The 142,065-nt window shown below is 38.2% G+C and overlaps 11 protein-coding genes, 1 long non-coding RNA gene and 1 other non-coding gene across 24 annotated transcripts; 8 read left to right on the top strand and 5 right to left on the bottom strand.

Annotated features, from left to right (window-relative positions):
• Window positions 1-9,592: 9,592 nt before the first annotated feature.
• Window positions 9,593-14,259, top strand: LOC112178859 (auxin response factor 9). Its single transcript, XM_024317111.2, has 14 exons — window positions 9,593-10,024; window positions 10,105-10,214; window positions 10,379-10,480; window positions 10,781-10,837; window positions 10,926-11,081; window positions 11,167-11,251; window positions 11,407-11,497; window positions 11,666-11,830; window positions 11,944-12,057; window positions 12,155-12,227; window positions 12,488-12,641; window positions 12,744-13,297; window positions 13,391-13,578; window positions 13,696-14,259. The coding sequence occupies exons 1-14, from the start codon at window positions 9,985-9,987 to the stop codon at window positions 13,823-13,825; spliced, it is 2,019 nt and encodes a 672-aa protein (XP_024172879.1). The 5' UTR covers window positions 9,593-9,984; the 3' UTR covers window positions 13,826-14,259.
• Window positions 14,260-21,406: 7,147 nt separating this feature from the next.
• LOC112180706 (cellulose synthase-like protein G3) lies at window positions 21,407-26,003 on the top strand. The gene is made up of 6 exons (XM_024319265.2): window positions 21,407-22,121; window positions 23,671-23,820; window positions 23,951-24,076; window positions 24,186-24,629; window positions 24,766-25,113; window positions 25,394-26,003. Exons 1-6 carry the CDS (start codon window positions 21,534-21,536, stop codon window positions 25,937-25,939), a joined length of 2,202 nt encoding a protein of 733 aa, XP_024175033.1. The 5' UTR covers window positions 21,407-21,533; the 3' UTR covers window positions 25,940-26,003.
• Window positions 26,004-26,034: 31 nt separating this feature from the next.
• Window positions 26,035-26,116, top strand: TRNAS-UGA. Its single transcript has one exon. It is a non-coding gene; the product is annotated as a tRNA-Ser (tRNA).
• Window positions 26,117-28,645: 2,529 nt separating this feature from the next.
• On the bottom strand, window positions 28,646-31,185 carry LOC112179332 (probable E3 ubiquitin-protein ligase RHA4A). The gene is made up of 3 exons (XM_024317728.2): window positions 30,773-31,185; window positions 30,478-30,563; window positions 28,646-29,410 (listed from the first exon to the last, which is right to left on the bottom strand). The coding sequence occupies exons 1-3, from the start codon at window positions 31,028-31,030 to the stop codon at window positions 28,924-28,926; spliced, it is 831 nt and encodes a 276-aa protein (XP_024173496.1). The 5' UTR covers window positions 31,031-31,185; the 3' UTR covers window positions 28,646-28,923.
• Window positions 31,186-42,677: 11,492 nt separating this feature from the next.
• Window positions 42,678-44,678, bottom strand: LOC112180705 (30S ribosomal protein S6 alpha, chloroplastic). Its single transcript, XM_024319264.2, has 2 exons — window positions 44,255-44,678; window positions 42,678-43,105 (listed from the first exon to the last, which is right to left on the bottom strand). Exons 1-2 carry the CDS (start codon window positions 44,627-44,629, stop codon window positions 42,866-42,868), a joined length of 615 nt encoding a protein of 204 aa, XP_024175032.1. The 5' UTR covers window positions 44,630-44,678; the 3' UTR covers window positions 42,678-42,865.
• A 2,635-nt stretch (window positions 44,679-47,313) lies between these two features.
• On the top strand, window positions 47,314-50,038 carry LOC112180841 (26S proteasome non-ATPase regulatory subunit 8 homolog A). The gene is made up of 6 exons (XM_024319400.2): window positions 47,314-47,501; window positions 48,241-48,319; window positions 48,471-48,573; window positions 48,939-49,202; window positions 49,444-49,555; window positions 49,637-50,038. Exons 1-6 carry the CDS (start codon window positions 47,397-47,399, stop codon window positions 49,775-49,777), a joined length of 804 nt encoding a protein of 267 aa, XP_024175168.1. The 5' UTR covers window positions 47,314-47,396; the 3' UTR covers window positions 49,778-50,038.
• Window positions 50,039-50,935: 897 nt separating this feature from the next.
• LOC112180222 (protein ABIL2) lies at window positions 50,936-54,062 on the top strand. 9 transcript variants are annotated; one of them, XM_024318741.2, is made up of 11 exons: window positions 50,937-51,392; window positions 51,602-51,694; window positions 51,796-51,918; window positions 52,055-52,137; window positions 52,250-52,400; window positions 52,574-52,673; window positions 52,807-52,887; window positions 53,084-53,117; window positions 53,205-53,281; window positions 53,370-53,467; window positions 53,612-53,901. In XM_024318741.2, exons 3-11 carry the CDS (start codon window positions 51,811-51,813, stop codon window positions 53,786-53,788), a joined length of 909 nt encoding a protein of 302 aa, XP_024174509.1. In that variant the 5' UTR covers window positions 50,937-51,392; window positions 51,602-51,694; window positions 51,796-51,810; the 3' UTR covers window positions 53,789-53,901. The 9 variants fall into 9 exon arrangements, with proteins under 9 accessions (XP_040366822.1, XP_040366824.1, XP_024174509.1 ...); XM_024318743.2 differs by having other exon boundaries at window positions 51,809-51,918; XM_040510888.1 differs by adding an exon at window positions 53,922-54,062 and having other exon boundaries at window positions 50,936-51,918; window positions 53,612-53,805.
• A 72-nt stretch (window positions 54,063-54,134) lies between these two features.
• On the bottom strand, window positions 54,135-59,147 carry LOC112180220. 3 transcript variants are annotated; one of them, XM_040510887.1, is made up of 17 exons: window positions 58,973-59,147; window positions 58,651-58,864; window positions 58,495-58,542; window positions 58,320-58,367; window positions 57,989-58,063; window positions 57,661-57,758; window positions 57,193-57,433; window positions 56,974-57,071; window positions 56,573-56,810; window positions 56,060-56,157; window positions 55,695-55,830; window positions 55,477-55,599; window positions 55,316-55,367; window positions 55,245-55,279; window positions 54,811-55,044; window positions 54,631-54,692; window positions 54,135-54,370 (listed from the first exon to the last, which is right to left on the bottom strand). In XM_040510887.1, exons 1-17 carry the CDS (start codon window positions 59,075-59,077, stop codon window positions 54,173-54,175), a joined length of 2,103 nt encoding a protein of 700 aa, XP_040366821.1. In that variant the 5' UTR covers window positions 59,078-59,147; the 3' UTR covers window positions 54,135-54,172. The 3 variants fall into 3 exon arrangements, with proteins under 3 accessions (XP_040366821.1, XP_024174504.1, XP_024174505.1); XM_024318736.2 differs by having other exon boundaries at window positions 55,245-55,367; XM_024318737.2 differs by lacking the exon at window positions 54,631-54,692 and having other exon boundaries at window positions 54,201-54,370; window positions 55,245-55,367.
• Window positions 59,148-59,211: 64 nt separating this feature from the next.
• Window positions 59,212-61,181, top strand: LOC112179164 (protein kish). Its single transcript, XM_024317501.2, has 5 exons — window positions 59,212-59,373; window positions 59,464-59,570; window positions 60,351-60,385; window positions 60,517-60,584; window positions 60,867-61,181. Exons 1-4 carry the CDS (start codon window positions 59,371-59,373, stop codon window positions 60,582-60,584), a joined length of 213 nt encoding a protein of 70 aa, XP_024173269.1. The 5' UTR covers window positions 59,212-59,370; the 3' UTR covers window positions 60,867-61,181.
• A 2,220-nt stretch (window positions 61,182-63,401) lies between these two features.
• LOC112176500 (protein NLP6) lies at window positions 63,402-67,754 on the top strand. 2 transcript variants are annotated; one of them, XM_024314458.2, is made up of 6 exons: window positions 63,402-63,844; window positions 64,307-64,360; window positions 64,515-65,074; window positions 65,217-65,264; window positions 65,383-66,322; window positions 66,453-67,754. In XM_024314458.2, exons 1-6 carry the CDS (start codon window positions 63,592-63,594, stop codon window positions 67,511-67,513), a joined length of 2,916 nt encoding a protein of 971 aa, XP_024170226.1. In that variant the 5' UTR covers window positions 63,402-63,591; the 3' UTR covers window positions 67,514-67,754. The 2 variants fall into 2 exon arrangements, with proteins under 2 accessions (XP_024170226.1, XP_024170227.1); XM_024314459.2 differs by lacking the exon at window positions 64,307-64,360 and having other exon boundaries at window positions 63,406-63,844.
• Window positions 67,755-97,750: 29,996 nt separating this feature from the next.
• LOC112177306 lies at window positions 97,751-101,140 on the bottom strand. The gene is made up of 4 exons (XM_024315608.1): window positions 99,627-101,140; window positions 98,627-99,070; window positions 98,431-98,536; window positions 97,751-98,332 (listed from the first exon to the last, which is right to left on the bottom strand). The coding sequence occupies exons 1-4, from the start codon at window positions 101,138-101,140 to the stop codon at window positions 97,751-97,753; spliced, it is 2,646 nt and encodes an 881-aa protein (XP_024171376.1).
• A 6,958-nt stretch (window positions 101,141-108,098) lies between these two features.
• On the bottom strand, window positions 108,099-110,688 carry LOC112175327 (bidirectional sugar transporter SWEET4). The gene is made up of 6 exons (XM_024313000.2): window positions 110,557-110,688; window positions 110,344-110,462; window positions 110,168-110,204; window positions 109,181-109,559; window positions 108,774-108,893; window positions 108,099-108,683 (listed from the first exon to the last, which is right to left on the bottom strand). Exons 2-6 carry the CDS (start codon window positions 110,384-110,386, stop codon window positions 108,501-108,503), a joined length of 762 nt encoding a protein of 253 aa, XP_024168768.1. The 5' UTR covers window positions 110,387-110,462; window positions 110,557-110,688; the 3' UTR covers window positions 108,099-108,500.
• Window positions 110,689-126,169: 15,481 nt separating this feature from the next.
• On the top strand, window positions 126,170-127,202 carry LOC112176509. Its single transcript, XR_002926961.2, has 2 exons — window positions 126,170-126,441; window positions 127,060-127,202. It is a non-coding gene; the product is annotated as an uncharacterized LOC112176509 (long non-coding RNA).
• Window positions 127,203-142,065: the final 14,863 nt, after the last annotated feature.

Below are 142,065 nucleotides of genomic sequence, written 5' to 3' on the forward strand. Positions count from 1 at the left end.
CAGAGGATTATTTAATCCATCATTTTCTGGTTTTAAAAAACAGTTCATAGTCCTAGTGCCCTTGAAGTTGAAGCATCATGAGCTTTAGTATAATGGGCATAATGACTTTGTTTTAAGAGTTTAAGAATATGCCTCTTGACAGATTCTCAGTTTACTACAACAATTCTAAGCTATCATGTCTCGTCTAACTTTCAATCATTGGTTTAAGTCATCCCTTTTTTTGCATATATGAACCAATTCAGTATGCAGTGGAGATTATCTTATCTGCAGAAGATAAGAAAATATTCCAGGTTCCAAGTGTTCTTCAAGCAATTTGAAAGGGCCTCATATTAAAACTATGATATTATAGATTCTTTAATTTCCTCCATGGATATTTTAACAAGAAGAAAGCCCAGAAAATGAAGCATAATCTGCTTTCAGCTTCACTAGGATTTATTTTATTAAATAACAATTTGATTATTTGAAGACTATATATCCTATACTAAGAAATCCTCATAATGACCAATACAACATAATAACTTGGATCTTTTGAACACTATGTGTCTATATATATAGTACAAAGTTCCTGAAAGCTCGTATTTTTGCTGAGCATGATAGTAAGGAAACAATAGATGACCCTACTAAGCTCATCATCCATGGCAATCAAGGTTAATATTGATTTTGTATCATACAATTCAATAAAATTCTTCTCAGCTCTATAAAATGTGCCCATTAGTCATTTCCCACCTCAGCAAATACTGCCAAACTCACTTTCAAAAATCAAAACCAGACATAAACAGGAACCAATATTTTTTTGCTTTCTTACAACAAAGAAGAGAAAAGTAAATGACATGCGGATTGAACATTTGAACTGGAGGATATGGGCAATCAAGAATTTAAGAATTGCAGAAAAGATTCAAAGAAGATGAGCAGATTTTTTTTTCTTTTTTTCTTTTTTGGAATAAGAGGTGAGCACCTGTTCGTGTTCTGTCTATGTCATCAATCTTCATTTGACCATAATATTGGGAATTAACATGGTTCAACAACTCATCATGTTTCATCTTCACACTGTTGGTAGGTAAGCCAACACTTGAACTCTTCCACCTCCTTCAATAAACAAACAAACCTTGAAATGGGCATGTTTAGGTACCAATATATATAAATAGCAGCTAATTTGGATTACACTCAAAGTGCTTTGATTAAGTATCCCATGTTTCAGAAAAAGCATAATTAAGCTGAAGAATTAAAATCAGCTTCCTGGGCATGCTTGTGAGATCTTCTGCTAACATCACTAATGGTACAGATTTGCTTAAGATCTCAGCTTTGGATTTAATCCAAAATTACCATAATCTCTATTGGCATGGGGAAAAAAATCAAGGAACTTTTTTGTTCTGTTGGCACTAGTAAGTGGAAGAATACAATTGTATATTCCAAAATTTATGAAATTATGGTAGGCCTTGTAACCTAGTGCCTAAGTTTTATATACTTTTACAAGATTGGGTTTTAGATTATGAACCTCCTTAAAAATTTTCACCCTTTGGAACTCCAAATGGGTTTTTTCTTTTCTGATTTTTCAATTGTTATAGATAAAGACCTTTGCATCTGGGATAGGAAAATGCCATGAAGCTTATCAGTGAGTCTATTATGATATTCTGTAATGTAGGTGTCCATGGGACCTAATTCAAGCACTAAATTCCTTCCCAATAGGTTTTGGATTGACCAATTAGAGAAGGGTAACATGAAACTTGACTTGATTATTGGGATATAATCATGGTTGACCAATCTTATAGTACTAACATGACATATTTTTCCAAATATATATTGGAAGCTTTAATTAGGAGGAATCTTTGCTTGGTTAATTATTAAGTTTTATATGTTTGTTTATTTTCATTCATGGCGTTGCTTGATTAAACAAGTACGTACTCCTTAATTTGAACATATACCAACTTATGTTGTGGCTGCTTTAGACGCGTGCTTAATTGAGCTTTATGAGGAAGATTGCATATATGGAAGAGTATGAGATCATTTATCACTTTTAGATCAGATCAAAATGAGTTATGGAGGTGGATTTCTCTAAGTGTATAAATCAGAGGTGTAATACAAGTCGAGCTCATAAAAGTATGAAGTAGTTAAGATGAACACATTGCTAATATCGATATCGTCTGAAGATGGCTGAAACATACAATGTATTGGTATATATAACGTCGATATTGAATATGTCATATCATCTGGAGTAAACTCTCATGTATTACCTATTGAACAAAGCTGATGCTCCAATCACTTTCTAAATAATTTTAATGATTGCCTGATAGGGACAAAAGGGAAGGAGGAGTTAAGGTCCCAAATCCAAGTGTAAATAGTAAGAAAGCAAAATGGGGGTCTGGAAATTTCAAGTTTGTTGGACTAAGGAGTAAGGAGTCCACATCATTTCTGGCCTTAATTAAAAAACAAACGAAAAATGGTCCAAAAGAAAAGGAAATCTTAACTTATGGCTTGTGGCCATGTGGACCAAAATTCTATCGAGTTTTCTTTTAGAAATTAAGATATTTGTTAAAAAAAACATAAAAAATTTATTCAAATATCAAAATGGTTGCTCATTTAAGGGACAATTTTTTTATAGACGGTAAGAAACAAGCAAATTTTACAGCTAAAAATAAATGTATCATTTAAAGTTGTTATAATTTCTGTATTTGAATTAATATATGTGACTGAAATCAAGTTGTCCCTCATAATCCCTTTAAATTGTCTTTTTTTTTTTTTTTTTGAAGTAAGGGCCGATGCGACTGCTCTCAAGCCTTGATTAGTGAAATAGCGAAATACATGGGGGGGGACATGATACCTAAACCCCAGAAAACAAATCACAGCAAGAGAACTTCCTGAGATAATATCTTCATAATTGTCTCTTAGGTGAACATAACTACATATATCAAATTATGAGATAATATCTTCTTTTCTCGAAGGAAACGTTTGACAATTTTCTTTGTAAACTTTATGTTTTGACCTTTTATTTCCTTATTTTAAAGACTTTTTTTTTGGTACAAATTTTAAAGATTATTTTGCTAAATGATCAATTATGTTTTTAATTTTGATTTAATTAATTAGCCCAGAATGTAGGTGTTGGTTTGTTGCAGTGGTTAAGCTCTTGTGCTGCAGATTTGTCCTAAACCAATTTTGATGAGTTTGTTTTTCTTCTTTTTGGGATTTGGAAGTAGAGGAATGAACGGGTTTGGAACCAGAAGAAGGGAGATGTGCGAGATGAAGTTATAAGCAACATGGCCAGATTGCAGGAATTTCGAGCCCACAATTCGAAACAAGGGAGTAACATAACTAGAAGAATACGGGTGGTGAAGTGGTCGGCACCTCCAGTTGGCTTCTTGAAAATTAATGTTGATGAGGCATTTAACCATGTTACTCGAAAGGGTGGGATAGGTTTTGTAATTCGAGATGAACTGGGGGTAATGTTGGCTGGGGGGGCTTGTCTTCTAGGAGGCTTATTGTCACCGGAACATGGGGAGGTTTTGGCGTGTAAGAAAGACATGGAGTTTGATGTGTGCCATTCTTTCTTTCCTGCAATTTTGGAGACCGATGCTTTGACAATCCAACAGCAGTTGAAGGTGACAGTAGGTAGCAACACTATGGTTCTGGGAGGAATTTATGATGACCTAATCCTGTTGCTGGAGTCAGAGACCTTTGTGGAAGTCACTCATGTGGCAGAATGGGGAATAACGTAGCACACCAGTTAGCAGCACATGCCTGCTCTTTGCAGTAGGATTGTTTTTATTTTTCTACACCACCTTTTCTTCTTGCTGCAGTTGCAGCGGAACTTTGTAGTATGGAAACTTTAATTTTTCAATAAAGGGCTGACTTTTACCAGCAAAAAAAAAAATGTTTTTAATTTTGATTTAACTAATTAGCTACAAATTTCTTTTTTTTTTGGGACAAATTATTACAAATTTTCAAATATGGATATGCTTACATACATGGAGGCAATTAGGGTAGTCCTCCACCCAAAAGGACAAAACCTCAAGAGCTTCCTATTTCCCATAGAAAAATTCTTGGGTACGTCAGGCGTACCAGACACGTGGTATGCCTGACCAATCACACTTCAGAAAATTTTTGCCTTATTTTGAAACTACCCTTGTTTTTTAAAGTGAAATACCCAAAATACCCCTCCCATTGAGCACCGATTGGACAACCGCACCGCCACTTGATGCGGCTGACCCACTCAAGACTTTATCTTTCCCATAACTGTCTTCACATGGATTCCAACCCCAAAACAACCTCTTTTTTATTGCTTACTAGGTATCCGTATCCGTAACCAAACCTTAATTGGCATTTTTTAAGAAATTTTTGTAGGGTACCCCTACAAAGTCCTACCCCACACCAATTTTCTGTCATTTTTTTTCTTTTTCTTTTTTTTTTCCAAACAAACCCCAGGCCATTCATTTCATTTTATGCGTGTGTAATAAATTTTTTTTTTTTTCTTAATTCATTTTGATTTGTGTAGATTATGAGTGGAGCCAAGGAACACCAACCAAACTGGTCTCCACGTGGGGTGTGCGTATAGAATATCACAAACCCCACCGATTCTGGCACTCTCGCTCTCCCTATCTCCTGTGACAAAAATACGTTTTATATTAGGAACATATGTCTTTGCCCAAAAACTAAAACTAGGAAGTAGGAAGATGTAATTTCTCCTCTCTCCCATTCAAATTAGAATCTTTTTTTGTTTTTTGCATTTTGTTTTCTTTTGGTCTATTATTAATGAAAAGCATTCCAGGTTTGAGGGGGTGGTAGTGGGGCAAACACACAACCATGTCCCTTTCTTGACCCTCTGTGGCTCTGTGCTGAGGTCATCAGGATTTTAGCAGACTTTCATTTTTAAGAAGGATAATCAATTTGCACCTCATCAAAACCGTTGTTAAGTAAACCATATATTATTGGCTAAACAAAAGTAATCCATGTCCTGAACTCCTAATGCTAATTCGACTCGCTTTCAATATAAATATTAGTCATAAAGATATTTGATTGGACCGTTGAACAAACTCAAAGTCTATCTACATTTAAAAGATTCATATAAATATTACTTTTTTAATTCATAACTCAGTCGAGAGTGAAGTGATTATTTATTAAATAATTCCAAATTCTCAACTAATGAGAAGGGTTTCTTACTGATTTATAATAGTTACCACCCAGTTGGAATGTTAAGTAACTCAAAACTAAACCGGCTCTTGAATAATTCATGATTGCTTAGTTCATGGACTTGATTCCTAATGACATTTAATTATTGAGAATTGGGAATATGTTGAAAAAGTTAAAACTACAAGGACTCAACTGAAGAGAAAAAAAAAAGACCCAACTGAGAACGACCAAAATCACAAAACCCTTGTTGCCATTGCAACCCTAAAATCCTGACCAAGTCCCCACTGCGTTGGTCAATCTCACTCAACTTCTGTTAACTTATACGTAACAACACTAATATTACATTATTGAAAACAGATCCAATTATTAGCACAAAGACAGGTGTTGATCACTAAAGTTAGGCATAACAAATCTAAGTTAGAGGCCTAACTATGAATAGCTACAGCCAAGCACACCTCACCCAAACTAAACGTGATTGGTTTTGGTTTTGTCCTAATTGCTCTCTCATCCACGTTCTCATTTTAGATCAAAAAGCCTAACAATAGAACAAAATAAAAAGTTTAATTATATAAAGGGTACGGTCTAAATTAATCATCAGAAGCAGCACTAATGCCACTATTAAAAAACCACAATGCTGACCAGAATTCACATTGCTTTCATCAAATGTTTGTCATTAATCCCCACCAAGACTTATTCTAATCCAAGTTTAATGATTTTAATTAACTGAATCAATTAGTTATACCAAAAGGTTAAAAAGGAACAAAAGGCTAAAACAACTCTTGGCGGTCAATTGGGTTGCCTGTTGCAAAAAGTACGTGAGTGAATTCCAAAATCTTCAATCTTGGTTCCTTTTTCTTGCTACACTGTTTGGGCTCTGGGGTAATAATTAACCTCTTTGTTGAATTCATGTTTTGCCTGGTGGAAAAGGGAATCACTGCTTAGCGTCACCAAAGAGTATAAACCTCTTTTTGCAACAATTTTTTAACCTCGGTTTGTGTTGATTGTCTATGTTAAGGATTGCAACTCAGCATGCTTATCTTGTCTAATTACTCTGTTAAAACAATTCATCAAGCGCATTATCTTAGTCTCTTTGTACGCACCGTCCATCTAACATCTATAATTACTCATGCCTAAGCTTCTCTGATGCATTGTAATAAACATGCTACTCTCATAACACAAGAAAAACAATCAAAATTAAAAGAGATGGAGCTACAAGACTTTCCGGCATGTTTACTTGCACAAAATAAGAGTGGAAAATAGTAGAGTAATTCATACTACAAGCGCATATATAATCTACATTGAAGTCCAAATCTATAATGATACCATTTAAATTCAAAAATTATATTAACTAGTTTGAATAGGTAAACTCGGTATTCATAATAACACATGAAACGAAATTTCTAACAAAAATTAACCTCCACTTTTTTTAGAAAGTCACATTTGCAATAAAGTATTCTAACTAGTTTAATAACATTGCTAATTTATAGTGGGAATGACTTCATAAGTAGTTAAAAATTCATCGGCCATTGCAATCAATCATTATACGTACTCTTCGACCAACTTATGTAGACTAAAGTTGACATCAAGTATATCTAAGGCCTTGCCACATCAATTTACCACTTGAACAAATTGGTTCCAAAAGTTGACATAGTTGAGGTTAATCATATATATACTCGATCAAATCTTACCCACAAAAAAAAAAGTGGGGAAAAGTAAGAAGCTTAGCATTACATGATGTGTGACATTCAAAAAGATGGGATTAATTTAGATTAGATTAATTGATGAATAAGAGAGAAGCATACAAAGGGATGCTTGTGGAAGGCATCTTGGATTTGATAATGATTTTCATATAAGATAGATTTATTCTTGTTAGGGGGGACAGAGAGTTGCTTAAGTTGTTAAAAGATGCAAAGTAAAGAGACTACTTAGACTAAGTATTAGTGATTAATTAAACCAGAGGTGGGTTTAAACTAATCCTTCACCACCTTTTCATTGTTCTTCTGATAATGCGAAGAGGTAAAGCAACCCTTAATCTGACGTAACATGTTTTATTTTCACTTTTCTTAACGTTGTTTTCTTTACGATTTCCTATGATTGTTGAGTTTTGCAATCCTTTAAAATTTTAATTATCAATAATTTAATGGGAATGCGGCGACCAGTGCAATGTAAACTGTGTAATACTTAAATCGTTGTATTTTTGCAGTTTTGAAAAAAAAAATGGAGTGTTTGTTTCTATAATGTTTTTTTTTTTTTTAATAGAAGTTGATAGTTATTCAATAATAAACAAATCAATTGGCCATAGCTTATAAAACTGACATAAGAATTCCGGTAAGAAAATCCGGTAAAACCTATCTAAGCTAAAGCAAACTAATTAACATCATTGAGAAACTCACAACTAAGCAAGCATATCCAAGAATGACAAAGCTTCACCTCTTATGGAAAAAAATTATTCAACTAGCCCTTACCAATCATGCAATTGTGGTACAAGGAAATAACTAGAAACACTATAGAATACTCATAGAAACTTAATCACCCTCACACAGGCTTAAACCATAGCTAGCCAGAACAATTAAATGTTATTTTATTTTAGTAAAGAGAGAAAATTTACTATTTTTCTTTTAATTTATAATATTTTTTTTATATTCGTCATAAAATATATAGTTGTACTGCAATTTTATCATAATTTTTTCAATAAGAGAGAAAGAGAAAAAAGAAATTTGTGTGAAAGTTAAAATGATCAAGGGTTAATAAAAATGGATTTAGACCCAAAATACCATAGGACACTCGATCACATGGAAGCAAAAATGTGAAAAAAATAAACCATCAAACCCTCACATCCTATTTAAAAGAAAAGGTAAAGATAAAATGATGGAATTAAACATAGAGCTTCTAATTTGTCCAAGTAGAATAACATGCGAAAAGATTGCATGTAAATTACAACAAGCAAATATAAATACACATGGATTTGAGATCCAGAGAATCAGACGATAATCATATGGAGGTGGAAACAAGACTATTGATGTTGTCGACAAGAACCACCTAATCGCTCATAGATATTTTCATACAAAGGTAAAATTAGATGAGGAGAAATTTATAAGACATATGCACTTGATGTAAAACTAGAAAAAAAAAATTAAAATTTCAGTTATCACACACAAGTTTTCCAATCCACGGTTACTTACTACTTGTTGGTTTTATCAAACAAAATGACATCGTACTAAAATCCTCAACATAATTTTTCAAGTAGGGGCATAATTTTAGTGGAGGTTAAAAGAGTGATGGTAAAATGCGCGTGTATTTTAAAATCGAGGACACTTAGTCATGTGGATGCACAAGGTGGGTGAGCAAAGACTATCAAATCACTCGCAGATCATTTGTAAAACAGAAATGGGTAGAAAAACAAACAATTAAGATCCAATTATCATAATTTTTTTTTTTTTGAAACAGGGTTGGTGCAGCCGCCCTCAAGTCTTCATTAATGAAACTGTTGAATACAATAAGTACTTGGAAGGTAAATTGAGTAAGTGTAAATACACGTGACTCTGTGGTATAGGGAACCCTAATAAGTACGTGGAAGGTAAATTGAGTAAGTGTAAAATACACATGACTCTGTGGTATAGGGAGCCCTGAGACACCTAGTCACAAGAAGCAGAAATGAGATTACTTTACTAACGTTATCAACAAAAATCACCTAACCGCTCATAGTTCATCCTGAAAAAAGAAGAAGAAGGTAGAAATAGAAAAAAAGTTAAATGTAGAGTTTCATCATTCACGCACAGCCAAATTTCTAAATGCGCTAGCACTTACTAGGTGAGCTTTATCAAATAAAAAACAATATCCTAATACTAGAGCCGTACTCAAGCGAAAATGTCTCTTATCTTAATTTCTTAGGTAGGAGCAAAACTAAAAGAAAACGATTCCATAGAAGCAACACAATACACATGGCTGTTCAACCCCGGGTGACTCGAGAACACCCGATCACGAAGACGCAAAAAAATACGACTCTATCCTAAAATGCATGAACGTATGTTACTGAACTGCACACAGATAATTTGTTTAAAAAAAAAAAAAAAAAACCAATCAAGATCACACGATAATCCACGTGTTGAGGTGGCCCCATACCAAGTGGGCAGATTATATGCACACGTAATTATCAGACAAAACCATTCTAACCTCCGCGAAATCCCAAAAATTAAAGAAAGAAATTAAAAAAAAAAAACCCAAAATTCTGCCGGGTTAACTCGAGCCAACCCTGTTGCCTGCTTCGAAGCAGACAACGAAAGTGACGGTGACAAACGGAAACGGTCCACACTCCGTCACCTCCTACCACACGCATCCCGAGGGCGCCGTTCCCCACTGTAAACGGCGTCGCGTTTCCCCCGTCACGCGCTGAACCCCACCCCCGGGTTAAATCCCAACCACAGTTAAATCAAACGCAAAGTCGCGTATTATAAGACGCGCGCAAAGCGGTTTGGGATTCTCTGTAACGGCGTTTTCCCCTGGATTCCCAAAGATTGAGAGAGAGAGAGAGAGAGAGGGTGAGAGGCGGTTTTGCGAGCGGTTTTGTAACGGTTTTCCGGTGGGAGCAAATTGGTAACGGTTTTCTGGATCCCGATCGTTACACGAGGAGTGTGTGCGAAGTGGTGGAGTCGAAAAGGCGAGCTGGTTTTGTGATTTAAGGCGGATTAACGGCTTATTAAAGAGCCATTACTGGTGGTGTTAATCATGCTTAGTTATTACATGTATACATTGAGCTCAATTTGCTCGGTCCGTCAGGTTTGAGATTTGAGACAGAGGCAAGCTTGGAGAATAACTTCGTAGCTTTGTTTTCGACGAGTTTAGATTCTGTTTAGTTGGTGAGCAATGATGACGAATCAAGCAGGGTCGTATTCGCAGCCGGAAGGTTTGTTTTTAGCTCATTCTGTTGTTCCGTTCGAATTTGGTGATGATTTGTTTTCTGATTTCTCATTCTGGTGTTTGCAGGAGGAGATGTTCTGTATCCGGAGCTATGGAAGGCCTGCGCGGGCCCACTCGTGGAAGTCCCTCGCCATAAGGAGAGAGTCTACTACTTTCCACAAGGGCACATGGAGCAAGTGAGTGTGTTCTTCTTCTTCTTCTTTTTTTTGTTTACTTGTAATTTTTTGGTTGTTTGAAAATTCATTTCTGTTTATAGGAGTGTTTCTATTTTTGGGGCTGAAATTGAGAGTAATTGACAAGTGTTTTGGTATATATTTGGGTTGGGTTTGTTCATGTGTAGTTAGAGGCATCAACAACAACAAATCCGGAAGTGAATCAGGGGATTCCGAGGTTTAATCTTCCCTCGAAGATTCTCTGTCGCGTCATGCACGTTCAGCTACTGGTATTTAGTCTTTCCAATCCGATTACCTTTGTTTTGAGAAAAGATTCTTGGTCACTGAGACACTGATGGCTTCTTCTGGTTCAACTTTTCAACTCTGATTCCTGAAAAATTGAAAGTCAGATCCGTAGTTTTGTTTTCAGGGGGTCGGCATAATTACAAGTCTTGGACTTTGTAGTTGTGAAAATATGATTTTTTTTTTTTATTTCTTGTTCTTGGAGGGCAATGGAGTTGGGAATAATTTGTGAGACTTGTCTACTTTTGCCAGAAACTTACCGTTTTCTTTTCTTCTGGAATTTTTAGGCTGAACAAGAAACAGATGAGGTTTATGCGCAAATTACTTTAATTCCTGAAGCAAATGTAAGAACTGATTCAGCTTCTAGCTTATTGTAACAGCCTCAGTTTGTCGGTCGAGTGTTTCTGATAGTTATAGTATTTGTATGTGTAGCAAACCACCAAACCTACTAGTCCTGATGAGTGTCCTTTCGAACCTGAAAGACCAAAGGTTTACCCATTCTGCAAGGTTCTTACTGCATCCGATACGAGTACCCATGGTGGGTTTTCTGTTCTACGCAAACACGCTACTGAATGCCTTCCTCCACTGGTACTTATGCCTTTTTGTTGTGAAAGATTTTTGTGCCTCATTATGTCTCTATCCTTTCATCACCTGTCATGTCTTCCTTTTTCAGGACAAGACTCAAGCAACCCCAACTCAGGAATTGGTTGCCAAAGATCTTCATGGTTATGAGTGGCGATTCAAGCACATTTTCAGAGGTGACCTACTTCATTTGCTTTGCACTCTTCCAGATGTCCCTAGTCTATGATTATACAAATGGGAAGAGATTGTGTTTGTATGTAGAAATATGTATTGGACCAATAACCATGTGATTTCTCACTCACCGTTCCTTGATCTGTGATTAACTGAACAGGTTCACCACGGAGACACTTGCTTACAACAGGATGGAGTACTTTTGTTACTTCTAAGAGGTTAAGTGCCGGGGATTCCTTTGTATTTCTCAGGTATACCTTTTTGTTCCTATCTGTTTTTCTTTTCTTTCAGCAGTTGTCAACCACACCTAACACCACTTAGGCTGGAATTCTGTACTTGTCTCTTATTCTATATGGTACATTAATATTCATTATTTTCAATGGAACGATTATTAATATATGCAAAAATTGGTTTCTCAGAGGCGAAAGCGGGGACTTACGTGTTGGAATTAGGCGTCTTGCTCGTCAACAGAGCAGCATGCCATCATCTGTGATTTCAAGTCAAAGCATGCATGTAGGGGTGCTTGCTACTGCATCACATGCTGTTGCAACCCAAACACTCTTTGTAGTGTATTATAAGCCAAGGTATGACATATTATTGAATTTCTGATGACCTTGAAATTATTCTCTCTGTTAAAATTTATATTATCCTGACAGGATTGGTCATATTGTTTCATGACTCCTTCTAAAATATACAGGACAAGTCAGTTCATTATTAGTTTGAATAAGTATTTGGAGGCTGTTAACAATAAGTTCTCAGTTGGAATGAGATTCAAGATGAGGTTTGAGGGGGAGGACGCTCCAGAGAGAAGGTAGGATAATACAGGACTTCTGTATTTTTTATTTTGGGTTTTTCTTTAATGATGAGCTTTCTAATGCATTTTTGTTATGTACCGTTTAATTTTTCAGGTTTTCAGGCACTATAATTGGTCTTGAGGATATATCTCCTCATTGGGCAGATTCAGAATGGCGATCCCTTAAAGTAAACTCTTCTACCTAGTTTCTTACCCTTGTTGTAATCTTGTTCTTTTGTCCCTGCTGCAGAATGGACTAATTTAATGCCCCTGCTAACCTTAATATTAGAGACCGTAAGATACCTAACCCGAAAACAAACAGAATACCTAAAAGAATAACATAAAATTATTACAACTTATACAATAATCACTAGTCCATTCTGCTTCCTCCCTTCCCCTTCTATACTTTGTGTTTGAAATTAGAATTCTGACATCAACTTCATCCCAGGTTCAATGGGATGAGTCTGCATCCATTCCCAGACCTGACAGGGTCTCGCCCTGGGAGATAGAACCTTATGTGGCTTCCATACCTGCGAGCCTTTCTCCATCCACTGTTTTGAAGAACAAAAGGCCTCGGCTACTCCCTGAAATCCCAGCTCCTGGTAGGATTTTTTTCCTCCTGCTTTTCCTCCCCCCCTGCCAGGCCTCTCTGCATAGGAATTATAAAAGTTTCGATGTATGACTTATTTTTGTTTGGATTGTAGATACCGCGAGTTCAATAACGTGGCATGATGTGACACAATTGAGTGGTGCTGCTGAAGGCCAGAGAAGTGAAAATCATGTTTCTTTGAATCATCAGCAGGCAGACATTATCAGCAGTAGCACTTGTATCTCGAGGACTAAGACTGATGGGGGCTGGCTATCTTCACCTACGGTGGAGGATAGTAAAAGTGGTCCTGCTTGGCCACGTTTCTCAGGATATTCAACTCCAACTTCATCAAAGCCTAAAAATGACTTGATACTGGACCATGTTGAAAAGAGGAAGAAAACTGAGACAGGTGCTAGTTGCCTAATTTTCGGTGTAGATTTTAGCAGTCATCTTAACAGCTCCCATTCAGTGGAGAAGCCACCCCCACAACCAATTATAGCATCTACTAGAGCCACTGAAGGACAAGTTAGTATCTCAGTGGAAGCTGAGTCTGACCAGAAATCTGACCTTTCGAAGGCTTCTAAAGAAAGCAAAGCTCAGTTTCAAGTATCACCGAAAGAGACACTGAGCAAGCAGAGTAGCTCTGCATCCACTAGGAGTCGCGTCAAGGTTCTCACAGTAATATGCTTTTGGTCTTTTTTGAATTTTCATTACCTATATGTGGTTTCTTTAACAAATTTCTGATTTATGGCATGCCAACAGGTTCAAATGCAGGGAATAGCTGTTGGTCGAGCAGTGGACTTGACAATGCTGGAAGGGTATGATCAACTTATAGTTGAACTGGAGGAGATGTTTGATATCAAGGGACAGATCGGCCCACGTAACAAGTGGGAAATTGTGTTCACTGATGATGAAGGAGATATGATGCTTGCTGGTGACGACCCGTGGTTGTAAGTATTCTTTATCACAAATCCCACAAAATATGAGAAGTGGCTTGTGTTTGGAAATTTTTAGTATCTGTCCCTTTGGTTACATTTAATGATCCTTTTGTGTCTTTTTCTTTGCAGGGAATTCTGTAACATGGTGAGAAGAATCTTTATATGTTCAAGTCAGGACGTGAAGAAAATTAGTGCAGGGAGAAAACGTCTAAGTATGTCTTCACTAGAAGTTGAAGGGACAGTAACAAGTTCGGATTAACATCAGGTTGTTCTTGTTCTTCATCTCTTTTGTTTGTTTTCTTTTTGGGGCATGCTCTTTGTTAGTTTGTTTTCGGAGGAGACTCTTAATTTTGGGCAAAAGAAGTTTGACGTTGGAAGAAGAGGACACCGGCTAATTAGTAGCTCGCTTATTTAGGGCTAAGTAGAAGACATTTGACTGGGAAACTGAAGATGTAACACATCATCTGTTGGATAGCGGGTAGGATCAGAATCTGTGAATATTTAAAGCTGTTTGTGGTGGGTGGCAGTTGGGTTGGGGGTGAAGTTAAAGCTCTTTTGTTCCATGTTCTTGTAAATATTTGGTACTTTGGCAGTGTAATCTTGGTCTTTAGTGAGTGGCAGTATGTATTATCTTCTGTTCCTGTATTAGTTTTAAGAATGATTTATAATAATCAGTGCTATTTGTTTTTTCCCTTGAAAGCTTTTGCTCATGTTGCTCGTGTTTGGTGGTGCCCTGTAAAAATCACTGCATTTGATCATATGAGGTTTGCATTCCTAGGCTAGATAATGGACTTTTATATACCAATAGCATAAACCAAACGACGAGAGGCCCAAGTCCACACTCCTAAACTCGGTCCTATAACAAAAGTGCTCAAGCTCAAGCTTGAGACGTACCTCATGGATGACGAATCCATGGGTTGAGCCATTACTTTCTCAGCAAGCATCGCCCGAAGTATGATGTGGCCGGGAGCTTGTTGACGTAGCAGTGGTTAAGAGCATTTCACCTATACATGTGAGGATTGGAGTTAGAAACTCTCCAACAATATTGGCACCACCTTGTTGCGAGGGTAAGGTCCTTGGGAACCCGTGGACCACAAGGCTGTGCATCACTTCCCCCATATGAAAAGGAAAGAAAGCCTGTCTTTCCTTGTATATATATAAGGTCGGGATCATAAATAGAGACCTTTCATGCAGTGATTTTTACATAAATATAAGGTCGGGATCATAAATAGTGAGTGGCAGTATGTATTATCTTCTGTTCCTGTATTAGTTTTAAGAATGATTTATAATAATCAGTGCTATTTGTTTTTTCCCTTGAAAGCTTTTGCTCATGTTGCTCGTGTTTGGTGGTGCCCTGTAAAAATCACTGCATTTGATCATATGAGGTTTGCATGAAAGGTCTCTATTTGTGTTCAATTCAAAGAGCTCTGCAGTCTCCCATCTGCCCACTTGTACGTTTTGATAGAATTTACTCTTCTCATAAGTTCATTTTCTAGAGTACATTTGAAGTTCATCCATGGAAGATGTCTAAGAATTGGTTTGATATAATTATAAGATAAATGATTTAATTCCCCTCATTATTGCATAGCGTCTTTAAGCAAGTAAGGCTCTAATGAGGACATATAAAATGAGAATTTTCTAATCAACGGTTCTGAGACATATTTTTCGATCAAATTTGGACAAATCGACCGTTAAATGTTTAGATATTTATGAGTAGATAATTTCTATAAATTTTCAATTAAATTGAAAATCGTTAAGGCATTCACAATTATGATTGATTTGATCTAGTTCGGTACCTTAATGATTACTAAAAAATGTGATCGAAAAGTGAGTCTTACAATTGTTGATATGGAAGTCCTCACTAAATCCTCATCTCATCGTTTCTAATGAGAGCCTCTTTTGAATTTTTGACAACAATTTTTATCATGAAAATTGGCGCATGATGAGACAACGAGGTAAAGAAATAAATAAGGTTGAAAGAAATATGCTGAGATGCTTCTACTTTCCTTTTCACATCCGTTTTCCATATAAATTTGGAAATTCGACATAAAGGTGCCGCCACGTTAAGTATGAAAAGAAAAGAACGACTGTCATAATCCAGGTTATATGCTTCTTCTTTCCTTTTCGCATGCGTTTGCCACACAAATTTGGGAATTCGACAGGTGCTGCCACCTTGAATATGAAAGTTTTGGAACGTAACGTGTACAAATTGTTACTACATGCTTGGTTAACTGTATTCAGTTCTTGTTAAATTGCTAGCTTATTCCATTGTGGTGCGGCCCATGAAAACAACAACATTGATCCCCTCAAATTGCTATCATGCATGCACAGTTCACAGTCGTCTTCTACAAATTATTGAGGCACAGTGGCAAGTGGCCAGCAACTAGTCCGAGACACGTGCACTGTACGTTGCACACACTGACCGAGACTATAGGATGATTAGGATCACAAGAATCTCACCACCACTCGGTCCTGTGGTACGTGGATCTGACACAGCTCGATCAACTCTCACATAGCTTCACATCATATGCATATAACTAGCTAGATCAACTCTCATATGATCAAATGTGTTTCAACCCTACCCTTCAATGTGACACCCGAGAACTTTAAAATTTTAATTTCTATTGATCTAAGGTTAGAGTTTCTATTTTGTCTGGAGACCTTTAAGGTTCAAACATTCACATGAAATAATTCCAACCGTGAAAGAAGTAGATTGTTTGTCTTGTTTTGGACTAAAACATTTTCTTCAATCATGTAATGAAATCCCAAAAATTCTGAGTGATGGAGCTTTCTTTGTTTGCTTGCTGGTATAAACAAATCGTGTGCTTGACTACCAAATCATGTGCTTGACTATAAGTAGTGACACGTCGTACTCCCAATATGTGGTGGCCAAATTAAAGTTATCAATACCAAGGACTAAAATATCGACTATCGAGAAAATTTCAACAGTCCGAAAAATAGATATTTCGATGGAAATATCGAGAAAATATTGATATCAATAAATTTTTGATATCAAAATAATGGAAAGATGATAAAATATATATGGAGAGGGTATATATATAAAAATGTATGCATATTGACCAAATAACATCTCAGCAGCGATGGTTGAGGAGTTTTGATATACCTTGGGCAACCAAAGTTCAAATCATCATTTGCTGGACAAAAAGCATCTTCAAATTAGGGCAAAAGTCAGGAAATTTCAAGTTTGGACCCCGGTTGGGCCATGAGACATAATCACATAATATTGAGAATTTTGCAAAGAATTCTAAAATTTCAAAAGTTTCTCGCGATATTTCAAAAGTTTCTCATAATATTTTCTTGGTATATCAATTAAATATTTCAGGCATATTTTCAATTTTTCAGTCCTTGATCAATACGGTGATTGGCAATGCCAATTTCTAGAAACATATCCGAAAGTAATGGGGTGATGCCGATACAGATCGACTTGGAGGTTTACCATTGGCACTGCACGAAACTTTGTTTTCATTCTCATATTGAATTCCGCAGACAGCTAGGGATATACATCAATGGGGTTTCTTTTCTTCTTGGATTCATCACTAAGGCATCTACAGTCTCCAGTCTCCATGTGATATATTAATTATATGCCGAATTTCTTGACAGTCAATTGGTACTTCACCAGTTCAGCGTCGACCAATATCTAGATTGTAGTTGATCGAAAATTTCTAGTACTAGATAACTTTGCTTACAAAATAAATATGATAATGTGAGTTCATCATAGGCCTTTAGGGCTTTAGAGCATCTCCAACAAATTGGTCAAAATGTAAATGTCAAATTCAAATTTGAAAGATGATGTGACAATTGTTATTTTTGACAAACTGTCACTCCAATAGAGCTGTCAAATTTAAACATTATTTTATTATTTTTATTTTTCAGATTATATATATATATATATATATAAAACTCTCTTTCTTCTCTCTCTTTTCTTCGGTATCTCCTCTTCAAGAAGCCATGGAAAGATTGTCTCAGCAACAAGGAGGAAGAGGCAAAAGGGCACCACCGAGAGGAACAACTTGAGGAGATTGCGCGTGACGGCCACAAGGCCCTTGTAGAGGCCGTTGAGCATGAAGAGGAGGATCATCACGGCCTCTGCGCCGGCTGCGTAGCCTAGCACCACCCACTCTAAAGCCATTGGGATCTAAGATTCCCCCGAGGATTTGAAAGGGTTCGCTTGCTTCGTGAAGAAGGAGATTTCGATTCTCTCTAAGACTGGTAAGTGTGAAAATTTCATTGCTCAATCCAAAATTGTTGTTGCAAAATCATTCATCCGATTGATAAATTAAACAGGTGATGATGGAGATGCCGAGGACCCAGATGTGGAGAATAAGGTCGACGAAAGAAGATAGCAGAAACATCAGAAGCCCAGAAAGATTAGTGCTTCTGGGGGTTGAATTGATGGGCGGTGATCGGTGGGTCTTGGCCGGCGATGAAACATGCCCATTGGACGGTGGTGAGGTCCTGGAGTCGATGGAGAGATGACGGTAGAGAAGAGGTGTAGCAGTGAGGTTATAGATGAAGAAGAATGAGCTGTGAGAGAAGAGATGGGAAAGCCAATCTCTAGAGAGGAATCTGGGTATGAATTTGAAAGTTTCAATGTGGGCAGGAAGAGAGAGAGAGAGAGAATGAGCTGTGAGAGAAGAGATGGGAAAGCCAATCTCTAGAGAGGAATTTGGGTATGAATTTGAAAGTTTCAATGTGGGCAGGAAGAGAGAGAGAGAGAGAGAGAGAGAGAGAGAGAGAGAGAGAGAGAGAGAGAGAGAGAGAGAGAGAGAGAGAGAGAGAGAGAGAGAGAGAGAGAGAGAGAGAGAGAGAAATAATAAAATAATAAAAGACAGATGAGTTTGGTGCTGTCAAATTTGAGAGCCCAAGTGAAGGGGTCATTTCCACATCAGATTTGGCATGTGGGATGGAGTGATCTCATATGTCTTTTATTACCGTTTAAAGGCTCCACGTGGATTTAACTAATCAATTGGAGATGGTCTTAGGAGTTAGAACTTCACCCAACTTCTATCTAAGGAAGCGAGGAAGCGACTCGAAAGGAAGGTTCTTGCTTGCATATTACAAGTATTTTTTTTCTATTATGTAATCTTAATTTTATTAAAATAATTATAAAACATTTAAGTCACATTTTTTTAAATAAAAGGAGGTCAGATAGATTTATAATTCAGCAAGCAGTACTGGAAACGACACACTCCATTGGGGCTGACAGAAAAAGTCGTCCTTTAGAACATACAAATGACCTATACTAAGACAGAGCCTCGCACTCCCAGGTACACCTACACTTTAAGGACAAATAAGCGCCTTTATTCTAATAAGACCTAGAAACTCAGAAGCAAAAATAAACTAAGAGTGACAACCGAGAGACTAGACCTTGCGATCCAAAAGAAATTAAACATTGCAATATGAGGATGCAACACTTACATCCCCAACATAAACATCGTTTGCATGCATTTCCTCCAGAATAGAGTTCTCACATGCCTTTTCCACCGAAGCTTGAACCACATGGTCAGTGTCATGAAGCCTCTGCTTCTTTGATTTTCTTCCCTGTATGTCATTCTCAAGAACTCTTGCACATTTAGGCTTATTCTTACTTCCCTTAGGCCTACCCAATTTCTTCTTCCTTGGCAAGACAATAAGTTGCCCATTTTTGTGTTGTAACACGAGCTGTATGCCATCATCATCCTGAAGCAGAGGTTCTGAGTTTGAGCCATACCTCTTGCCTACACGATCCAAAACTTCCACAGCTTTACGTTATCACCAAATCTGGTTTCCAAGTTGCTTCCAGATCCATAGTAACACCTCCTCCGTCCAATTTCAACTTTTGAACCACAGCCAGAGGTAGTTCACACCCCATTTTCACCTATCCCGTAGTTTTTTGGGACGTCCAATTCTCTAGGAAAGCAGAGAGATTCAAGACTGCAAACAAAGGTGCAGTGTACATAATAACTCCACTCCCCGTAGACTGAGGAAACTCAAACTCCACTGGCTCCCCAGACTTACTACCAGCATAAGCATATCCTTAATTAGAAACCTATTTTACATTGGATTGCTTTTTCTTTTTTGTTAGTAAAGAAGAAATGTTTTAATAAAAAAATATAAAAAATAAAAGAATTCATGAATTTTTAAAATTCTATGCAATTAAAGTAGGTGTTTTAGGAAAACTAAATTGGGAGAGAAATTGAATCGTCCTTTCATTGATAATAGGGGCCTCTTTATATAGAGGATTACAAGCATATAGATAGAGTTGTATATGGAAACATAATCGTACATTGATTGGATATCTCCTAAGATTCTCCGAGAATATCTCTAATATAAACCCTATTTCAACTAGAGCAAGTAACCTCGAGTTTGGGCCAGACACATATTCTGGATTTACTTAAACACTCCCCCTTGTGTCGCCCAAAAGTGGTGCTCCTCTCGTTGCCTCATTATCACCTACAAATAAACATGGTTATTAACTTACTAGTTATGGGGTCTTGACCCAATGTCCAAATTTAAGTCAAGATACTCCCACTTAATTCAGTAAGAGATTTTAATTCCCATTCACCCAATTTAATTAAATATCAAATGACATTTATAGGCTCTTCAAATTTTAAAATTACACTATACCACCGCACTCCCCCTCTCTCTCTCTTCACATCGACTCATCAAGACTAGAACTTGACGCCGGCGATCTTCTGCATCTCGTCCCTCCGCCCTGGATCTATGTCCCCACCTTCCTCGTCATTCTCACCAGCTCAGGAACCATCAGCAACGTCCTCTTGATCTCCGCCATGTTCCTTCCCCGAATGACGGCGTCTAGTCCGATCCCCAACAACTTCATCATCTCTCTTACAGGACTGCGGAGCTAGATTGTCGGAGGACTCGTCGGCCTTAATTGGTGGTGTCAGGTTTTCGGTGGTGTTCTTCTCCTACGACGCCGATTCTTCCGCCCAGAAAGAGGCTTCTTCTTCTTCTCCAAGGCCACCACTGAAGAAACTCTTCTTCTAAAACAGTGATGCCGTCTAGTGTTTTTGTCTGCATGTTTGGTTTTTCTAATAATGATCTGATCACAGTGCAGGTCCAAGTGGATGTGATTAATGTTCTCCTGGAGAAAATAGATATTCTGACATTAGATCTCTTTTCTTGTTTGGTGCATGTGCTTATGGTCCTACTTGATAACAAAATTGAGTGGTAACTATTTAATGAGGTGAAGCACTCTGAGAGTAGATTTTTTGGTGGAAGTGGTAAAATAATTTGACTCATGAGAATTGTCTTCCTCAATAATAAGTTTATTATTGTCCCCCAATAATAAATTTATTGGGAGCCAATAATAAGTTTATTGCCTGTAATAATAAGTTATTGGGAGTCAATAATAAGTTTATTGCCCCCTAATAAAATATTTATTGGTAGGTAATAATAAGTTTATTGCCCCCCAATGAAACAATAAAATCTCCAGCGAAGGTCCGGTGAGTTTCAGGCGGGATGCCAGCAAAATCCGGCTGCAATTGACCTGAATCCGGTAACCGGTGATTGAAATCCAGAAACGGGTGACGGAATCCGGCGACCGAACACCGGAGTCCGGCGAAGTTTCCAATGACTTTTTTCTCTTCCACTCTCTATATCTCTAAGTGACAAAGGGAGGGAGGACAAAATTGTCTTAAAAATAAACAAAAAATAATAAAAGATAACTTAATTGGGTGTTCGGGCAAAAAATATATAATTTGTTGGGTAATTAGTGGACAATCTTATAAGATGTTTGAATAAATTGGGTTAATATAGCTCAAACTTGGGTAAATAGACAATTTCCCTAGTTATTAGTCCCTCTTTGTAATTGTGTATATAATGCAAATATATCCTCGACCTATGCCATTCTCTGTCATATGGTTGATTAGTCGGCACTCCAGAATATACTACTCTGCTGGAAGCTAACTAAAGGAGGTTGCAGCAGCACTACTTGCGCCAGCACCATGTCGACCACCACCACCGACGGCCTTCCTCTTCACACCCACAAACACTCTCTTCGCACTCCCATCAACCGCCTCTTCGTTCTAATTTACTGCTGCGCCATCCTAGCCTTGCTCTATCACCACACACTCTCCCTCCTCCACTCCGCAACCATGACCTCCTTCTTCATCACCCTCACCCTCCTCATCTCCGACTCCATCCTCGCTTTCTTGAACATCACCACGCAAGCTTTCCGAATGAAGCCCATCTACCGCAAAGAATACCCCGAAAACCTCAAAAGAATTCTTCGAAAAGCCGACTTCCCGGCACTTGATGTGTTCATATGCACTGCTGATCCCTACAAGGAGCCTCCGATGAACGTCGTCAACACGGCGTTGTCGGTGATGGGTTATGATTATCCGACGGAGAAGGTGTCAGTGTATGTTTCCGACGACGGAGGATCGGCTCTAACTCTGTTTGCGTTCATGGAGGCTGCAAAGTTTGCAAGGCACTGGTTACCTTTCTGCAGGGAGAACAACATAGTGGAAAGGTGTCCCGAAGCTTTTTTCCAAATGGATTACTCTAGGTCTTCTGAGGCTGAGGAAATTAAGGTAACAAAGCTTTACACCAGCTTTGTTTTTTTAATTAATTACCATGCATGCACAATATTAAGTCATACGGACATAATTACTGCTTAAAAAAAAAAAGAAGCCTATCTGATCATGATAGGGAGAGACAGACAGAGAACGAAAGAAGACAAGATCAGACAAATTTTTTATTTTTTATTTTTTATTCCTCAGATCTCAATTCGTGAAAGAATTATAACATTTTTTTTAACGACGGACAGAACTACGATGTTAACAAAAATTTAAAAATAAAATAATTTTTAAACTGTATCAGGAAGATTTTCTTTTAAATAATTAGATTATATAAATGATGAGAATTACACGAATTTTATATAACTTTATAATAAACTCACTTCAAATAATGAGATCCAAACTTAAAAATAAATTAATAAAGAAATAGATCTAGTTCGATAACTTTACATGACGCTTCTTCGCGGCTTTACCTAACAGTATTAAGTGTTGAAATAGAAAAAGATTTGAAACCTTATCATCAAAAAAAAAAAAAAAAATTGGAAAACACCAGGTCCACCCCACCCATTTACCTATCCAAGAAGATAAGGAACGACATGATGGAGACATTTTGTAGCTAAGGACAAAGTTAGTTTAGTTTGCTCCAATTAGTCATATAATATAGGGAGAATTTTACAAATGGTCACTCAACTATGACTCATTCAACACTTTGGTCATTGAAATTTCAAATATATCATTTTGGTCACTCAACTATTACATTGTCAATTACTTAAGTCACCCAAAGAGTATTTTTTATAATTTTTTTTAATGAAAAAAATTAACAAAGTGACTTAAGTGATTGACAATGTAATAGTTGAGTGACCAAAGTGATATATTTGAAACTTCAGTGACCAAAGTGTCGAATGAGTCATAGTTGAGTGACAATTTGTGAAAATTTCCCTATAATATAACAATCATATTGAATTGCATGCATTGAGGTTAGTCTTATCGAAGGACAAATAAACACACAACAGCTAGTGTACTATGTCAATCTTTTTCGTTCCCATCCTTAACGCAGTCGGAAAATAACTCTAGGTTTACAAGCAATAAACCTAAAACAAAGATTCTGGAGTGCACCAGAGATAAAAGAGAAAACTCTCAATTTTGATTGAAAATATGATAAAAGATGGATTCTGCAGCCGTTTAAAGTTGCTTATATATGAGAAAAGAAACCCTATGGCGACTAACAATGAAACCCTAAAACCCACGGGTAAAAACAAAACAAATCCAAAACAAACTAAAAAACCCAAAATTCTGAAAAATAGTAAATTGCAGTTTTGAGGCCCTAAATGACGTCGTTCCCTTTCTGGAAAGCTATAGCAATCGCGATTCGGATACCAAATGCCAAAGTTGCAGCAAACCGGATTTTCCTCCTTTTTACGATCGAGCTGTTATTCAATTCTTATCGCCATTCGCTCTACATCAATCATCGTACAAAATTACATAAAAAAACTAACGGCATGTGCATAATTACATCCCATTCTTATAGCACTATCATATTTTCCGATCTAAATCTTTGTTACAGATTATGTACCAAGGCATGAAAGTGAGAGTGGACAATGTAATCGAGAGAGGCAAAGTAGACAGTGAATACGTAACCGGAGAATGGGAAACTCAGGCTTTTAGCAAATGGATCGATGGATTTACCCAGCGAGATCATCCTACAGTCATTCAGGTAGATTTTTGGCTTAAAAATTAAGAGTGTATTATCTCTATATTTAGTTCCTCGACTCTTAGTTAAGAGGGTTATTTTCTAACATAACATATCAAACCTCATAACATGTTAAACACTTGGGTATGAGCAGGTTTTGGCGGACAGTAGCAAAGACAGAGATATCACAGATAATGTTATGCCAAACTTAATCTATGTCTCCAGAGAAAAAAGCAGGAAATCAGAACATAACTTTAAAGCTGGTGCCCTTAATGTCCTTGTAAGCTGTATTTTCTTTTTCCTCGTTTACTCTATTAATTGTTCGACTAAATAAGTAATGAATTGATTTATCTTTTTCGTGTTTTTGTACACGTACTGCTGCTGCCAAGATTCGAGTTTCAGCTGTCATGACCAATGCGCCAATAGTCTTAACCCAAGACTGTGACATGTACTCCAATGACCCACAAACGCCTTCTCGTGCGCTATGCTATTTATCGGATCCCAAACTTGGATCCAAATTAGGATATGTGCAGTTTCCGCAGCGATTTCGCGGAATCAACAAGAATGACATATATGGATGTGAACACAAGAGTTTGTTTGTGATTAATCCTGAGGGAATGGATGGGTTTTCGGGGCCAAGTTATGTGGGAACAGGATGCTTTTTCAATAGGCGAGTTTTCTTCGGAGGTCCGTCGCAGTTGTTATCACCTGAAATTCCTGAATTAGCACCAGATAATGTGGTGGACAAGCCCATTCGGTCTACTGAGGTCTTGGAGTTGGCACATTCTGTTGCGGCTTGCAATTATGAGAATAATACCGATTGGGGATGGAAGGTAAAACAAAGTTTGGTGAGACGTTCTTATTTTTCCTGAATGCATACATACATACTATGATTTAATTTGTTTACTCAGGTATTCCTCACTCAAGCCAAAGAATAATGTTTAAGTTAAACTTTCTCAACATGTGTAGATTGGTGTAAGATACGGCTCTCTGGTGGAGGACTACTTCACTGGTTATCGTTTGCAATGTGAAGGATGGAAATCTGTATTCTGCAATCCAGCTAGGGCAGCATTTTATGGAGATGCCCCAATCAACCTTGTTGATGTGCTCAGTCAAACCAAGCGATGGACCATAGGCCTCCTTGAGGTTGCTTTCTCTAAATATAGTCCAATTACGTTTGGCATTCGGTCCATGGGCCTTTTGATGGGCCTTTCATATGCTCACTATGCATTTTGGCCCATTTGGTCAATTCCAATCACGGTTTATGCCTTCCTCCCCCAGCTAGCTCTCCTCAATGGAATCAACATCTTTCCCAAGGTAACATGCATACATCCATCTTTGATCCGTTTCTTTCTCTGGGTAATGTTCTCCATATATTTTAACGTCGAATTGTGTATTGTGATGTTATCAACTTGGATTGTATATCTAACTGAAAATTTAAATAATTTATGGTTCAAATCGACAATCTGACAACATAACATGTTCAAATCAGATGACTAGAAAATAATTAATGTTGTCTTTTGTAGCACAAAATTTATCTTTTGAGCAAATAATGTGTGCATACTTCCTTTTGGTAACATTGAAGTTTCTGTTACAGGTCTCGGAGCCATGGTTTCTGTTGTACGTCTTCCTTTTCATTGGATCCTATATCCAAAACTGCCTAGACTTTGTGGTAGAAGGAGGAACATTCCCAAAGTGGTGGAATGACCAAAGAATGTGGATGATTAGGGCACTCTCATCCTTCTTGTTTGGATCCATAGAGTACCTTCTCATGTCCTTGGGCATTTCTACCCATGGGTTCAATGTGACTAGCAAAGTCCTTGATGAAGACCAAAGCAAAAGATATGACCAAGGGATTTTTGAGTTTGGAGTCGCATCACCCATGTTTGTGCCTCTAACATCGGCTGCCATTGTCAACTTGGCTGCATTTGCTTGGGGACATGTAGAGGCTTTCAAAGGCAGCAATGACTTGGAGGGGATGTTCTTACAGATGTTTATAGCTGGTTTTGGCGTTGTGAATTGTATACCAATTTATGAAGCCATCATCAGTAGGAGTGACAAAGGGAGAATTCCTACAAAAACGATTATGGTTTCATTACTCTTAGCTTTTTCTCTTTATGTAGTGGCTTATGTTGCTCTTTAAGTAGCTGACTTGCTATGAAGTTCATGTTAGTTATCCTTATAAATTAGTTTCATTATAATTAAAATAAAAATAAATATCAGTCTGCTTTGCAATCAGTCGATATGTCCGAGTGGTTAAGGAGACAGACTTGAAATCTGTTGGGCTTCGCCCGCGCAGGTTCGAACCCTGCTGTCGACGGTTTTTATTTTTTATTTTTTTAATAGCAAAGCAAAGCGTATGGGCACAAATTACAAAACCTTCAGTTCAACACAACAACTTCAGCTGCCGATTCCCTGTTTGGCTGTCTCCAGATACTGAAGAAATCATGGCCGCAAAAGTAGCCCAACTATACTCCTTGATTCATCATCAGATCGATAATGCAAATCGGAAATACAAAAACTTCAATCAGCTAATAAGAAGCTGTGAGAGTTTAGCATCACAGTTTTGGAGTGATAATAATTGAACAGAGTATGAAGCTTGGGAATGATCAAGCAACGACCGGACCTTGAGCACAAAGGAGCAACATTGAAGCACTAGTAGTGGTACCAGTTGTTAGTCCCATAACAGGCGCGCCTTGCATATTCCACTTAACCCCTTATTTCTGATAGCTTTTCATCGATCAAAGCACAATATATATCAATACACTAACCTTGAGTTCAGTTAGCACCAAGAATTTCAACTACGTAATTATATATTTCTGACATGCTTGTAAGTTGTGAGTTATCATTGTGAAATAGATGTCATATACTCATTCTTTTTACATCCCTTTTTTCAACTTGTGACAGCTTACCGTATAGCATCGCATGGTGCGATTTTAGTTCTTGTCTTGCAACATCCGTAATTGTTTTTATCATTAGTTCATTACTGTGCCTCCCCTTTTTAACTTGCCACACAAGAAGAACATGAAACTGCCTGAACAAGTGAAAATCATTATTTCTTTTAGCCTTCAAACAACAAACTTATTTTCTACTCAGGGAAAGTCTTCTCTTTATTTTAAATAGAGTAGTGCTCTAGTACATAAGGTTGATTCGACATGTAGAAAGCCTATGCTGAATTTAGAGCATGCCCAAGAGCTTCTTCCCAATGAGGTAGGAAGTATAAACATCATGAATTGCATGCGTGATCCCTTCCTCTGAGAAAACTCGAGCATCCCACTCCGGACAGGATCCACTCAGCGGCTTGACATCAATACCATTACCAACTTCAGTTGCCAACTCGGTTAGTTTCACCGTCTCCAGGTTGGGTTTCTTCAGTATCCTAGCCTCAAAATGGCCCAGTTCCACTCCTTCATTCCTCATTTGACGACGCAAACCATCAGGACAAAATTTCTTTTTTTCCTTAATTCCATACCCAAAAAGCAAATACTTTAATAAGCGAAAAGAGCATCGAGTTTAGTACGACGTTCGGAGCGATCATAGTTGAGCAAAGTAGCAGCTTTGAAGCAGAAGCAGTAGAATTGCAGGTTGTAGTCTTAATATCAAGTCCCATAACAGGTGTTGCAGTTTCCAGCGAAGCCCTCATTTCTGGTATTTTTTCATCAAGTAAAGTAGCATCATCCACTACGATAACCTTCACTTTAACACCATGAAGTTCAACCAAGTAATTATCCATTTTTGACAAGATAACGAGAGGTATCAGTCTGAAGAAACTTTAGAAAGGCACTCAAGCATGCATAAAGATGTTCATCATATATATATATATATATACATGCATGTATATGAGTTTGGTCACTTAATTGTGTGGATTTTAAGTGCATGGTATATACCTAGCTAGGAGAAATTCTTAGGTAGGGCTACATGTCAAAATCACATGTAGGTTTTGATGATTACATGAATCTAGTTATGGGAATTTAATTACATTAATTAGTGGAGATCAATCTTCTTTGGTGTGTGCATGTGTATATATATATATATGGGCCCTGAAAAGTCTGGATCGGAGGTCCTTTGATGTTCTTATTAGAACGGTTAAGCTTCTCAGTCCTTCCAAAAATCATTGATTATCGATTGTTTTCAAGTGTTTCCGTTCACTTGGTGACTAAGAAATTTTTGTGTTCATCCATTCTTAAATTTAGTTATTAGTGCCTCAAATTAAATGAATCTTTAATAAGTCACCACCGTATTTTCATGTACCTACTTATGAAGTTCTGATACATATCCAACTCAATAGTCTTATGCCTTCAGTCTTTACAGTTAAGACTACTAAAGATTACATGGTGAGTTTAATATAGAAGAATCCCCATGACATCTCTTCTATATGCATTTCCTCTTGTATGTAATGTGTCCTTGTGTGCAACTATTACAAGGACAAAGTTGGTTCCCTTGGTATTCCCATTTGCAGTTTTCTAACAAATACATTCCCATACTTTTGGGCCACTATAACAGGAGACAAGCTAGTGTACGTACTGGTGGGTATGAGATACCTTCATTTACAACTATTTGAACAAAAATTTACAAGTATTTGAACCAAAATTACAACATTGAGAACAAAAGTTACCATATTCATTTACACTATTTACATATAGTTAAACAAAAATTACAACATTGACAACGAATTTATTCAAAAGCTTGTAAAAATGTCGTAAGAGGTGTAATTACCATTATTAGAACTAAGATTACAACATTGACAACGAATTTGTTCAAAAACTTGTAAAATGTTGTAAGAGGTGTAATTACTATTATTAGAACTAAAATTACACAAAGTAGACTCAAATTACAACTTTGACAACAAAATTTGTTCTCACTTTTGTAAATGTGGGTATGAGATACCCACCACTACACTAGAATTTCCCCTACAAGAGAAGGATGCCCAATATTAATCATTCACTATTCCATGGAAGTACTTCAAATTACGTACACTATAGACCTCTCTCGAGGTCCTTGGCAATATAACTGGTCTCTCGTCTATCTAGCTAATTAATTAGCCGCCAAAAATGGACTTCTCAGTGCAAAAGTACATAGCTGAGAAACATATGTTATTCCTGGTTGAAGAAGGAAAGCACGCATGGCTTAAACGTCTCGGATATGAATAGTAACCGAGTCTCCCAAATCTCGATCACTAGTACTAGAACACCCAGAGTCCCTTAAAGTTGAACCAGTACCAGTCCCCGTGATTGATGATGACTCTTCTCCAACCGGTGTTGTCACATTTGAAGCTACGTAATTGTAATTGTCCATCTGTTGCTGTTGTTCCTGGTGTTGTCGTAGCTCCAACGATACTATCCCAGGACTGTGGTGGGAGACTACTATGCTATGGTGCTGCTGGAGTTGTTGTGCAGCTGGCTCCGTTGACACGGTGGTACTAACAGTTACTGGTGCCGGATTACTATCGAGTTTGGTACTCATACTAATCGAAATCACCGAGCATCTGCAAAGGGGGCAGGTTGTATTGTTGTGCAGCCAGTGATGTATGCAATCGACATGGAAGACATGTTTGCACGATTGAACCTGCAGTAGCTCCTCTTCCATTTCGAATTCCCCCAAGCAAACACAACATCTGCAGCCAACAATTTCGGCAGGTCCAAATTTAGCTAATGAATCACAATTTGACATGCCACGACTTACAAGTAAGGATTAAATCAATGACAGACAGAACAAAAATATACAATTTGACATGTGTGTTACTGTAATTGCTGGCTTAGTGGAAAAGGAATAGCCTGTAATCTTTTATATAAAAAGTATCAAACACAAAGTTAATCAAAATTCCCTACTAATTATCTTAATTATAGCGTTGATGTTGTCTTTATGGCTAATGCTTTAAGATTTAACCTTTAAGAGATTAGTAACTAACTATAATTTAATGCAAGTCTAAAACGATGTAGATTTAGAGATATCAGTACAAGATCCATGTATAAGATCGACTAACAGTATGAACACTGATGCACCTAACATTAGGATAATAGAAAACAATGAAATGATCGATAGAGCACAAGTGTGATTGTGTTTATTATTATCGACTTCGAGCTGGGGAAAAGTTTTGTTGAAGAATCTCAGAAAGCTATTATTACACAAATGATATAATTGAACTTTATTTTCACGTTTTGTCTCCTCCAAAGATGTTCTTTCACACTATATTCTACTTGCTTACCAATCTTTTTTTTTTTTTCAAAAGCACTTTTGAGAAAAATAGTGGATGTCATGAGAGATCCTAAAAGTTTCTATACCTGTAGTGCCCTTTAGGCCATAACTACTGGCTGGAAGAATAGAACTATATGTGTGTGTATCACTACAGAATTTGAAGGATATTGAACACAAAACCCACTAGTGACTTAATTATTGAGAGTTTACAACCCACTATTCTTTTTTTTTTTTTTTTTTTTTAAGTTTTATGTTAAGTCGTCAAAATCTCAAATTCTGAATAGTTGGTTGCCAATAGTGCATTGCCTATTCAACTTTAAGATGTGATGGAACACCATCCTGGCACATGTCACTTGTTCTATCATGGACCTAATACTGATATCTCCAACACATAGATAATAGATCGACTGGTTTAATTTCATCTGGCTTGTCATCAAAACTCAATATGGTAAATCAAAATTAAAGAAGTTAATAATTGAAACTTACTGGGAATCCTTTTTCCTCAGTTCTTCATCAAAAAGAATGATCCGAAGCTTCTCTTTGAGCTCTCCCTTCAAATCCATTGGACAAGGCTAATATGGTAGGAAAAAAGAAAACAAAATTAGATGTGTATATATATATATATATATATATATATAGATGATTTACATTGTAACACCACAGCAATGGGTACTCAATCTACTTATTCTTTGTTTGCATGTTTGTCTTCATGCATAGGCATCTATGAATGTGAGAGAGAGAGAGAGAGAGAGAGAGAGAGAGAGAGAGAGAGAGAGCTTACTGAGGAAGCATATGGTGAAGGTGCTGAAGCTTGATTGTGGCTTCTTCTTCGAATGAGAATTGGAGGAGAAGATGAAAGAGTGGAAGCCCTCCTTTTGAGGTAGAACAAGTAGAACAACAGAAAGAGAATGATGGAGAAAAGAATAGGAATCGAGAATATGAAGGCCTGGTAAAGTTTGAGTTGGAGTGCTTGAGGATAAAGATGAGATTGAGAAGTAGTAGTAGAACTGGTCATTTGAGTTTGATCAGGAAGACCCATATCTAAGTGAATTAAGCTGCTAGCTAGCTTCCAAAACCTGGAGATTATGATGCTTATTAGTTTGAAGATGTAGGGGAACTTATCAAATGCGTTGCTTTCTAGTTGATGAGTGTATTTATGGGGAGAACTTTTGGGGTGGGATCTGTTCAAATATGAAGGGAATTGTAGGATTATTTTTCATACCAAAAAGTAGAGACTGTATAATATACAAAGCCAAATTTAGGGTTGGTGTATGCAAAATAGATATTTTCTAGCTTCTTTCTTTCTTTCGACCACTATATAATGTAATAATCCGAATCAATAATTTTTTTTTTTTTATTTCTTTGCTGAATTACCTCATAATACAATCAAACTGAAAAACCATTTTGGAATCTAATTAGTAGATAGTACAGTTGGCTAGGAAAAATTGAAATCCTAATCTTGCTGATCAAATAGCTTAAGAACTTGGCTGATTTTTGCATGTAAACTTCAATTTCTACGAGATCGAATTTCCTTTTGTAAATGTTGCAGTACTAATCTAATAGATTTTGTTAGCAATTTTTTTTAAAGGGATTTTGTTAGCATTTTAAATTATGATGAATCTTTTGGATAGGTTGGTAAGATAACATATATGTAAGATCGATCTGTGTACCCTATATATGTAATTATCATTCACATAGACAGCATGCTATGTTGCTGTACTATGAATGATCGATGCTTAAATTTGTCATTTCTCTTTCAATATAATAATTCTAGTTATTCATAGATAATAAGTGAATTTTTTGATGAAAAGATTTAGAGCATCTAGTAACTAGTTGATATAATTTTTTATTTAACCATGCATGAGAATGGAGATATGATTATAATTTTTTACAGATAAATTTTTTTTATTTTATAAAACTTTAGTGTATAATCGGACTTTCGATGAAAGCTAGTATTTTTGTTTTTGTTTGAGTGCCTATTCCTTTTGGCATAATGATTGATTATAGATTGGGGAGAGGACACATTATAACTTTGTTAATTAAGATAATAGGACCATCATCCCATTAAAGAAGAAAAATAATAAAAAATAATAAAAACCAGACCAATAAGTTTTTAAGATTAAATCAAATAATCAATATTATGCTATGATAACATATATTCCTTGTTTCAAGTTTCAATGATGGGACACCCATGTCTATCACTAAAAACTTGGGTCCTCATCACACCAAGCACTGAGAGGCTCAGTAATCCGCACTTTAACATCATGGACCCAAACAACATCATCATCAGACATTTTTACCAATTCCTTGATTCTTTTTAGTTCTTTTTAATCAAAAAGAACAAAACTATAATTAGATGTGTATTGCATACTCTTACTTAAGCTGTTGGTCGATCTGATCATCTATGGTTGGAAAGTTGATGACCTAACGAACCTATAAACCTCAAGTTATGTGTTGTGCTATCAATGTGGTTTGCCCCAACTTCAACTAATTGACACAGCTCTACCTTCAGATATTTTTCCATGATTAGCAAACTTAACCCGCAATTAATTTATTAGTAGTCCATGTTCATCAACGGATACCAAAGTTGTTGGTATGCTTAAGATGCGCAACCTATCATTCCTTATCTCCATATCCTTCCCAATTTGTGGTCTCTCTAGTCAACTCCGAGAGCTTAATACAAATTTAGATGTGCTTTTAAATAGACTTGTTGAGGCCAAACTATGTCTATCAGGGGCGGCCCTGAGGTAGTGCAAGTGGTGTGGCTGCACTAGGCGTCTAATCTCGGGAGGCCTCAGATCTCAGAATATGTGTATATAACATATATTAACAAAAAATGTCAAACAATTTAATGAAACGCGAAGTAGTCCAGTTGACCAAGTCACTGTCCATTTTCCACTCATGACCTGTGTTCGATCTATAGTAGTCTCTCTTTTATTTATGTTTTTTTTTCATTTTTTTGCTTTTCCTTTTTACATTCTCATGTCTTTTCATTTCTTTTTCGGCTAATTTTCCTATTTATTATGTTTTTCATTCTTATATATTATTTTTATTTGCCTTGTTATATTAATTTGACCAAGTTTTTATAATATATTTTTTTATGTTGGAATTAGTAAGGCCTCATATAGATTTTTGCTCCAGGCCTCCACAACTTCAGGACCGGTCCTGATGTCTATATATATTAGGGCAATATTATTCCCTCTATAGAAAGTCCACTTCTTCTATGATTTTTTCTATTCGACTAAATCTTTTTATATTTTGAAAGCAAAGGGATTTGAACTTAATATGCCAAATACCAATCTAAAGACTCTGAATATCAACTGCCATATATAAAGCAAAGAATTTGTTCTTCTAAATGAAAGGAACAAAAATATTTTCCTTTGAAGTTGTTTATACCTTCTTTAGTAGCTCATGACTACTTCTTTAGCTAAAAAAAAAAAAAAAAAATCTTTCTTCATGCACTGGACTAGAGTCATGTTGGTGCCTTTGAACTTTTCATCATCACATAAACACTACATTTCAGCAACATAAAGAAAAAGCATGGCATCTACAATGTCAAATCTAAGAACTACCTTATGAGATCAAACTTAAGCCTTTCATATAAGACAAAAGAAAAATTGAGAGAGAAAAAAATATGATGGATAATTTTAAACCATACTATACTTTACCAATTTTAAATGGCTGATTGCTTGAAAAAAAAATATATATATTTATATATATATATATATTAATAAACGTCAATAAACAACTATAATATTATAGCTGAGAAAATATAATAAATTAGTCTGTGAGTCAAACTCAAGAAATTTTGCTTATAAAATAAGCACTAATGTAACTAGACCAAATTGTATTGAGCTGAAAAAAAAAAAATTATTGCTTGTTGAATATATGTTAATATAACACAAGTTAACCAACTATATCGGTGCCGGTTTTGAAGCGGTTCAGTGGCTGTTGCAATTGCATCATGATGGTGAGTGTGAGTCAGTCATGGCAGAACTACCCTGCCCACGATGGTGTTGCGGTGATGCACGGGGAGATTGCATAGGGTGCTCAAAAAGCTTTGGAGACCCAACATAAGGCCTAAATTTGTTTGGGTGCCGAAATCAGTTTTGGGTACCTTTTGGACTTGGGCTGTTTCGCGGACCTAATTGATGGACTCTAATTCTTTAGGGTTTCGTATTTGGAATCCCAGAGGTTTGATTCAACAAAATACGCTACTGTTTGGCATCTGTGGAACTAGTGAATCTTCTGGAGTAGTACTGAAGGAGGATTCAAGCTATTTGGTCATTGGATGTTCGATGAGTGGACCTATCTCTATGTATCACGGTGGGTACTACCACATCTTCTTGTTCTGTCGGTAAATGACAGCGAAATGGTATGTAATGGCTACTCTGGCTTGAGGCTAGCACACATTTCTTATCATTTGATAACACTCCAACGTTGTTTTCTAGATGTGTTACAATATGATTGTATCTATTATATGAAGTAATTCTTTTATTAAAAAAAAAACCTACAATATCGGAAAAAAAAAATTGTTCAAATATAACTTTAGTGTTAATTTGATAGACGTCTATCAGTTGCAATATCAAGTAAACTGTTTCAGAGAAACTGAAGAGTGAATTTGTGAGTCTTCTTCTCATATTGAGGGGGTTTATATAGGGTTACAAAGTAGTGTAAATTTGCCCTACATACATTAGTATATTTGCTACACAATTTCTCTACCTCTCAATGTGCATTTCATACAAACCACACATTCTCCACTTCTTAAGTGCATACTCCATGATATAGACATTTTACCTATTTACTACAACACTCCCCCTTGGATATATCATGTCAGTAGTATTGTCTTGGAGGTGCGCTTCTAATTTACCTCGTTAAAAACCTTGCCAAGTAATAAAACCCTGTGGGAAAAACAACCTTGGTCGAAGGAGAAAAAGAGCACAACGCGCGTTGAGTGTGGAGTTTGTTTCTGGATAACATGGTGCTTCTCTTGTTGCCTCATTAAAAACCTTGCCGAGTAACAAAAACCCAGTGGGATAAAAATAACCTCGGTCGAAAGGGAAAAAGAGCACAACACACCCTTCACGCTTTTGAGATGAACATGTAGACATCTCCCCCTGATGTCTGTGTCTCCCCCTGATGACAACGATCATGGGAGTTCAGATAATTTCCGCAAGCCAATTCTTGCCACATGTTTCTCAAACGTGGATTTGGGCAATGACTTAGTGAACAAGTCTGCCACATTGTCCTCAGATCGAACCTGGTTCACTTTGATCTTGAGGAGCTTCTGTTGTTGCTGATTGTAGAAGAATTTGGGGGATATGTGCTTGGTGTTGTCGCCTTTGATGTAACCTTGCTTCATTTGTTCAATGCAAGCAGCATTATCTTCATAAATGCTTGTTGGCTCATCTGTGGTAGACTTCAAACCACAATTGCTTCGAACATGCGTAATTATGGATCGAAGCCATATACATTCACGAACTGCTTCGTGAAGAGCAATAATCTCTGCATGATTTGAAGAGGTAGCGACTAGGGTCTGCTTTGTAGACCTCCAAGATATCGCGGTTTTTCCCATGGTGAAAACATAACCAGTTTGGGAGCGACCTTTGTGTGGGTCAGAGAGGTACCCAGCATCAGCAAAACCTTCCAAAACACTTATATCGTTTTGGGATGGGGAGAGGGAACGCAATCCACTATATGTGGCGTTCCTGACACTTGATGGGTCCGAATCCATCTTCTTTCTGTAGGGATAGAACAAGCCCATATCGATCGTACTACTTAGGTATCGAAAGATATCTTTAACACCAGTCCAATGGCGTCGTGTTGGCGCAGAGCTATATCTAGCTAGTAAGTTCACAGCGAATGAGATGTCTGGTCTCGTGCATTGTGCTAAGTACAATAATGCACCTATTGCACTTAGGTAGGGCACTTCTGCCTCTAGCACTTCTTCATCGTCATCTTTTGGACGAAATGGATCCTTCTTTGGATCAAGACTACGGACGACCATTGGGGTGCTTGAAGGCTTAATTTTGTCAGTGTTGAAACGCCTAAGCATCTTTTGGGTATAAGCTGATTGATGAATCAGGATACCATCTCTACGGTGCTCAAGTTCTAAACCGAGGCAAAACCGTGTTTTCCCAAGATCTTTCATCTCAAACTCGGATTTCAAGTGTTCAGCGGTTTCCCTTAACTCTTTAAGGGTGCCAATTATGTTCATGTCATCGACATAAACCGCTACTATTGAAAATCCGAAACTTGTCCTTTTTATGAACACACATGGGCATAGTTCGTTATTGACATATCCCTTACCAATCAAGTAGTCACTTAGACGGTTATACCACATCCGTCCGGATTGTTTTAATCCATATAGTGAGCGTTTCAATCTAATTGCAAACGCGCTCCGTGGATTAGAGCCACTTGATTTGGGTAGTTGAATTCCATCTGGAATATTCATGTATATCTCCGTATCTAGATCCCCATATAGATATGCAGTAACCACATCCATAAGCTGCATGTTCAGTTTTTCGGAAACTACCAAACTGACAAGGTAGCGGAACGTAATAACGTCCATTACGGGAGAGTAGGTCTCCTCGTAGTCGATTCCAGGGCGTTGTGAGAAGCCTTGCGCCACGAGACGAGCTTTGTATCTTACAATCTCGTTTTTCTCATTACGCTTTCTAACGAATACCCATTTGTGACCAACTGGTTTGGTGTTGGGTGGTATTGGTACAATTTTGCCAAATACCTTTCTTTTCGTTAGAGAATCAAGTTCTGCCTGGATCGCATCTTTCCATTTTGGCCAATCAGCTCTACGTTGACATTCATCAACGGAGCGTGGTTCGATGTCATCGGTCTCAATAATCTCACGCGCCACTGAATACGCGAATACATCATCAATGATGATGGAGTTTCTTTCCCACGTCCCATGTACACTAGTGTAATTTACAGAGATCTCTATGTTCTCATGGATAGGCTCTGACACTGAGGCGTCCCCCAATGATGTCTCTTGGACATAACCATAATCCGGAACATTCTCATGGGATGGATTTTGAGTATCGATGATCAAAGGATTTATTTGTGCCTCATTCGCTCTTTTTCTAGGGCGAGTATCCTTCGAACCAATCGGTCTACCGCGCTTCCTTGCGGGACCTGCAGCCATAGATGCCACATTATTGCCATGTTGAGCAATGGTGCCATCTCCTGGCGTTATAGGAGTGGCGTTATGTCCATTATTCGGGACATCAATCCTTGCAGGCACGTTTGCAGCAGGTATGTGTGATCTCGTCACTTTAGCAACATCAGAAAACGCATCAGGCAGAGTGTCTGCTACGTTCTGGAGCTCGATTATTCTTCGCACTTCAAGTTCGGACTGTGCGGTATGGGGATCGAGATGAGACATAGTGGGGACAGACCACGACAATTCCTGTCGTTCCTGTTGAACATTTGTGTTCTTATCTCCCCCTAATGATGGGAAGACTGTCTCATCAAAGTGACAATCCGCAAATCTAGCGGTAAAGAGATCGCCTGTCAAGGGTTCAAGGTAGCGGACGATAGTTGGAGATTCATATCCAACATAAATGCTCATTCGTCGTTGTGGACCCATCTTAGTACGCTGTGGCGGCGTAATAGGCACATAAATAGTACACCAAAAAATGCGTAAGTGCGAGATATTAGGCTCGTACCCAGTCACTAGCTGTAACGCAGAGTAAGATTGGGTTGCAGTGGGTCGTAGACGAATTAGCGTCGCTGCATGTAATATTGCATATCCCCAAGCAGAAACAGGAAGATTAGTGTGCATTACTAATGTCCGTGCTATCATTTGTAGTCTTTTGATAGCAGCTTCTGCGAGACCATTTTGGGTATGAACATGGGGAACTGGATGTTCTACATCAATCCCCAGTGACATGCAATAGTCATCGAATGTTTTCGATGTAAACTCCCCAGCATTATCAAGTCGAATTGACTTAATTGGATGGTCAGGGTAGTGAGCCCGTAGACGGATAATCTGGGCGAGGAGTTTAGCATAAGCAGCATTTCGAGTGGACAACAGCGCGACATGTGACCAGCGTGTCGACGCATCAACCAATACCATAAAGTATTTGAAAGGTCCGCATGATGGTTGAATTGGTCCACAGATATCCCCTTGGATTCTCTGTAAGAACGGAATGAGTATTTTAGGATCCTTTGCGTAGGACGGTCTCGGTCCTAATTTCCCGAAGGAACAGGCTTTGCAAAATGAGCGAGGGGCCTTAGAAGCAACCAATGAGGATTTTGGTTGGGCCTGAGCGTCTGTAGCGCTATTAGAAGCAAAATGTGTGACTACATCTCCTTCTATGGCATTGTAGCCATTGGGAGGAACAATCATGGCGTTATGCTCATGGTTGGTGTCATTACATGGGACTTGGGCAGCCTTATGGCGCCCCAAGACGGCTGCAGCACCAGATGCTGCAATTGTTGCGGTCTTGTTAAGTCCAGGAATCAATTCTCGATTCTTGCTTCTTCTCACTCTGAAGAATGGATGTCCGTGTGAAGTCTTTAGTATACGGAGCATCATATCACGACCAGGGTGCCCTAGTCGGTCATGCCAAAGCCAATATGTGTCAGAATCCAAGAGATCTTCTCTTATGACATTATTGGATTCAATTGGTCGAATTGTAGTGACATAAAGTCCACTAGATTGACACATAAGTTTCTCTAAGATGCGCTTTCGTCCGCAATCATTAGAGGTAATGCAAAGGAACTCTTTTCCGTTCTCAGTATGCATTTCCGCATGGAATCCGTTGGCTCTTAAATCTTTAAAGCTCAATAAGGTTCGATTTGCCTTAGGAGCATAGAGAGCTTCAGTGACTTTAATCAAGGTGCCATTTGGCAATAGGAATTGGGCCATTCCATGTCCTTGAACTAAACCTGATGGCCCAGCCATCGTAGTCATAGTGGAATATGTAGGCAACATCTCCAAGAATAATTGCCTATGTCGTAGAATGGTGTGCGTAGTCGCACTATCAGCGAGACATTGTAGTTCATCCATTCCTTAAGAGAAAAGCTCGTAATTAAAAAGGAGTCATAAAGGAAAGAACTCAACTTTTATTAATAAGCCAAACGGAATTACATCATCATTTATTTCATCAAAGAAAGCGTAATCCAATAAACTTAGTTAATGCAAAGCAATGGTAGTCGTCTAACTTCTTTCGGTAATTCCAATGCAAAAGTGACCAGGTGAGTAGAGAGATGTTGGTGGAGCAAAGGCTCGCTTAAGTACCAATTATCTCAAAACCTTCCTAGACATCACAATTACATTGAGTATGCCTACTTTTGAAGAAAGATTAATCCCATTGGCATCTACTATAGGATAATGTGGCGATTGCCTACATCTCTTGGAAAATGAAAAGACTTAATCAAAATCGCCAGTTTCTGGGTTTTGATTTTTGTCGTCTTCCACCCTTAGATCGAGATTGCCATCTTGATCTTCTTGTTCCATGTAATTTGCCTCCCTTGCTTCACGATACATTTTGTACGCGTTTGCAACATTCTGGGATGCTTTACATGCCCTTGCCCAATGTCCAGGTAGTCCACATCGGAGACAAGCATCATTATGGTCAGGTTCCCTTGATCGAGGTGCTTTAGGAGCACTTTGAAAACGGTTGTTTCCATTGGTGGTGTTACCACCATAACCGGAGGCTTGGCCTCGCTCTCTCTTCACACGTTTACCACCACGGTTCCGTGCACGCCTATCTTGGCGGTTTCCTTCCTCTTTAGGGCGAGAATATGGACCTGAACGTCCATAATTATCCATTCTTTTAGGGTTTCGCTCCTTGCGTCCTCCCTTGGAGGTGCGACTATAATTAGACTCCGGAATTGACTTGGTTCCCACGGGTCTAGAGTTATAGTTCTTCACAAGTATGTTGTCGTGCTTTTCAGCTACGTTCATGACACCAATTAGCTCATGAAATCTTGTGATGCGTCTAGCATTGATATCAATTCGATAGTTTTTAGCTATCATTAATGCAGAGACAGGGAAGGTAGAGAGAGTTTTCTCGATCAACATTGTATCAGTGATTTGATGTCCACAGAATTCCATCATAGACTTGATACGAAGTGCTTCCGAATTGTAGTCAAGAACTGTCTTGAAATCACAGAAGCGGAGGCTTTGCCATCTCTCTTCTAAGTCGGGAAGCAGGGAATCACGGACGTTGCCAAAACGCTGCTCGAGTTCTACCCATAGCTTTCTTGGGTCTTCCTCATTGAGGTACTCATTTTGGAGCGCGTCATTCATGTGCCTTGTCATGAGAATGATGGCTTTTGCTTCATTAGCCTCTCTCTTTGCTCTATTTGCTTCAAAAGCAAGAGCTTGTTGAGGAGTAAGCACGTCCTGACTCGGCTCTTGGATCGTACTCAGGATCCCATCAGCCTTAAGATGCTGGCGCATATCACGGATCCACCTGTGGTATCCTGCGCCTGTTGTCCCTAGTGGGTTGAAGCTCAACTTGTTCAGGTTACTCATCCTGAAGAACAACAAGAAAATAGGGTTAGTTTCGGAGCGAAAAAGGCTACCACGAAAAACTATAAACTTTCTGAGCGTAATCGCTTTCAAGAAATTAGGGATTTTCTGAGCGTAGTCGCTTCCAAGAAAATCTTGATTCCAAGAGGGGTTTTGGGTTAAATCGAAACAATGATGTATGTGGTCGATTGTTTTCTTCTCAACAAATTCTAAGTTTGGAGGACTCTACAAGCTCCAAGCTTGGAGTGAGCACGAACCCCCACAGTTCGGCCTTTTTGGTCTCCCCTATGAAGAAGAAAGGGGGGTAGAATAAGGGATGTTGGAAGTCCCCGTGAAAAGAAGAGAAAAGTAATAAAAACTTCAAAAACGGGAACTTTTAGAAAAGTTTACCTTAAGAATTGACCGGAAAAAGTGTCCGGAAAGTCGCCGGAAAAGTGTCCGGAAGTCGCCGGAAAAGTGTCCGAAAGTCGCCGGAAAAGTGTACGAAAAGTCGCCGGAAAAGTGTCCGAAAGTCGCCGGAAAAGTGTCCGAAAAGTGGCCGGAAAAGTTGCCGGAAAAGTGGCCGAAAAGTGGTCGGAAAATGGCTCGGCAGATCTGCCGGCAGATGCTCGGCAGGTGCTCGGCAGGCTGTCGGCAGGTGCTCGGCAGGGGGGCTCGGCAGCTGTCGGCAGGTGCTCGGCAGGGGGTCTGCAGGGCTGTCGGCAGGTGCTCGGCAGGTCTCGGCAGGTGGTGTGCAGGGGCCTCGGCAGCTGCTCGGCAGGTCTCGGCAGGTGGTGTGCAGGGGCCTCGGCAGCTGCTCGGCAGGTGATGTGCAGGGCTCTCGGCAGGTGCTCGGCAGGTCTCGGCAGGTGGTGTGCAGGGGCCTCGGCAGCGGTTCGGCAGCGGTTCAGGAATTCCAGAGGCCGGTTCAGGCTGTTTTTGGCCGGTTTTGGAGGTTCTGAGACCGGTTCTGAGCTTCTGGGATCAAGGGCTTTAATATGTGATAGGATTTGGGGGTTTCTTGTAAGGTTGGTAAAATGACCTAGTTCGGATCATGAACTTTCACTACTCTAATCGATTTCGATTCTAATTCTAGAGCGATTTCGTGCTGATAACGTGTTTCAGAGAAACTGAAGAGTGAATTGGTGAGTCTTCTTCTCATATTGAGGGGGTTTATATAGGGTTACAAAGTAGTGTAAATTTGCCCTACATACATTAGTATATTTGCTACACAATTTCTCTACCTCTCAATGTGCATTTCATACAAACCACACATTCTCCACTTCTTAAGTGCATACTCCATGATATAGACATTTTACCTATTTACTACAACATAAACTAGATTTTTTTTTTTTTTGGAAAAGCAAGTACACTAGATTCTTGCAAAGGAGTAATTCTTCTTTTAGATGAATGAAAATTTGAAATATGAAGAATACTTATTCTTTAATCTTCCACTCAAGCAAGCATGACCAGAAGGTAAAAAGGAAGGAAGAATCTTGGTGCCTCTATATTTTTTTTATTGTATTTTCCACTTCTTTTATGTTCTTCTTCCTTGATGCAACTTGTCCTCTATGTTAAGCATTTCCAGGATACAATTTGATTTTGGGGCGTCCCTTGATGGAATCGAGGAGATCTTACTGCTACTAGTGGATCATGAAGAAACCGTGTTGGAGATCTGCTCTCATTACATGACCTTGTCCTAATTCACACATGTTTTTACTGAGTAAAGTGCTTTCACTTTAAATCTTAGTAATCCTTTAGCAGTCATGAAATCTCGATTTTTTAATGAAAGGAATGACCAACTCCAGTCTCTATTAGCCGGCGGCTTGTGCCCTATGTCATGCATGATAAGCCTCCATGATTAAAAGCAAGTGAATTTCACTTGGTGCCAGCCAAGAAGGATAGGTATATGAATCAATGGTCCTAAAGATGAAAAAACCATAATATAAGGCAATTGAATATGATTCTGGTAAAAAGCCAACTCCCTCCTCAGAGATCGTGCAATCTGGTGTGTTAAAAGACATGGTGAACAATGACATGAACCTGCGATAGATCAAATACACATATTCTATTGAAAGTAAAGTTCTAGTTGCTTTCATGCATTATTTCATCATCTGATTCAACTTCGAAATCCAGAGTGTACCACCAAAGATGGGATTCAGCCCTCTAGGAATACCATCAGGAGTCCCTGCCATTCGAATTCTAAATATAATTTTGTCAACTGCATACATTTCCTTTGATCATTAATCAACTATGTTATAACAAAAAACTGAATGAACTGAATTTTAATAACAAGGGAAAAATGGAAGATTCAACGCATATGGGATTACATTGTACATGATTTTTTTCTTCTTTCCTGTTCTTCCTCTCAGAGATAGACAAAAGCCTTAACCTACACTAGTACTTCCTCTTCCTTATTTTGAAACTCATAGATCGGATGACATTGTCATCAGCTTTCAAATTCTGTTCAAGAAACTCGAGAGACTCAGGTTTTGTGAAGTATGTAAAGAGTAGGTAGATGCCATCCAGGTAAGTGTTGGATTCTCCAGCTTTGTTTTTCTTCTGGATGCTATAGGCTAGTGGAATCACTCCTCTGTTGAAGACCTCCACATACATGCCACCTCCAGCTATAAGCAACTGCAAAACATGAACAGTCAAACTTGCAACAACTAAACTTCTGAGTTTTATAACTTCATAGGAACTACAGGTTGCATAAGTTAATCTGATGATTTGCCACAGACACCATTATTCTATTCATTTAAGATAAGTTGCAAGGTTGATAAGAGCATGCTCTAATGAAATAACCATGAGCCAAACCTCAACTGATTTCTGAGCAGTTTGTTATCTTAATAATATAATACCTCAATTATATTCAGATAAGTTCTTGCTTGTTTATAAGAGGTGGATAATTATGTCTAAAGTTCTAGCCAGTATGAGACTCAATTACGTCCAGATAAGAGCAATGAAAAATCTAAAGATATTCATAGCTAAACAATGGTTTATAGAAAGCATGCATGGAGGGGTAAGACAATGAAACTTAGATTCAGGGAGTAAACAACGCCATTTCTTGACATCAGAGGATTATTTGAGTGATCCATGGGAATGATATGATCCTACTGCGCTTTTCCAAGCATTTGCTCTGAGGAAGGTCATAATCTATCAATTTTGTCCGATAAATTCCCAGCTTCTCAAGATGATAGCATTAAATATAACAAAGAACATGAGGGCAGAGCTTGTGTTTCATATAAGTATTGTAGTTAATTGCGCATCAATCATCTTCACTCTACTACAACCCACTCTATGCAAAGATTTGAAATGGAATCAAGTGTTTAAGCAGAAATATCATCGCACTTCCAAAAACTAAACACATTATGGAATGTGAAGATTGCTTCTCCATAGAAAACAGACCCAAAAGTTGTTATGACGTGCGAGGGTCAAGTTCATCAGCAAGGTACCATCTTCACTCCAATAAAGAAAATAATTTCATAGTTCATACCACAATGTAAGGCTTTTAAAATTCAAAGATCACTGAAATGCCCAAAATCCATAATGAACTGCATCCAAATCCAAATACCTTCCATCACAGGCTTCAGTTATTGTTACACATTTCGACTATTGAATCAGTTTGGTAAAATAACCAACTCCATTGCACCACCTTCAAGCACAAGCTAAGTCTATGATCCTAAGTCAACACATTTCTTACTTTTGACCTCACAATTTTCGCAGCCACCAAACCAAAGCAAAATTGAAACCCACAAAAAGTAAGCAAATTTAAGAGCCTTTTACCTCCTCATACTTCTGGGTAAGAGCCAGTCTTTCATCCTCAGACATATCGGGTCTGAGAACCGCCATGGTCTCGTACTGCCGGAGCCCCGGCGGGCACGGCGGGTCCTCCTTGTCCTCCGCGGCGGTTAGGCCAGGCCCGGACGGAGAATTCGGGTCGTCCTCCGACTGGAACCCTCCGCCCTCGAAGAACGAGCCGGAGAACTCCAGCGACTGGACATTGACGGTCAGGCCCGAACTGGGGAAGGGTCGGGTCCGGTGAACGAGAGGCTTTGCGGTTGTGGGAGGAAAGGAGAGGGATGGAATTTGGGAGAGAGTTTTGGGGCGAAACAGGAAATTCGAAGTGGTGGAAATGAGGGAAGAAGTTGAAGCTGCCATTGTTTTGAAGCAGAAAAGAGCGTGTTCCTCAGTGGATAATTGATAAGGAAACTGGGGATGACTATTATGGGAGAGGCCGGACAAAGGGACCATCAACGACGCGTCGTTTATTCATTGGGCTCGATGGTAGATGGAACCAAGCCCAATTCAGTGAGTCGTTTATCGTGGAGTTCCTACACGACTCGAAATCCATACAAAATAAAATGGGTTGAACTCATATGATAAAAAAACGAGTCCTGGCAATTCAGCCCATGACCCGTTAACCGCTCGCTAAAAACTCATTTATTTCCGCCTAGACCTGTAAATGGACCGGATTTTGATCCGGATCCGCTTCAGATCCGTGACTATTGGACGGGTTTGGATCGAACATTTTGATCCGTTGATCCGTTAATGATCCGAATCCGTTAACCCGTTTAATAAACGGATCGGATTTGGATTTAGGTCGATCCGATCCGTTAATGATCCGACCCGTTTTTGTAATAATAAAATATTATTTTTTATTAATATATTATTTTTTTTTTTAAAATATAAAATATAATGTAATTTTACTTTTGGTGATACTCTTCATGTAGATCATATTATTTTAATATTTTATTAATATCTTATGAGGTATCATGATATAAATTTAATATTACTATTTAAAATTAAAAAATATTTGAAATTATAAATGGATCGGATTAACGGATCGGGTATCCGTTAATCCGACGGATATGGATTTGGATCGAGGTATCAATGATCCGCCGGGTTAACGGAGCGGGTTTGGATCGAATTTTTTTTTTAGTAAACGGATTTGGATTTAGGTCGATCCGATCCAAACCCGGTCCATTTACAGGCCTATTTCCGCCCGATAACTTAACGTGTTAATGGGCTGCCAACCCGTTAGTTAACAGGTGGAAACGGGCTGCACAACGGAAGCCATCGAACCCGGTTAGAAGAGGAATTTTTTATTTTTTTTTATAAAATTGTGAGCCCAATATCTATTAACTTTTGATAGTTCGATTTAATGAAAATCAACAATGAAAAAGAGTTTTAATGGGTAATGGGTTGGAAGAGGGTTTAAAAAAAATAAAAAATAAAAACCTTTTTTATAATTATTTTTGAGAAGGGTTTTAATAGATAATGGGTGTGAAAAAGAGTTTAAAAAAATGCAAAAAAAAAAATAAATAAATGAATTTTTTATGTTAGTGGGTCTTAACGGGTTTCAATTAGGGCTGGGTTCGGTACAGTACCGGGCCTTCAAGTCTAAAACCACCTGCCGTACCAAAGCTTATTGGTACACAAAGTGAAGTACCATTACCGGTACCAAGACTTCGGTTACCAACTTCTCGGTATCGATTGGTATTGGTTGGTTGGGCCTCCAACCGAGTTTAAGATTGGGCCACGATCTGGCCAGAGCCCAAGAATTAAGCCTGCTAGGCAAGGCAAGCCCAGATCTTGCAGAGTCAACCTCAACCCGACACCACTACCACCACTGCCATCCCTCCACCACCACCCAGATCGCGCCGACTCCACTGCCATCCCTCCACCACCACCCAGATCGCGCCGACTCCACTGCCATCCCTCTACCACCTCCTAGATTGCGCTGACTCCCCCAAACTGAAGGTCGAGATCCGTTTCAATCTCCTCTGACCCCAAACCAGCAACCAAGTTCCAAATCCCAACCCTTCTAGGTCTGCAAGATCCGAAACCCCACCCCTCAGCGCCCTTGAACTCTCCTTCCTCCTCCCATCTACCATTGTCGCCTAAGGCCACATCCCGTCCGACGACAGCGGGAGCGACAACAACAAAGTTTGAGGGCTGATGAGCTTGGATTCGAGAGAGAGACTGAGGTGAAAGAAGAAAGAGAAAAAATGACCTTGAAAGAAGAAAAAGATAAGAATCAGAAGGGATGAGAAAGAAGAAGAAGAAGAAGAAGAGACAGAAGAGACGGGAAAAGAAAGAAAAAGAAGAAAGAAGAAAGAGAAGAGAGAAGAGAGAAGAGTCATCCAAAAAGAAGATAGAAGAATAAAAAACTAAAAAGAAGAAGATAAGAGGAGAGACAGAAGAGACGGGGAAAAGAAGGAAAAAGAAGAAAGAAGAAAGAAGAAAGATTCAGAAGAGAGAAGAAGAGTCCAAAAGAAGAAGACCAAAGAATAAAAAATTAAAAAAATATGAGTATGATACATGTATTCGGTACGGTACGGTATACCATGTATATGTGAAAATTGAAACCATTACCGTACCGTGTATGTGGAGACGGTACGGTTGTACCGTACCAAGACTTCAGTTACCAAGTTTTCAGCTACCAATTCACTTGGCTCGACTCAAATGCGGTTGGTACGGTTTGGTTCGGGAGAATTTGCCAGCCCTAGTTTCAATGACCAATTTATTGTTAACGAGTTTTAGTTGGTAATTGATTAGAAAAGAATTTTAAAATAAAAAAAAAAAAAAAAACCTTAGCCGTCTTAACGGGTTCCAACGGGTAACCCGCAAACCCATCGACGGTTATCTTAACGGGTTGAACCCGTTAAGTCCGCCCGTAACCGCACTGTTGCCGGGCCTAATTGACAGCCCTACAGTCGTTTTGTTTTGGTGCATGATTTCATTTGAGCTGGGTGATGGATAGAACGAAGCCCAATCCAAGTATAGACTAAGCCCAGCCCAATTACACACTGAACCCCCTTATTTCTTGTTGGAAAAGAAGCATAGAGTGGTAGAAGTCTGAGAGAAGCAAAAGGAAAAGCGAAAGCAAAACCAGAGAGAGAGGCGAAGGTCGAAGAAGACGAGAATGGATGCGAAGCTAAACGAGCTGACTCAGAACTTCGGGCGTTTCAAAGCGGCGTTGATCCGTAATGATTTCGATACAGCTGCCAACCTCTTATCGGATCTGAAGGTACCTACCGATTTTTCAAAACCCTAACTTTGTTTCCTCAATTTGGGATTCTAAGCTGGTTCTGGACATGTTTTGTTTTGATAGCTAGTAGCTGTGTTCTTCTATGCTTAGTGCTAAATTAGATGATCAATCTTGTGAATTGCAGCTATTCGATTAGGTTTTTGGGTCAATTGGAGTCTGTAGTTAAGTTTGCAGTGCTTGGGGGGTTAGTAGAGAGCCCTGGGAAGAAAAATCTTAGGTCTTTTTCCTATTTCTCTTACAAAGCTCTTTACTTTTTGGCTTGCGGCACTTAGTGAATAAGGAGCAGGAGCTGTAGGATATATATGCTACTGTGTAGCTGTGCTATAATTTGTTTTAACTTGATTCGTATCGCTTTGTGCAGTTTTCTGTAGCTTTGTTTTGGATGCGTGTTTTCTGGTTAACTGTAGTCTGTAGAAGAGAGATGTGAGGCAAGAGCACCAATGTGAAACCTAAAGGGATAAATGTATGACATCTGAGAGAAAAAAAAAAGGATTTTTGATACACCTAATACTGCTAATAGTGTGCAATTCTCGGTATGATTATTTATCTGTGTGAGTGTGCCAAAAGAGCCCAGGTAAGTTCTTCAGCTGGTTGTTAAGCTGATAGGTGAAAAAATGCATCTCATGGACACTTTATGGAGACATTAGGAATTTACTTTCTCGTTAGATTTCTGATGTTTGTGTATGGGCAGAACTTAACTTGGTTGTTGGTTTTGCAGGTCATGCTGACTGAATTCAGCAGCCTACCGCCCCTGTATCAAGATACACCTAATGCGGCTAAGGAATTAGAAGTAGCAAGTAATGTTCTTGACTGAATTCACCTAATGCTGTTGATTTTGTATTCATCTAGAGTTCATTATGTTGCCTGACATATTGTAAGAGAAAAGCACTAGTTTCCGGATATTTATCGGCCTATTCACTTGCACTTATATTGTTTGTGAACTTTCAGGGGATATATATGAGCATGCTGTTCTTCTTAGTGTGAAGACTGAGGATCAGGATGCATTTGAGAGGGATTTCTTTCAGCTGAAGCATTACTACACAGATGTTCGGTAACTTATCACAGCCCTAAACCTTCTTTATAGTTTCACTCTATTGCAAAAACTGAGGCATCTACAGTATAGGCATCTACTGTGACATTGAGCAGAGGCCAAATTTGTCACAGTGAACACACACACAAAAGTATTTATATATACCCGTCTTTGAGAATACATGAGTGTGCGTGTGTGTGTGTCTACATGGCTTTAGATATAATTTCTAAAGTAAAGATAACACATTTTCTGCTGCAGAGCTATTGTTGGTTTTGTCCCTGTATGCAGTTAGAACGCTGTTTATTGTCTATCACTTTCTCAGTCCTTTTAAAATTTAATATTTTGGTTTACATGGTTTTAAAGGAATTTACATTTCTTTTGGACAGTAACCGACTTCCTCCATCCACCCAAGAGTACCCAATCTTAGGCCTCAACCTGTTGAGACTCCTTGTCCAGAATAGAATAGCTGAGTTCCACACAGAACTGGAACTGCTCTCCTCCGCTGCTTTGGAGAACCCTTGCATCAAGCATGCAGTGGAGTTGGAGCAATCCTTTATGGAGGGAGCTTATAATCGGGTGTTGCATGCTCGACAGACAGTGCCACATGAAACTTATGTTTATTTCATGGATCTGCTGGCAAAAACAGTCAGGTAATTATATTCCTTAGATATAGTGGTAATATTGCATGACAAGAAAATGTAATTAATATTAGCAGTTGGCTTTTGGTCTTTGTTCTTTTTTCCGTTTGTAAGTCTCCGTCAATGCATTTCAGTTTCTATTGTGGATGATGTAAAAAAAGCATTTTTCTATGCATAGCTTAGTTCTTCATATCATATTTTTTCCATCTACTTGTGAAAGTTTTTGTTGGTTGATCTGTTTTGTAACTTGTAGGGACGAGATAGCTGGCTGCAGTGAGAAGGCATATGATTATCTTTCAATTAAGGACGCACAAAAAATGTTGCTGTTCCCTTCTGAGCGTGAACTTTTGGCCTATATCAACGAGGTAATGTCATACGCATGCTTTTAATTATCACTGCAGCATAGAAAGATACTGCCTTTTTAAGACTGTTCTCCCTGAATACAGGATCATCCTGAGTGGGAAGTAAAGAATGGCGGGGTCTATTTCCAGAAGGCCAAGGAGACCGCCCCTTGCAAGGAGATACCTTCTCTGCAGCTTATCAACCAAACTCTCAGTTATGCAAGAGAGTTGGAGCGGATTGTGTAAGGAAAAAGCTGCTGCAGTGGTTATTCACAGCACCCATCGACTGTGCTGATACTGTCGCTTCAATTTTCTTTTCAATTGTAGTAGTATGCAGGATGCAGCCTAAAAATGTGTCAAAACTGTATTTCAATTTGACCACTTTCGTGGCAATCAGCATTTACAGCAGGGATTAATCATACTATTGGTACTTATTGATTCCTTGGAATGTTTTTGTTGGAAACTCCTTTGCTGGAAAAAAGGAAAGGAGAAGTTCTTATTATCCTCGTTGGCTTTGCACCTATGGGAAAATGAATGAACAGCATTTGGATAGTTGCTTATTTATTAGCGCGCTCGATTTATTAGCGAACAGTATGGATGACAGGAATTGCTGTCGAACAGTATAAATGACGGGAATTTGAAGTTAACGGTTGACTCTGCAAGGCAAATGTTTAACAATGCTTATGTCTACGCCCATGCGACTGATGCGAGTGAAGCCAATGATGCCCACATCTAATGAGGCCTATGGTGCCCATATCTAGTAAGGATAACAGTGTCTGTCCACATTTATGTAAACGAGGCTAACGACGCTTCTATCTAGTAAGGATAACAGTGTCTGTCCACATTTATGTAAACGAGGCTAACGACGCTTCTATCTAGTAAGGATAACAGTGTCTGTCCACATTCATGTAAATGAGGCTAAGCACATCAAAAGAAATCTTATACTTTTCTAGCTCCGTAGAAATCACTATTTTAGACAAAAATCTTATATAATAGAAAGTGAAAAGGTCGGTAGTCGGTACCCACAAGATTAGAAAATCACGCCATATCCTTCCTTGCTTGCATGGTTGTGCGGTTGTGCCTCTTTTGATGTGACGCGGGATGCGAAATAAGTACTTTCTATTACCCCCGTGATACTTCAATTCCAATTACCTTTTTGTCTAAAAAGCAGAACCAATTTCTTACATCGAGTCTGTATCTAAAAAGAGAGTTAGTCGATAATAGATGGTCGATTAAATGTGTCCATCAGTGGCATTTTTATTGTCATATAAATCCAACCCTTTGATGGGGAATTCCCAACTGCCATATTATTGAACATGTTGTTGGCATATTCTTATGGCTTTAACAATGGATTGAAATCCCATAATTGCAGACTTTGCACTATAGCAAACACTCATAAATCAAAAGGGTCAGAAGTTGTTGGCTTGTAAATTGCATACTATAGATAGAGAAGCACTGGAGTAAATGTGCATGAGCTACAAAGGCATTGATCTAATTACACCAAATAAATTTCTGCAGCCAAGTTAGCAAAAACTGCTGATCTTAGTTGAGATCAAATTGAAGACACATCTTCTCCTATCAATTTTGAGGGTCCCCAAGTTTGAAACCAATCAAAACCACCACGTGTTTGACAAGTGGCTTCCATTTGTTGATCTTATTAGGCTTTTTTCTTCTTCCACTTGCTAATTATGTGACATGATAGATTGAGACTGCTCTAAATAAATGAGGTTTATGACTTTTTTGCATGAACAAAATACATTCCATTTCTTTTGCTAGTCTTAGTCACTTGGGTGCTTCTTTATCTTTAACATATTGGGTTTGAGTGGGAGGTCAGTTTTGGATTGCAATCCTCAAAACCCTGGTGTGTTCTTGTAGTCTGTTCTGTACTGAACCCTTTTCTGTATTTGTTTGAGCAGGAAATATAGAAAACTTTGAAATGTTATACCTTTTTTGATGGTTTTTCCATTGACCCACACATTTGATATGTTTAGGCCATTTTAAGAATGATATCTGCAGAAATTGAAGTTTTATCTGACATGTCTTCTTTGTTTTCTTTATATATGATTGTAGTGGGTCTTGTCACTCATATGTTGGTCTCTGATTATCTGACTCAAGCAACTCATTGAAGCCACATATTTGTCTTACTTTGAGTAAATAGTTTTGGTTAGTATAATTCTGGGAACTATCATTTGAATTCTCTATTACCCGATTTTGCTTTTCAGATATTTAGCATGGCTTCTAAGTAATATCAGAAGTTATTATAGAAATATGCTGTAGGTATGCAGAAAATGCTTTCTTCCTCTTTGGTTTCTTCTGCCCCGAAAGAAGCTTCACACAATGACGAACTCTTCATGAAGCAGACAGTTCTCTTCTCAGAGAATCTGAATGTGAGTTTTCCCTCCTATATGCAAATGAAAATCACTGTTCATATTATTCTATATGAAATTTTTTCGTAACTACATAACATTATGGAATATTGTTCAAGACTTCAAGTCTATCACAAATGTTTAATTGGAAATTTAGGAATTGAAGAATCTGAGGAAACAGTTGTATTCAGCAGCCGAATATTTTGAAATATCCTACAGCAAAGAAGATCAGAAACAATTGTGAGTTGGAGATTTTTCCTCTAATTATGTAGTTTATTCAGAGAGTGGTTAATCCCTTGTAGCCTTTTCCATATCATACTAAGCTCTTGATTATTAAAACTAATTATGGTAGTGTGGTGGAGACCTTGAAAGATTATGTCATCAAAGCAGTTATCAATACAGTGGACCACTTGGGTTCAGTGGCATACAAAGTCGATGGATTTTTGGATGAAAAAGTCAGTGAAGTTTCAGAACCTGAGCTTAGGCTCTCTTGCCTTGAACAGGTCAGTTCTGTTCCTCATTACCTTGTGAACTTTTAAGTTTAATCCTTCAGCTTCAAATTTTCTGCATATTACATTTTTAATCTGTTGTCAATTAAGCACTTTGGAATGACAGAGTTTGAACATTTTACCTCCTTTATACTGATTACTCATTTGTTCTTCTCAAACAATCCTAGCGACTGAGGACATGCCGAGACTTTAGCACTCAAAGAGGCTTATTCCAACATTCCTTTGCCATAAACTTTCCTAAGCACCATAAGCGATATATCTTGCCAGGCAAATATACTCTCATGCTCTTAATCACATTTGCATTTCTGCCTTTGAAGAATTCCTGAGCTTGACTGAAAGAGAAAAAGAAAAAGAAGAGAATATACACTTACAAAAGTAAAGGGTGACATTTTGTGTTCAGGTGGAGCAACCACTCATACTGTTGGCCAGTCTGCATTGATATATCATAATGCTCAAGGGGACTTGTCTGGGACTAATACTGGTATTGATTTCATCACAAAGAATTTCATATCCTTATATTTTCCTAATTTCCTTATCAATTATCAATGTATATGGCTATAGAATTTGAGACTAGGGCCTTATCTTTGCTACCGTATGGTATGAGTTTGTTTGGTTATACTATGTATTGGAAGTTACTTGGGAAAAGATAATGATCAATTTATGTGAATATCTTGAAGCAACAACAAGGGAGACCTCTCCAACAGTTGTCAGGTAAATGTTATGAACAATGAGTTTTATGTTACCTTATGTATTTTGATCTAAGCTTCACCAAGCCTCTTCTACATATTTCTGATGCAGTGAAGAGTATTCATTAATGCATTCTCCAGAATCTTCACCTGGAGCATTTCAGTTCACAAGAATCGGATCCAAACATGGTTTGTGTCAATCTTTGTTCATGTTTCTTCGATTATAATTTATGCTCAAGGCGATTTTCGTTTTACTTTTTTTCATATATATATTCAGAGAAACGAACAGTCTCACCACTTAGGTTTCCAATTCCACGGTGTGGCTCTGTTAAGAGATCAAGCACTCTGAACTCTTCTTCTAGTGCCAAACTACGGGTAAGCTGTTAGCAGCAAGTTTTAATACTTCACTCTGGTTTTAGGCTCCTAGCTAAAGCATTCAACAAGATGTTGTTTCCAATGCAATATTAGATATGGTTACAATATCAAATGAACTTAAGATGAGACATTGTATGTTTTCAGTACCCATCGGAGCCTCGGACTAGGAGATCAGCTTCGTTATCCCTTTATAATGAAGGAGACAGGACTAAAGACATTGAAGTGGATTCAAGCAAAAATAAACGATTCTATAAGGCCTTACTGAGCATGGGCAAATCTAGAAATGATACTGCATTGTACAAATATTTGGATAAGAACTAAAACAACAAAACACAGCAGTATAAGCCTATCTTTACCTTTCAGTTTTCTCTTTTGTACTTGTGTCATCCATGCCTGCAAGTTTCAAATCATTTACCATCAATGGTTGCTTCACGCTTCGTTTTTACTTCTGTAGGGATGTTTTGAAGGCTTTGGTCATTATTCATCAACAGTTTTTCCGTTGGCTTTCACCAAAGTAAAGACTGAATGAAATAATCTAAGCTACTTCTATTTCCGAATCAACAGAACCAAAGGATCTAGAGATTTATCATTCATATTTACAGTCGACAATGTTGGAGCAAATTTACCGTATGAATATGGTGTTACTATTCACTAGACGCTATCACAATTCACAAGGTAAGTATACAAATGAAACTTCTAGGTTGGTTAAAATCCAAGATCAAAACTAGGGAATTCTAGTTCAAAACTTGGGCATTCTTGGTTCCTTGCACAACTAGGCTCCTGGGATACAATCTTCTCGTCGTCAGCAGCATCATGAGAAAAACAAGAACTTGATCTTGATTCATCAGAAACACATTCTCTGTTATGACGTGCAGTGTCGGCTTCAACATGGTCTGAATGAAGCTGCTTGAAACAAGTTGCAATTACAATACATTGTATCAATACTACAAATCTCTATAAGAAAACTTCAACCTGTGATATCAGCATAAAGAATAAATAACAGAGCTGTGCATGTGTGTTGTCTGCAGGGTTTTCAACATTGCCCCTTTTACTTGGTTGCTGTTAAGCATATCTATTTATTGAAAGACGCAGAGTGATCTAAATTTAAATGAGAATAAGCAGGAGCGGATATACATAGATACTAGGGGAATAACAGTCCAGACCTGGTGGGAGTTTTTGATGTCTATACCCTCAGCTAATTGACTGCCACAACCGCTGGACATTGCTGCATAGTCCAATTTAAATTGAATTCACTTATAGCTTCCTAGCTAATTTCTGAAACTAATTTCAGAAGTTTAAACAGTAAATGGAGATGAAATTCATGAAGTTCTAATAAAACTTGCCTTTAATTCCAATTTCCATAGTATTGCCTGGTTCTTTATTTTCAACTGATCTGTTATGTGGTTCTGATGATTGTGATTCTGCTGGCCGAACATCTTCAGAGATATCCACCATTATAGCATCTGAAACTTGAGACCCCTTAGTTGAGGAAACTGGTTTTTCGGTGCTGTTAGCTTGACGTGAAGCTACACTCTCCTGAGCCATAGGGTTTTGGAGAAAGGACAATATCTGATGGGCTGCACAGATGGAAAGAGACAAAGATGTCAATATGAATACACACATAAACACAACAGGATTCCCCAACCTGGGTGTGAAAAATTACAAGAAAAGAAAGACAAGAAAATAGTAAAGGGAACAAAAAGGAAGAAGTAAATTGTTTAAATTCAGTAATGACTATGCTTGCTGCATATGGTGCACCAAGTAACCCGAGACTCACCATCACGTAGAAGCTTGTTTGTAGGGACTCCCCTGCTTGGTTTTGTTTCCTCTACACTAGAGATGCTAAAACTTGAGTTTAAGGCTTTCTTCGAACAAGCTTTGTTCTGAGAGTTTTCTTCACCTGCAGACCAGCAATAAAATGATAAAGGAATAAAGAGGGAAAGACAAAATGCTTCAATTTCAATTAAGTTATTGCATTTGATTTCCTCACTGAGTAACCTGAGACTCACCATCACATAAAGGATTGTTTCTGTAGACTCCTCTGCTTAATTTTGTTTCCTCTACACTAGAGATGCTAAACCTTGAGTCTGAAGGTTTCTTTATACAAGCTTTGTTGAGAGTTGTTCCTTCACCTTCAAACCAAAACAAATGCAGAAGGCAAAACTAAGGTCTATAGAACCATTTGAACCATTAATATCTAAATTAGCATATCATAACAGCAACTTACCTCCAGCAATTGCACATGGAATACCAACCTCCACCAAGTATTTTGGTAACTCAAGAGTAGATCCTGTGTTTATATCTTCTGACAAACTAACATACTTATTGCTCAGTATGGTTTTATCTTCACCAAGTAAAGTAATCTGTCATATATTATACAGACAGTCAGAAGTTGGTTTGGAATTCATCAGTTCGACAAAAATGACACATCTCTGAAACTTATGTGATTTCAATCCACGGCAGGGATGAGGACCATGTGACACATGCAATATAAATGACTGATATATATATATATATATATATATATATATATATATATATATATATGAAAGAAACACCTATGGCAGGAACGTCAAGATAAATGTGAACAACCTTCTTACGGAAAGAACCAGAAGAGGCAAGTCTGAGGGTGCCAACATGGTACTTCTTGGACTTCTGAGTGATCTGAGTGGTGTATAGAGCTTCCCACTCTGAATCGTAGAGATTACAAATGCAATTATTAGGATAATTCTAGCACACAAAAAAATGGTATTTTTTATGCATTTATTATGAGGTTATAATTTCCAACTTCCTCAACATAATGTAAAATTGATCTATTCAGCTACATGATTGACTTGCTAACTCATTAATTTCCAATTTCAAACTAAAACTTATTCAAAGTGTCAAAATTGGCATAGCCTTTTTATTTTAGTTCTGAAAGCATTGGGTTCAAAGCTTTACTTATGGAATTCAAGTATACAGCAACATGTAAGCAATGCACTATCATGGATGGCAAACAACAGATTACAAGCAAGTTGGAGACCTATAAACCATTATAAGAAATAGAGAAATCATAATAACAACATGAAAAAAGTAAAAAACAACATATATCAGATTCACACTAACCTTTTAGTTCAAAATCATTGATTATAATGCAATCATCTTCTCTATGCAATTTCCCTGATTTCTGCACATGGCAATCTTTTCCTTGAGACTTCAAATCAACCTGAGCTTCATTCCCTTCAGGTTCCCCGACATCAACCAAATGAGCATTAAATGCAAATGATTCACCAGAGCTTATAACTTCATCTTTTTTGAGGAACCTGGTTTCCAAGAGTTTCCTAGTTGCATCAAATAGCATTGCCTAAGCAGAACCGAATATGGAACTGTAAGCAACAAATTTGGTAGAAAGTAAAACCAGCAATAGGAAACAAAATCAACTTCTTCAATCAAATCATATGTTATCGTACGGGATGATAAAAAAACATGATAACATTGTGAAATCATCTAAAGTTTCATAATAATACCTGTCTTCCAAAGGAGCCACTAGATGCGATCTGTAAGAAGCCATCATGGTACTTCTTGGCCTTTTGAGTTACTTGTTTAGTGTATAGGACCTTCCATTCTACATTAGAAAAGGAAAAATAGTCAAAAAGATAAATGGAGAAGGAAAGAAAATAAGAATAAATCTACGCTTTAAGTCGTGAGATGCAAAAGTTATTTAAAAATAAAAATCTTTCTTTTACCTTTTCCATCATCTTTACCAGTGATAACACCATTACTCTGTTCCTGCTTTATTCTTGCCTCTCCCACAATATTCTGCCTATTTTCTTTACGATGCAAATCCGTAGGTTTATGGTCTCCTTCCTGCTCTCCAATATCAACCAAATGAGCATCAAATGCTATTGATCCACCGGATGCTATGACTTCATCTTTCTTAAGGAACCTGCTATCTAACTGATTCCTGCTTGAATCCAACAGAAGTATCTGAACAGAGGCAGAAAAGGTAAAGCCTGAGAATCAATTCGTCTTATGTTAGATTAATTTGCAATTACACACATGACTTGACAAAGGATTTCCACTTGCACAGTTGAGGAATAATAAGAGAGAAAAAGAAAGTAGAGAATTGATAATGGAAGACATAAGATTGAATGGTCACTTATTGAGATTAACAAACAAAAAGATGGGACTTATGGAGAATGATATAAGTCAACCTGCTTTCCATGAGACCCAGTAATTGCTAGTTGCAAGAAACCATCATGATACTTCTTCGCCTTTTGAGTTAGCTGTGTGGTGTACAAAGCCTGCCATTCTACATAGTGAAGAGTCAACAGTTAGAAACAACTTTTAAAAGCCGGTGAAGATTGGAAAACAGTTAATCCACAGACATACTATGACACTATTGAAACACATGAAAAAGCAACAGCTCCCAGTAAAGCATAAGACTTATAAATCACTGCCAGTCTAGAAATTACAAATTCCTATAATGTGTAGTTAAAGAAAGTTATTTATATAAAATGAGCCAGAAATTCGCAAGCTAACCTGTTGTGCTAGTTGTCACTGTCTCTGGACTACTAAGTGCTGCACCATACTTGTGCAGTTCCCTCTTCTTGAACTCTGAAATGTAAGATATTGTTACATGTAAGCCTGGCTATTAAAAAAGTAATAGATGTGCATGTAGCAGAACTAGTAAGTGATAAAACTAAGAATCTGATCATATTAAGAAGTTATGTCTGCCAAATCCCATTACCAAGTTATATTTGTCAAATCATATTAGCCTAAACCAGTTGGCAAAAGAGCATAAGTAATTACTTTGCAATTGCTATCAAAATGAGATTATAACTAGAGGTATTAACTGTACGATAACACTAACCTTTGATAATATTCTGTGATGGACTCAAATTTTGCAGTGGCTTCTTTCCTAAATAAATCAGAAATGGGCTCATTGAAGGCTAGGAAGCTCAAATGTGTAATAGCCTAAACCAGTTACATAATCACTTTGTAAATGCCATATGAAATGAGATAAAAACAACAGGCATTACACTAACCTCTGATTATATTTTGCGCCGGAGTCTGAAACGGCTGTGGCTTATTCCCTGTAGAGATCAGCAACTTAGGGATTAAAAACCTAGAAAGCAAACACTACACAATGCTATGGAAGTGAGCAAAATTGACAATAGCGATAGAAATTGAACTATTCATACACGATTTCGCTCGTTTCTCACTGAACTTCATGTCGTTTTCTCGAGAACTGAAACCAGGTTCAGGTTTAGGTTTCTGATCTCCGTCACCGGATTCAGCGTCGTTCACATCAACCAGAAAAGCATTGAATGTGAGTGTTTCGCCGGAGCTAACGGCTTCGTCTTTCTTCAAGATCCTGCACTCCAAGAGCTTCTCGCAGTCGTCGAACAACAACATCTGCGAATTTGAAAGAACAAAAAAAAAAATTGAATCGGAAAAATAAAAAAATAGCAGAAAACTTGAAGCAAAATTCGAATTTTAATTTGAAAACTGTAGATTATGTACCTTATTGGTGGAGGTGTGGAGCTCTAAGAAACCGTCCTGGTAAACCTTGCGCTTCTGCTTCATGTGCTTTGTGTAGGTCACACTCCACCGCTTCACTTCCGCCATTGCTGCTTCTCAGAGAGAGAGTGAGAGAGCCTCGGCGACGTCGTTTTGGTTTCATGGCGGGACTCAACTCGAATATCTTGGGTCTTTTTGTAATTCTACCTGTTAAAACGGCGAGTCGTTCTAGGAGACACCCTTGGATAATAGAAATACGACAGAGCGTGTAAAAGCCAAAGGCGTTTCAATCTCTGCTGCTGCAACTGCAAAGCTCGTTGAACCTTGACTCGGTTCTGCTCAGATCCCCCGATCTTTCTTGTAGTAGATCTACACGAATTGAAAGGCTCTGATTTTGAATCATGGTAAGAATCGACGCGTTTTTTCGTTGGTGAATTTTTTGGCCTGGGATCGAAATGGTTATGGTTTGATTTGGATTTTGCTGTTGTATCCAGTCGGCGCTTTTCAATTTCAATTCGTTCCTGACGGTGGTGCTGCTCGTGATTTGCACGTGCACCTTCTTGAAGATGCAGTTCCCGGCCCTCCTGGAACAGAAAACTGGGTTAGTCCAGTCTCTGATTACGTTTACTTTGTTCTTGTGGTAGTCTTGATTTTTGGTTTCTGTTGCTTTGATCAGAATATCTGAATCATGTTTGAGGTTTGAAGTTTGAAGTTTTCGTGGATGATTGCCATTATTCATAGCTTGTAATTTGTAAAGTCCTGCATGCGGTTTGTTTGCAAATCCTATAACAATGTCGAAGCACATTGATGATTGATCGAAAGAGGAAAAAAAACAAGAACTTGATATCTGTACTCTTTAAGTGTGTGCACAGTGTTAGGTGAGGTTAGATAAATTCTATTTGAATGTTTGATTCGGCATTTTTCTGCTCGACTGCTGGGTTTAAGATTTGCTTTGCTTCGCTTTTGAAGCAACAAATGCTTGAAATCAAGGTTGCGATTTTGAATACTGTCTAATGCCCCTCTTGGGCCCTTCTCTGAAACGTTATGTTATAGACAGTATATTATGTCTTCTTGCTTGCTTTTTTTATCTACATTGTGATGCGCAACCACACATACTCACATGCATACTAGATGTTTGGTACTCAGACTTCAATTTCTGCTTGGAAATACTCCTTTATGTCCATCCATTCTTTTGCTTACCCTGCGTTAAAAATCTTCTCAGCAAGGGTACTTTCTTTGCTTCTACTTATTTGATTCCGCTGTATTATTTTCTTTTCCATTATGATGTTTGTGTAATACTTCTCTCTCCATTGTTCTGTTTCTCTATATGATATGTCAAAATTCAAGAGCTGTGTTCTGATTCTGTGTATCCTCCTGGCAGGTTTCGGGGATTTTTTTGGAAGGCCGCCAGAATAGGTAAGATATTTGAAATTTTCAATTGATCTCTTTGGTATGATGATGTTGTGTTGCTGCTAGAATAGTGACAGTTAGAGTAGTCCATGACTCCATGAATGTGTTTGCTGACTACTGTGGCGACTTGGAAACAGGTGAACGCTTGAGCCCTTGGGTTGCTGCTGGATGCATTGTGATGGGTGTCTCAATTATACTTTTCTAGGTAATATTCACTCTTATGGTGTTAATTTAATTACTTTCTATGCCATCTGAATTTGGGAGTATTGAGTGGTGTAGACTTGTTTATCTACATGATTTTATTTCCAAAGTTTAGTTATGATCCAAATGGAGGATCTGATGGATTAGGATGTAGACTAATCTAGTTCATATTCAATATGTTTAGAGACTTGCTTTGTAGGATGTCAAATAGTCTACACAACAAACCACTCATAACTCCCAACATAAGTGCCAACAGTGGTTCATGGCGATGCATTGTTTATTGCAGGTTAGGGCGTAGACAGGTGCAAGGAAACTTGGTGCGTGCATGGTTGTGTTTTGTGGACTTTGTGAATTACAATGACTAGAGCATGGTCCAGTGACTTTGCTGGAAGGAAAAAGACAATTAGAGTTGCAAAATTTGTCGATTTTGCATGAATGAATGGTGTATGGATAACCTTTTTCAAAAAGAGGAAGAAACACGAACAAATAGTGCAACTCTTTTTTGTTTTGAACTGTAGCAATCACTAATTACCAATCGAATCGGATTCGCACAAACTAGCTCTATTTGCTTCTTGGGAGCTAGTGCTTGTTTACAGTAGCATAGATTGACTTGACTGGCTAGGAAGCATTTTCTTTGGATACGTATCTCATGGGAACGTGTTTGCAAAACCGAAAATCAGTGGCCGCTTTTCACTATTTTGCTCACATAATCACTTTAGATGATGAATGGAGAGCAAATTTTGGTGGGCGATGATCAAGCCTCTTTGTTTTCCTATATAATATCTCATAGAGTTGTCTGCATATAATACTTTTAGGACATGTCGCTTTCGCTTATTCAAGAAAATGGATTCTTGATTATGAACTTCATTGTGGTGGTTTAGTTGACTTTTAATTTAGCAAAACTACTTTAAAACATTTGACCTATCATATCAATGGTCACCAAAACAGTTTTGTGTTTTGCCTAGTTTCTTCGTGTGGTTGGCATTATTTACCCAGTTAGCTATAGAATTATTATGATCTGTGAAGTTCTCCATTTGGATGGGATACGCGGCTTTGTGGATTTGATTTGATTTGGATTCCCACCAGGCCAGGCCATAAGCCACAGCTGGGTTTTATTCGCACCAGCAGACAAACACAAGCTTCTGGTAAACAAGGGGTTCAATATTTCTAACCACAACCTGTAGTATTGTTGTGATTTTTTCTCGTTGTAAATTTGAGTTAAAAGGCACAACTACCGTATGCTCCGTTAGAAGAAATCTAACGATTTTCGCGTCTTTCTACCATGTTATTCAATCTTCTAATGATTTTCACGTCTTTCTGCCATATTATTCAATATGAGTGTTGAACGTCTATATAATTATAATACGTAAAGTCAAATTGAATGTATGGAAAAATAACCAATACTCATGTGGCAGAGATTCTTGTTTTACTATTTTTAACTTTTGATTAGGGTTTTCACTACTTTAACTTTGATTAGGGAGACTTTCGGGACACCGAGAGAGAATCGTATCATATTTAATATGCATAGTGAAATCATTGATGCTTCATTTGTCATTATTTTAAGCTAATTATTTAGATGGGGGGGGGGGGGGGGACCTGTGTTAATATCACTAATGATCCATCATATATTTTATATATAAAATATATTTGATTTGGGAATGTCCATATCAACCAGTGCATTACTGGCTTGTAGTGATGAGTTGTGACAACCATATTTTATAGTTTCAAGACCAACTTTCAGATATTTCACATGTTAAAATTATAAATAAAGCAGAAACCAGCCATTTGTGTTTAAGTTTAACCCACAAGATTAAGAAAATATTATAAAGGTAACCAATTCCTTTGTTTAAGATTAAGAAACTAGCAGAGGCCACACTAAACGATTAGCCTCGCAGAAAAGTTTGTCACTTTGTTGTAAGAAAGAACAACCAGTGATGCGGAATCTGGTGGAAGTCCGACCATCAACTTGTGCTCTTGGTCCAAAACTACTACTAAATAATGGGGTTACCTTTATACCCTTATGGGCAATTTTTTTACAAAATTTGAATCTAATCAGTATGTTTTATAATATTAGAAGTAACCAATACGTAAAAAGCCATCATTTAGTACTCAATTTTAATAATAGCATATAAACATCATTTCGAGCTTATGATTCTTGTGTAAATCAATAAAATAATTATCCAAAATAAATAAAATTTATTTACTATTTTGGTCAAAATAGTACAAATAATTAACTTAAAATTGGTCGAGCGGACTACCATAAAACTCCATGTCTAATGTTCGAGTCTCAACTCCGATCAGTTTGTGGTCAGCATATTTGCGTGGCATTTATGTTCGTGTTCATGTGGAGGGAGATTAGTATGGCTATAACAAGATACCCTCGTGGAGCTCGGTCTAAATACTAATCGGAATACTAACCGGATGAATGTTATACTAACTCGCTAACATAACTGAAGTGACCTGCTAATCGCTACCTCATCTCGGTAAAAAAAAATAAAAAGAGTACAAAAAAAAAATGTCGACGTTTAGAGCAAGTTCACTCATTGGGTCACCTACTATTCACTGTATTTTAGTGTATATTTCCATTCTCTGGGTCACGAAATACACTGTGCCCGTGACCCAGGGCATGAAATACACTGTACGGGTCATCATGGTGACTCAGGACACAAAATATAATGTGCTCGTGACCTAGATGGTGAAATTAATACTAAAAAATAATGAATAGTTGGTGACCTGGTGACTCAACGGGTGAACTTGCTCTTATGGTAGCCGTTGTTGTTGCCACCAACACAGGATCATTTTTTCCGCATATTTTATCCACCAGCACCAAGCACTCACTCTCAGCATTGCAACTTGTTAAAAACAAGTAGTATGGATTCCATGGAATCAACTAACCCAGTCGGCAAATTACCATTACTAGTCCATCTTCCTCCACCTCTTTTTCTTTCTTTCTACCACAACTTCTTCTCTCCTTGCCAAATTCTCGGCAACTTTTCCCGGAGGAAACAATTATGTCCGACCCCGAAGAGGACCGAGCTCCCGCCATTTTCCCCAAGTCAAAGAACCTGGACGCCATGGACTTTGATATCGACGTTTCCTGGCCCTTGGATCAGATCCAGTTCCTCTCTAATCCCACCTCCCCGCTTCTCTTCTCCCCCGCCGACGACCCCTGTTCCCCTCTCTGGGCCTTTCCCGATGTCGATCATGACAAGCTCGCCGGCGGAGGAGGCCGAGCTCTTCCCGACCCGGCCCAATTCGTTTCCGGTGAGTTTTCGTTTCAACTTGGGCCTGATGGGTTGTAATCGTTCTTATTGGTTTTTGGTTTACTGAATCATAAAGTTTGTATATTGAACTGTTTTCTATGTGCGTTTGTATGATATGGGAAAAGCTTTTAGATTTCAGCTTTTGGGTTTTGCTGGCAAGATAAGGCAAGGCGAAACAAAAAGGGTTTGGTTCTTGTATAATTCAGCTCTCTCTTTTGGGGTCAACATGAATAATAATTCAGCTGAGCAAGTGCTTTAGGGGGTTTCTTTTGTGGAAAGGATTCTAATTAAAGGAATACTAGTAGTGTTTGTTTTGGTTTATCTTAATTAATTTTGTTAAAATTTAACAAGTGTCAAAATTGCTCTCTCTTTCAGAAACTAAGGATTTGTAATACTCTGTTACACTCAAAAGGCTCCTACTGAATGTTATAGGATTTTAAAGTTCACTGCTTTTTTTCTTTAGGACAAAGTTTGGGAGTTCATTTATCTAGAAGATCAAAGTTTCGGGATTTCAAAGGTCCTATAAGAGTTTGAAAACACATTTCAGTGGCTTAACTTTTGCCATCCAGTTACCATATTGGCATATTGCTTCATTCAGCAATTTCAGTTCCTGAGAGGTTTGCTCATTTGGGTTTTGATTTTTTTTATTTATAATATCACAACTAATGCAGATGCTAATCCGGTTGTGGAGAAGCCAAGAGAGAATGAGGACAACAGAATGCTTCCATCCCCATTTTCGGGACTGGACCCAAATCCAGATGGTTATTTTCTAATTAAGGAGAGAATCACTCAAGCACTGCGGTACCTCAAGGAGTCGAGTGATCAACATGTACTAGCTCAGGTTTGGGCACCGGTGAAGGATGGAAGTCGGTATGTACTCACAACCTCAGGGCAACCCTTTGTGCTGGATCCACATGATGGACTTCATCAGTATAGGATGGTTTCTCTGATGTATATGTTTTCTGTGGATGGGGAGAATGATGGAGTGCTTGGACTTCCTGGCCGTGTTTTCCAGCAAAAGATGCCCGAATGGACTCCAAATGTTCAGTACTACTCCATCAAAGAGTATCCACGGCTTGATCATGCTCAGCACTACAATGTTCAGGGAACCTTAGCTTTGCCCATATTTGAACCCTCTGGGCGGTCCTGTATTGGTGTAATTGAGCTCATAATGACTTCTCAGAAGATCAACTATGCTCCTGAGGTTGATAAAATTTGCAAAGCACTTGAGGTTAGTTTACTTTGTTTGTTTTTTTTCTTTCTTCCATATCATGTGATGTTCTATATTTCAAATGTCAATAGATTTATTAGTTAATTACTCAATTGCAAAAAAATAGAGATTTGTCAGTCACATAACTTAATTTCTCCTGCAGGCAGTATGCTTGAAAAGTTCAGAGATATTGGATCATACAAGCACACAGGTGAGCAATGTGTGGCTAATTTGGTATTCTTTTGGAAACCAAGAAAATAAATATGGATTTCTTTCATTTATTCCTCCTCCATTCTCACAGATATATGCTTGGCACTTCTTGTAACCAGATCCAGATACGCAATGAAGGTCGCCAAAATGCATTAACTGAAATCTTGGAGATACTGACAATGGTATGTGAAACTCATAAATTACCACTGGCTCAGACATGGGTTCCATGTATGCATCGCAATGTTTTGGCTTATGGTGGTGGCATGAAGAAGAGCTGTACAAGCTTTGATGGCAGCTGCATGGAACAGGTCTGCATGTCCACAACAGATGTGGCAGTCTACATTGTAGATGCTCACATGTGGGGTTTTCGAGAGGCCTGTGTAGAGCATCACTTACAAAAGGGTCAAGGGGTTGCTGGGAGGGCATTTTTGTCCCGTAATGCATGCTTCTGCAGAGACATTAGCCAGTTCCGCAAAACAGAATACCCTTTAGTACACTACGCACGCATGTTTGAGTTAACCAGCTCATTTGCAATCTGTTTACAGAGCACTCACACTGGAAATGATGATTACATTCTAGAATTTTTTCTGCCGCCTAGCATCAGAGACAGTTGTGAACAGCAGACTTTATTGGGCTCCATATTGGCTATAGTGAAAGATCATTGCCAGAATCTTAAGGTTGCTTCTGGAATTGGACTTGCAGAGGAAGGAACAGTTGAGATTGTTCAAGCTTCTATAAATGAGGGACTTGACTCAAGACTTGAATGCATACAGATACCCTGTTCCATGGAGCCACTTCCAGGGTCTTCCTTACCTAACAGAGAAGAGATGGTGCGCCTAAATCCAGCAAAACCACAGTTAATGGTGGACATTGATGCTATTAATGATGAGAGGAATGCAGTTCACAACGGTGGAAAAAACAACATTTCTGTTCCCGAGAATAAAGACATAAAAAAGACATCAGAGAGGAAGCGTGGGAAAACTGAGAAATCAATTAGTCTAGAGGTTCTTCAACAATATTTTGCTGGGAGTCTTAAAGATGCTGCAAAGAGCCTTGGAGGTTATTTTTTATTACACTAAACATCAATTTTTCTCATGTTGTTTCAACAAATACCAAAATCCTTGTTTACATAATTAGAAAGCAGTACTAAATGAAATATATTGATCTAAAAGGAATTTTTGTTTTGCAGTTTGTCCTACCACAATGAAGCGCATCTGTAGGCAGCATGGAATCTCCCGCTGGCCATCTCGCAAGATCAACAAGGTCAACCGTTCTCTCAGTAAGCTAAAGCTTGTAATTGAATCTGTCCAAGGTGGTGAAGGAGCATTTGGTTTGAGTCCTCTTACTACAAGTCCACTTACTGGTGCTGTTGGCTCCATTTCTCGACCTTATACAAGCTCTCAACCCTATGAAGTTCAGGGAGAAAAGAAAGATTCACCCAGCTCTAGTACACCAGGAAGAGAGGGACAGGCTGGGATAGAAGATCCATTGCAAGATATTGGTAATGGCTCAAACTCATCCAAAACAGGTAGTGGCTCAAGGGAGGCGAGTACTGGTACCCCTACTTCTCATGGTTCATGCCAAGGTAGTCCGGCAAATGGAAGTGCAATGGTAAAGGACCCCTTTGTTTCTTCCATCCAGGAGCAATTCGTTGAAGTTGATCGCTCCCCTGAATCTGCATTTCGACCACCAGAGGAACTGTATGTACCAGTTCCGTGTTCAATACCAGATGCTCTCCTCATGACAGAACCTGAAGAACCATATAGAGGAATGCTACTAGAGGATGCTGGAAGTTCAAAAGACTTGAGAAATCTGTGTCCTTTTACCGATATAACTGTGCATGAGCAAGTTCCAGAAGTTTTCTGGACAGACCCCCAATGTCCTGATTCGGCTCCTAACCAATCCATGTCTACTCTTGCTTACACAATGCCTCATAACACATCTTTACAAGAAATGAGGAGTGTAACCATAAAGGCAGCATATAAAGATGATATCATTAGGTTTCGGATCTCTATGAGTTCTTGTATAGTAGATTTGAAAGAGGAAGTGGCAAAGAGATTAAAGTTGGAAGTGGGCACATTTGATATGAAGTATATGGATGATGACCTTGAGTGGGTTCTGATAGCTTGTGATGCAGACCTGCAGGAATGCATGGAAATTTGCAGATCATCAGGCAGCAATATGATCAGACTCTCTGTTCATGACATTCTGTCCAATCTTGGAAGCTCTTCTGAGAGCACTGAGGAATGAGGATTCAATTGTAGATATGTTTAGTTCGTAGAATCATTTCTATATGATGCTTAGCAAGTGCAGGTGTAGTAGGCATTGTTTGATAGAGCTTGCTTCATTTTTTTTCTTTAAAACGAAAGTGACTGCATTCTTCAAATCATTGTCGATATAGTGTTTCTCCCTCCGTGCCTCGATTTCATTGGACTTTTTGTTCCTTTACATTTTGCCAATAATATATAATGGGATGTCACATGTTAAGTAATCTGCATTTCATGACCCTTTATATCTTGTTTAGAACTTGGAACTTCATTTGTTTTCTCAGTTGCTGGGACTCCATGTTAAAGAAAGAAATGAAATGCCTTAAAGAATAAATTTAAGCAATAATAGAACTGTAGTAGTCAGTTAACTTTTGGGCCTCTTGTTTAATCCAGAACGATATAAATTCTTTAAGGCTTCACCTCTTAGGAGGCAACTAGTATACATGCCACAGGGTGAACATGGCACCTCGCATGCATTATTCTTTCTGTTTGCTACCTTCAGTGATGATACTTAAAATCACATCTCTCATGTTCATAGAGGCTACACACATCTAGATGTGTCTTGCCTTAACGAAAGACATGACCTGCAGTATGGTTATTTTGCCTGATACATATTAATTAAGCGTGAAACATTACTCCGATGAATGCTCCTTGCCGGGGAGATGGCAGAGTTCATCATGTGTTGTGGTGGTTCTCGGAGTGCGGCTGCTTATCTTTTTGGGTTCATTATCATCTATAATGATGACCTTCGACAAACTCATCTCTGGACTTGTAGTATGCGGCATAAAAAAATTAAAATCGCACACATTAGAATATTATTGGCATATTACCTCCTATAAAACAAAAAATAAGAAGGGACATACTTTTGTAGACGAAAAATTTATCGGTAAAAGCATCTGATAAAAATTAAAATAAAGGGTGACATATATTCAACAACGAATAAGTTATCAGCAAAGCCTATCATAAAAACTAAAATATAAAAGGGCACACCGCATTGTCCCAGAAAAAACCTCTCATATTAGGGTACATAACATGTATTTAAATGTGTCACCACAATTGAAAGACCAAATCCGCCCATCATCTGCCCATCTGATGCTTAAATAGATGAGATGAAAACTAATTTGCATGTAGGGTTTTTATCCGGAGGCTAATTAAGGTGATTAATTATTAATTACCATGACAGTCAATGGTGAAGCATACATCATGATGTTAAATGCAGTGGCTGTGACACCCACAACGGCACAACCATGGACCTCTTGCTGTTTATATGGGCAAAAGTGAGAACCACAAAGCTAAGAACACAAACGAAAATTGATCTCCATAAGAAGTACGAACCACCAGAAGCAACATGGACCTCTTTCTGTTATCAGAGCAGCTAAAAAAGATGATGAAGTAGACGACCTTGATGGCTATACCCAACCAGTTTATGGTGCACACCAGAGTGCTGTCCTGCGGCACCATGGGTAACCCGTATAAGGTCCAGACCAGGTAGTTGACTAGGGTTGCAAGGTAGGGGACTGGTGAGAATTTCTCCACCGACGCTTTCTTCCATATTCCAACAAAAGTTGGGCTGCACCAATACTAAGCCAAAATGACTTTTTAGTTATTTTAGCTAAAATTTGACTAAAAAATGACTCACATTGCTAAAGATGCTTTAATAGGTTTTTATTTTAATTACAACCTAAAGATTAGACACATATGTTTAGCTAAGCTCACTTCTAGGAATTTTCATATCAGCCTCCTTCTTAGTGTTAAAGGAAAGATCCCACAAGATCAGCTGTCAAATATTATCATTGATAATTAGTTAACTGTTCCTTATTTTGTGCACGATTGTAGGCAATAGAGTAGGATCTAAATATGTAGTATTGTGTATAAATGTGTAACTCAGCCTTGTGAATAATTAAGAAAAGCACTCTTTACCATATTATACATGTTTCTCTTTATGGTACTAGAGTATTGATCTGGGAAGATACTGTGAAACACAAACACCACTCTAGCCAAAGCAACCATGGGTAACAACAAAGAAAAGAAGCCAACCAACTTAGGCATGACTTTGAATCCTTCAAATCCTATATGGAAAAACTCCAACCATCCACTCTACCTACATCGTTTGAACTAGCCTAGCGCAGTCCTTGTGTCACAACCTTTGATGGAAGACAACTACAACACATGGGTTCAATCCATGAGCATGGCCTTGACAATCAAGAACAAAAACGGCTTTGTTGATGGATCCCTTAAAGGGCCAACTGAAGACAAAACTGAAGAACTATAGCAATAGAATCGCTGCAACACCCTGGTTATTAAAACATGGCTATTCGACGTCGAAGGAAATTTCTGGAAGTGTCATCCCCTACAATGACACGCGACTTATGTGGCTTGAGTTACAAGAACGATTTTCTCATGTGAATGTCGTTCAACTTTTCCACATAGAGAATGAGATTAATGATTGTGAACAAGGTAACATGACTGTGAGTTCATACTTTACTAAACTCAAGAGTCTCTAGGATGAAAGAGATGTGCTTTGCGAGATCCTTGCTTGTAGCTGTGGAACAGCCAAAGAGATCAAATCATATATAGAGCCCCAGAAAACAATGAAGTTCCTTATGGGTCTGAATGATTCTAATGCTACGATTCGCAGTAACACCCTTCTGCTGGATCCATTGTTGGGGGTGAACAAGGCATATTCACTAGTCCTTCACCATGAAAAGCAGGCAGAGGTCTCAAACGAGAAGGCCTTGGCAAAACCAGAAGTTGTTGTTTTTGCTGTGAAGAAAATGAATTATGAATTCAATCCAGAAAATGGTGACACCAAGTGTGGGAAGTGTCATAAAACAAACCATAGCACCAAGAATTGTCGTGCACATCTCAATTAAGTGCACTTTTTGCAACTAGAAAGGACACACATATGAATTCTGCTGCAAGAGAAAAGCTGCAACTGAAGGAGCACAAAATCACTCCAAAGGGAATCATGTTATGTCTTACATGCCTGACAAATAGGAGGTTACACCCAACTTCCCTTTTTCTCAAGAAGAATGCAAACAGATTCTGAGCATGCTGAACAAAAATAAGGTTTCCACAACTAATCAAGTTGGTGATACTTCAAACCATGAAGAGCTATCAGGTAAAGGCTTTTCTTTTACTCAAAATGGCAAGGAGAATATTTGGATATTGGATAGTGGTGCTAGTGACCACATTATTTGTAGTCCTTCCCTTCTTATCAATTAGAAACCAGTTGACAATCGTCTTGTCCAATTGCCGAATGGTTCATCGACTAAGGTCACTCATGTTGGAAAAGTTGTTTTCTCTCCCAATTTCACCCTCCATAATATCTTGTGTGTACCATTCTTTTACTTAAATTTGATTTCCACCAGTAAGTTAACATTTGACTCTTTCTGCATCACAATCTTTCTCAGTTAATTTTGTGTCACATAGGACATACGATCGGGGAAGATGATTGGGATGCGAATTGAGCGAGAGGGACTCTACTACCTCGACCAAACAAAGAAAAGAACATGTAATTCTGTTTGTACCCAAAACTACGATATTTGGCATAAACGCCTTGGACACCCTTCCAGCAAAGTATCTATGTTATTTCCATTTTCTAAAAATAAATCTTGTGATACAGACAAGTGTTTAATTTGCCCTGTTTGCCAAACAAACCAGATTGTCTTTTTCCTTAAGTTCTATTTCCAGTGAGTCATGTTTTAAGTTGATACATGTTGATATTTGGGGTGGTTATCATGAACCTTCACTTTTTGGTGCAAAATTTTTCTCACCATAGTCGATGACTATACTAGGAGTACATGGGTGTATTTGATGAAACACAAATCAAAAACACGAGACCTCTAGTCAATTTCATTCGCATGGTTGAAAATCAATTCAATACCAAGGTCAAAATTGTGCATAGTGATAATGGTCCTCAGTTCAAACCTTAAAAAATTTATGCCACTAAAGAGATCATCCGCCAATCTAGTTGCGTCAACACACCCCAACAAAATGGTGTTGTTCAGCACAAGTATAGACACTTACTCAATGTCTCACGCACTTTGCTTTTTCAATCTGGTCTTCCAAAATTTTTTTGGGGGGATGCAATCCTTACATTAGTTTATCTCATCAACCTCACACCCACCCACAACTCTTCTCAATGGTAAGACACCATTTGAAAAGTTATTTTTAAAGGAGCCCACTATTCCCATTTATGAGTATTCGGTTGTTTGTGTTTTGTATCCACACATGCTATTAAACTTACCAAATTTGATCCTCGATCGTGCGACTCGTTGTATTTTTCTTGGCTACCCTTATGGTCAGAAAGGGTATAGAGTGTTTGATCTCATACTCCAAAAGGTTTTTGTCTCTCGAGATTTCTTTTTCTTTGAAGACAACTTCCCATTTCAATCCATCAATAATTCCGCTGCACCTACACCTCAACCAAATGTTTTGCCCTTATCTTTTGATATGGACTCATTCTCCACGTCCAATTCTCAAGTTCAAAACTTGGATGACTCTCCAACTAATCGTTCTGAGTCAACACCTTCATTTCCAATTAAAAATTCTGAGCCAACATCTCCATCTCCAATTGCTAATTTTGAGTCAACGCATTCATCTCCTACACCAACGCCATCACCATCACCCGATGTCACTCTATCAAATCCTATACCAATTCCACTGGATATTCCCATACCAACCATTGACACATCACCACCTAGACGGTCCACCCGACCCACTAAGCATCCCACATTTTTATAGGACTTTCACGTCGAGGCAGCCCTTCCGCCAAGGTTCGTACCATCATCTTCAATGAACATGGTCACACCATCAGGTACTGCTCACTCTCTTTCCTATGTTTTGTCATATGATTACCTTTCCCATAGTCACAAAGCTTTTACCACACAACTTACCCTCCCGAAAGAACCAAACAGTTTTCATTAGGTAGTTCAAGATCCAAAATGGCGAGACGCCACACAATGAAATTAAAGCCCTTCAAGCTAACAAAACTTGGAGTCTTGTGCCTTTGCCACCTCATAAAAGACCTATAGGCTGCAAATGGGTCTATAAGATCAAACTTCAACTCGATGGTACTGTCGAACGGTACAAACCTCGATTGGTTACAAAAGTATATAGTCAAATTGAAGGTGTTGATTACCGGGAAACCTTTGCTCCGATAGCCAAATTAACCACAGTTCGTGTGCTGTGGGAGTGGTCAAATTCTGCTAGGCCTCCAATTAAGGCGATTAACTCCGTAGTTAGTATGGCGTTAAATTTCAGTCATGAATGTGGCGATTATTACGACAATAACTACGCACAATGATTATGATTATAAGTGCGCAATGAATGACTATCATAAATACGCAATGAATGACGGTCGTAAGTACGCAATGATTAACTGTTATTAGTGCAGCAATAATTGTCATTATAAGTGTGTAAATAAATGCAGCCATCAAATCAGAAATAATAGCGGCTTGTTCCCGAAGTAAGTCATCGCCTATATAAAGGAGGCTTGACGTCCAGGTAATCCATCAAATTCCAATTCTCTCTACTCCATTACCAAGAAACGTACAGACTTAGGCATCAGATGGTTTTCTACAGGTACCCCCCCTTCTCCTCTAGCGGAAGGTCAAACTCCAGGTCAATGCTCAAATGAAGCTTCTCGATAGTTCCCGGTCAGCTCTCGCTCCAGTCCGCATTCATTGGTGAGTCAAACTCCTCCACAAAATTTTTTGTCACCAACATGTGCTCCTTAGCATCGTTGCTCTTCGAAGATGGCATTTGCACCAATTTGATGTTAATAACGCCTTTCTACATGGTGATCTCTATGAGGAAGTTTACATGTCAATACCTCCTGGTTTTGGACGAAAGGTGGAGAACCGAGTATGCAAGTTGCACAAATCCATTTATGGATTAACAGTCTTCACGACAATGGTGCATTAAACTGTTAAGTGCTCTCAAATCTACTGGATTCCATCAATCATGGTCTGACTACTCATTATTCGTCCGCAACCGTCCAAGTAGCTTTATTGCATTACTGGTCTATGTTGATGATGTGATATTGGCAGGATACAACTTAAAGGGTATAGCAAATACCAAGTAATTTCTTTCAATCCACTTCAAGTTAAAAGACATGGGTCAACTCAAATACTTCTTGGGGATAGAGGTTGCAAGATCAAAGCAAGGAATTACATTATGTCAAAGAAAATATGCTTTAGAGATTTTGGAAGATGCTGGGTTTATGGGCTCTAAACCCTCACAGTTTCCTGTCAACAAAAACTTGTCACTCGCACAGATAAGCAGGAACCTATTAATTGATCCATCTCCATATCGACGACTTGTGGGTCGATTGATTTACCTCATCATCACGAGGCCTGACCTTGTTTATGCAGTCCATATACTGAGTCAATTCATGGATAAACCCAAGCAATCACATCTTGAAGCTGCACACAAGGTTCTCAAGTACATCAAATTAGCACCTGGGCGTGCAAAGAATTTTCTTGCCCTCTACAAGTTCATTGGAATTGAGAGTGTTTTGCGATGTCAACTGGGCTTGATGCAAAGATTTAAGGAGATCAATAACTGGTTATTGTATTTTAGTTGGCCATGCACCCATTTCATGGAAGACAAAGAAACAAAGCATTGTGGCTCGTTCAAGTGCGGAAGCTGAGTACCGCTCTATGGCCACTACATGCTGTGAGGTTACTTGGTTGAAAAGTATATTGAAAGACTTGAGAGTAACTCACACACAACTAGTTACAATGTTTTGTGACAATCAAGCTGCTATACATATAGCTTCAAACCCTGTGTTTCATGAGCGTACGAAGCACATAGAGATTGATTGCCATTTGGTAAGTGAAAAGATTCAAAAAGAAATAGTTCGGACAGCCTACATTAGAACTACAAATTAGCCAGCTGATTTGTTTACCAAGCCTTTGAGTTCGACACAATTTGAAGTACTACTCAACAAGTTGGATGTCATTAACATACACTCCAACTTGAGGGGGAGTGTTAAAGGAAAGATCCCACAAGATCAGCTATCAAATATTGTCATTGATAATTAGTTAGTTGTTCCTTATTTTGTGCATGATTGTAGGCTGAGTAGGATCTAAATATGTATTATTGTGTATAAATGTGTAACTCAGCCTTGTGAATAATTAAGAAAAAAATTCTTCACCATATTACTGTAAACACCAAAATTCTGCAACGAATGAAAGGACACGTGTACAAAATAGTATATTTTATATTAATGAATTTGAGGGTTACAATCTTTGTAGATGCTCTTTCACAAGAATCTCCTCTAATTTGATCTCTGACGTTGATTTGATCCAAGGGTGACGAGCACTTGATCTTGAATCGAACGGTTATAGTGTGAACTTCTTGTTATGTTGATGATTTGAGGAAGACGATTGACCAAGGGCTGTAGAAGCTTGATCTTGATCGGATTTAGGCCACGAGTGGTGCCACGTGGTGAGTGTTCTTTGGCTTTGGTAGGGGATGAACCGGCACGTGTGTTTGGTGCTTGTTGATTCTCCACGAGCTTGATGAAGAACTTTGTAGAGGATTTACTTTGTTGACGACTTACAGAAGGTGGTTGATCAAGGGATGCAACGGCTCGCTCTTGATCGGATTTGAACCACGAGCAATGTCACGTGGCGAGTATGGCTTTGATGGCGGATGAATAGGCACGTTTGCTTGGTGCTTATTGATTCTCCATGAGTTTGACGACTTCTGAACTTGCAGATGATTTCCCTTGTTTGTCTGAAGTCGGTGAGGTGAAGAGACCGACTATTTGGCAGCTTGATAGTTCTTCACAAGCTTGAGAGACTTCTGAGCTTTGGAGAGGTTTATTTCGTCTGCTTGCGTCCTTCTGTCTGTCATCGTCCTTGTTGGTATACTTGACTCAAGGGCGATTGGCGCTTGATCTTGAGTCGTATGATGACCACGAGGGTTGACACGTGAGAGTGTTTTGGCTTAAGGTTGGTGATGAACCGACTATTTTGCAGCTTGAGGGCTCTTCACACGCTTGAAGACTTCTGAATTTTGGGAGTGATTTTTCTCTTTGGCAAGTCATCTGAAATTTCCCAATCCGTAGGGATAGGATGGTCCGCTAGAAAATCAACCAATGCTTGTCCTTTAACCGCTTTGGCCGGTATGTAGATTATTTCATACTGATTAAGGAGTAGCGCCCATTTTGCCATTCGCCCTGTTAAGACTGGTTGTGACATCACAAACTTGACTGGGTCAGCTCGTGCCACTAGATGCACAGTGTAAGCTTGCATGTAATGTCTTAACTTTTGGATGGCGAAGACGAGTGCGAAACAGATTTTCTCTATCGGTGGATAATTTAATTCTGGTCCTGTGAGAGTTCGACTCAAGTAATACAACGCCTTCTCCTTCTTTTCTTCATTTTCTTAGGCTAGGAGTGCTCCGAGTGATCGCTCCTGAGCAGCAATGTAGAGGATAAACGGCTTCCAAGGACGGGTGCACCTAACACTGGAGGGTTTTCCAAGTACCTGTTTATGCTTTCAAAGGCTTTATGGCAAGCTTTATCCTATACGAAAGGCACATCCTTCTTCAGAGGTCAACTAAAAGGCTGACAACGGCTTGCAAGGTTCGATATGAACCTTCTAATAAAGGCAAATCGTCCTTGGAGACTTTTTAACTCGCGTAGATTTCTTGGCTCAGGCATGTCTTGAATGGCCTTGATCTTTGACCGGTCCACTTCAATGCCACGATGCTTTACAATGAATCCAAGAAACTTGCCTGAACTGACACCAAAATCACATTTGAGAGGGTTCATCTTGAAGTGGTACTTGCATAGTCTATCAAACACCCTTCTTAGGTCTTGCAAGTGATCCGTCCTCTTTTTTGACTTGACCACTAAATCGTCGACATAACATTCCACATACTTGTGAAGCATGTCTCCAAAGATTTTCTGCATAGCACGTTGATATGTTGCACCAGCATTTTTCAACCCAAATGGCATAACTTTGTAACAATAAATGCCTTTGGGAGTGCGGAATGCGGTAAGCTCTTCATCCTCTAAGACCATCCTAACTTGATTGTATCCAGACGACCCATCCATGAAGGATAGAACTTCATGCCCTGTTATTGCATCCACCATGAGTTCAATCATGGGCAAAGGAAAGTTATCTTTCGGACATGCGTCATTTAAGTCGCGGAAGTCCACACATACACGGAGTTGTCCATTCTTTTTCTTGACAGGAACTATGTTTGCAATCCACTTAGGATATTGAACCTCTCTAATGAAACTTACAACAATCAACTTATCAACTTTAGCTTCAATTTGAGGAAGAAGTTCTATCTGAAAGCGTTGTTGTGTTTGCTTGATCGGTCGAGCCTCAGGTTTAACTGCGAGATGATGAACCGCTACCTTTGGGTCAAGACCAGGTATTTCTTTGTACGTATATTCAAGCAGTAGATCATAGTATTCATTTTCTTCTTTAGGACTCAGCGAAGCGCTCAAGAAGATAGGTCTTGGATCTTCCTCAGTTCCCAAATTGAGCTCTTTAAGTTCGTCGACAGTAGCATGCCCCCCATCTTCAAGTTCTGGATGAGCTTCATCTACTTCATCCTCGGAATGATCATGGTCATCTTCTTTGAAAGCCTTTGCTTTTGCTACCGTGATATGATAGGCAGACTGTACAATCTCATCTTCGCCATTGCCATCAACATTATTAGTTCTGACTTGGCCAGTGAGTACGATGGTGTGCTCCTTCACTTTGAGTTGTTCACTTGAGCTAACCTTTAACACAGAGCGTCGCTTCATGTGTGATAGGATGAGACTTCGGATCTCTTTAACCTTTCCTTGGTCGTCGATCCCCTTTTTCTTTCGCCTTTGTTGCTCTTTGGGTGCTTGTATCCTCTCAAGTGCCGACTTTCGAGGAGGTGACTCAGAGTTCTTATTTCCTTCATCGGAAGACGACAACCTACTGAACACGGAAGCTTGAGTGGTCGTTTGGGTGATGCGATTGAAAACTGAGATTAGGTTTATTGATGTGTCGACACGATCAAATACAGAAACTAGGGGCGCCAATTCATCCACTTGTTCAGGCACCGCAACTTGAGAATTAGGATGAATAGGGTCAAATGCCAAAACGCGAGGGGCAGATTCAGATTCTTGAGCCTCTTCTTCTACTACTTCAATACGAATGTGTTGCGTGCTTGCCTTTGCAACTTTTCTTCTTCATGAAATTTTAATCGGTTTGCCTGGTACAAAACTAAGACCTACTTTAGCAGGGTCAGCTGTGCATCCATGCTCTCTCAACCTCCTCAGCTGTGCATCCTTGACCACCTTCCTTGCTTGATGAACCGAAGTCATATCCGGCCTTTGCTAGCAGCTTATAAGCATTAGGGTCGAATCCTTCCTTTGTCCTTTTGTCAGGAAGTGTCCCGTGCTCTATCTTGCCTTGAATAGGTTTGACAAACCCTTTTAGCGGCTGCTTGGTGGGAGTTGCGTTGCTCAACTTCGTCAACCGTATCATTGATGTTTCTTTTAGTAATTCTACGTCCTTCTCGTTTAACTTTCGCGGACGTTCTTGCTCATTTGGCTCCACAAAAGGAGACTCCCCTTCTTTTCGCCTAGACCTTGGCACATAACGAATCACTGGAGTAGAGGAGTTGATTATGTTCTTTGAAGCTGTCACTTTAGTTTCCGACGAAACTTTATGTGGTTCCTCAGTGGAATTTCTTGCCATGCTGGGTTCCACTTCCTTATGACACACTTCTGCAGTCTTTCCTGTAGAGGGTACTCCAACTGGGAGAACTTCCCTTAATGTTTCATCATCCATGTAAAACTTGAAATCCGCAAAGTGAGATTCAGCTTCAGTGAATGGTTTAGTATCACTTGCTATTGTTTTTACTCCGCCATCGTAGAACTTGAAGCATTGATGAAGAGTGGAGGGGACGACACCATTTTCATGAACCCACGGTCGTCCTAACAATAAATTGTAGGAGTATTCGACTTCATTTCTCCAATCATCATATCTACTCTGATCATCCCTATGGCTCTTTGCCCCCCTTGGTTGAAACCTTGAATCATGAGACGGCTTCGAGACAACTCCTCCACGTTGATGCCAAGCTGCTTCATAGTCAATCTAGGCATGATGTTTACAGCGGACCCTCTGTCTACAAGCATGAGGTTTAGCTTTTGATCTCGCACATACCCTGTCACGAAGAGAGGTCTATTATGTGGCTTAGAGCCTAATTGAAGGTCTTCATCCGTAAAGTGGATGGCATCACGATCTGCAACACACGTGACGCATTCCTTCGGTTTCACCTTGTTAATGTCTGTGGAGTTCTTGCCTATGTCGATCGACACCTGTACCAAAGCACATCTTGTCGATTTTGGCAATTGTAGTAGATCAGAGATGCTAAAGTGCAATGGTAGGCCTTCTAGATGCTTCAACACCTCGTTCTCCTTTGACGTTTGGTTCGTATTGACCATGCTTGACTCAGCCTTGGCAGAATCCTTCGAACCAAATTCATAGCTTGTTGTCATGTGGGCGGCTCTCACCTTTTCTTGTTTGTTGCCTTTCTTGGGAAAGGCTCTTGTTGACGAAGCCACACCATGGGGTCTTCAAACAAAAGGATTGACAAATCTTGTCCTACCTTTCTTGAGACACTGACGATTTTCTTGTGACTGCTTGTATTTTGCTTGAGTGATAGGTACACATGGCGATGGGCTCTTGCGTGCCTTCTTTTGAGTGACAAGTATCCATCCCTCGTCATCAACAACTGAGTCAACTTTAGGAGTAACAACAGGCGCGATGCTAGCTTGCTGGATTCGCTTGACTTTCTCTAACTTTGACTTTATGCATGGCTTTCTTGAAAGCTGATATGGTGCTTTCATTAGAAGAGAAGGCAACGGGGCAGGCTTGAATGACCCAAACACGATGGTAGTGCAGTTTACCTCAGTAACATCATTGACATCCAGCTCAATCCTTCCTTGCTTGGCGAGATTCATTATTAAATCTTTCAGAACGAAGCATTTCTCCACTGGGTGACTGACGATCTGATGGTACTTGCAGTATTTCAGGTTCTTGACACGATGCATTCCTCGGGCCACTTTCATTCTGGGAGCTCTATCACCTTCTTCTCAAGTAGATCTTCCAACATGCCTGCCACATCGGAATCTGGGAAGGGATATGTCTTTTGTTACCATTCCTTCAACGAACGCTTTGTTCTATCGTAGGTGCAAATTGGCTCTGCTTTCCTAACCTCCTTATCTCGTGTAGAGATTTTGACTGGGGCAATATTGATGGCCATCGATTCTTTTGCAGACTTCTTCGGTGCCTTGTCAAACTTGCCTCCGAAGCCCTTGTCTTTCCTTTGGTCAACAATTGACTCCTTCTTCCCTTTGTGGCTAGCTATACTCAACTCCATGTCGTGTGCTCGCGTAGCCAGCTCTTCAAACGTACGGGGCTTGATTCCCTGTAGGATGTATAGCAAATCAAAGTGCATGCCTTGGATGCACATTTCCACTGCAGATACTTCTGACAGTCGATCTTTACAATCGAGACTCAACGAACGCCACCTATTAATGTAATCAACTGCGCGTTCATCCTTCTATTGCTTGGCGCTGGTAAGTTCCATCATGCTCAATGTACGTCTCGTGCTATAGAAACGATTTAGGAACTCACGCTCCATCTGATCCCAACTATCGATCGACTCAGGCTCCAGATCTGTGTACCATTCCAAGGCGTTGCCTTTTAATGAATGTACAAACTGCTTAACAAGATGATCTCCCTCCGTTCCAGCATTGTTGCAAGTCTCAACAAAATGAGCAATATGTTGTTTTGGATTGCCCTTGCCCTCGAATTGCTGAAACTTGGGCGGCTAGTACCCATATGGCATCCTCAGGCTATCCACTCTTTTTGTGTATTTCTTGGAATATGTGAGAGAATCGCGAGAGGGGTCTCCATATTGAGCTATGATAGGGTTATTGATCATGTCTTGCAGCTGCTGGACGGACAAAGATCCAAGTAGACCTTCACTGTCTTTGTCATTTGTCTTTGAAGTTTCTTCTTGTTTCTCTTTGTCATCCTTATACGGAATCCTAGCAGAATCCTCATCATTTTTTTTTCTCAAGCCTACTCTAAAGTCGAGCAATCTGCATATCCTTTTCTTCGATGGTATTGGTGAGCTTTTGAACTGCCTCCATCAGATTAGCTACCTGCTCCTCGAGCGTGGCTGCCCCAGTCATCATGACTTGCATTACTGAGGGGTGAGACGTACCGTCTGACTGCATCCCAAAAGTGTTATCTTCTTCAGCATCAGAACTCCCCTTGTATGATCCCGTGCTTGAGTGACCATCTAAGGCAAGTGAGAACGACCGTTCCTTTGGTTTTGTGTTTGGAGCTTGTCTCTCTTCACTTCGAGGGACATGTTTCTCTGCCCCTAAACTTTCCAGGGTAATGATTGGTTGGCGAGGCTTAGAAGGCAAAGCCACAAATGTTGTTGGCTGAACCTTTGCCATGCTTCGAGTGACATGACCAATTGAGTTGCTGCTCGATTTTGAGGTCGTTGTCTTGGACTTGTTCTTCGGGATGACTTGAGTGTTCTTGGAAGCCATCGCTCGAACGGATTTGTTTGGAATCGTCTTACGAAGAAGGAGATGAAAGGCAAAGAGGTCCCACCGGGTGTGCCAATTTGTAAACACGAAAATCTAAAAACAAACAGAATGCAGAAACGTGTACAATAATAATAATTATATTAATTTATGTGCGGGTTACAATCTTTGATAATCCTCTAATTCTATCTCAGACGATGAATTTCACTCAAGGGCTTGACGCTTGATCTTGAGTTGTACGATGGTCACGAGAGTCGACACGTGACGAATGTTTTGACTTGAGGTTGGTGAGGAACCGGCTATTTGGCAGCTTGAGGGTTCTTCACACAAGCTTGGGAGGCTTCAGAAATTTTGAGAGTATTTTCTTCTCTTTTTTGGCTGAAGTCCTTCTCTTGATTTGAGAGGGGATATTTATAGTGTCGGCGTCTCTCTCCATTTGGAATGCCTTGATGAAACGTAATTAATTGCATTTTCCTTAATAACATAATCAAATCAATCAGCCTTAATTAACTAACTTAATCACGACCATTAAGGAATTAGCCAATCAATTTGATGGCTGATTTTAATTGTATTTCATTAATAGCATAATCAAATCAATCAGTTTTAATTAATCGATTTAATCATGACTATTAAGGAATTTAGCCAATTAATTTGATGACTGATTTTTGTCTTGATTATCAATTTAAATAAATTGACATCTAATCAGCAGACGAGATTTAATGCTTGATTTTGACTCGGAATCAATTGATTTAATTTGATTGATTCACTTTAATATCAATTGATTTGACCGGAACGAATTCATTTATTGTCGTCAGACCTTTCATGTGTTGCCAAGTGTCTTTCTTTGAGTTCGCGTGATTTTGCTTACTCACAAGCCACGTGCACATTTTGTGGGACCCACATGCCGACTAGATTTGTTCAGTCATAATTTTAATTGTTGACCGAATTATTTAATGAATTTTATTTTCATTAAATTTTTGGTGTCTACAATTACGTTTCTCTTTACGTAGGTATTCTATCATTGCAAGTTGACCATATTTCTTAGGTTGAAAATCTCTAACATATCCCTATATGCATATATCTATCAATCAGGCAACAGTTGAGAATGAATAATGATTTAATAAATATGACAATATACAAAAGGAAAAGTCCAAACCTAGAACAAAATAATTTACCATATGGTGAGAAAAGAAAAGATTTGAAAACTAAATCTCATGAATAACATACCTTATTAGTAGATACCATACTTTCGAAAGAGAATACGATCACTAATGCATAGGTGATACACAAGATCACACCAACAAATTTGAACTTCTTTCTTATGGTCTACAGGAACTGAACTAGTATTTGTATAGTTTGAAATCATGGTGCTATATATAAAAGTTTTCCTCAATGAAAATTTGAAATCAAAGCATGCATGAATTAAGCCATAAATTACATACTTTTCAAAGTGGAAAATTGTCCGTACAATACCTGACATTTTCCCAATTCTAAACTTCAGTACCTCACGTTTAGAAAATATCAGAATGATACCTGAGATTTTGACCCCGACCGAAGATTGGTACCTGGTGTCGTTAGCTCCGTTACAAAAATTGACAGCTGGCATATTTTGATCATTAAATGACCAATTTACCCTTTAGTTTTAATTTTCTTTATTTTTTTTCATATAATAAACAAAATTCTATTAGTTTTGAAAAATTATTTAAATTTTTGGTTTGTCAAATTTTATCTTTCGAGCCCGTAGGATTAAACTAGGTGTTGTTTCAAGATTGTAGAATTTTCAGAGGATTTTTTCGTACACCGGAGCTATTTTTAATAATTTTTGGAAGTTGGTAATATCCACAAATATAATTAAAAATAGAAACTAGAGGCGGTTTAATCTGGAGCGTCCATTTTAATCACCGTTTGATCTCAGCCGTTGGATTTGAGTATATATAAGTTGAACCAGCTTGAGGACCACCAGATTACAGCCCAAACCAATGGTATCTCCACTTTCCGGCCAGCACCCGACGTCAAACAAGGTCTTTCGACTCCTCTCAGAGTCGCGAACCGGAGCTCGGTTGTCCGGAACGACCGTCGACGAAGGCAGGAAGAAGCCCGAAAACTTCTCGGGTTCGCCGGCGGGTTTTCTGATTCTGGCTTGGTCATAGCATCTCACTGGTGTCAGAAGCTTCCTTTCGACCTCACCGACCTATCCGTAGTGTTGGTTTGTCCAGATGATAAGACATGAGAGAGAATCGAAATGGAGAATAATTTTGGGATTTCCGGTAAGTTTCCAAGCTTCTGGCCGACCAATCTGGTTTAGTTTGCTTGCAATTATTGTCTTTTGAAGATTATGTTTTTTGGGTTTTGATTGTTTCAGTGTATAATTGCTAGATTGGGGTACTGTGATTTGTTCTTGAATCAGAATATGCTTTGGATTTTGATTTTTGTGTGAAATAAATAGATAAGAGAGATAGTTGATACAGATTCATTGATTGAGGGAAGAAAAATAGAGGAAACTGATAGCGGAGTGGTTAGTCCAAAGACTCTAAACTTGAATAGACCAGAGGGGACGAGAGATAGAGAGAGTTATGGGTTTGAATGGGGACAAGAGAGAGGAACAGTAGGAAGAGAGAAAAAAAATAAAAAAATGTTTAGATAAAATAATAATGGATTAAGACATGAAAAGACGAAAACATCCTTCAGCTGTCAGGTTCCGTAATGGAGCTAAGGGCAACTCCAACCATTGACACCATTTGGGGGTGCTATTCTCATTTAGCACCCCCTTGCTGCACTATTCATATAGGACTCAATTCTCATCTCCAACCATGAGGTGCTATTTTCACTATTCTTGACTAAAATATAATATGAGTATAATTTTGATGAATATTATATTAAAAATATGTTAATTTAATTAAATAAGGTAAAAAAAAAAATTTAACATTTTATCATAATATTTAAAAACACAACTCCACAATAACTCCGACGTTTGATCTTTTCCGACGGAACCATCACCCCCAACGATGATCCAAGCTCGGCAAAGAACAACTTCTTCATTGTGTCCCCATGAATCCCCTCTTGGAGCCATTTTTTACAAGACAAAATATATATATATATATATATATATATATATATATTTAAGAACAAGAAGATGTGTTTATGAATGGAAAATTGTAAAGGAGATGGAGGATATTTAGTATTTAGTGTGAGGAAATAAAAAAGAATGGGTTGGTATTTATAGAATTTTCTACAATTTACTGTTCCAACGGGTATATTTTTTTCCCACAATTTTCTCGTAATTTTTTTAAATTTTTTTTGGAACAAAAAGGCCACAATATCTGTCACGCTCCTGATTTTACACACATGAAAATCAATATATATATAATCTCATAATTACATATGCGTGAACGTTCAGCTATCAATACAAAATACCTAGAAACTTTTTCCCTTTTAACCCAAGTACACATTGATGCCCTGAACCCACTATGTCAATATTAACTAGCTCCACAGAGTCATATATTATAATGCTTAAGAATTAAATTGTCAACAACAAAATAAAACATAAATGCAGCTCAGAGTAACTATACAACGGAAGTCCTTATCAACGGAAAAGTCACAAAGATAGCTTCCTACCGTAAAGCTGCAAAAGCGCCACCTCAGCTTCAGCCACGATTTCCCTGACCTACAGGATTTACCCCTACACCATTCCATTGAATAGTGCACCGGGTTGCCACACAATAAACCCGGTAAGCTTATGAAGCTCGTATGAGTAAACTCAAAACCACAAAGCAAAACACATTTTTAAGTCACCTCAACCTAAACAACAATAAGCACACATCTCACACCTATAACCATCAATTCCATATCCTTCCATATTGTGCTTACATAAGTCAACTGGTGACTAAAGCATCATGCTCAGAACCTCAATCCTAGCATCCAATTACACAAATTTCGGTCAAACAAGACTTCCTCAAGCAATGTTTGACGCCATCCTAACGCACTACGGCGAATTCCAAATCACATTCACTCACACTACGGCGAATTCCAAATCATCACATAGATTCATGCAGATATCGCCAGTCATCACATAGATAGCGATCATCACAAAGATTCATCATACTGATGTCATCGATTCATTACACAAATATTCATACACAAGCTTTACATGACAATCATCACAAAAATTCATCATACTGATGTCATCGATTCATTACACAAATATTCCTACATAAGCTTCACATGGCAATCATCACAAAGATTCATCAATACATATATATTTCATGTAAATATACCTATATGTAGTCATTCACTTAGGAATACCGCTAATACCAACTATAGTCGTAGTTAACCTAATAACTCCAAGACAATAGAGTAATCTCGCTCATAACAAATATCGATCATGCTCATAACTAATATCAATCATGCTCATAAAAAATATCGATCCTGCTCATAACAAATATCGATCATGTTCATAACAAATATCGATCCTGCTGATCATAACAAATATCGATCCTGCTCATAACAAATATCGTGAGATTTACTCACCAAATGATAAAGGTAATCCGTTCATTAATGAACCTTGTGAGATTACTCACCTTTGAATCTCGCTGTGTCTTCACACGAGAACCAAAACAAGCACAATCGCCGCAATCCGTTCAACAAGCACCTGAACACATAAGGTATTGATTTAGTGCACGAATCACGAAATGATTTAAGTTCGAAACCCCTGTTTTGAACCCAATTCCCCATGAGTAATGCCAACAGAGACGAAACCTCATCCGAGACCTCCCTAAGTCTCCAAAGTACTTTCACGATCGAGGTATCCAAACCACAAGTTGATAGGAAGCTTGAACCCTCACGGATCAAATAAATTTACCGATATGAAACGGTAAAAATCATAACAAATCCATTCGAACTCCAAAATTTTCATATTATATATCGAAACGCTCGTATCAATGAGTAGAACATATATAATACTAGAAACAGTCCCTTATATGGCCGGAACACCACCGGAATGCCTCCACAGGCGGTGGTGCACCGCCGCTGGCCAAAAACTCATTATTTCACAAAACTCCCAACATCAAAAAGCTTCATCTAAGCATGCTTATGAATTTTCATAACTAGCTCGAAGTCAGAAAACAAGCATAAGGGATCGAAAACTACCGAACAAGCCGTGGATTACTGTTCAATCCGAGTTGAATCAAGTTTCATTTGAATCGATCCAAATAACCATCAAAGATCGATCAAGGAGGCTGCTCTGAGCTCAACCAAGAAGACTTGAAGCCTCGCCGACGTCGGAACAAGGATTTCCGACTGGGTCCGAAAACCTCAAACTGCACCGCCTTGCTGCACTTCCTCCACCACGAATCGCCGCAAGAGGCTGCCACAGAGACGACCGCACGAGAGAGGTGAATCGTTCTGTGTAGGTTTCAAGGCTAGACGTCTCTGGAGATCGCCGGAAAATCCAGGTCGGATCACCTGGTTCAGGTCGGGTCAGAAGCGGGTGAGGAGAGAGAACGGAGCGTTTCTGGTGATTTTCCGGAAATGGTGAAAGTAAATGGAAATAGTAAATTTCCAAAAGTGGAAACTCCTATTTATAGAACTTTCCCAAAACTTCCGCAGACCATAATTTTCTCATACGAACTCTGATTGACACGTTCCGCATGTTCACAAACTCGTATCGACATGCTCTACAACTTTCTTGAAGGAAGTTTTCGGAGAATCCCAACTTATAAAAAGTCAACCTTTGCGCCCCCTTAAAACCATACTTTTCAAATAATTAATTCGTCCGAAACACTTCTGCTCAGTCCACGAGCCATGAAACCGTCCTATAACCACAATTTAGATTCCGGAAAATCGTCGGAAAATAAATGACGAATTTCCGGGGTACTACAATATCCCTTCATTTAATAAGAGCCGTTGATAAGTTTTTTTTTCCCTCAAATCTGAGCCATCATATTGAAAATAGATCAGTTTGAGTAAAAAAATTAAAGGCACATCAGACCGTCCATATTCAAAATGGAGCGATCTCAGCATGTGTAGTTTTTTACCATTGCATGTCCTAAAGGTCGGCAACAGACAACCCAGCATCGCGGGGCCCACTGGAGCAGACCACTTGCAGGTTACTTTTCTCTCTCCAGCGCAATTAAGCGCGTGCTCTTCCTCCCATCTTCTTATTTCTGCGCGTGCTTCTCATCATCATTCTCCAGCGCGTCTCTCTCTCTCTTAGGCTGGGTCAGCCAAGCTTGTGGTCCCAGACCACTGTTGATGAGTCTTGGTCTTGGAAAAGTCTCAATTTTGAGACTTCAACTGAGCTCAAGTCCCATTTTTATGAGACCAGCCCCCTCTAAAAACCTTGGTTGGAGATGAAAAGTCTCATAATTGTTCAATTTCTGACTTTGAACCCCAAGGGTGGAGTTGCCCTAATGGCACCAGGTACCAATCTTTGGTAGGGGTCAAAACCTCAGGTACCGTTCTGATATTTTCTGAACGTGAGGTACTGAAGTTTAGAATTGGGAAAATGTCATGTACTGTACGGACGATTTTCACTTTTCAAAATGTTATAATCACACTCTATAAGGAAGATTGCCTAAGGGTAAATCAGGCATATAGAAAAATAAGAAAAAATATTAATTATACATTAATACTCTACAAGGAATGTTGCCTACGTGGATTGAGTGTAGATTAATAGAAAAATATGCATGGGTTTTTTCCCAATACCTCTTTAAAAAATTGGGTTTATACCTAATTTAAGAAATTAATGTCTTGTGATCAATTCCATGTAGTAGATTAGTGGATGTTGAAGTATTTTCTATTGAGGTGTCCAAATTTAAAAAAGTTCAAAAATAAAGTTCTTTGTTTCATAAGATATATGTGTTGGAAATACCAAATTTACTTATAGGAAATACCAAATCTAAGGGTTGTTTTTTCACATAAGAGTGAATCCCTGCATGCTTTAGGAAATGGGGGATAGCTAGCCATGCTTACAGTACAGGTGACATGAACAAAAAGAGTGAGATGAAGTTTCCTGAAAACAAAGCAAAACAGCCCACATGATAAAAAGAAAGTAATTTCTAATCAGCTTCTTCATTCAAATAAACAAGCTAGTGCAACATAATATATATAGCTTGATATGTTACTGAAACCTAGTATATACAGTGTTCTTTAACCATACCTACGGTACCAACCTGTAACGTCCCGTATTTTAATTTACTTGTTTACTAGTCATTTGGACGGTAAACGACAACTACTGTTACTTTTTACTTTGTTTCGATACTTTTAATGACCTTAAAAGTTGACTTTTTGTAGGGTCAATATTTGAGAAAATGTTCTTCATGAAAGTTGTAGAGGACATTAAACCGAGAGCGTGCATATGTGGTTCGTAAAAATTGAAGTTCGTATGCGAAAGTTATGAGTGAAATACGAAAGTTACTGTTCATGATAAATTGGGTATATATATGGAAAGTTACCACTGTAGGTTTTCATTTCCGGAAAACCACAGTAAATTTTCTCTCTCTTCTTCCCCGATCTCTCTCTCTCGTTTCCGCTGACGTCTTCTTCTGCCGTTCAATTAGGCACCGTCCGGCTACTAACCAGTGTGCAACCAGCCATTCTTGGAGCGCCTCTTCCTCCTCTATACACTAGTGATCGTGGGTTACGGCGATTTGGCCGGAAAACCCCAAATCGAAGCAAAAATCCTCACTGTAGCAGTTGGAGGTTTTCCGACGATTCTTCCAATTCCGGCCATCTCCGGCAACCAAATCAAGTCCATTGGGGGCGCCTCGAGCCATTTATCATTCCCCTCAAGTTTCATGCATCAATTTGTAGTGTAGAGGGAGAATCAAGCAAAAATCTGACTCTAGGGTTTTGAAATTTCTGAAAAATTTTCATTGGCCGATTTCAAGCACTTCAAGGTAAAATTAGAATTTTCTGTAGTTGAGATAGATGTTAGGCTTGATGAGTAGGTGCTGCTGTCAAAATTTGGTGGCCATTGGAGCTGGTGGCTATGGCGGCAGCGTCGCCACTGTAGGCGACGGCGCATAGGGCTGCCTTCCGACTCTGATTTTTTGCCCATAAAATCCTATAAATGTTGTAGAGTTTATATTTGAAATTTGGTGAAGTTTGAATGGTTATTGGAGAAGATTTAAGGAGTTGAAATTAAGGAAACAATTAGAAATTTGATTTCAATTATCAGAAAAATTATTTTTCCGTCCTGTGATTATTCACGAACGATTATTTTGTACAGGATGAAAGGAGGTCCCATTTGAGAAGAATTCTGACCGACGGCAAGATTAGCCGTTTATTGTGAGTGGACTTTTATTTATTAAAGAATGATGCATGCATTTAATTCTTGAACTAGTGTTTTATTTAATTATCATATTACTTTACGAGCATATGGTTGTTTTCGGATTTTGATTTTGATTTATCTCATGGAATTACTTTCAATGATGATTTTCGTGAAGTGATTATGAATTATTCCGGTTGTGATTTTCAGATATTAATTTTGTTATGCTCGGATTCGAAATTATGATCTATGTTGTTTTTCAACGAAGTATGTATTTTCCATGGTATTTTTCCAAAATGAAATATTAGTTCATTATTGAACTTCCTTGCTTATTCATCATTGACCAGAGAATATTTTGGCGTGTGGGACACGCCGTTGATTTAATATTATTTCTCGCCTATATATTTTGAACTTGAGATTATCTTGGCACGTGGGACAAGCACTACAAAAAAGAATTGCAACCGCCACTGCAGTTTGCATCGGCAAGCATTTGCCGTCGCCATTGATGATGCTTTAACTTCGGCAAACTTCCGCCATCGCAAGAATATAAGAACTATGCTACATAATTGAAGTGTCGTGGCAATAAGGGTAGCAAAACACTAATATACGGCTACTGCAACCGATTGCCGTCGTATGAAGGCATGAGATAGCAGAGATTAGAGAGTAGCAAAATTTTATCTTATCTCTATGAAACTCTGACCAACAAAAGAGAGAAAAACTTCACTCCCTCTCAATTCCTCTCTCTCTCTCTGTCTCTCTCTCTCTTCTTTTCTTTCCTCTCCCTCCATCGCCATAACCCGAAGCATCATCCATATCACCATGACCGTGGAATCCACCATTAGCGTCTTCACCGTCCACATCGACCACCGCCATACCGTCATTATCATGTTCCTACAGCTGAAATTCCATATCTAACATTTCAACCGGAACCTCCTGAAGGGCAAGAACTCATACTCAATTTAGTGGGCATTTGACCAGCCTCTCAATTACCTGCGAATCTATCTCGCCGATCTATGGTATCTATCTAATCTAGGGTTTCTAGTCCATATTCCAGATTTGGTTTCTTTTTTCTTTTTGTTTGTATTTTTTCTGATTTAGGGTTGTATGATAATTGTTTGATGAGTTCAGCTGTTCGGATTCCAAATTTGATTTAAAGGCTTTATGAATCTGGTTTGGCATGATTCATTTGATTTTCACTTAGCTTGTCTAATTTCAAATATTTTGTCCATCTGCACATCTGTTACTGCTCTTACTGTTTGATCTAGAATATGTTTTTTGCTATCAGTTGTATGCTTGACCTGTACTGTCTAGTTTCTCATAAATTTTCAAAAAAATAAGAAAGCACAAATAAAGCTCCTATTGATCCCAACACTGCTTTAGGTGGTTTCTCTGGGAAAAACTATTCCTAGGTAATGATTTTATCCTTTCTTTTTTCCTATTTTTTTTCCCCTGAACTTGAGTGTATTTTAAATCATTTCAAGTTGAAAGCAAGATTGAGTCTTGGAGTCTTTGATAAACGTTTTGATATTTGTAAAATAGGCATCAGCATTTATAATAACTTATCATGTAAACAATGCTATTAATAAAGAGGGGAATGAAATTGAAAGAGCAGTGGCATGGGAGAAGGCCTTCATTGAGCTGGCAAAGGTTTACCTCTCTGTAATTCAGTTATAGTTTAGCTTTGCGTAATTGTTTTTTCCTGGTTGTTCAGTATGAAAATAGATAATTTATTGTTTTGAAGTCTAAGATTTGTATTGCATTTGTGATAGGATGAGCTGTTGCAAATGGTGCAATCTAAAAACTTAACACTATCTTTCTCATCGGAGAGTTCCATTGAAGAAGAACTTAAGAGTGAAAGCACTGCAGATGCTATATATTACAATATTGGTGAGTGGTTTCTCTGTTTCATGTTGGGTTGCTTTTTCCTTTTAGACCAAAAGATCTGAAATTATGTAATTCATGAATACTGTTCTTGATGTAATATCGTGGTCAGTTACATGGTCAGTTACTTGATCAGTTATATGGTCAGTTACATGTAACTGACCAAGTAACTGTAACTGGTCAAGTAACTGACCAAGTAATTGACCATGTAACTGACCATGTTGCTGTAGCTCACCCTAATCCTAAATACTTGCAAAAGAATACCAAATTTCGACAATCAAATCAGAACACCAACATACTTGTGCTTCTGATCAAGTAGATGTAGCTCACCCTAATCCTAAATACTTGCAAAAGAATACCAAAATTTCGACAATCAAATCAGAACACCAGCATACTTGTGCTTTTATCTGCCTCTTACATTCAGTGTTTACTGTTTTTGAATAATTCTAGGTCCATGAAGGTGCATTTGGTTCTATTGGTGATGATCAGTCACTTCTTAAATACTTGGAATCTCTGGGACAACATTAGTAACAAGCATGTCCGTAGTTGGTCATCAAAAGGAGGTGAGTGATGTGAATACCCCCCCTCCTCCCTCTCATGAAAACTTGTACAGATTTATACTTTATGTTTTGAAAGTCCATTTTTATTCATTCATAATTATCATAAATACTTATGTTCTACTGATGACACTTAAATGATTGAGAGTTGTGATAAATATTAGCCATTCTTTCATCGACCTAGAAGCACTACACCAATTTTGTTATCAGACAACGGCAGAAAACAGTTGTGTGATTTGAAGTGTAACCGTTGTAGAGTGAGCCGTTGTCTGATGAAAAATCAGACAACGGTGGAACACAGTTGTGTGATAAACACACAGACAACAGGTATGTGCTATAACTGTTGTTTGATAGCTCGGCAGATGGCTCGGCAGATGCCAAGCGCGCAGCTGCGCAGCAGTTTAGGGGCGTCTTCAGACAACAGTGCTAGTTTGCAACCGTTGTATGTTAATCATGTCAGACAACATTTTTTTATTTTGTCTGTTGTCTGATTGCTCTTCAAACTTTAGTTCTTAGACTATATCTGTTGTGTGATTAAATTTAGGACAACAGAGTTCAATTGCTTCTGTTGTGTGATTAACTTGTAGGACAAAAGAGTTCAATTAATTCTGTTGTGTGATTAGCTATTAAGACAACAAAGTTCAATTAATTCTGTTGTCTGAGTATTAATCAGAAGACACTGATTCGTTAAAAACCGATGTGTGATATATTGATTACAATGTGTTTTTCTCCCATTTTTGGTCATTCAGACAACAGGCAGTGATCATTAGCTTTGGTCTGTTGTGTGATCATTTGAACATTCCATTCCTGAATTAGATTGTGCATTCATTTGGTCTATTTACGAAATGAACAGTACTCTATCAAATATAAACATTGCAAACCATCAAATGATTCATATAACCATTACTTTAAACTTCAAAAGCAAAAGGGATGCATTTCCCAATCATTGAAACCAACATTTTACACAAGAAAAGCATTCTAGTGCATGCCCATCTACTCGGGACATCAAAAAGCTGATACACATATATGGTTCCAAAATATGCCACACATGGTGCATGACAATGTACCAGCAGAGAAGCACAAAAAAGATGCTTTCCTTATCTAAACTGTACCAGCAACAAGTGTGCTACTTCATGACTCGTGCACATATGTGTTGACAACAAACTTCCCCCACTCATTTCGCACTTGATCAATATCTGCCTGGGTGTATTGGCTACTGCCTCTCCTCTCCCACTGAAATCAGTTAATTATATCAAAAGGATCAGTTAATCATTTTGGTGAATAAGGCATAGATATAATAACACACTTAACAGAAATTGAGTCAAGTGACTATTTATAGCTATATATGTTGATACCTTGGAAGGAAACAATGACATGTCTTTATCCTCAATGATATCTCTCATGTATCGCATGATAAAGTACCTGCACTCCTTGTTGCTAGGTTGGGGAGGAATGCCCTAAACACAAGCAAATGAATGAACAAGTGAAAACTTGGCATGGAAAACTGTTTTTTGAAAACCACAAGTGGTGAAACTTACAGCCAAATTTTTCCAATGGACTGAACTCCGACTCTGCTTATTCTTTTCAGAAATATACATACGCATAGCACTACACCAAAACAACAATATGATCAATGATGTACCATAATGCAAGGGAGGAAAACAAGTGTATTAAACAGATTTCATAAAATTGAGGCATTTCAATCAATATGTAAACGAGGGACTTACGTATCGACGATAGACATCCAATCTCCTGTGGGTAAGCGTCTTTTCTGTGGGTCCATAAAATAGGCAGTTCCTTTCTCCAGATCAACAAGTGTCAACACCCAATGATCACTACATGCATACAAAATGTCATATATCTTGAACACTAATTTGTTATATATGTTCAGACACAGTAGATATGAAAGTTTGCAAACATTCATTAACTTACCCTGAGTTATATGGCAGCATGAATATCTGCCCTGGTTTAGCAGTTACAAGCCTATCTTTGATGTGTTGGGCCTTGACAGTTCCATTCCCACACCCCACAACACCAATAAGTGAAGGGTCAATAAACGCAACCATGTCCAGCATTTTATAAGCCTTCAACTTATCATAGAGGTACCTAATAACAAACATTTGCACCAACTCATTGGGTTTCAGCAACTATACTCCTTATCAAGGCATTACGGACAAAGCATATATGTATATATAAATATATATATATATATATATATATATATATATTTATATAATATCAGTTGAAGGACTTTTTCTACCTTTGATACACAGCAATGCAAGTTCCAGTTACTTCCCTCATGCTTGCAAGTCGCCTAACATCTTTTCCCAATATAAATGTCTTGCGAGAATATCCAAACACTTCAGGCTCCATGTAGAAGTTGATTGTATTCCCATCTTTGAATGCATTCTCACCCCACAAACATAACATCTTCAATGAAGCTGGCAACGATGGTGCCAATTTGGCCAAGCCAAATTCAATCTCCGAGTCCTCTTCCCCTATCTCTTTCCTTTTCTTCTTCTTATCAGCTTTATCCTTGGTAGGTTTCTAGAATAAGAAAATAAATGTAAGGTACAAATCATAAATATAAGCTGCATATCTACAATTAAGTGAATTTCTATAAACAAATGAATGTTATCAAAGTAGCTACAGGTTGAATTATACACAGTTCTTACCTTGACTGCAGATTTTATGACTAGGTGTTTAGGCCATGCGACCCAACTCCCCATAACCTGCTTCACTGTTTCAATTTCATCTTTCACAGGAAATGGCACTTTTGCTTTCTCCTCAAGCGCGGCATAGATGGAAACACGCACATTACCATCCCCTAGTGGAGTGCCATGAACGAGTTGGGAAGGATCCTCGCACTCCATAACAGTGGCATAAGCAACAATATGTTCAACAGAACCTATTGCCAACTTGCAATCAACCTCAGCTACGTTTGACTAAAAAATGAACCAAAAAACAAGATTTATAGTTGTTCCCTATATATATTCAAAATAGTAACAGATTTAAATGTAGTCCACAAACATACTCATAAGCAACTCATAAGCATTCTATGAGTAACAACATGCTGCAAGCTTCAGACAGTTTCAGAAAACTGGTAACTTGAAAGAAAAATTTACCAATAATTACTCTTTCAATGATTTGAAGCACAACTTTCCAGATTTCAAGTAGACATGCAAAGCTACTATTTTCCAGAGTTTCATGCTATTCACAGTTCAAATGAATTGTCAAACAAGAATCTAAAGTGACAGAAACGCTGAATAAAACAAAAATCCTGAAACAGTGCAGTTTGATCAAAATAGCATAAGTATTTCATTTTAACTTTGTTTTTCACGAAACCAAGTTCAAAATGATCATTGAAGAGTCTCCTTTAAGCTCTAAAAAACTGAGAGTAAAGCTACAAGTAAAGGTTTTTCAAAAATCATGAAATGCCCCACTGGTTCAGCTTGGGTGTCGAACACATGTATGCAGTAATCGAACTTTGATCTTTTTCCAGTTCATTATTGGCTTTAAGTAAAACCAAATTACCTTTAATGTAGGTTGACGCATCGTCAAATCCACATATTCTGCCCCCTCCTCATTCTCCGGCTCCTTGATATCTATCATATTGACATTTTCTTCAACATCCTCATTGACCACCTCACGGTTGACAACTACTTTCTCAAGCAACTTGGGAAACTCATTCCCTTTCTTGCACCTAGGACTTTTATCCAACCTGCCTTCCTTAACAACCTTTGTCCCTTTCCTTTTACACATGATGGTTTTGTTTTCCATTTCTTCAAAAACGCTCAGAATTTTAGCTCCATCCACATTGTTCACTACTTCTTCCAACGGACCTTTATCCGTTTCTTGAGCAATCTCATTAGCTGTCATTGAGCAGCTTCCATGGCCAGATACATGTGGGTGAATAGTTGCAGCCTCTTTTCCATTTATCTTTGCTTCAAGTTCAGCAAACTGGGCCGCCCACACAGCCCGCTCCTCTGCAACAATTTTTTTCCCTCGCTTCCCTGACTATCTCCTCCCTAGCCTCCTCTAGTATCTTCTCCCTTGCCTCCTCTACTATCTTCTCTCTCTCCTCTGTCAATATTTTCTGCACACTAAGTCTGACAGTAGCTTCTATGCTCTCCTTTCTACGTTTAGGGAGGTGGAAGTAAGTAGAGGGAGTGACAAAACCTCTTACTCCCCGCACTCTTCCCCCATGCTCCGGAGTCCGTAACGCCAATGTTAAGACATCATTACTTCCTTCAGCGCTTAGCTCTCCACTGTCAAGCTTTCTTTTCAAGTTTGTCTGACAGTTTAGATTAGGAAATATCATCACATATCATCTAAACAAACCTTATACATACAAAAATAGTCCAATAAATATATGGACTTACTATCTTTTCAGCGGTCTTTGCTGACTCCTCATCCTTGAAACTGCCATTCTTTGTCTGTCGTCCTCTTATCCACAAAGTGGCCCTATCAACTTCTCCATCACTCATTCCATCAGCCTACAAAATAGGATAGTTAATGCATACATTACAACTAGGAACCCCACATAAGTAAGGTAGAAAACAGTTTCACTAACCAACTCAGCCTCCAACCCTGCATATCCTTTACAGGACATTCTATGAGGATACTTATTCTTGCTGCGCCTCTCTTGTTGCTCACGACGCTTTTCCTGCAAAATAGGGGTACTAATTAGTTAAATAAGTATTCGATATTTACATAACTGCATTTTATATGACTGCAACTAAATGATTGAAATACAAGTGCATTTATACCAAGAATGAAGGCTTTGTCCGCATTTTGACAAATTCTGTCCAGTGATCAGCATTGATGAAAGGATAATCATCTGGAGGATATTGCAAGGCTTCAGGGTCATCCAAATAGGGGATAACATACTTGGAAGTAAGTAGACACTTGAATTGCCTCCACTTTCTTGCAGCAGATTCCAAAACCAATTTTTTATGCTCAGGACCAATCAAAAATGGAATCTGTGCACATTTCATTGCTAACTATCAGTTCAAGTTCAGAAACTACTGAAAAATGAAAACAATGAACACTATCATACCAACCTAACTAACTACACCTTCAATACTAAATAAAACAGATAAGGAACTTAATCACCTGAACACGTTGCCAGATTTTGTTCTTTTCTTCAAGAGTTACGGCTTTCCAATTTTCCCTTATTACCGGTACCTTCCTTCTTGCCAACACACCAATGTAGCTTTGCATTTGCTTAGCCACCTTCCCACAAGGGGTCCCTTTTCTGTTAAATAAAACAACCTTCTTGCATTTACGACTCTTGCGGTTTGTAATGCGTGACATAGTCACTGCATGCCGCTTCAGCAACTTTAGGCCCCCAGTTGATTCAGGTTCTTTCTTTTTTGACTTTCCCTTTTTTGAATGAGATCCATCGGAAAATGATAATGATGTCGGTGACTTCAAAGACTTAGTCTTCTTAGGCTTCGAACGATTTTCTTTCGACTTTCTCTTCTTTGATACACTAGCAGATTGTGATGCTGCCATTATCTACACAAATGTTAGCCCCATTAGTACATCAAATCCACATATATGAGTAACTTGTATAACAAACATATAAGCTGCATATTAGTAAACAAATCTGCTAATGTTTAAAATAACAGACACTTTAACATATATTACTACAAATATCGCCGATGCAGAAAATAACAGTAATTAAATAAACAAACACTTAACACATATCCAAGCAAAAAATAAGAGTATTTAAAATAACAAACACTTAACACTTGGTACAATCAGTGAAACAGAAAATAACCAACATTAAAAACATATTTAGTGAGCCAAGTATCCTTTAGGCATGACAATTATAAATTACATCAATACGACTATATGAACTACTCTCCCTCAACTACTATATCCTCATTCCCTGCACGCCTATAACCCATTGGCTCCTCATCTTGAGAGTTATCATGTGACTGAATAGCTGGCATTGTAGTTGCGATGGGGGGGGTGGGAAAGAATGGTGTCCCCAACATCATCCTCCTCAACATAATCAATGTAATCTCTTTTTGGGACTCTCACCACAACTGCCCACCTACGATCTACAGGGTCTTCAACATAAAATATTTGCTCCACACTTTTTCCCAAAACAAAACAGTCATTTAGATAACCTTTCCTATTTAAATTAACTAAAGTGAACCCAAGATCATCTTCTCTAACACCCTTCTCATTCTCTACCCAATCACACTTAAAAATAGGAACCCTAAAATGACCATAGTCAAGCTCCCATATTTCGGTAATCACCCCATAAAAGCTCATGTCTTCAGTAATAGGGTTTTTATCCTTAGCACTAGCTACTTGAGGAGTCTTAGCAACCAAATAAACCCCACTGCTTTGTGTCGACCTAAGATCATCGCGCAACTTAGTGTTATATTGCACTCCCCCTATTCGGTAACCACTAAACTTCGGGACTTCATGGCTTGGTTGATCTGCTAGCCACCTCACAATCTCAGGGACGTCACAACCTGGTTCAGCAACCTTTGATTCAACCTGCAAAATAAAATAAAACATTTTACCAACTGTGTTCTGCATTATTAAAAGCTTTATCAGTCTATAAATTACAGTTACATTAAATGGAAACTACTTACCCTCTCCTTCACCCACTGAGCAAAAGTCATGTTTTGTTTGTCCACCAACCACTTTTTATTCTTTTTGTACTTGGGAAACTCCCTCTTCAACTGTTCCGTGTGTTCCCTACACAAATATTTATTAAGTATTAGTGTATAAGCATTAGAACAAGAAAATAAGCAAAACTGTAAAAAACATAGATAGTGATCAACTTACAAAAAGTAGCTTCTAAATTCTTCAGTGTTTTGAAGCACGCAGAGATGAGCTTGCTGAAATTGTTTGCCATAAACAGACTCAACAGTTGCACCAGAGGTAGGCTTGTCAGTTGTGATGTTTTCTTTTGGGATGCCAACAGTCCTATCATCAAAGAAAAGTTCACCTAAAAACTTAAGCGCCTCTTCAGCTATGTAACACTCAGCAATGCACCCTTCCGGATGCGTTTTATTTCTAACATAGCCCTTGCAAACCTTCATATATCTTTCGAAAGGATACATCCATCGGAAGCAAACCGGTCCACATAGCTCAACTTCTCTAACCAAGTGGACTGTTAAATGAATCATTATGTCAAAGAAAGATGGCGGAAAGTACTTCTCAAGCTCACACAAAGTTTCGACCAGATCACTTTGGATTTTGGGAAGCCTTGAAGCATCTATAGTCTTGCTGCAAATTTCATTAAAAAAAAAAAGGCAAAGCCTAATTACTGCAACCCTGACCGGTTTTTCCAACACCCCTCGGATAGCAATTGGGAGCAGCTGTTGCATTAACGCATGACAATCATGGGATTTAAGTCCAATCAGCCTCAAATCATCCATTGAAACAAGGTTTGAAATGTTTGAAGAGTAGTTTTCAGGAACCTTCATGCCATGAAATGATCCACACATACATCTTTTTTCATCTAATGTTAGGTTCCAGCTTGCCAATGGCAAGCGCTTCTTTTTTGGACCATCTAGATTTGGGTGCAATCCACATCTTATACCCATTTCCGCCAAGTCCAAACAAGTTTTCAAGCCGTCTTTGGTTTTTCCTGGAATGTTAAACAACGTCCCTATTAGACTATCACACACATTTTTTTCAATGTGCATGACATCAAGGCAATGCCTAACAGGGAGATACTTCCAATATTCAAGCTCAAAGAATATCGACTTCTTCTTCCAACATGGCCTAGTTTCATCCTCAGCCCCCCTATAAGCAGGAGCAGGTTTTTTTTTTTTCAAACGGCCAATGTGGAACTTCAGCCTCCACCCTACTCAACAATTCTTCTCCAGTCAATGGCACTGGAGCTGCTGCATGTTCTGGCTGGTTATTGAAAGCAGCCCTTAGCTTTCGGTAAAGATGGTGTCTTCCTAAAAATAGTCGATGAATGGTGTAGGCCATCTTTACCCCGTGAACTAGCCTTGTAGGTTTTGTTTTATCAAGGAAAATCGGACATGCATTGTAGCCTTTGACTATACTCCCTGAAAGGTTACCATACGCTGGAAAATCATTGATTGTCCAGAATAGTAAAGCCCTAAGAGTAAAAGTTTCATTTTTGATGGCATCGTAAACTCCATTCACCCCTTCCCATAGCAGCTTTAAGTCATCTATTAATGGTTCAAGGTAAACATCGATGTCGTTTCCTGGTTGTTTAGGGCCCGATATCAATAAGGTAAGCATCATGTGTTTCCTCTTCATTACCAACCATGGAGGTAGATTATAGGTTACCAAAATAACGGGCCAACAACTATACTTGTTGCTTAAGGAGCTAAAGGGATTGAACCCATCTGATGACAATGCAAGTCGTAGGTTTCGTGGCTCATTACCAAAATCTGCCCATTTTTCATCTACCAACTTCCAAGCAGTAGAATCTGCAGGATGACGAATTAAGCCATCCTTGTTTCTCTCGGTGGCATGCCAAGTTAAGGCCTTTGATGTTTCAGTTGATTGAAACATTCTTTTGAACCTAGGAATATGAGGGAAATACCATAACACTTTTGCAGGGACTCCCTCTCTTTCTTTCTTGTTTTTGCATATTTTCCACCTAGATGTACCACATGTAGGACAAATAGTGTCATCGGCATATTGTTTTCTGTACAGAATACAGTCATTAGGGCAGGCATGTATTTTGGTGTAATCCATTCCTAATGCACTCAAACTCTTCTTTGCTTCGTACACAGAGGAAGGTATCTCGTTTCCTTCCGGCAGATACTCAGCAAAGGCAATCAACCAGTCCGAGTAAGCCGAATCACTCATCCCATGCTTGGCTTTCAAGTTGTAAAGCCTCACAAGCACATTCATCTTGGTGTGCCTATTGCAACCAGGGTACAAGGGTTTGTTGGCATCGTCAACAAATTTCTTGAATTCATTACACTCACTCGAAAGCTCCTCATCCTCATCACCTTCCAACTCCACATCACTATCTAATTGTACTTCATAATCTGCCCTCATGTTACCCTGTACAGAGTCAGATTCAATTGGCTCTGATTCAAGACTTTCACTATCCGTATATGATCCCGACTCCACTACAACCTCCCCATGTTCTGTCCATTTCACATAATCTGTGTTAATCCCATTTACAAACAAGTGATCCTTTATCACTTGTGCAGAAAAATCTTTCACATTTCCACACTTTGTGCAAGGACAACAAATACGGTTAGGGTCTCTAGCATTTCCCAAAGCAAACTGACAAAACTCTGCCCCCCCTAACTTATATTCATGAGATCTCCTATCAGCATGCACCCATGACCTATCCATCTACATTAAACAAACACCACAAACCAAAACTACGTCATCGAGCAACAAAACCCCAATCACATATCCTGCATGCATTCACTAAGTTCCATAAACTCTACCAATTCAAACTCTGGTACTCTTAATCACTGACAGCAGTTTATTTACATATATACATGTCCAATATCAGGCAATGAAAAAAAAAATTTCAACATATATTCAGGCTAAGCAAATTCAATAACAAGGATAAAACAGAATAGCATAATATATAAAGAAAAACAAATTTGTCTGACATTTAGGGTAAGAAAATCCAATAACAAGACAGAACAGTATACCACAATATATGAAGAAAAACAAATCGATACAAATTTAGGCTAAGCAAATCCAAAAACAAAAATGCAAAAAAAAAAAAAAAAAAAATTAGAGGTCCATGAACAAACACATATCATATTCTCCATTGGGAAAAGCTATGCTAAAACAACATCCAAACAATTCTCCAATAAGAACATTAACTGCAGATGTAGTATATATGAACCAAACCAGTCCTATACACATTCCACCTGAACAAATCCAATGATACCATGATATATATTAAGCATAGAACAATAGATTTCAACAAATTAAAGCTTCAAAACAAATTTAATAGCAGTCCACAAATTCAACAGTGAAGCTCACACTACTCACCAATCCAGCTCCAGTAATGAATACAAACAATAGCAGTGAAGCTCACTGCACGAGTCCAACTCACTCTACAGCTTCTTCCAACTCCACCAGATATGCCTTAATTGTGCGGCTGCTGAGAATAATAAACAAGGCCATCAGATTTAGGAAGAAATGTCAACAACTCCTACCTTCCATAATGCATGACTAGACAAGACCTAAATGAAATTTGTTCAAAAAACCACCAGCGCTTACTACTCAAAGGCTATAGTTTTTTTGTAACCTATTGGCATTCTTGAATAAAGACTAGAATCTGCAGGATTTGGAAGCTTGTACAACATGTTTTGTTAAATGCTGGCAATTCTAGATATTAGTAGTGTTACTAAGCTGTTGTTTCTTTAAATGAGGACTTTGAAAATACTTTCAGTCAAGGTCCCTAACGGCCTTGGGAGGGAGTAGAGTTTAAGTGGCTTAAATTTAACATTTGAAGTCACAATATTGAACTTTCAAAAGCAACAACATTGACACTAGACTCAAACAGTTTCGATGTATAGTCTATGAGACCACTCTTGGTAAACGGATGACAGTTCTACATCTTTTATGTCTTCTAAGTTCAGTAATCTAATTATGTCTCAACAAGCTAAAACAAATTTGCATCATATTCAACATTGCAGCACATGATCACACTATCCTCATGCATCTTTCACAACAGTAGATGATAAACACATAACAGCACTGAAACATTTGTAGAGTCAAAATGTGGGGTAACTAACTAGCACTTGAATGCATGCATAAAACAACCATTCACTTAATTTCATTTTTTTTTTACCCTTCTGTTGGTATTTGAGTCTTTTGACATTCTCCTCTTCCACCCTATCAATTCCCAAGAGGGATAAGACTCTTCATATGATTGTAGGAAGAAAGGTCTTAAGCACATATACCATAGGACTCCCTTCTTCCCTAAAAACTAGCTTTTACCACATTATTTCCTCTCATTAATAATAATCACATCACTTTCTATAAGCAAGATTTGAAAAAATTCATTGCAAGCCAATAAAATTCATTCTTCCCTGTCCCCACAAGAAGAAACTGAAAAAAAAAAAAAGCTCAGAAAACTAGTTCCAACCAAATAGATACATGTTTTTAAAGTGCATATTCACAACTTGCTTTTCATACACTATCATACCTGAGGTGAAAAACAAATATATCCAAACTTCAAAACGATATTTGTACACAAAAAAACAATTAGGCCTGTTTTGAAATGCTGTCCTTGACTTATGGAATACTAATTGAAGAAAAATCACCACATTTTCGGTTTGGAAAGTAAGATTCACATTCAACATTCAAGCAATACAAGCCAATGGAAACTGAAAGTCACCATGATACTCCACACTTTCAATATTGTAACCGAACCCTCTATTTTTCCATGAATTTACAATCACTTTACTGCACAGAATAAACATCTTCAATCAAGGCAAATGCAAAAAGAACACTGAATCTACTAAGCCTAAACTAAATTCACTTTCTGGGATCTAACAATATCATGAAAAGATCAAATCATATTCCAAACACTAACACCATCAACTCACCACCAATTTAGATAATCTAAATTGTAAGTCTAAACCAATCAAATACTATTTTGTTCCCTGGACTCTAATCAAACAGAGTTGCTATTTGTTACGACATTACTTGAGCAATTTACTTATGTCAAAAACCTTATCTCCAATTTGACAAATCAGTTATCCAATTTCCTAAAGCAACAGCCTTTTCAGTTGAAAAAAATTCCCCAAAAAACCCTAAAATCAAAATCAGGAAATCCAAACATGGTAGAATGGGGCGAACAGACCAAATCTAGAGAAGGAGAATTCGTGGGAAACCATTCACACAATCACAGTAACTACATCATTTTTTTTTCTTTGTGGGCATGCTTGTTTTTGCTTTCTTAGTTCAATACAATCACATAACTAATGAAAATAAGCATGAATTAGACGAATTTAGATGACCCATATTCGAGAGGTGGAATTGGAATCTTACCTGAACCCGCAAGCTTCGACAGATCACAGTGGAGGTTAAGTCTGGTAGGATTCGCCGTCAAACTGCTCACTATAGACGGGTTCGTGGCCGGAGCACCATTAATAGCGAGTGACGGATAGAAAAGAGAAAGAGAGAGAGAGAGAGAGATCTGCTCAGTGGTTTCAAGTGGGCTGCGCAAGAACAACAAGGTCAGTGCTTCGTGGTGATTTTGCTTAGAATCAAACCTCCAAGCGGCTTCCTATTTGGTTTGCAGCTGAGGGGAGATGAGAGAGGGAATGGGTTGGCATGGCTTCTCAGAGATAGACCTAATCGAGATGCATGTGTTTTGATGACGGATGGTGTTTTCATGAGAGAGCCATGGTCTTTTGATGAGAGACCGAGTGATGGTTTTTGATGAAGTTGAGAAGAGAGCTACTCGACGAGAGGAAACGGCTGTTTTGACAAAGTGTTAGACGCGCGGGGAGAGCAAATCCAATAAACCTAGCTAGCTAGCTAATTAAGTTGTGGCCGGCTTTTAATTTTTGCTTTATGAATCAGACAACATAAAGATGAAGTTTTGTTGTCTGATTGTGAACAAATTAAATCTCAGCTAAGGTTCCAAAGAGGGAAAAGTTCCCGCTATAATATGCTACCAAAGTAACATGCTAGCCAATGCTCATTTACACAACGGAAACAACTCATTTGGTTGTCTGATTATCAATTTGGTGCTATATTTCAATCAAAACTCGGAGGTTTTTGGGGGGCTCGAGTGCCATTTTGGGCCAAATAAAGGCACATTCAATATTTCCCACTTCATCACACAACAAAAAGTCAAAAACCGTTGTATCATGCTTTGCATGGTACTCTCATACAACAGATATAACTATACTGTTGTGCTACATAGTACCAATTTGGAGCCAAATTTGAGTTGATCTGGGAGGGAAATCTGCCGCTATTTTTTTTTATGATTCAGACAACAGATTATTCTTGTAACCGTTGTGCAATGACCTTCTAAACAAAAACTTCAGAATTTTAACCACCTTATACAACGTAAGTTTACTAAACATGTTGTGTGATTCACTTTTCTTCATCACACAACACATTTTTTTTTTCGTTGTGCAAAAAGTGTTGTCTGATAACAAAATTGGTGTAGTGAAGACACATACGTAATTGATTTCGGATATTGTACACATACGTTTTGATATTTCCAAAACAGGCATCAATATTTATAATAACTTATCCTGTAAACAATGCTATTAATAAAGAGGGGAATGAAATTGAAAGAGCAGTGGCATGGGAGAAGGCCTTCATTGAGCTGGCAAAGGTTTACCTCTCTGTAATTAAGTTATAGTTTAGCTTTGTGTAATTGTTTTTTCCTGGTTGTTCAGTATGAAAATAGATAATTTATTGTTTTGAAGTCTAAGATTTGTATTGCATTTATGATAGGATGAGCTGTTGCAAATGGTGCAATCTAAAACTTGCAAATGCTTTCTCATCGGAGAGTTCCATTGAAGAAGAACTTAAGAGTGAAAGCACTGCAAATGCTATTACAATATTGGTGAGTGGTTTCTCTGTTTCATGTTGGGTTGCTTTTTCCTTTTAGACCAAAAGATCTGAAATTCTGTAATTCATAAATACTGTTCTTGATGTAATATCGTGGTCAGTTATATGGTCAGTTACTTGGTCAGGTACATGTAACTGACCAAGTAACTGTAACACCAAGTTACATGGTCAGTTACTTGACCAGTTACATGGTCAGTTACATGTAACTGACCAAGTAACTGACCATGTAACTGGTCAAGTAACTGACCATGTAACTGGTCAAGTAACTGACCATGTAACTGACCAAGTAACTGTAACACCATCTGGAAATATACCTAGATGCATTTATGCTTTTGTTTATCTAGTTCAGGCTTTTGGTAGCATTAGCTTCTAGCTAGCTGCTGCTTTGTTATATAATTGAAGATTGTTAGCTGCTGCTTTGTTATATATTTCTTCAAGGTTTTATATATTTAACATTTTGACTGTGTAAAATTTGTCATATAGGTAGGGCTTTAAAGCATCAATTCAAGCTTGGTGAGCAGCTTGGTAAGCTCATGTTTCTTCCCAGTCAGGCTTGGTGAGCAGCTTCTGTTTTAATCTTGAAGTCGAGGAAGATTAAAACAAAACTGTCTGTTTCCTTGTACTGCTTAATCACCTTGTAAACTTTCGTAGAATCTTCATTCCTTTTGTAACATTCATGAGAAAAATTAAAATGTATCCCTTTTGTATAAGCTTCATTCCTTTTTGTATAAACTTTATTTTTTTTTGTATAGCTTTTATCCAAAAAAAAAAAAATTGGCATGCATATTTGCATGCGAAATTTTTTTATTCATAAATAACACTTTTGCGACGGCGTTTTTGCCGTCGCAAATGACTTTTGGCTTCGCTATTGGTATTGGCGACGGCATTTTTCAGTCGCATGATTCTTGCGACGGCAAACCTTTTGCCGTCGCTAATACTCTTACGACGGCGCATTTGCCGTAGCAAATAGCATTGGCGACGCCACCAACAGCGACAGAAGCTTTGCCGTCGCCAAAAGTCATTTGCGACGGCAAATGAAGTTTTAGCTACGGCATTGCGCCGTGGCCATTGCAATTTTTTTTGTAGTGAAGTCGTTGGAAATTCATTTGCGAGAGATGGGGAAGCCTTATGTGTCTATGAATTTATTGGATTTTCGAATATGATTTCATGTGCCATACTTTGGGGTGATTTTATCATACTAGCATTGAGTCCACCTTTGTGGTGACATGATGGGATCACGGAAGCCCGTCGGCCTTTGTGGCGCTGGTTATTGTGTTTGTGACAGTAATACTGAATCCCAGTATTCTAATTGCTACACTTAGTGGCATAAAGGTATATACGGGAGTATGAGAGTACTTTAGCCTGGGAGGCTCACTCGTATAGCTATCATCTTCCCCTACTTATTATATTTTTTTTTTTTGACTAGCGCGGCTAGTCCGATTTCCCTTAACCAGCGGGGCTGGCTTTTTTTTATGAGATTCTCGATTTTAAAGATAAATGTTTTACCATAGTTGCATGCATCGAGTTTTTAAAAGAATAAACGTTGGAAAGTATAAAGTCCCTTTTCTTTACAATAAGTTATTTTGTCCACACACGCTAACGTTTTTATGTACTTTCCCCTTGGGCCCTTCGGTTTCTAATGCCCAGTCTGTAATGTAGCTGTTCGGCTTTAGGAGTTGAGGCTTAGCACCATCGTTGTCATCTATCCTTCGTAGGTTACTTGCTAACCTACTTTGTTTATCGTTGTTCTTTTGGTTTTAGACGGTTCTGATAACCATGAGATTGCTGTATTAATATTGTAACCTATGATATGGTTGTAAATTTGAATTACTTGGATCATTTTATTACTCTAAATTATGGAGTTGTTCAGTTTTGGGAGCAGGGTGGCTCCAGGGGTTTTGAGGGTGATTGTTAGAAGTGTTACTTTTGGTTAACAGGTTTTTGGATTGTCCACTTTTAGAAGAGGTTCTGCCGAATTTTTAGTAGGATCTTCTCAATGAGTGGGCCCCGCAGGGCCACCTCAGTTTCTAGGGTGAGATCTCGGGGTGGGTCCTGACACAACCACTTCCGAGCATCATCTACAGAAACCATGGTCGTCATGAGTAGCTGAAGAAGAAGAAGAAGCTAGCTAGGAACAGAAATGAAGCTGATGAAGACAAGTGTCAATGCATTAAGGAGAAGCTAGAGAGAGATGGAGCATAGGATGAAGATATATACAAAAGTAAATTTTAGGAGGAAGGATATATATTAAGTCATTCAAAACTTCATGTCAACCAAAGTACTCCAGAGGGTGCCAAGGGATGAGAGACAGAATATCAATCCAATCACTGCCATTAGAGCGCAGAAAGCTTACATTTGTCACAGTTCATATCCTAAGAAGATAAAGTCAACCATCTAGTCAACACCTCGTGTAGTGACATAATACAAGGGGGAACGAGAAATTGCAAGAGTAGACAGATGTGTAATATTTGAAAAATTGCAACTTTGTATTGGAAGAAAATTTAGGTAGAAGAAGCCTTTAGTTAGTGCTAAAAATTATATTTCATGGAGATTTCCTCATGAACCAAGTCAAAATTGATAAATTCCTTTGTCTCAGTTTGGTTGATTTCCCGGCCAGTTCTTCTATTTGGATGCAAACTTTATCCAAAGTTGATAAAGTTTCTAGCTTCGGCAATTGAAAAGGGAAAAGAATAAAGCTCATATAGCTAAAAGATAAATGAGCAATAGTAGAAGCCTTTGGATCTTGTTTAATTCAAAACCAAATGTTATTTGGTCACACTCTTGCATTTCATATAGCTGCAAATTTGAAAAGGCTTGTGCCTTGATCATAAGTACAACGTCACCACTTTGTAGGCAAACATTGCCACTAGGGTGAACATAAGAGCTTGTATTTAACGATCGCATCGTAAATCACATCTCTCATCAAGGTAACAACACACATCTAGTACAGATGCGTATCGCTTATGCAAAGATACAACCCACAGTACGATTACCAAATGCGATACATGTAACATTACTCCATCGTCCTCCGATGAATGCAGGGAAAAGGAAAAAGAGAGGAAAAACGACTCTTAATTAGAACTTCTAGCTAGTTATTCGGCGGTCCAATGATTGGATGCCAGAGATGGCGGAGTTCATCTTGTTAATGTTATGCGTGGCTATTCTGATTAGTATGGCTGCCTATCTTTTTGGGTTCATCATCTATAGTCACCTCTGACAAGTTCACCTCCCTGCCTTTCCTTTCTGCTATCTGTCGCTGAGTCGACTTGTAGTATGTGGCATACAGAAGCAGCTGAGCTAAACCAAAAACTGTGCCCAGCCCGTTAGGAATCTGAGACCAAGCAACAATATTTGAGCTTATGTACTATGTGAGTATATGTTATCAAGAATTAGAGGTTTAGTATGAGGTTGAGATCTTTACAGTGATGAAGGGGTCAAAGCGGATGAGAGCATATGCAGTCCAGGCAAGACCATTCGCAAGGGAAGCAAACGAGAGGAAAAATGGCATGTACTCCACACTTTTTGTAGTGATCACCATTTTCTGTCACCAAAGAGTAGCATTATGAATAATTAAACATATAGATGAGAATAAAAATGAATAAGCATAGTTTGTATAGATGTACTATTCTGTTAGATAATCTAACTTATTATGTTATCGGACTATCAATTTGAATTATAGACTAGAAGTTTTATAACATGCGTCTATATTGTATATACGCATGGGTCTTAATATGTAATCTTTTTTAAGAATCGGGTAACAAATCATACAGTGAGATAGATACTAATTTGCATGTAGGATTCTAATTAGGGGTAATTAATCTTAATTACCATGACGGTCAATGGTGCAGCATACATCATGATGTTGAAGGCAATGCATATGATGCCCACAATCAAGGACCTCTTGGTATGCGTGTGAGCCAAAGTGAGAACCAGAGCGGTAAGAACACCAAGGAATATGATCTCCACAGCCACCACCAGAACCACCATAAGCCTCTTTTTCTTGTCGGAATAAATGAGGAAGAGGATGATGTAGACGACCTCGATGACCATACCCGACCCGTTTATGGTCCACACCAGAGTGCTATCCGGGTGCACGATGGGTAACCCATACAAGGTCCACACCATGCAGTTGACTAGGGTTGCAAGGTATGGGACTGGTGAGTATTGCTCCACTGACCCTTTCTTCCATATTCGAACAAAAGTTGGACTGCACCATAATTGATCATTGTAATTTTTTACAAAATATTCATTAATAGGAAAAAGAAAAGAAAAAAACAACTTCATTAGTGGACATTGTCAATCATGTTATAGTAAAAAAAATTATGTTGTAGTCTCTAATTAAGGTAACTTCATTATTAGTGGTAAAAGTGCTCTTTAGTTGCTTAAATTCCAATCTACATTTCATTGGCATATATCAGTAAAATTTCCCTTCCAACTCTACTTATAGGAAATAACAACTTAAGGTACTTTTGTTAAAAGCTTAACGCCTTTACATAAGCTAAATGCCTTTCTAGTGTAAGAGGATATGTGTGCATATGCCTCCATGCCTCTTCTATATATGCTCCATTTTCACTTTTTAGTAATTAAAACTATATGGACATGAAATATTAACATAAATTTCAATTTCAAGGATATCTCATTCACATGTATACATGACAATAATGTCCAGACATTTTGAATTAACATCATTTATTTTTGTGTTTTGCTGGGGAATATCATGCCATCTACCCTTTACTAGAAAAAAAAAAAATTGTGTACCTTATTATTAATCATATTCAGTTTTTCAAAATTAAGGAAAGAGGTGGAAAAGCTTACACCGGCGACAAGAACAAAAAGAATGAGATGAGGTTTCCTGGAACCAAAAAGCAGAAGAAAAAAGTAAGCAAAACAGCCCACATGATCGATCTCCATTTCCAGATCAAGACAAATTTCTTAATCACTAGATATCTTTCAGAAGGGTAATACAAACCAAAATACTCTTAACCATATACCTATAATACCGACCACAGTCCGAGCAGCATCTGCAGAAACCATGGCTGTGAGCCTGTGATGACCGACCAACTAAAGAAGAAGACGAAGATGGGAGAAGAAGCAACAGGTCGAAACGAGGCTGAAGAAAAATGGACGAGGGAAAGAAGAGAGAGATTGGCTGGGTGTTAAAAGAGAAAGAGGAAGGAAAATGAGGAGGGTAGGACTAGATGCACGTTCGGTGTGGGTTCTGTGTCTGTGATTTGAAACGTACTAATTTGGACTCTTGCAAACCCTTTGTTGTTGTTAGGTCATTTGCATGGTGGCATGTATTGGACATGGAACTTATATATATAGGGGTATAGCACCGAAACGCAATGGAAAAGATCGAATATCAATTTGGATGAGAGAGAGAGAGAGAGAGCGAGCTACCACGCTTCGAGATTCTCAAAACTCTCCTTCAGGCACTCGGGACTCTCAGAAAGTGATTGCACACCTTAATTTTTCTTTTTGAAAGGACAAATTTTAAGTTTTCATTGGCATGAATTTTACTCGCTTACTCAGGTTATTTATAAAAGGGGAAACTACACCTACCTCCTTGACCAAACTCTAAAACACAAAAAACTCCACTACATTTGTTTTTAGACACTTAAGGACATTTTGTCTTTAGCAAGTTTCACCTTCTCTTCAAGTTTTTATCTTTCCCTTCAGTAAAAAGAAAATTGACGGAGCGTAGTGGGCCCATGCTTTTGAATTTGTTTGTTAAACCATATTGCAGGTATAAATCCATCCTCTATACTCGAAGGTAAACAGTTATTTTACTATTCATAATTTCGATCGTTGACAGACTCGAATTGATTGCTATCTGCAAAAATACTAGCAAAGAATTGCAAAAAGAAAAAGAGAAATTGAGAAAATTGAAAGCCTATAGAGATAACCTTAATAGAGAATCTCCCGACTACTGGGATATCATCTATAGACTTCAAACCAGAATCTATAAAGTAGAACAAGATATTGATAATCTATTATATGTTCTGGAAGAGGAACAAAAACCTCTTGATTATTTGAGCATTGGTTAGATCCGCACTTCACTGGTATCAGAGCTTGTAAAAAAGAGCTCAAAGGAGAACCCCTCCTTAATGGGGACAATGTCAGAATTGTTATTAGAGAAAATAAATTCTCTACTAAAATCTTCTGATGAGAAATATCAGAAGCTATTACTAGAATTATCTAGATGTCAAGATCATCTAGAAAAATTTCCTACTATAATCCACCAATTGGAAAGATTGGAAAACAAACTGGATTATATCAAGGAACTTCCAAAAACGGAAGAAGAAAAGCTGACAGTCGTCAGTAGAAAAATCAATGAACAGCAAAAAACGCTGGACTCTATGAAAAATATACTGAAGGAAAAGAAAGTACCTACAGTTAAAAAGAAAGCTAATGGATTCAAACCATTAGAAAGGCCAGACAAGAATCCTGTTCCAAACATGATTTTTCTGGATCCTTCAACTAGTTCTACTAGCATCCGGTATGAAAACCCGGAAAAAAGAGAAATGAAGATGTTAAGCATCTTTGGAAAAAAGAAAGGAGTACAACTCTTAAATGCAGAAGAATTTGAGTTCAATGAGATTGAACAAGAAGTAAAAAATTCCTCAATTCCAAAATTAGATTTTAAACAGATCTACAAAAGAGGAAAATTTGATCTACTGGATAGCCATTATTTCAAATTACTGGAGATTACAACCCCAGCAACAGCAGGTGGAGAGACTGATCTTCTACTGATCACTCCAGCAGAAGTTGCCAGAGCACAAGCAAAAAAATACCAATTTATGCATATTGGAGCAGTCCAAGTAGGCATAAACTTGCTTGCTCGTGAAGGTATAAACTGTTCAGTCCTATGTGTTCTACAGGACAACAGGTTGACAGACTTCCAAGCTAGTCTGTTGGGAACACTTGAAGCATCCTTATGCGACCAAGTAGCATATTTCAACTGCTTCCCTAATTTCACCACCAGCTTGAAAGATGCAGCTCACTGCCTCAGACTAAGAGTCAAGACAGATGGCATATCCATGAAAGAAGATATGCAAGAACTTGCAATAGTATATAGAATATACTATAAATTGATGAGTACTACAGTAGCCCCTAAGACAAGGATTACAAATATCCCAGGTCTTACTACTGGATTCCTCACCAATCAGAAAAACCATTCACAGCAGATCCACAAAGTTACTTGGAATGAAGTAACCTTTCCCCCTGAATGGAAATTATCCGGTCCAAAAAAGCAACCGGAAAGAGCAAAAGCAAAAATCTACGAGAGTAGAAGAACTGGAGAAATCAGCCTCAACTTCGACAATCACAGGAAAAGTGATGTCTGTCCTGAGAACCTCAGGATAAACAGCAGTCTTCTGAGAAGAAGCTACAGCACTAGAGAAGCTAGCATCAGTGGAACAAAACCCACTATTGAAGAGCCAATATCAGAAGAAGATCTAGAAGCTGATCTAAACAGACCAGTCCATATGCTCAGAGCGGAAAAGCTCTATGATCTTTATGAAGAAGCTGAGAATTGTGAAAATCCTGAACGATTAGAAAAACTAATCGAAGAAATGAAAGAATTCAAAATCAGAAAGACAAGAAAAGTCTTTCCATATCAAGATATTGAAATGGAAGAAGGAGAAAGCTCCAAGACTTCCATCGTTCGAGAAAAGGGAAAAGTCAAACTCCCTATACAGAAGGCCCCTACGGGCAGAAATGGAGAAAGAAATTCTCAAAGATTTGTCCCAGAGGACAAGATACCCAGAGTACCAATTTCCAATTATGGAATTTGGCTAGATCTGGATAAAGCTCTTGACAAGAGAAAAACTCTTGACCAATGGGTAGACAGCCTAATGATGGCCTCTGCTCTTACCCTTGGAAAATTTGAAGCCCCTGACCTTCAGATGTACTTTGAAACTACTCTCACTGGAGTAGCAAAAAAGTATTACTTCTCTTTCAAGGAAACAGCCAGAGGAAAAGAGTGGCTGGAAGAAATCCAGACTTCAAAGTCTCCATATGATTTTGCAGTACCTCTGTACGATCAGTTCTGTGGAGATCTCTCAAATTTGAGTGAAAAAGCCAAAGAAACGGCAAAGTCGAATATCTATGCTCTCAAAATTTGTGACATGAGATATTTCGAAGAATACCTGAATGAGTTTCAGGAATACTACTGTACAATTGGTGAACTAGAAAATACTGATCTAGTTAATCTGTTGCACAGAAAACTCCCCGAACCATGGAGAACAGCTGTAAGAGAAAGCATAGCTGAAAAACCAATTGAAAGATTTTCTGTTGGAGGAATTGCCGACAGAATCCGGCAATTACTAAAAGATCAATGCAAAGCCAATCTTAGAGCTAAGATGGCTAAGAAGCAACTCAGAGGAGTTGAAAATTTCTGTTACGGAATATTGGATATGCCCACGAACTGGGGATGTCATGAATCCAAGTTCCACAGAAAAAGAAAAGAAAACTATTACTCTAAAAAATTCAAAAAGAGTAATCAAAAGAAGAATTGGAAATTCAAGAGAAGTTCCAAGAAGGATGAAGATCCAAAAAAGAAATTCTTCAAGAAAAAGAAGAATACTCATCAGCATCAGCATAAACAACCTAGCAAGAAAGCTTGCAGATGTTGGTTATGTAAAGCTGAAGGGCACTATGCCAATGAATGCCCGGAAAAGGATAAAAGATCTACTAAAGCTCTCTTTGAAAAATATGAGCAAATAGTAGAGGTAGCAAACTTGAAAGGCTACGAAATAGCCTATTCTGATGATGAAGATGACGAGTCAGTTTATTCTGCCTGGTCTGAAGAAGAAACCTCATCAGATGAGTCTGAGATAGATTCTGAAGTTGAGAACTTCGAATCCAGACAAATGAATGTTTTAAAAATCAAGAATTGGGAAGAAAGCAAGACAGAATCATTCATGTCTTCTTATCAGGTGAACCCTGGTACATTCGTTTGTGACTACTGTTTTTGTCACGAAAAGAATGGTCTCCCTATGTTTTGTGAAGAGTCTAAGAAGACTTATCACAAAGAATGCTTCATAGCTGAAGCTCGAAGAAAAACCAAGAATGGCCTTGTCAGCCAATTGGTTGAACAAGAATACGAAGAATATTTCTCTGAACAAAAAGAGAAAGAAGAAGAAAAAGAGGTAGAAACTCCGTTCCAAAAAATTATGGAACCTTCTCCTCCCTCTTCCTCAGAAAAAAAGGAAGAAATCATCGGTGAAGAAAACATCGATGAAGATATTGAACTGGTCGAAATACCAGAAAATGTAGAGATGGTGAAACCACCAGAAACTGTTCATCTCTTAGAACGACAAGAGGCTACTGACACATGGGATCTACTTGGCCAACCATCTGGCAGGTTTGATTACAAAGTCAGATACGACCCTCCGTCATGGTTCAATGATTTAGAAATCACAGAGATAACTCCTACAAACTGGGATGATAGAGTTGATAAATCACCCACTCAGGAAAATGTTCCAGAAGAATGCAAACCATTCATTCCCAAGGAACAAGCTCAAAAAAACGAGCCTCAACAATCAAAAGTCGTCTCTACAAGTAGATACAGCAACTACATAGAGATTGGACTCAAGTTCCCTGATCACAGGAAATATCATCTACATGCTTTTGTAGATAATGGATCAGGATTTACTGTTGCAAAAAGATTTGCAATTCCAGAGGAACTCTGGAAAGAAGATAAGAAAAAATCTGCTACTGGTATTACCTTTGATGGGAGCCATCTCACCATGAAAAAAGTAGCAAAAAATGTTCATATCACCATTGGTGGCGGAACATTTATCATCCAGAATGTTTGGCAATCTGAAGGCCAAGGATCTGATTTCTTGTTGGGAAATGACTTTATTCTCCAACAACGATTCATTCAGGATGAAGAAGCGATCGGCTTCAGGAAAGGAGAACGGGTGTTCTGGGCAGACCGACTCACACATGCATTCAGTGTGGTAGGTCCCGGTTTTACTACTCACTATCAGAGATCGCAACAGAATAGTGGTGATCTTACCCCCTACAAACCCAAATTTGAACCCATACTCCAAATCAAACAACAAGAAGAACTGCTTGTTGAAGAATCCTCAGAAGAAGAAGAAGAAGCTAGTGAAGACGAAGAAGCTAGTTTCCTCTATGAGCACAACCTCAAGCACTTTCAAAACAAGCTTGAGTCTCAACAAATTCCCACTCTTGACAAAATCAAGAAACTACTAGAACAGAATGTGGATACAAACCCTCAGAAGTTTTGGGAAAAAGACCCAGTGGTCTGTGAATTGAGATTGTATGACATGAACGCTATCTGCCATGTCAAAGCCATTCCTCAGTACAAAGAGGAAGATCAGAAAGAATTCAGAAGTGATATTGAAGATCTCCTGAAAAAGAGATTAATTCAACCTTCCACTAGCCCTCATCATGCTCCAGCATTCTATGTAAGAAATCATGCAGAAAACCTACGAGGCAAAGCTAGAATGGTGATTGACTATCGAGATGTCAACAAAAAGACTGTCAAAGACGGTTATCAAATCGCTCAGGTACGAGTACTGATCAACCAGCTCAGAGGAGCTAAAGTCTTTTCAAAATTCGATGCAAAATCGGGTTTCTGGCAGGTCAAGATGCATCCTGAAAGCATCCCTCTCACTGCATTTGGAACACCACAAGGTCATTACGAATGGCTGGTAATGCCTTTTGGTCTAAAGCAAGCTCCCTCAATCTTCCAAAGAAAGATGGACAACATCTTCAAGCATGTGGCGGAGTTCTGCGTCGTCTACATAGATGACATCCTGGTCTTCTCCAAGAACCGAGAAGAACACATGAAGCACCTCCATGAGGTAGCAAAGCTGATAGTTCAGCATGGGATTATCCTAGGAGAAAAGAAAATCTTCTTTATCCTTGATGAAGTCGATTTCCTAGGGATAAACATCAAGAATGGAGTCATAAAGCTTCAACCTCACATCCTTGAAAAGATCTGGAAGTTTCCAGACAAAATCCCTGATGCTAAGAGTCTAGAGAGATTCCTTGGTGTCATAAACTATGGGAGAGATTTCATCCCTAAGATCTCAGGGTTAACAGCAATGTTATCTCCTAAGACTAGTTCCAAAAGAAAATGGAACTTCACAGAAGATGATGAAAAGATCGTGAAGCAGATAAAAAATCTCTGCAAACACCTCCCTCCTCTTCAGCAACCAGAAGAGAATGATGAAATTATCCTCCAAACAGATGCGAGTGATAATTACTGGTCCGGTGTAGTCCTTGCAAAAACGCCTGGAACTAACATCGAAAAGATTTGCAAATTTTGTAGCGGCAAGTTCAGCCCTGCAGAACTGAATTATCCCACAGGGGAAAAAGAAATTTTAGCTGTCAAAAAAACGATTTTAAATTCTCCAGCTTTTCTTGGAAAACCCTTTACTGTCCGCACAGATTGTGCCAGAGTAAAAAATTTCAAAAACTTCAAACTTGATAAAGCTGCTGATAGAGGAAGATTAGCAAACTGGCAATTATTTCTTAACCAATATGATTATAATGTTGAATTAATTGCAGGAAACAAAAATTATCTTCCAGACGCCTTGACCAGAGAACTGGCAATGTTCAGCCAGAGAGAAGACGACGAAGGTCGTAATCCCAGAAACAGAAGAACTGGGAAAGAACATGAACCTCAAGAAGATCCTATGGAAACCAAAGAAAAGGTTCTTAAAAGGTTTCTGCTAAGTCCAAAAGGCTTAGCCACAACTGATCAATCCCAGGGTAAAGGATTGGCTAGCCCGTCTCAAACGGCAGACGGTAAAGGCTCATCAAGACCGTTGATGGCTGCTGCTTTGCCAAAAAGCAGACCAACTCCAAATGGAGTTATAAATGTTTTTAATTATGAATTAAGAACTTTTGATACTCCTGTGTTCAGAACTGGCAGGAGACTAGCTTATCACCAGAAGGCAATCTTGGATAATCTCTTATTTGCCTTTCAAGAAAGAAGCAGTGGTCTAATGTTCCCGGCACTCTTTGCACTAGCAGAAGAACTATATGAGAATGCCAGACCACAATCTGAAGAAAGTCATATACAGCAGAGTGCTGTAAAGAAAGAAAAAATTATCTTCCTAGAAAATCCAGAAAGTGCTAGGGTTCCTATCATGGCACTTAATGAATCAGACTGGCATGCATTCCATAGTCTGATAGGAAGACATAATCCAGAAGACCTGGTTCCTCCAACTCTCTTTATTGTTTCAGGTCCTTATGTTGGAAGATACCTGGTTAATGTTCAGAGTGAACATCCTCAAGAACACAAGCTTTGGCTTGTTGAAAATGGTTTTGTCCATAATCTGTGGACTAAAACAAATGATGATCTAAAAGGTTTGCCGCCTGTCATTGTCAACACAGTCAAAAATGTCAGAAAAAATGACTGTATGCTTCGACTGAAGTTCAGATCCACCCCTCCAGAATGGATCCAAAAGGCAAACGGTGAAGTTGAATATATTCCTCCTTATCACTATGTAAGAATTATTCAAAGGAAATATCTTCAACCAGCCTGTGTAGGGTACAATGGCCAGCCAAACTCAAGCATCCCGTGGATGAAAGCCATGACTCTAGAATATATCAAAAAGATCATCTCTGAAGATATCCACAATACTTTCCTGGCAGCAGGAGAAAAAATCATTATCACTGCTTACGATCATCCTGACGTAGTCAGCAGTGACTTATTCCTATCTCTTACCAGAAGGGAGATAGACTCGACACTGGCATGCTTACGATGGGTGGAAAAGCTTGAAACAGACAACCACTACAAAATGTATGTTGATACAGATGTCGAAGATAATGCAACAACAGTCAGGATGGCCCAGGCAGATAACGACTCGTTTGTCCTTGGTCACACTTCGGAAACCGACGAGAACATGTGAAGCAGCAGGTGTAGAAAACACCGAAAGTTCTTTTGGACTTTTTCCAAAAGCAACTTTTGCTTTTCAAAAAGCAGGTGAAAAACATTTCACCCGAAAGAATCTGCTTTTCCCCGGCCGACCTCCACCAGCAGGAGCACTAAGGAAAGCAGAAAATCACGGAGTCGTACTGTACATTTTGTTGTGTTGAATTTTATTTTGAGTTCCGCTCCCTATATAAGGAGCTTTAGCTTCTCTTAGAGGGCATTCGAAAAAAGAGAGATCAGTCTGATATTAGGAGAGAAAAACATTAGCTCTATATTCGAAAATCTCTAAGATCAGTAGCAGTAGCAGTCCGTCTGTGGACACAGTGTGCTTTCTATTACAAGTAAGTGTTTGTAATTCAGTCATGAGTAGCTAAACAGCTTCTAGCTGTTTGCCCAAGAGTGAGGCTCTGGGTTCTGTATCTGTATTTATGTTTGAATAAATAAATTCAGTTTGTGCCCAGTACTCTGTCACAAAAATATTTTACTATTTTTGCATCTATGTTTTGTTAGCAGTAGCAGTCAGTAAGCAGTAGCAGTCTTTCTATTTTACTCAAAAAACCTAAACCCTATCATACTAAGGCAGCAGTGATTCCGCCCTGGTAGTAGCCGCTTAAGACAGGAAGTCGTTAGGTGAAATTGTGGCATGTTGAAGGCTAGTCCTTAGGCTGATACTGTGTTTAGTTTGGAAAGGAAATAAATAGGCTGATACTGTGTACTGTAAGCTGATAATATGTAAAAAAGCAAAGAAGGTAAAAGGAGAATAGTGTCTGTCCTTAATTGTATAGTGGAAAAGGTTGTGGACTTAGTTGTCAAAAAATATGTTGTCTGGTAGTGCTTTGTAGTTAACCCTTTATAAAAACCTACCGGAGCATTACTGCCACTTTCATCACCCACTTCGAATCCAAGTTTGGCGTTGTGCTGCATTATTTTCCATATCTAATGATTGGTTATTAGTGCTTTAATTTAACTGTAAAATCCATGCTTTTAACTCACTAATTAAGCAGTAAAACCCAACAAAGAAAATGGATTTCATTATTGCATCATTGCACTAGGCTAATTTATTATACTGGGTTGGTGGGTCATTACAATTAATATTAGTTTATTTGGATTTTTCTTTTTTCATTTAATGACTGATAGAATATATGGTCCTGAATTTGTTTCCAAATCTACCAAGGTACGTAGCTCACAATTTCATTTAGTGAAAAGTGTACAAAGCTTATAGAGGTCATCCACAGAATGCATTACTAGAACGGTTGGTGAATTTGGTAAAGCAGTGACAGTGAGTGATCTTGAGTCGATCACATTTATAATATGAACTTTGGTCATGCTTAGGAGAGGACTTATCTTTGCTCTTTCTAGGCATGGAATCTTCTTTCTTCGGAAGAAAATTTTCTCATCTTAGAGTCGGTAATTAGCCACTTAGCATCAAAGTTAGTTCAAAAGTCAAAAGCTGTGTGCTTATACAGCGGTTTATTTATTTTCACACCTCAAAATTATTATGTGATTGGGGGGGAAAAGATCTTGGTTGGAAAGTGGGTAGCATGCATTGTCTATAAAATAGAAATGCAGATAATATATATGATGCATATAGTCATATTAAGCAACAATCTGAAGAATGGCTATTGAAGAATGTCATATGATGTATCAATCTCATATGCAAAATAATTATATTCTTTCAAAGAAAGACACTTTATAGATTTTGTCCCAATCTCTATTACATTTTTCTTTAAATATAAAAAATAAAAATAAGTTCGCCTGGACGTATATCTCTTTCATTAATATTATCAATATACTAACAAATTTCTAACTCTACGACTAATATGCAAAACTCTTGGCCTAAGAAATGGATAACGCAAGTGTCAAATACTCAAAGGTGACCTAGCTATTCATATTTAAACTTTGAAAAAGCGTTACTGCAGACATCAAAACGAGTTAAATTAGGTCACGTTGTCTCTAGACTTCTGATGGCAGTTATCAATCTTTTTCGTTCAAACTGTTGGGATATGGACGTTGTGCAGGCTCAAGTCAATAACAAGATCAAGATTAACCCTACTAAAGAAAAGAAATTAGAATAATGGGTTTGATTTTATTTGTTTTAGAGGTTTGTTATTGGTCTGTGTAAATTTTTAATGCAGGGCCTAATGGCCTAAAAAACTAAGTCTATGAAACTGTTTTGCATGATTTTTCAGCATTTATACGATTCTGTTCATCAAATCATTCCTAAGATGCTGGACTACGTGTCGAAAATATAGAAATTTCCAGCAATATTTAATCAAACTCTCCCTTATCATGCTAATATTCTAGAGGCAATTAACGGCTCCATATATTATGTATATGAATTGGATTTCGATTCATATTCATTAACTCTTTATGAACGTGGTGGAAAAGGACTTGGTGAATTGGATTTGATGGATTCATATTTTATAATATCAATTGGATTTCGATTCATTAACTTTAATGACTTTTAGTCCGTTCTATGCCTTCTACTGTTATCATGAAATGCTCTTTTTCTTTTTCCGTGCTCCTTGTAGTAGAAACTGAGTATAGAATAACTTTTTTTTAGGTGAAAAAGTCAATTTTATTCAGCATTTCAGCAAGCAGTACAATAATGACTTGTCCAGAGGGCCGTCAGTAGAAGTCATTACATAGAGCACACAATTCTAGCACACCCCTCACAGGAGCATACTACATAGCACACCCACATTTTTTTATTAAGCGCAAAAACAAGAAACAAAGTAATCCCGAAATCAATAAACTACCTACGAGGCTACTGGTTACTTACAAATAAAGGAGATAATAGGGCCATCATCATTTCGTGAAAAATGATAATAACCCAAAGCTAAAATAAAAACAATAAACCTAAACATTTCATGAGCCCAAGTTAATCCAGCCTATACTAACCCAACAGGCCCAATTATGAGAAACCTTAGCAAAAGCCCAAAGCCACCAAGAGCCCTGCTAGTGTCCTCCAACCCACCACCGCCGCTGTAGTCAGCAAGGCCGTCGCCAGCGAGAACACCATAGCCACCATCGTCCTTGTACGTAGAAGTGTAAGACTGTATCAGATCAAAGCCATCATAGCCTCCAGAAGGGACCAGACCTTGACCACCGATCGAAAAGCCAAAACCCGACGCCAACGCCCATTCATCCATACATGTAGCTCCATCATCTTCCTTAGGAACAAAATCACCCACCACAGCGACATCATAGAGAAGGAAGCCCGGTTTGGATGCATCACCGCCTCCAGTAGAAGAGCCTCCCTCCATAACATAACTCCACACCTCTAATCTTGATCCGAAGATACAAGCATGACCACCATCACCATCAACGGTACGATAACAACCGCTGCCTAGAAGAGGAGTAGAAGGGAGAGCACCCTCACCCTTCTGATTCCAAGGTACAAGACCACCATCAAAGAAAGTCGATTGCCGTCGAGAGATCTCCCTTGCGAGAGTCGAGACGAGAAGGTGAGGGATTGCTCATACGCCGCCATCGTCAATGCAACCAGAAGGTAAGGGATGCCTGCCCATGCTAGTCGAAACTTCAGAGCCGCCATGAGTCACCACAGCAAGAAACCCTAGAATAACCCGGAGGATCTAAGAAGATGACATCTTCATTATCGAGTATAGAATAACTCAAACAGCTTCTCTATATATTAATTTTTCTCTATTTTAGGAAAAAATAAGACTGTTTTGCTCCAACAGATTCCCTATAAGGAAAATGATTTGTTGCCTCAATCTTAGGTGTCATGTCATGTCATCTACACAAATCACCTATTTGTCAAATCATGTCATATAATTCTTGAGAAAAAGACCATCTTATCCTTCCAAAATCTAATGACTCTAAATTATATTGGCTTTCTTCTAAAAAAAAAAAATTTGGCTTTCTTTCATTTTTTTTTTTTCATTACACTCATGCTTAGATTTAATCAACAATATTTTTTTCTTCAATTAAGAGTAGAAAAAATTTCATGTAATTCAGTCAATAGATTTGCACGTACATTCGATTAATAGATTCAGTCAATACATACATACCACATGTATGTGAGTTCAACCTTTGTTGGGTTCTTGCAAATTTTGAAAATATAATGTGAAAAGGGTGGTGCTATTCACACACTTTTTCTCTATTCACACACCCCTTCTAATTTTCTATTACTTTAATTCAATATTTTTTATAAATTACCCTAACTACCCTCCCTTGTAAATCTTTTTCTTTTTTTCCATTTGGCAATTCAATCATGAATCAAACATCATTATACAATAATTCAATTTTTTTTACCTATAAATGAAGGAAGAATAATACTTTTATTAAGTAGAGAAAGACCTGTATTATTAGACAAAGAATATGCTTCCCTGGTAATCACTTTCACCCAACTGAATCCAAATTGTAAAGTTTGTTCTCATACTTTGTAAAGTACCAAACTCAATGCTCGTTTGTTTATGACTCTTAATCCAGGTGCATCATCCTCAAATTGAAAAAAAAAATGGAATTAGCTTTTTATCCACTTTAGCCACAAGTTCCACATTGCAACTGATAATGTACACAAAATTTGGAGATGCTCTACATAATATTGAATGCAATGAGTTGCAATCTTCGTGTCGGGAAAAAATTATGTTCTACTAGCATAATATAGTAGAACAAATCATATTTATAATCATAAGGCTATCATTATTAGGCTGTTGTAAAGTTCTATAGTTGCTCAATGGATTCGAATACACCAAATAATTTCAGTTAGAATCTTACTAGGAATAATGGATTCAAAGGGGCTCAAATGATCACTGAACTCATTTTTTTTCCATGACTCCATTGCAATTCAAATGTAAAATTTTCTCAAAAGATGGGTCTAAAGTTTCTTGTTCTATCATGATTAAACTTCAAAATATCATAATAGAGAGATAGAATGACTATGTTAGAGAAGTTTTTGATGAAAAAGAAAAGAGGGAATCGAAAAGAGTTTTAATGTCTTTTGTGTTTGCGGGAAAATAAGGGTTTAGGATTTGAGAATAATTGACTTGCCAAATAGAAAAAAGAAAAAGAAACATAATTATAAGGAAGGGTAGTTAGAGTAATTTTTAAAAGAAAATTGAATTAAAGTAATAGAAAAATAAAGATGGTGTGTGAATAGAGAAAAAATGTGTCTGAATAGCACCACCCATGTGAAAAATACATATTCATATGATTGTATTTATTCTTTTGTTCATTGTTTTCTCTTTATGTAGTTAGGATTTAAACGTTAGATCTGAATTTATTATTTTTTTTGTTTGTTTTTCCCTTATATTTAAATTGTAAATGTTAATTAATGGTTGCTAACGTGTAATTTTTTCTTACCTCTTAATTTAGACATTAGTATTTCTCAAATTATTATATTTTTGTGGATGAACAGTTAACGTCTATTTATTGACACATAATTCAATATATTAATGCCATTTGGGAAGAAAAATTAAAGGAAAAAATTTAATTAAATGATTAAAGTCAGTTTACTCTCCCGAACTTTGGGGTTAAAATCAGATTGGTTCATCTTTCTGAAAATCAATCTCGATGGTCCCTATACTCTCAAATGACATCACTCGACTCCAAAATTTGAATTTGGCTCCAAAAATGACGTCAGCTGCTGACTTTGAGCCCATATAGGGTCCCACTTTTCAGCTTTACAACCTCTAAGAATGCAAAATTCCCAAACTAACCTTTAGGCTAAATTCACCCAAATTTTTTTTTTTAAAGAATACTATCCCAAATTGATCAAAACCAGTGGTGGAGGAGAGAGCTCACATACACAAACCCAGAAGCAAATTGCGAAGATCTCTCCTCTTCCAATCCAAATCCCTCACACACGCATAAACCTTGGAGAAGGGCTGTTGGCCGTACTTGCGCCATCTGTACCTGTCGTCTAGGTTAGCAACTACACCAGATCCATCATGAAAATCAAAAACCCAAACACTCCAAATAATCATTATCATGAATCAGACTCAATAAATTTGGTCGATTAAAAGAAAGGCGTGGAAATGAAGCTTACTATTTCTGGGTCTTGTCCGAATCTTAGTCAGCATCTTCTTCCTCATATGCTTTTGTCGTGATTTGCTCCTCATTATTATTCGCCGCATGAGCTTCGTTAGACAAGGACGAGATCGAAGACGAGTTGGGTGTTGTAAGAGCAGTATTGGCGGTAGAGTTCAAGGCCTCGAAGTTAGTCTCACTCTTCGGCGACGACTGCTGAGGTGGCATCATCATCATCAACAAGTTAGACAACGTCGTTTGGGTCTCGAAATCAAACAGAGGAGCGTAGTCCCCCGCATTGCTGAGCAAGTCCATGAAACCAAGAGAATCCCTCTTAGGTTTTGAGTCGAAGATGCCGGAGAGTGAAGAGAAGGTGTTTGGTATCATCAGAATCTCGTGATCGGAGAAAAGTGTTAAGTTGGCCATCTGTGCAGAGGAGGAGGAGGAGGAGGAAGAAGGTGTGTATTAGTGTTAGAGGTGAAGATCAACAATTCACAGCTCAAAAGTGATCAAAAATTGAAATTAGGGTTAGAGGAAATTGGGGATTTTGGGGGAATTGGGATTAAGAAGGTGTATATTAGTAGTTGTTGCTTGCTTGCTTCCATGTTGACTTTGCGGGCCGTTGGTATCTGGGTCTTCATGGCAGCGAAGAAGAAGAAGAAGAGAGAAGCCTATTGTGCTGAGCCTGAGGGTAGAGAGAGAGAGAGGCAGCTTTTCTGGTTTTTGGGGTAACAAGGGGTAGTTTGGACATTTTTTCCAAATTGAGGGTCAGAGGCTGAAAAGTGGGATTCTATGTCGGCTCGATCCAAGTCAACAACTAAAGTCACTTTTGGAGCCAAATTCAAATTTTGGAGTCGGGTGATGTCATTTGAGAGTATAGGGATCATCGAGATTGATTTTCAAAAAGAGAGACCAATCTGATTTTAATCCCAAAGTTCAGGGGAGTAAACTGAATTTAATCCTTAATTAAATGAAGAAAAATATTGATCAAAGAATATGTAGACACATCTCTTAAATTAGTATATAATTAATAGCTGATATTTTTTTTTGTCACCTAATTAAATTTATTAATGTAATTAATTCACCCCCTAATATTTAAAAGAAAATGTAAAAGGGTAAAGTTTGTGTTGAAATAGTATGATGTGGCAAGACATATTATATGAAATTGAAAATAAATTTTTATTTACTTACATGGCATGACACTTAGGATTTGAGACCATAAATCTTAGGCCTCATTGAGGCTCCATATCATTGTCATTCCCTATAACTATCCCCATTTTAGGACTAGTGAGGAAAGAGAAAACGAAATTCCCTAAATTTACAACAATCTCTAAAATTTTAAGAGCAATTCTAACAGCTTTTCTATAATTTCTGTATTATAAATAAGCAAAAGTCAAAGCTTTAGCCTATTTTTCTTCTCAAACTCTAACAGATTCTCTATTTTACAACAATCTCTAAAATCTCCATAATTATTCCTTAAAATTGTAGAGATTGCTGTAAATTTAGGGAATTTAGTTTGTCCCTAAACTGAGAAGTTATAGAGAATCTGTTGTAGCAAAAGAGCCTTATTTTTCCTTAAAATAGAGAAAAATCAAAATATAGGGAAGCTGTTGGAGTTGCTCTAAGAAAGAATTATGGAGATTGTAGAAATTGCTGTAAAATAGGGAATCTGTTGGAGTTGGAGAAGAAAAATTGCTTAAAGTTTTGACTTTTGCTTCCTTAGACCATCTCCAACGGAGTGGTCATTTGCCATGTGGAAGTCCAACGAATAGTTTTGACAGACCAAACTCTCCTCCAACCCATATCTCATTTACACGTGGATTTGACATAAAGCTTTCCTCTGTCAAATTTGACAGCTTGAACTCCCTCGGTCATTTATTTTTTTATTGTTTCCCTGTCTTTCCTTCTCGCCTCTCTCTTCCTACATCTCACACAGAACACAGAAATTCCAGAGAAAGAAACAATCTTCCTACAAAATTTCTTCTCGGTTCTTGAATATCATGAACATGAATTGAAAATTTTTCAGAGTCATCTTCAGATGCTGCAAATGAGGAACTTTGGAATCTTGCTAAAGATGAAGAATTGATGAATTTGCAGATTAATGCTCTACAAGAGGATGGAAGGAGAAGACGTATTGATTTTGACCTTGTGGTCACCAATGCCCAGACCAATGAAGGTTGGTTAGATTTAGTTTTAGTTATTCCCTTCTTACCTTATTTTCTAATCGAAATATGGGTCTTGGGAGTGTGAGTTGATTGGTAATTTATGATTTTGGGGTTTTCAAAACTAGTTTTGGGGTTGTCTTAAATTTTGAGTGATCTTCGATAGTTTTGTTGGCTGGTACAGATGTACAAAATTTGGCTATCAAAACTTTAGTGGTGAGTTGGATCATTCTTAGAGGGGACAGGTTCTGTGAGATTGAAATCTGGGTTATGCGAAATGGTTAACCTGACTTTAAATTCCTAGGAACAATGGATTATGCCTTTCGGAAACACATTTGGGCTGCTTTTGTTTTCATAGATTAATGTAAATGCATATTGTAAACCCATTGGTTATGCTTTGTGGTTGATTTAGCTGATTTGAGTTTCTACTAAATGTGCAAGATAGACAAACAGCTTTATTCTCTGCAACTCAGACTAAGAAGGTTTTTGCATTATCTCTATCTCATAGCAGTTATTCTCTGTTGTTCTGATAAATGTTTGTGTTAGTACTTTCATATATATGGATGTTCAAATGGTATGAAAGTTGAGCTCATTTCATAATGAATTTGATGTTGACTCTTTATGCTTGGCAGGCTAAATATAAACAGAGTATTTGAGAACAGAAGAAAAAAAGATCGAGGTTATTAGAGAAAAAAAAAAACATTCATGTAAAAGAATTTAAATGCAGGGCCGTTTACAATTTCTCTTTTTCTCTCAGAGCAAAAGTGCAAAACGAGAAAAATTATATGTGAAATCCACTCTCATGCAAGCCTGAAAGGAAAACACTGATGTAAAGAAAGCAAAAGCAGTGAACGTGGGTTGAGTTTATGGACGGATCGCAGATGAATAGTTGAAAGATTAATGCTTTATTGATCGAGTTCGATTCATCAGTGCCCATTTTGTCATTCTTCTCTATATCTTCGAATTGACGGAGGTAGCAAAATGGGCACATATGATTTCAATTCCCATCTACGGTGCGTATGAATTAATTTCTTGCTTGTTATTGTTACAAATTCGATTACTGAATGAAATTGTTGTTCTTGGCCATGTTGTCTTTCGAATTTTGATGCATGCTTGAATGATTGATCATGTTAGAGGAATTGGTCTCAGTTTTGGGATGCAATACTACACCGATGAAGTGAATGAAAAGAGTGGGAAAGACATTGTGTTCTTATTGAAGTACCATATTTTTTCTTGTTTTCATCTGTTTATGTTTGCTACTTTGTATTCCCAACTCAAAGTTTTTGTTTTCAGTTGTTTCTATTTGCTGCTCTATATTCCCAACTCAAAGTTCAGATCTCAAGCTCTCACCCTCTCAATTGCATCTCTTGAACTAGTAGCATTCATTGTGTGGAGTGTGGACTATGAGATCTTTGATTTACAAGATAGAAGAAAATAAGGGAAAATAACATAAATAGAATGATATATATTAAAATAATACTCAATTTTGACATCTCCATTGGAGCTAAGTTTAGACAAATTATTAACATGTCAATTTTGCCATGTCATATGTCAAATTTGAATTTGACCAAACCCAAAAGACATCTTATGCTTTTATAATATAAAAATTATAGAGAAGCCTAATTACTCGGACAACAAATTTTTTACATAGGTAGAATGTATTGAATAAAGACCCTAACAAGTCAAAAGTGCAAGAATATAATTTCGAAATTAATGGGCGAGTTGCCCTAAAGATTTTGATGGCTGCAATTGTTCGTCTTCAATCATTGATTTTAAGGTTCCTTAACTATATTGGATAACTTCTCAATTTACTACCCTTTAGACAATATCACTTGACTAAAGAAAAGATAATTTATTTTCCTCACTTCAAATGAAAAATGACATTACTTAATTGTCTGATATACTATTTTCGGATGATATTATTCATCGGTAACCAACGACTTTTTTCAAGAAAGAAACTTCAAGAAGAGATCAGGAATTGGGAAAGGTAACCTGTGATATGACTCGTTATACGGTCCCCAAGTCGACTCCCCATCCCCATTTAGAGAAATAGAGATAGCCAATTTGTATACTCACTAGTCTCTCTTTATGCTCCAAAAAGAAAATGGGAAAGAACACTGTGCTCTTTTGGGTCTCAGAAAGATTTAGCCACATACGCCCCAACGTACACCAACGTGCTTGGAATGCAGAACCAATGGTTGCTCTACAACACAGCTGAGAGATGGAGTTGCAGACAGCGACTAGTGGCAGAAGATTTGAGTCCCTATCCATAACAGGGCCGGTGTTCAAATTCTATGGTGGTTAAGCCTAACATGTATTAGACTTCGATCATTGGGGCCGGCCCGGCCGGTGTGATATGATGCAGAGTACATATTCTCCTTTTTCTTGTGGAATGATTTCTCTGCGCGGCTGCGCCTGTGATGAATCACATTCTGATAGAGACTAACATAACTAATTCGTTCCACCTTGTGTTGATGATTGAATTTGGACTTACATGAAGATGGCAACAGATGTGACACGACTAAATACAGAAGAACATGAGCTTTCAGAGAAAATATAGGTAAAGTATATATTTCAAGTCATACCTAGAAGAGAGAGAGAGAGATTCTCCTTTGCACTAGTCTCTAGCTTTGAGGATGCGCAACTTTTCTTGGCTCTCTCTTCTAAAGCGCAAACGTTATATCACTGTTTATTTTGTTTGTCTTTTTCCTTATGTGCAGAGACGGTCTAAAACACTAATTCCTTCACAGTTTTGTCATTTTGTTACTCCCGACAAGAAATTGATTGGGAATGACATCCAGAGAATAGGGTTTGGCTTCCCTCTCAAATTTGTCATTTCCTCCTTACATCGAATCGCGAACCGGCCTTGATATTTTGAGGCACCTAAGAAAAACCCTCGATTACTAAGATTTACTAATTCTTACTCGCGTAAAGTACGTGGTATTAAGAAAAATTGTTAGGCACGGGCAAGCCGCACCACGTGGCATGCGGCTGTTCAATCAAATCTTAGAAATTTTTATCTGGTTTTGAAATGTAAAATATCTAAAATAACTCCCTGCTTGGACAGTGATTGGTCAGCAGCAGGTGGCGGTGCGGCGGCTGACCCACGCAAGAATTACTCTGGTATTAAAAATGGGTATTACAACTTATGAGCTGTTTAAGTATATCTGGATTATATGTTTGGCTTAAACTCTAGTGATTTGTCCAAATTGTAGTAGGGTTAGTTTTACAGATATTCTCAGAGATATTTTATTCAATATATGATTCAGTTTCCTTGTAAGACGCATATTCTCTGGTTGTAATACTCAATGCTAGACGGACCCCACACACTGTGTGTGAAAATTGATTTTTTTAAAAACTGTGAATGGGTAGTTTTTTTTTTTTTTTTCCAGGAGTTGGTAGTTTTTTGTGCAAGTTTGTGTTTTTTTTTTTCACGTACTTTATCTGCTTCCTACTTTAACATTTTTTTTTCTTTTTTCTATTTTCTGTTTATTTTATAAATTGACTATTTTACCCTTATCGGTTTTATTAGTGTTAAAGTTTTTTAATAATCCAGGGTCATTATGGTATATTTTTTCTGCTTTGGCTAATAAAGTCTTTTTTTTAATAATAGTATAGATAAAGAGGCCTTTATTATCAATGAAAGATATAGCTTATTCTCTCCCAATTTCTGATTTCCTAAAACATGTTATCAGCACAAAGTCTTAACCCTGAATCAAATAGCCAACACAAAAAAAAAAAATACAAAACCTTGAGACCCTTTCAGCCTCCACCGCACACCTTGAAGACCTAGACCCCAAGAGTCTAGAACCGGTGGCGGAATCTCAAGAACTGGCAGGAAAAGTACAAAATTGGCCCTCGGATGCAGAAATCAATTCTTCACTAGTTCGCCGCCTTCCAGACCTCCTCTTGCCACAAAACCTTGTCAGCAGCAGTCTCGACTTGAGGATTTTAGAACTGATCAAATCATTCCAAGAACCGGCAGAAAAAGCACCTAACCGGCCGCCAAAGCCAATGAACTGGATTTTTTAGTCTAGCTTGGATAGCCTCGCCAGTGTGCCTGCCTCTGCATGCGCCCCTGCGCCCCTAGCTGACCCCTCGGTTAGCCTCGCCAGCTCACGTCGTCTCTTGCAGTCCCCTCGGTTAGCCTTGCCAGCGCACGCCCTCGCTTGCAGACCACATGCTGAGCCCTTGATTAGCCTCACCTCAACACGCATACACGTAGCAACCCCCTCACAGCCTCATTGACCCCTCGTCGACCCCTCACCTTCGACCACCAATAATTTTCCCTGCGATTTTAGACTACTTTTTTCAGTAAATTTTCCACTCAATTTTTCGGTGACTTCAAAAAAATGTATTTTTTATTAAACGTTCTAGCTTTCCGTACTTTCAATTTCTTTTCTTTTTCTCAGAGACTTGCAATCTTCCTTCTTCTACCTCCATTTCTTATTTCATGGGGAGACTTAAGCCGAACAAACTTAGAGTTTGTTGAGAAGATACGATCGACCACAAATACATCATTGTTTCGATGTAATCCAATACCTCTTGGAATCTAATTTTTTGGGAGCGATTACGCTCAAAAATTTCTAATGTTAGTCTTTCTAGCATTATGAAAACTAGTTCAGTGGTACTTGCTCCTCTGACATCTCTCTCCTCACCTGGTCATATTTTTTTTTTTAAGTTACTGAAAAAAGTCAAACGTTTGCATTAGCTAGTATTTGGATTAGATTCTCTTAATGGTTAAGAAACAATGATGTACTCCATTATCTTATGAATAAAATTTTGAATTCTTTTCATTATGACTCCATTTTAATTCTATGCATATTCCTATGTGACTATGATGGCTGGGCCATCAAGATAAGTTCAAGGATATGTAATGGCCCAAATTCCTCTTGCCAAATCACACCTTGATTACTATCACAGAAACTCTCTACACTCCTAAGCAAATTGAACCCTATTGAGCTATTTAAGTCAACAAATTCCATGCAGAAATGCATATAGAGAACGAAAAAGAGTTCATTTGCACTATCTTTAATGATTGCGAACAAAGGCGCATATTAGAGAAACTTATGTGTCTTTCTAGTGGATTTTATGTCATCATTATTCGAGCTATTAAATCCAATTATGGGAGAAGTTCTCTTGGATTTAGACACATATTGGCTTTATCACGACAAGATAGGTCGTCCTAGTCATGATACGATGATCCGTCTGCTAAAGATTTCATTCTTTCGAGCGAAACGAAGCAAGAATCAAAGATTGACTAAGTGTGACCGCCACTGCTACCTCTGGCACCATAGCCATCCACTGCCAACTTAGGGCTAGTGTAGTCAATATCCATGACACCATGAATGGTGTCCATCATGGTGATGACGCTCCAGGTCATGCTGCAATCACCAACTTTGCTTCCAGTAGCGTTTTAGATGCTCAAGCCCAACCAAATTCTTCATTGGTTGCTTATAAGGCCCCTCCCTTGTTTTGCAAAGCCTGTTCCTTATGGAAATTAGGACCAAAACCATCCTACGCAAAAGATACGAAAATACTCATTCGGTTCTTACATATAATCCAAGGAGATTTTGTGGATCAATTCAACCAACTTGCAGAGAGTTAAATATTTCATGATGTTGGTTGACATGCAAACAGGCTGGTCATGTGTAGTGTCATTGTCCACTTGTATTGCTGCTTCTACTACACTCCTAGCTTAAATTATATGGTGACAGGCTCACTCCTCGGATCATTTCATTCAGTCAATTGGACTTGACAATGCTACAAAGTTTACAACGAAGATTTTTGATGATTATTGCATACCAATGGGACTGATGTTGGACATCATATTCTCATGTGCACACCCAAATGGTCTCATGAAAACGACTACAATAGTAGCCTGGACATTGGTAATGCACACCAATCTCCCTATATACACTTGGTGTCATGCAATGTCGCATGCAGCTATGTTAATTCGTCTATGACCTACCGCCACTCAAACAATGAAGGCGTTACTACTAGTGACTGGGTACAAGTATCTCGTACTTACACATATTTGAGTGTGCCATTTATGTGCCTATTGCGCCGCCATAGCACACTACGATGGGTCCCCACAGACGAATTGGCAACTACGTTAGATTTGAGACTCCAACTATCGTCCGCCACTTAATACCCTTGCTAGGTGATCTCTTTACCGCATGTCTTGCGGATTGTCACTTTGATGAGATAGTCTTCCCGTCGTTAGGGGGAGATAAGGACACGAATGTTCAACAGGAAAGACATGAATTGTCATGGTCTATCATCACTATGTCTCATCTCGATCCCCGCCAAAGTGACGAGATCACACATATCTGCTGCAAACATGTCTGCAAGGATAGATGTCCCTATGAGATGACGTAGTGCCACCCTACACGGAGATAGGCGTGGCAGCAATGCCATAGAGAGTGACACTCTGGCGTTACAGACCATGGTCTCAGCTAGGATATATGGGAGGCACGTGGGTTCGAATGATGCTTTGGCACAACTCAATCATTTGATCGTCGACACTCAAAATCCGTCTCATGAGAATGTTCCAGATTATAGTTATCATTGGGGGACGCCTCAACGTCAGAATCTACTCCTGAAATATAGAGCTCTCTTAAAATTACACTAGTGTATATGAGATGTGAAATAAAAACTCCATCATGATTGATGATGTATTTGAGCATTTCATAGCGCATAAGTTTGTTGAGTCCGATGATATCGAACCACCCTCTGTTGATGAATGAATGCCAAAGTAGAGAAAATTGGCCTAAATGGAAAGATGCGATCCAAGTTAAGTTAGATTTTCTAAGAAGAGGAAGGTTTTTCGAGCCAGTGATGCCAACACCACCTAACATAAAACCTATTGACCAATGGGTCTTCGTTTGAAGGCGTGATGAGAAAAAGAGATGGTAATCTCGCCTTATGGCGTAAGACGTCTCACAAATGCCCTGGAATCGACTACGAGGAGACATATTCTCTAGTAATGGATGTCATTACACTCCACTACCCTGTCAGTTTGGTAGTTTCTGAATAACTAAACATGCAGCTTATAAATGTGGTCACTACGTATCTCTATGGGGAACTAGATACAAAATATACATGAAAGTCCCTGATGGACTTCATTTAACCAAGTCAAGTGGCTCTAGACCATGGAGCACATTTGCGAAGAAGTTGAAACGCTCACAAAAGTGACTGCTTGATTGGGAAGGGATATGCCCGTGCATTTCCATGACAAGTTTCCGATTTTATCTTGGTGACGTGATCTTCATTGGATGCCTTTAAAGAGTTAAGGGAAACCGCTAAACATTTGAAATTTGATTTTGAGATGAAGGATCTTGGGAGAACACCATTTTGCCTCGGTTTGGAACTTGAGCACCGTGTTGATGGATGCTTAGGCGTTTTGACAATGTCAAGCCTTCATGCATGCCCATGATCGTCCGTAGTCTTGATCCTAAAAAAGATCATCTTCGTCCGAATGATGATGACAAAGATGTGCGAGAGGCAAAGGTGTCATATTTGAGTATAATAGGCACATTATTGTACTTAGCTCAATGCACAAGACCGAACATTTCATTTGCAGTGAACTTGTTAGCTAGGTATAGCTCTGCGCCAATGTGACGCAATTGGATTGGTATAAAAGATATTGTTCAATACTTGAGATGTACAATTGATATGGGTATAATATATCCCTACAGAGGGATTATGGATTCAGACCAATCACACACTAAGAATGCCGCCAACACTGACCTGCGTTCTCTATCCCCATCCCAAAACAACATTAGTGTTTTGGAAGGTTTTTCTGATTCTGGGTATCTCTTTGACCCACACAAAGGTCATTCTCAAACTGGTTATGTGTTCACCATACGTAAGACCGCAATATCTTGGAGGTCTATAGAAAAAACCCTGGTCATTATATCTTTGAACCATGCAGAGATTATTGCTCTTCACGAAGCGGTTCGTGATTGTATATGAATTGGATTCATAATTACGCATGTTCAAAGCAATTGTAATTTGAAGTCTGCCACAGATGAGCCTACGAGCATTTATGAGGGATAATGCTACTTGCATTGAACAAATGAAGCAATGCTACATCAAAAGTGACAACACCAAGTATAATCAGCAACAACAGACTCTTCACAAGATTAAAGCGAACTAGGTTCAATTTGAGGACGATATGACAAACTTGTTCACTAAGTCATTGCCTAATTCCACTTTCAAGAAACGTGTTGGTAGTATCGTTTACAGAAGTTATCCGAATTCCCATGATCGTAGTCATCAGGGGGAGATGCAGACATCAGGGGGAGATGTCTACATGTATAGTCTTGAAACGTGAAGGTCAGGGGTGTGTTATACTCTTTTTCTCCTTCGACTGAGGTTATTTTTGTCTCATTGAGTTTCTGTTACTCGACAAGGTTTTTGACGAGGCAACGAGATAAACACCGCATTTTGGCGATACAAGGGGGAGTGTTCAAGTATATCTGGATTATGTGTCTGGTCCAAACTCTAGTGACTTGTCCAAGTTGTAATAGGGTCAGTCTTACAGATATTCTCGGAGATATCTTTTTCAATGTATGATTTAGTTTTCTTGTAAGACGCATATTCTCTTGTTGTAATCTTCTATATAAAAATGCTCATATTATCAATATAAAAAAATGCAGCTTATTCTCTTCCAATTTCTAATTTTCTAAAACATGAGCAAGTTATACGAGTATTTGAAAAAGTTAATGACCTAATAAGATAATTGTCTGCTTTGATATGATCGGTTTTCATTTATTTTTATAAATCAAGCATGTCTCGATAGCATATATGTCAGTCATTAAGGGAGAGATATTCTCCATTGCACTAGTCTCTGGCTATGACTGAGGATTCCCGGCCTCCTATAGTGTTAAAGAACTACGCAACTTGTTCTAAATATCAACTAAATCCATCACGTACTACTTCCTTCACATTCTTTGTCATCTTCTTAGTCTCCTTATTTCTCTTTTTCTTAATGTTCGACTAAATCACTACTGACTACTTCCTTCGCATTGAATTGGGAATGATATCCAGAGAATAAGGCTTTGGCTTCTCACATTCGTCATTTGCTCCTTACATGCAAGGAGATATTCTCCTTACAGCCAAGCAATTATCAAGTTTTTTCATTTATAATTAAATACGTCTTTCACGTATTTCATGTCAAGGAGATAGTGCTCTATACTTATTGCTAAAGTTCTACTAATTGATGAGAACCCTGCATTTTTTATTCCTCTTTAATTATTCTCTCTTTTATTCTTTTTTCATTAAATAAGAAATATTCACATTTCGGCTTGTTGGCCGTGAACGCACCCATTACAGCCCCGTACCTGATTTGCAGGACCTGTCTACTTGACCCAGACAACTAATATTGCAGGAGTATTTTATTTCTTGTCAGCAATAAAGAGTTGAGAATATGATTCAGCACAAATATTAGTAGAGCCCAGATTCTCAAGGAAATATGAGATAATCCTCAGTTGGCATTTCCATTGGAGAAAGTAGAACAAAGCAATAATAATAATATGGTTTCAGTTAAGGTGGTGCAAAGCAAAATGGGATGAATTGAAGTTATATACCTAAAGCAGCATATATATATATATATATATATATATGGGAAAATTTTACAAACAGTACACCAAGTAAATGCCACTAATAATTTCCATACATAAAGTTCCAAACTTAACATATTGGTACATGGACTTTTGAGCCCGACCCACTATGTAGACATGACGTCAATGTCTCAATGACGCTGTTAAATATTACCTTGCAGAAAAGGATAATTTGGTACTCTCACACTCTAATTCATTTTTTTTATAAAAAAAAAGAGAGAAGGAAAAACAGTTTTTTCTCTCTCTCTCTCTCTCTCTCTCTCTCTCTCTCTCTCCCCACACCCAAACCCAGAAAGCCAACCTCGTCGAAGAGGTGCGTTTCGATACCACAATACTGAAAATCGCGCACCGCAACTTGCTACATTCCTCAGTTCTTCATTTTCCCCTTAAAAACTTAACAACAACAAGACCAGAAGCTCTCATTCGGAGCTAAATTCCATCGTTTCTTCTAAGTTCAGCACTCAAGAACACCAACCAAAGAACTCAAAATTAACAACTCATTCCAATCTGGACTAAAACTTAATCAATTAACCAAGAGGGCTTTGAGATCGTCTTACCGAAACAAGGAGAGGTCGTCGGCAATCTTACATGGCGGCGTTGAGGTACTCATGCGCCCGCGGCTGCGAGGGAGGTGGCTCTGGTCGAAGATAGAAGTCGAGGCGATTGAGTTTTGGTGAACAAGGGGGTGTTGATCATAGCCCTAGTGGTGGTCTGGTTCAATTTGAGCTGAAGGTTGGAGAACGAAGGCATGCAAATTCGATGCCATCGGCGGTGGCTTGTACGGCGATTTTCCAGAGTTTGGGGAGAAGTAGATATTGCAGGACAAGATTTGATTTTGTTTTGGGGCGTGGTGGTGTTGCCGCCGCCGCCGTTGGAGGAGGAGGAGAGAGTGGATGCTGAAGTGGGTGAGCTCGGGCTTCTTCTCACATGAAAACAGAGGTGGGTTTCGTGGAGCCGAAAGAAGGAAGAAGAAAGAGATAAAAACAAAGGAAAAAAGAACAGAAAAAAAAATTATTAAAAAAAAGAACTGAGGGCATAATAGACATTTCGGTGTCAAATTAACTGCGTCAATGACATCATGTACTGATAATGGGTCGAGTTTCAGATTTTGTGTACCGAAATTATTGGTTTGGAACTTTATGTATAAGAATTATTAGTGCCATTTACTTGGTGTACTGTTTGTGAAATTATATATATATATATATATATATATATATATATCCTCTCTGCACTTTCGTTAAAGTGCGGACGACGGCGCTGCAGCCCCGCTCAGGCCCGGACGGCGACGCGAATCGGGTCGGAAGCATCCCAAATGGCTTCTGGATAGCGATCGAGGTCGGAGGAGGTCGCGGTTGCAGGTTTATGGGCAGCAACCTGACCTGCAACACTGCAACCTCATCGCCGGCGACTCCACTCGACTGCAGACTGGTCCGTCCGACCCCTGGCCTCCCTTCGGCAACTGGCGCAGCACCGTCGTGGCCTGAGTTGGGCTGCAATGCCGTCATCCTCGCTTTAGGAAAAGTGCGGACGTCCTCTCTCAATCTGCTCCGTATATATATATATATATATATATATATATATATATATATATATTAAGAGAAGAAAATTTGTTAGGCAAAACAGAAAAAATATACCATAATAACCCTGGATTATTAAAAAACTTTAACACTCATAAAACATATAAGGGTAAAATAGTCAATTTATAAAATAAATAGAAAAAGAAAAAAAAATGTAAAAGTGGGAAGCAGATAAGTACGTGGAAAAAAAAACACAAACTTGCACAAAAAACTACCAACTCGCTGTTTTTAAAAAATATCAACTTTCACAGACAGTGTGTGGGGCCTGTCTAGTATATATATAAGGGAAAAAGTCACAAACCATATACCATCTTTAAACCATTTTACACTTTAGTATACCAAATTTCATAACTATCAGATTAGTGTACAAAGTTTGCTTCATCTTTTCATTTTGATATACACCATTAACTTTTCTGTTAACTTTTCAGATAAAAAATAAATAAAAATAAAAAACCTGACAAAGCGTAGTGGGCCCATACTTGGTGTTTATTTGTTTAATAATATTGCAGCTATAGATCTATCCTCTGCACTCAAAAGTAAGCAGTTAATTTTCACTATTCATAATTCCTATTGTAGACAGACTAGAGTTAATTCCTTTATGCAAGGGAACAAGTCAAGAATTCGCAGACGAAAGAGAAAAATTAAGAAAAGCAAGCAATTATAGGAATAGACTCATTAGAGAAACACCAGATTAGTGGGATAGAATCTTCCTAGTACAGAAAATTATCTATAAACTTGAAAAGAATATTGAAGACTTGAAATTTATTCTCAAAGAGGAACAAAAACCTCTTGATTATTTGAGCATCGGTTAGATCCGAAATTCACTGGTATCAGAGCTTATAAAATAGCTCAAAGGGGAATCCCCAATGGGGATAATGTCTGAATTAATATTAGAGAAGTTGAATTCTCTACTTACATATTCTGATGTTTCCCTACTGAAAGAATTATTTAGATGTCAAGATCATCTAGAAAAACTACCATGTATAATCTACCAATTAGAAAAATTGGAAAACAAACTAGATTATATCAAAGAACTTCCAAAAACGGAAGAAGAAAAGCTAACAAATGTTAGTAGAAAAATCAATGAACAGCAAAAAGCGCTGGAATCTATGAAAAATATACTGAAGGACAAGAAAGTGCCTACAGTAAAAACAAAGAAAGCTAATGGATTTAAACCATTAGAAAAACCAGATAAGAATCTTGTTCCTAACATGATTTTTCTGGAACCATCTACTAGTCATACTAGTATTCGGTACGAAATCCCGAAAGATACAAGAGATGTCAAAATGATAAGCATCTTCGGGAAAAAGAAAGGAGTACAACTCCTAAATGCTGAAGAATTCGAATTCAACGAAATTGAACAGGAGATAAAAAATTCCGCAATTCCAAAGTTATATTTTAAACAAATCTATAAAAGAGGGAAATTTGATTTGTTGGATAGCCATCATTTCACATTATTAGAATTTACAATCCCCTCTACAACAGGAGAAACAGATCTACTAATGATTACTCCTGCAGAAGTTGCCAGAGCAAGAACAAAAACTTATCAATTTATGCACATTGGAGCAGTCCAAGTAGGCATAAAACTTCTTGCCCGAGAAGGTATAAACTGTTCAGTTCTATGTGTCTTACAAGACAATAGACTAATAGATTTTCAAGCTAGTCTGTTGGAAACCCTTGAAGCATCTTTGTGTAATCAAGTGGCATATTTCAACTGCTTCCCAAATTTCTCAACCAGCTTGAAATATGTAGCTCACTGTCTAAGATTGAGAGTCAAGACAGATGGCATATCAATGAAAAAAGGTATGCAATAACTGGCTATAGTTTACAGAATATACTATAAATTGATGAGTATCACAGTAGAACCTAAAACGAGGATATCAAATATCCCAGGTCTTACTACTGGTTTCCTCACCAGCTAGAAAAACCATTCACAGCATATCCACAAGGTTACTTGGAATGGCGTAACTTTGCCTATTGAATGGAAATTGTCTGGTCCGAAAAAACCAGCAGAAAATGCCAAAGCGGCAATATATGAAAGCAGAAAGACTGGAGATATCAGTCTAAAATTCCACGATCACAGAAAAAGTGACGTCTGTCATGAAAATGTCAGGATAAACAACAATCTTCTTAGAAGAAGCTACAGCACTAGAGAATCTAGTGTTAGTGGTACTAAATTCTCTGTTGAAGATCCAACAAAGTCTATCACTGAAGAAGAATTAGAAGCTAATCTAAACAGAGCAACAAATATGCTTAGAGCACAAAAGCTCTATGACTTATATGATGAAGCAGAATCCTGCGAAAATCCTGAAAGATTAAAAAAACTAATCGAATAAATGAAAATTTTCAAACCAGGTAAGGAAAGAAAACTCCTTCCCTATCAGGATATTGAAATGGAAGAAGGAGAAAACTCCAAAACTGTCATCATAAGAGAAAAGGGAAAAATAAAACTCCCTACACAGAAAGCCCCTATTGGCAAAAATGGAGAAAGAAATTCTCAAATATTTGTCCCAGAGGACAATATACATACCCAGAATACCAATTTCCACTCATAGTATCTGGTTAAATCTAGATAAAGCTCTTGACAAGAGAAAAACTCTTGACCAATGGGTTGATAGCCTGATAATGGCTTCTGCTCTAACCCTTGGAAAATTTGTAGCACCAGATCTTCAGGTGTACTATGAAACTACTCTCACTGGAGCAGTAAAAAAGTATTACTTCTCTTTCAAAGAGACTGCCAGAGGAAAAGACTGGCTTGAAGAAATCAAAAATTCAAAATCTCCGTATGATTTTGCAATGCCCCTGTACGATCAGTTTTGTGGAGATCTTTCAAATCTGAGTGAAAAGGCTAAAGAAACAGCCAAATCAAATATCTATGCTCACAAAATTTGTGACATGAGATATTTTGAAGAATACTTGAATGAATTTCAAGAATACTATTGTACAATCGGAGAACTAGAAAATACTAATATAGTTAACCTATTGCACAGAAAACTCCCTGAACACTGGAGAACAGCTATGAGAGAAAGCATAACTGAAAAACCAATTGAAAGATTTTCAGTTGGAGGAATTGCCGACAGAATCAGGCAATTACTGAAAGAACAATGCAAACCCAATCTTAGAGCCAAGATGGCCAAGAAACAACTCAAAGGAGTTGAAAATTTCTGTTATGGAATACTGGATATGCCAACCAACTGGGGATGTCATGAATCCAAGTTCCACAAAAAAACAAAAAAAATATTACTCGAAAAAATTCGAAAAGAGTAATAAGAAAAAAGATTGGAAATTCAAGAAAATTTCCAATTACAAAAAACAACAGGATGAAGATCCTAAAAAGAAATTCTTCAAGAAAAATAAAAATCACCGAGTCAATTCTCAGAATACTCAAGAAAGCTTGCGGATGCTGGTTATGTAAAGCCGAATGACACTATGCCAATGAATGCTCGGAAAAGGGTAAATGATCTACTAAAGCTCTATTTGAAGCATATGAGCCTATAGTAGAAACAACAAACATGAAGGGCTACGAAATAGCTTATTCTGACGATGAAGAAGACGATAGGTCGGTTTACTCTGCCTGGTGTGAAGAAGAAGACTCATCTGATTCGGAAACAGATTCTGAAGTGGAGTATTTAGAATCTAGATAGATGAATGCTCTACATGTCAAAAACTGGGAAGAAAGTAAGACGGAGGCAATATCGTAGGCTTACCAGGTGAACCCTGGTACATTCGTTTGTGACTACTGTTTATGTCATGAAAAGAATGGACTTCCTATGTTCTGTGAAACGTCAAAAAAGACTTATCACAAATAATGCTTCATAGCTGAAGCAAGAAGAAAGACCAAGAATGGTCTTGTCAGCCAACTGGTGGAACAAGAATATGAAGAATATTTCTCTGAGAAAAAAGTGAAAGAATTAGAAACTCAGTTCCAACAAATTATGGAACCATCTTCCTCAAAAATAAAGGAAGAAAAAATTGAAGAAGAAAAACTCGATACAACTATAGAACTGGTTGAAATATCAGAAAATGTTCTAGAAGAATGTAAATCATTCATACAGCAGGAACAAGTTCAAAAAAGCGAGCTTCAACAATCGAAAGTCATCTCTACTAGTAGATACAGCAACTACATATTGGACTCAAATTCTCTGACCATAAGAAATATCATCTACATGCATTTGTAGACAATGGATCAAGATTCATAGTTGCAAAAAGGATTGCAATTCCAGAAGAACTCTGGAAAGAAGATAAGAAAAGAATAGCTACTAGTGTCCAGTTTGATGGAGGCCACCTAACCATGATCAAAGTAGCTAGAAATGTTCATATCACCATTGGTGGAGGAACATTTGTTATCAACACTCTTTGGCAATCTGAAGGCCAAGGATCAGAATTCTTGTTGGGAAATGATTTTATTCTCCTATAGAGATTCATCCAAGATGAA

This window comes from Rosa chinensis, chromosome 7 (assembly GCF_002994745.2).
Source record: "Rosa chinensis cultivar Old Blush chromosome 7, RchiOBHm-V2, whole genome shotgun sequence".
NCBI lineage: Eukaryota > Viridiplantae > Streptophyta > Magnoliopsida > Rosales > Rosaceae > Rosa > Rosa chinensis.

Coding starts and splice junctions, on each gene's coding strand:
- LOC112178859 (XM_024317111.2), top strand. CDS start 9,985: ATGATGACGAATCAAGCAGGGTCGTATTCGCAGCCGGAAG. Junction 11,252..11,406: donor ATTCAAGCACATTTTCAGAG/GTGACCTACTTC, acceptor TTAACTGAACAG/GTTCACCACGGAGACACTTG. Junction 12,642..12,743: donor CCCTGAAATCCCAGCTCCTG/GTAGGATTTTTT, acceptor TTTGGATTGTAG/ATACCGCGAGTTCAATAACG.
- LOC112180706 (XM_024319265.2), top strand. CDS start 21,534: ATGTCGACCACCACCACCGACGGCCTTCCTCTTCACACCCACAAACAC. Junction 23,821..23,950: donor ATCATCCTACAGTCATTCAG/GTAGATTTTTGG, acceptor GGGTATGAGCAG/GTTTTGGCGGACAGTAGCAA. Junction 24,630..24,765: donor ATACCGATTGGGGATGGAAG/GTAAAACAAAGT, acceptor CAACATGTGTAG/ATTGGTGTAAGATACGGCTC.
- LOC112179332 (XM_024317728.2), bottom strand. CDS start 31,030: ATGGGTCTTCCTGATCAAACTCAAATGACCAGTTCTACTACTACTTCT. Junction 30,564..30,772: donor CTTCACCATATGCTTCCTCA/GTAAGCTCTCTC, acceptor CTACCATATTAG/CCTTGTCCAATGGATTTGAA. Junction 29,411..30,477: donor CTGAGGAAAAAGGATTCCCA/GTAAGTTTCAAT, acceptor TGTTGGCTGCAG/ATGTTGTGTTTGCTTGGGGG.
- LOC112180705 (XM_024319264.2), bottom strand. CDS start 44,629: ATGGCAGCTTCAACTTCTTCCCTCATTTCCACCACTTCGAATTTCCTG. Junction 43,106..44,254: donor TTACCCAGAAGTATGAGGAG/GTAAAAGGCTCT, acceptor CATGTTTTGCAG/TTGCTTATAGCTGGAGGTGG.
- LOC112180841 (XM_024319400.2), top strand. CDS start 47,397: ATGGATGCGAAGCTAAACGAGCTGACTCAGAACTTCGGGCGTTTCAAA. Junction 47,502..48,240: donor ACCTCTTATCGGATCTGAAG/GTACCTACCGAT, acceptor TTGGTTTTGCAG/GTCATGCTGACTGAATTCAG. Junction 48,574..48,938: donor CATTACTACACAGATGTTCG/GTAACTTATCAC, acceptor TCTTTTGGACAG/TAACCGACTTCCTCCATCCA.
- LOC112180222 (XM_040510888.1), top strand. CDS start 51,811: ATGCAGAAAATGCTTTCTTCCTCTTTGGTTTCTTCTGCCCCGAAAGAA. Junction 53,282..53,369: donor AAGAATCGGATCCAAACATG/GTTTGTGTCAAT, acceptor ATATATATTCAG/AGAAACGAACAGTCTCACCA. Junction 53,468..53,611: donor CTTCTAGTGCCAAACTACGG/GTAAGCTGTTAG, acceptor GTATGTTTTCAG/TACCCATCGGAGCCTCGGAC.
- LOC112180220 (XM_024318736.2), bottom strand. CDS start 59,077: ATGGCGGAAGTGAAGCGGTGGAGTGTGACCTACACAAAGCACATGAAG. Junction 58,543..58,650: donor TGAGAAACGAGCGAAATCGT/GTATGAATAGTT, acceptor TGATCTCTACAG/GGAATAAGCCACAGCCGTTT. Junction 54,371..54,630: donor ACATCAAAAACTCCCACCAG/GTCTGGACTGTT, acceptor TGTTTCAAGCAG/CTTCATTCAGACCATGTTGA.
- LOC112179164 (XM_024317501.2), top strand. Junction 59,571..60,350: donor CTCCTGGAACAGAAAACTGG/GTTAGTCCAGTC, acceptor TCCTCCTGGCAG/GTTTCGGGGATTTTTTTGGA. Junction 60,386..60,516: donor TTGGAAGGCCGCCAGAATAG/GTAAGATATTTG, acceptor ACTTGGAAACAG/GTGAACGCTTGAGCCCTTGG.
- LOC112176500 (XM_024314458.2), top strand. CDS start 63,592: ATGTCCGACCCCGAAGAGGACCGAGCTCCCGCCATTTTCCCCAAGTCA. Junction 64,361..64,514: donor AAAGTTTCGGGATTTCAAAG/GTCCTATAAGAG, acceptor CAACTAATGCAG/ATGCTAATCCGGTTGTGGAG. Junction 66,323..66,452: donor TGCTGCAAAGAGCCTTGGAG/GTTATTTTTTAT, acceptor TTTGTTTTGCAG/TTTGTCCTACCACAATGAAG.
- LOC112177306 (XM_024315608.1), bottom strand. CDS start 101,140: ATGGATAGGTCATGGGTGCATGCTGATAGGAGATCTCATGAATATAAG. Junction 98,537..98,626: donor GAATTTAGAAGCTACTTTTT/GTAAGTTGATCA, acceptor ATATTTGTGTAG/GGAACACACGGAACAGTTGA. Junction 98,333..98,430: donor CTCAGTGGGTGAAGGAGAGG/GTAAGTAGTTTC, acceptor TTTATTTTGCAG/GTTGAATCAAAGGTTGCTGA.
- LOC112175327 (XM_024313000.2), bottom strand. CDS start 110,386: ATGGTTTCTGCAGATGCTGCTCGGACTGTGGTCGGTATTATAG. Junction 110,205..110,343: donor GACTGTGGTCGGTATTATAG/GTATATGGTTAA, acceptor TTTTGGTTCCAG/GAAACCTCATCTCATTCTTT. Junction 108,684..108,773: donor GCTTTGACCCCTTCATCACT/GTAAAGATCTCA, acceptor GCTTGGTCTCAG/ATTCCTAACGGGCTGGGCAC.